The 144,179-nt window shown below is 42.0% G+C and overlaps 3 protein-coding genes and 1 long non-coding RNA gene across 7 annotated transcripts in view; 1 reads left to right on the plus strand and 3 right to left on the minus strand.

The window, feature by feature from the left end:
* Positions 1–14,145: 14,145 nt before the first annotated feature.
* On the minus strand, positions 14,146–92,969 carry PLPP3 (phospholipid phosphatase 3). Its single transcript, XM_044430144.1, has 6 exons — positions 92,226–92,969; positions 54,153–54,310; positions 37,678–37,961; positions 35,931–35,988; positions 25,489–25,665; positions 14,146–16,181 (listed from the first exon to the last, which is right to left on the minus strand). Exons 1-6 carry the CDS (start codon positions 92,362–92,364, stop codon positions 16,056–16,058), a joined length of 942 nt encoding a protein of 313 aa, XP_044286079.1. The 5' UTR covers positions 92,365–92,969; the 3' UTR covers positions 14,146–16,055.
* Positions 44,530–51,799, minus strand: LOC123023418. Its single transcript, XR_006414734.1, has 2 exons — positions 51,093–51,799; positions 44,530–48,575 (listed from the first exon to the last, which is right to left on the minus strand). It is a non-coding gene; the product is annotated as an uncharacterized LOC123023418 (long non-coding RNA).
* Positions 92,970–129,590: 36,621 nt separating the features above from the next.
* On the minus strand, positions 129,591–136,093 carry LOC123023520. The gene is made up of 3 exons (XM_044430346.1): positions 135,636–136,093; positions 133,338–133,404; positions 129,591–130,388 (listed from the first exon to the last, which is right to left on the minus strand). The coding sequence occupies exons 1-3, from the start codon at positions 136,091–136,093 to the stop codon at positions 129,963–129,965; spliced, it is 951 nt and encodes a 316-aa protein (XP_044286281.1). The 3' UTR covers positions 129,591–129,962.
* Positions 135,651–144,179, plus strand: part of PRKAA2 (protein kinase AMP-activated catalytic subunit alpha 2) — a 29,380-nt gene continuing 20,851 nt past the window's right edge. For 3 of the 4 annotated variants that reach the window (XM_044430152.1, XM_044430153.1, XM_044430155.1), the window contains exon 1: positions 135,651–135,884. In XM_044430152.1, the coding sequence (XP_044286087.1) occupies positions 135,785–135,884 (100 nt within the window). In that variant the 5' untranslated portion in view covers positions 135,651–135,784. Of the gene's footprint in view, positions 135,885–141,539; positions 142,403–144,179 lie in introns of those variants that run through there. The other variant, XM_044430154.1, reaches the window with a different exon arrangement.

Below are 144,179 nucleotides of genomic sequence, written 5' to 3' on the forward strand. Positions count from 1 at the left end.
GTGCACCTGGACAGAGGATGTGCAAGAATGAGAGAGAGCAAGAGAAAAACAGCACAGCACATTTGATTCAGTTCTCCTTAAGACTTATTTCCAACTACAATCTTGTCCGCTCTAGTCTTGGAGCAAAGATGTGAATACTTGGATAAACTATTTGAATGAGACAACCTCTCTCTTGCGTTTTAAGAAGTATACTAAAATATGTAGTTCTTTCCCTGTAGTCTCTCTTTTTCTTTTTACTTTTAATTTTAATCTGTTCTTTATTCTCCTTCGGCAGGAGTTTCTTCTTGATAAACATCTGAGCTAAGTGAGCTCTCTGGCTTCTCTGGCCAAGATTCCAAGCTGGACAAAATGCCACGTGTTTTGCTCTACATGCAAAATTCACCGCTCAGTGCAAATCACAGTGCTTTTTGCAAAGCCAACTTTTATAAGGGAAAGAGGCAGTGCATGGAGGACCTGACTTGAACTGGGGAAAACTGCCATCTTGGCTTATTATTATGCCTTCACTTGTACTGAAATTGGAAACTTGGTTTAGCAGTGAGTGACAGGATTTAAATGTATCCAGGACAAATACCAACTCTTGGCCCTTTTAGCTCAAGATGGCTTGTCCCCCAAATAGGCCAGGCAAGGTGACATAATGTTCAGAGCATGCATGCATGCATGCATGCATGCATATATATATAAACATCATTTTAGAATTCTCCAAGAATAGATTCTGTTTACAACATTACCTCATTTGGCAGAAAAACTGTCCTCTGAAATTCAGTTTGTTCATGATCCTATTTGTTTTTTTACCATACAACAATACCAGTCTGTTTCTTCTGAAAGTTCTGCCCTCCCTTCTTAACACAATGAATTATATGAAATTTATTCCGTTTCAGAGCACATGTGGTTTAAAATTGAAATCAGGCTTGTCTTGAACAACTTTTTTCTGGATTCTTCAAAGGCAAGAAGTTGGATTTAACCTCAGAGTTTATTGTACATGATTCAGTGGTTTTAAAGGAAAACCCAAACCCAAAATTCAGCTCACCTACAGCATTTTCCTCTGCAGAGACTATGCTCTAGATCAACTGTAAATAATGTGACTGTGACTTCATGCATTTAATTTCTTTCTGACCTCACTGTTTACAATGATTTTTGACCACCATAGGTACTGCATTTAAATCTGAATCTCTCCATAGCGCTCCACACATCATATGAAGTGGAATATACTCCATACAAGCTTAAGGCAGAATAAAATGGTTAGTCATTAAGGTGCTGTAAGACTCCTTGTTGTTGTTATTGCTTTAGGTTGACCCACCATTTGGATCCTGCACCATCTCCAATTCATCCTTGACTTGTCTTTAGACTATTCTGTCCAACATCAGTTATAGTTTTGGACTCACTTCTACCATCCTTGGAGGCCACAGAGAACGATGCTGCACCCTGGTACGTTCAAACTCAAAGCTGTTGTGACAATAGCTGGTAATAGCGTGTGTGGGCACATGTGCACATCTGAAATGTTTAGCCTTATTACTATTTTCCTACTAGTGCTCTTGACCAAAGATAAACCCTCGCTCAGACAGCTTATAGTCTAAAATGTGATGCAGGAAAGGCAGAATTCCTTTGGCAGTTGGCAGTACAGGTGAGAAGAAAATGGTGGCAAGAATAAACAGGGGAATCATGTGGATTTATTTCAGCTGCATGAGCTCCCAGCAGTCCTACCCCAATTCTTAACCCCCCCAGTTATAAGTGATTAAGCTGGGAAAAAAGATGAGGGGGTGGCATATTCTCTATGGGAAGCTCCATGGGTATAGGTCAAAACAGAGCACTGGACTATCTGGATCCAAATGCTGTCACTCATCCAAAAGGTCCCGGGATGGGGTCCCCTACGAAACCAAACAGAGGTACCCTGCTGTTGGAGACCACAGACCAACAGTAGAATTGGAAGGAGCCAATCAAGCTATTAGTCCAACTCCAGAACTAATTGTTATTTTAATTGTTATATTAAAATTTAATTGTTAATACTATTTTAATTGTTAATACTATTTATCTATTTTATTCTTTGGCCAGGGTGACTTAAATTATACTGTTTTACATTGTGTTTATTTATTTATGATTGTGAGCCGCCCCGAGGCTTCGGCGAATGGGGCGGCATAGTAGTTCTCTAAATAAATAAATAAACTTTTATCCTGGTGGAACTTCTCCACTGAAGTTACTTTGGCAAAGGGAATGAGGCAGGAATGTGGGACAGGCATGAGTAATTATTAGACTGAAGTCTAAAGCCCTTGGCTTAAGGACAGTTCAACAAGAAAAGCTGATCTTCACACCAGAACTGGGGCTGGGGCAAGTAATTTCCCTTCCATTGATTCAGTGAGTGGAGAGAAATAAAATAGCTGCCCACAGCAATTACCACCACTGCCTGACCAAATTGAAACATAGAAAAGGTGTATTTCAACACTCAGTCATAACACTCCAGCACCATCAGGATAGAAACTATACCCAAGAAGAATGCAAATCTCATATTGAGAATGCAGCTTAAGGCTGTATCTTACTGGTCTCATGTTATACGTTTCTAGCTCCCAAGAGGGAAAAATGCTGATGGAAAACTGTGGGGAAAGGCACTTATACACAGAGGGACCACTGTGAACATATTTGTGTTTCCAGAAGACACATAACAACATATGCATATGTGCACTTCTCTTCCTAGAATGCTAACAGCTACAAGGCCCATTTCCCTGGCACAAATGCCAACAACAAACGGATGTCATTCCCTCATCCTTTATGCTTTCATCCTACCCTAGACCACCTGGTTGCCTCGTACATCCTGAGAGGCTATCTGTTCAAGGGAACCTGAGCAAAAATGAGCAGGCACTGGCTTGAGTTCATCAAGCTTCAGGCCAGTCTCCTCAGAGTCCCATCCTGAAGCCAGCTGAAGCTGGAGAGTATTCTCTGGAATAAAACCAAAGCAACATGAAGTTGTGACTGTGCACATTGGTGACCAGGAAGAGAAGGGGTCCCAGAAGGGCTGGTTGGCCCATACAAGGATAGATTGGTCCCTGCTGCACACTTCATGTTGGTTCAGATTAACCTGTGTGTGTGCAGAGGTCCCATCCTTCCAGTGAAAGATGGCCCCTGGAATTAAACCAGGGATCTCCAACATGTAGAATGTAAGTTGTTCTATCGGAGCAGGGCTGTGTCCGCATCCCCTCTCTTCCTGGTGTCTATAACTGAGTGTTGGGCTGGTTCCATTATGTGGCTGACTGACGACTACTGCTCTGGGTGAGTGCTTTCCATGTAGAAGATCTTAGCTTCAAATCCTGGCATTTCCAGTTCGGGCTAGGAAAGAACCCCTCTTGAATTCCTCTAGAACTACTACCAATACTAGTAGCAACACTGGGCTGGATAAACCAGTAATTGGACCCAGTACAGTATAGGTTGCTTCTGATGCCTCTGTGTTAGGGAGCTACCTTGTGGTGCTTGCCATGTATCTCTCCTTTAACCTCCTGAGCGAGGGTTTGGCTTCCCATGGAGGAGCTTGGATTTCTGCTCTGTGCTTCCTCAGCTGATCCCTTATGGAGTGGGCCACCACTGCTGTTAGACTGAGGGCACAGGGGGCATTCTGGTGTGTGCATGTGTGTTTGTGTGCTTGTGCATGCATGCTGTGATGAAACACTGTGTGCTGGGAGGGTGCTCGGATTGTTGTGACAGCATTAGCAGCCTTTTATCTCCATGTGGCATGTGGGTATAGGTGCCACCACTGTCTCTGATTCATGGACTGTGACAAAAACTTGAGTTACACCAGGGCAATATCTCTCCAGGCTGAGTGGACATAGGATCTGATAGGCATTTGACCAGCATATCTGAAGTTCATCCGGGGACCTGGCATAGGGTGACTATAAGATTTCTCTGTAATGCAGCAATACATGTTGTTGTTAATTGTGAAGTCGTGTTCGACCCATCATGACCCCATTGACAACATTCCTCCAGGCCTTCCTGTCCTCCGCCATCCCCCAGAGTCCACCTAAGCTCACACCGACTGCTTCAGTGACTCCATCCAGCCACCTCATCCTCTGCCGTCCCCTTCTTCTTTTCCCATCAGTTGTTCCCAGCATTAGGCTCTTCTCCAGGGAGTCCTTCCTTCTCATTAGGTGGCCAAAGCAGGAATACATATGAAGGAGTAAATCCAATGAACTCATTTAATCTGAGTTAACATGTTTAGGATTCAACTGTATAACAAGCCTACCTTAGAACAACCTTTTCCAATCTGATGCAATCCACATGGTTTAGACTTCACCATGGGCAATGGTAAGGAATGCTGGGAACTGTAGTTTGGGAACTACATACTGAAGGACATGATACTTCATCTTAGATGCAATTATAAAATAAACATGCCCTTTCTCATATGGGGAGACAGAGTCCATGTTACCATTCAGTTATATTCACATAATCATTTTTAGAGATTGGCAAAATTAAGAAAGATTTTTATGGAAAATGCACACACCAGTGGTATTATTAAAAATAACTGTGTTTCATTTATTTTGCAGTATTAGAAGGGGAGCCTTGGAAAAACATGGGGTAAGGACAAACTTTCCCAGAAACACAAAATCCAGTCTCATAACATCCCTAATTAAAATATTCCTGCCTTCTCTGTGTGCATATGTTTTTGCTTACTAATTAGAATGATATACTGTCAAAATAGCATAAATATTTAGGCTGCCTGGGTGCACTAGTGACCTATACGCTGCTTCATAGTAATACAATCTCAAACGTACTAAGGTTTTCCAGGTTATTCATTGAGTCAATTTAATGGATTCTAAACTTCCAGATGAATATCATATTTATCAAGGCTGCTATTATAGTCAGTGTGTGCTCTTGATGATATTTCATAATGTGGGACAGGCATGGATTCAGTCATCAAAACTACTGAACAGCAGTTGGGCTTGGACTTTGAGTACCCATTTTTATAGGATCCTTTTCTTATTTAGAGGCAGGATTTTCCATTTGCAAAAAACGTTTTTGCAAAAGAGGGTTCTATACAGCATTAGTCTAATTTAAGTGCTGTTCATTTCAGTGGTTTACTCTATGTAGGACTCCAGATATGAGATTGACTCTATCAAGGAAGCCGCAGCCTTGAATGTACAAGAGCTGAGCAGGGCTGTCATGGATGGAGCATTTCGAAGGCCTTTCACACATAGCACTGCCATAAGTTGGAGATGACTTGACAGCACATAACAGCAGCAACAACAATAACAAGCTAACATTGAAGTAAATCCACACACTTGAAGATCTGTAACAGAATCCGAAATCTGTACATGCACTAGGGTGCTGGTGTAGACAGAATCAAGCCATGTTAACCATGGCTTAGCATTTGTGAATACATTCCAGAAAACTTTCCCTCAAGTATGTCAATTTCTCTTATTTCACTCTATTAGGACGCAGGCGGCACAGCGGGTTAAACCGCTGAGCCACTGGGCTGTTGATCTGAAGGCTGGCAGTTGGAATCCACGCAACGGGGTGAGTGTCCATTGCTTTGTCCCAGCTGCTGTCTACCTGGCAGTTTGAAAGCATGTGTTGTGAGGAGTCAGCTCATAGTCGTAAATGACCCACATTTATGCAGGCAATAAAACTAAAGTCTTTTATTGCTACTTTTCTACAAGATTTACGATGCTACAAATAAGCTCTACTGCAATGACCTTTACAAGTCAGTTGCTATCTTCTTAGTGATGTCCCTCAGGGAAACCACATGGGATTAGCTTTCTTTGTCCCACTTTTCCCCCCTGAGGTGGGACAAAGCCTATTTCTGTTCCAATCCGCGTAAGCTACGTCTAAGAGTTGCGCGAGACAAATCTATCCCGCCTCCTGCGTCTTCTGTATCTTGTTCAGGAGACTCAGGGTCAGGAGGAAGGCGGATATCCTGCCCATGCTCTTCAGGGGCAGAACTTGTAGTGTCTTTTCCCTCGGGACCCTCGTGGTTGGACAGAGGCTTGGCAGTTTGCCCAAGGGGTAAAGGGTCAGGATGAGGGATGGCTATCTGTTCAGCTACTCCCAAGCCAGGTTGTGGAAGAGTCACTTGGCCACAGGGCTTCAAGTATAAGTCCTCCTGATGTCTGATTCTTTCTTTGGGCATTTGACTCTTCCGCGTGAGGTGCCACCTCTGTTGAGGCGTCAGGCACGACAGCATGTGAATGTGAGTTGATGAATAGGGACCACTTCGGGGGGAAGATAACAGCATTCCGTGCACCTTGGCATTTAGTCATGCTCTCCACATAACCATGAGAACTGCGGACAGATGCTGATTCCCTTGGCGAAGAAAAAGAGATGGGCACCACCCCCTAGAATCAACCACGACTAGCAAACAAGTGTGTGGGGATCCTTTACCTTTACCTTACTCTATTAGAGGTCAAGGACCTGAAAGCTAACCTTGGTTAAGATGAATTATCCTAAAGTCCCATTCAGAAGCCTACAGCCTGAACAGAACAGGATGGAGATTGTTTGGTGAAGCATTGGTGATGATACAAGCAAGGATATCAATGAAAGGGTATTGGATGAAGAATTAAATAATAGGATATTGGAAAAAGAATTCTATGCTGATAAACATCTTATTACTCTTATTTTATTTTTATTTTATTGTATTTGTTGTAAACCATCTCGAGATATCTGTGATGGGACAGTATAGAAAAGTTTTCAACAAACATGTTATCTGCATCCCCCAAAGCACATCAAAAGATCTGTGATACACCTGTTAAAAGTGTACAATTTCCTAAGTCTCCTCTTACCTTGCTCTGCTCTTAAAACTATAACTAATAATGTGTAGAGCACTTATCTTGCCTTCTGAATATTTCGTATGTACTTTGCAAGCAATCAAAATAGTATCCTTCTTTTGTCTTTGTTTACTTCCTTTTGAATTCTGGTATGGAACTGCTGGGGAACTTCTTGGTCTTTCCTCCATTGAAGAGTCAGAAAATATTGAAAGGCTTTTAGCATTTCCTCTCCTCCCAGGAAAGCATATCTGATCTCTCAGATATGATTATCCTGTTTGCAAAGAAAACAATTTGCTATTGCTATGAAATAACAGCATCACCCTCATCTGTCCTTAGTCTCCAACTCTGTCTCCAAGTAGGCCTGCTGACTCCTTGTTAGTTTCCTTCATAGGTATTTAAAGAACATCTTAGAGTGCATCTGTATTTCCTTCACTATTTATGGTCTATCGCCATGGTCGTCATTCTTATTTCTTAGTTACATTTAACTACACAGTTCATTTTCAAGGTTATAGATAAAGAAGGAAATCCAGAAGGAGCCATTCCATGGGAAAAAGATAAATAGATACTTCTTCAAAAACAATAGTGGCATGGAATACTGTGTGCAATTCTGGTCACTGCATCTAAAAGAAAAAAGGAGGGAAACGTGTATTGTAGAGTTGGGAAAAGTCAAACGAAGGGTTTCGAAAATGATCCAGGGGCTGAAGCAGCTCCCTTTGAACAAAAAGGTGCAACATCTAGGACTGTTTAGTTCTGCAAAAACTTGAGTGAGGGAAGTCATAACAGAAATGCACACAATTGTGGATGGTACAGAAGGACACATTTTTCTCCTGTCTCATAATACTAAAAGTTAGGGTCTTCCCATGAAGAGGATTGCCAGAGATTCAGATCAGATAAAAGCAGGTACTGCTTCACTCAGTGCATAGTTTTAAACTATGGAATTTGCAACCACAAGATGTCATGATGGGCACCTTTTTAGATGGCTTGGAAAGGAGGCTAGTTCAATTCATGGAAGATAAGGCAATCAATGGCTACTAGTCATTATGGCTATAGCCTATCTCTGGGACCAGAGGCAGTATCCCTATGGATAACAGTTACTAATGAAACATGATTGGGAGGATTCCACTGGGTTCTCACAGTCAGCATCTTTGGCACAGCATGAATTGGACTTGATGGACCCTGATCCAACATGCCTCTTCTTATGGTTACAACATTGGATGCAATCCTGTGCAAGCTGAGACAGAAGAAAGGCCTACAGTTGCTGGCCAGTCCCAGCCACCATAACACTTTTATTTTCTCCCCCTGCCTCTTAGTCCAACCCTCAAAGGTGTTCAAAAATTCATGGAACTAAACATGCTTGTACCATTTGATGCTCAATTGCCTATCGTAAAGCCATCCCTACTTCTCTCAGCAGTGGCATATTTTAATTATATGCCGTGTAAAGAAACATTTGCTTTTGTCTGTTCTGAACCTACCACCAAATAATGTTTATCTTACTAAAGAATGAACCATTTTCACATTCTTCTCAGGATGCACAATTGCATAAACTTCTGTAATGTCCTTCAAGCCATGAAATTTCTTCTCTCAAAAAGCTAATGATCCAGTGTCTATGTCTTTTAGAGTCCTTTTTATTTATCTGTGCAGCTTTGCAATGCCTTTGGGTGAGGAGGCAATATCAACTGAAGACAATATTCCACTTGTGGTACTCCACAGATTTTCAGAATAACTGTAGACCTATGCAGTCATTTTCTTACACACATGAGGATTAAAACTTGGGTGGGAGGTGGGAGGTACACAGAAACACACCTACAGCAAATCCAGGTGTTTAAGCTTCTTAATGATGGTTGGAAACTCTGATCAGGGTTCTGGATTGTACATGGACTTCTAACCATGTTCAGCTGAACATGAAGAGACACTCTATATGGGTCTTCCTGTTCAACACAGGAAGAATTACCTGTATATCCAGGAACATTATGGATGGGGTTTGCATGTGGTCCTCTGCCCTCTACATTGTTTTAAACCTTACACATGCCACCAAATGCCATTCACTCCTTTTATTTCTGCTCTTTTTGCGTAGCACAATGCTGTACAGGTTGTGTCAGTGTAAGCCTCATTGAATTCAGTCAGATTTACTGCTTACCTGTGACCTTAACACTTCCTGTTTTCTAAATTGAATTTGCCCTTTTAACAGCCAAAAGACACAATGCCAACATTTTGGGTAATTCATCCTGCCCCAAAGCATGGTTTGTTTGCTCATCTGTTTGATTCCATCTATATGCCACCCACTAGTAATTCTTCGGGTGGCTTGCAATACAAGAGAATGAAGTTCTCTGCATGAGTGACATTAATGTTCATGGCTCAGGTTATCCAAACACAGGGGGGAACTCCATGGAGGTTTTGCTTCTGTTGAGAAGCTGGCCTGGCAGCTCATTAGCTACAGATGAAAATGGGAGAAGGCTAACCTAGAACGTGTTCACATATATAGATATTCAGAGAGGGAGTGGGTGACTCCCCCTGCACCTCCAGAGGAACGTTCAGATATGAAATTCCTCTAAGTGCTTCAGTCTAGGAAAAACTGCCTTTCATGGTTCTTTTGTCTGAGTAGATTAGACTTCACTTGGAGCAATCCTTTTGGAACACTTCTCAACCTGCTCTGGATTTTATCATTCTGAATAATTCAGCATCATCTGCAAATTTGGCAGTTTTAGTCCTGCTGATAGCAGGCCAAGTATGTGCATGGCTTTGACCCATATGTATTTTATATATTATTCTTTATTTGCCTTGAAAATTTCTGCTGAAAAAGAAGGGTACGCTATAAATGTAAGCAAGTGATCTCTCTCTGGACTTATGGTCTCTTTTATTGTCTTTCAGTGTTAGAGGACAGCCAAGGCAAGCTTGTACAATATGCACTGGCTGGCATCTTGGATCAGCTTAAAGTGGCACAGAGATGACTGTCCACCGGGTCTGATCACATTCCGTCCCATCTGAAATGCTTGTTTGTTGGTGCATTTGCTACAGAGCCAGGTAACTCAGCCTTTGACTTTGGAGCACAGATTTATGTTCTAATCTGCAGAGATGTCACCAATAGTTTGAATGCAAAGATATGCCTCTGGGCCTGGGCAAGTTCCTATTTTGTGTCAGTGTAGAGCAATGTTAGATAATAAAGACTGCCAATCACCATTTCTAAAAAGATGTCATTCAGATAAAGAAGAAAAGCTCCTATTGCTCTCTGTACTTCAGCATCTTAACTTTTCCCTTTAGATGCTACTTACTTGCTTATGACCGTAATGCTCTTCTATGGAATGAAACGTTCAACAGGGTGCTTCCCTCTCGCACTCAGAGGCTGCCCCATCCACATCACCTCCCCAGAGCCCTCCCATCCCCATTCCACTGCATCCGGTTGCATGGACACACCAGCGTTCGAAAGACCTTAGGCAACCCCTCTCCTGTGGCTTCCTGCCCAGTGAGTCTACCAGCACGGCTGCCGATTGCTCTTCTTCCTCCTGCTGCCAGCTGCTTGCTTGACAGTCCAACAGCCAATGGACAAAGAAGTCGTGGCATCTTCCACCCCTCCTCCCTACCCATCACTGGTGTTGCCTGGGCCAGGGTGCAAGGCACTGGTGAATAGGGAGAGCAACCACAAGGGGTCCCTGCTGGGGCGCGGGCCCCCAACACAAAGAAGCCCAGCCACGCTTCCCCTTGCCTTGCAAGCCTGAATTACATGGGAGCTGGGATGGTATAGGAAACTTTAAAAAATGTTAATTTCTGGCCAAATGCACATTTTGAGCACTGTTTAAACTTATTTTTAGCATAACCCCTATACCGTCTGCCCTTGTGTTTCTAAGTATGTGTCATTTTTCCATGCTCTTTCCACTTTCCAAATTAAAGAAGAACTGGGAAAACTGCTGTTCTTTTATATCCAATGCAGCTTTATGGCATGCCAACCTTCATAATTCATGTTGCAACCAAGTATATTAATCCTTGAAGAAGCCAAAGTAAAGGGAATGATAAAAGATTTTAACCTTAAAAGAATTCTTTACTTTTACAATCATGCTTGTGTCTTGTGTCAAATTTTACCAGATCATTAGACATTTTCACATTATACTTTTAATACTGCTCCTGGCACAGATCTGTGCATATATCAATAATAAATCAAGTTTCCTCCATCACAATTGTTGGGAACTGTCTTTTAAAAATCCCAAAATAATATATTTCCATTTCCATGCATTCAGTTTAGCTTTTGCAGATGATCATGCCAATGCAGAAGACCATCCTGTGTGTGCCAGGAAACAGAAGACCTTGAGTTTGAAATCTGATTTTTATATATTCACTTTTCTTGGATACCTCATAACACTTAAATCTTGCTTCCTGAGTGCCTGGCTGTGGCTAGGAATGGAGGTTTGCAACAGAATCCAGTTGAGTAAAATAATGACAATGCTCAATCATCCATTGTTAATTGGAGCACCTGTCCTTGACGAGGGTTCAGCCTTCACTGCTACCCTTTCAGCACCCCAAGATCCATTCTTCTCCGAGTTTGTTTGCTTGTTTGTTTTGTATCTTACAACCTGAATGCTTGACAGAGATGAGAGAGAAATCTGTTCATTTTTCATTTTAATACAAGTTTTGAACCATTCACAGTTTCAAACCTTTATGTGAATTGAAACTCAGTTATCCTTGACATTTGCAATTTCCCAAATTTTGCAATGGGATTCTTTAAAAAAAAAGATGTCCTTATTAAGAAAAATAATGTTTTAAAATATCAGAATTGTATTCATGGATCACTGCCTTGTCGTGGCGAAGGGGCTTGTGTAGCACAATGATGCTATGAGCTATGCCGTGCAGGGGCACCCAAGACTGACAGGTCATAGCAGAGGGCTCTGACAAAATGTGATCCACTGAAGAAGGAAACGGCAACCCACTCCAGTACCCTTGCCATGAAAACCCCATAGGTAAGCATATGCATGCATATATTTGGAACATGGTGAATTTTCATGTAAACTTAAAAAAAAAAATCCAAGGATGGAGGAAAAAAAAGATGCAAGATATTTTCAAAGTTCAAGATGAACCAAAGTTAAAATGAGAACCTCGGAAAAAACTAAGTTGAAAGATGCATCCATCCCATTCATGCTTGATTGTGCTCAGGTAGCTTATTTCATTATTATTTCTCTTTCAAATGTAATGTGAGCAAAACATGTTAATTTTAATTTGCTAATTAAAATCATGTGTTGCCAGTACCAGACTAAAATAGGCCAGGAATAAAAATAAATTTAGCCAGTATGAGCCACTGAATGTTTATGGCATTGCACTGCAACCTAAGAATATTGGATTCTTTTACCTAATTTAGTCCTGTGATATCAGGGACAGCCCTACATTAGGCAGAGACTAATAAAAAGCAGCAAATCATAGTTATTTAATGTGCTGTTTGTTACTTTTACTGACAAGGAGGAAAGGATTTTCTGCCCCAGGCACCAAAATAGCACTGCTTGTGTTCAGTTCCGTTTATCTTAGCTTGGGAGGGGAGGGGGCAAGGACACTATGTGCTGCTCTTTTATATAAAATCAGCAATGCCATGGAATTGTTTTAAGTCCAAGCTCACTTTCAAAAGCTCCATGCTCCAGAAAAATAAGTGCCACGAGTCCAAATTTCCTTTCTCTTGTTTTTGTTTCACGGAAGAGAGACTTTGCTGTAAATCAACTGTGCCGTAGTGTACCTCAAAGGCTTCTTAGTGGCTATATGTTCCCATCAAATTTCCTTAATATCAACAGCATGAAGATGGATGCCATGCCTTGTGTCACTGTAGCTGTGCTCATCGCTACAAGAACAATTCAGACATCTTTAAGCTGTGTTCACGCTTATTTCTCTCCCATTAAAGTCAGGGCTTAAGCATAGCTCAAAACCAACCATGGGTTATATGAAGGCTATTTCACAGAACCCACACTCTCTGGGTTTGCTGCAGTCCAAAATGGCAGCTTCATGTGCCCCACGGTGTCATTGTAGCTATTGTGTCATGGAGACAGCCTCTGTGTTTAAGCATCTGTCCACATCTACCACAGTTGATGGAAAGCAATGGCTTTCAGCACACCAGACTGTATTGCTCATGCTGTGTGCACCCCCAGTGCCCAGCCCTACTTGCCCAACTAAGTCTTCCAGGGACATTCTCCCTTTCTCAGCACTGATGAGCAGGGAAAACATCTCCAATCAGGCTGGTGGACGAATGAGTTAATCGAAAAGCCTTTAAACGGGGTTCCTTGTGAACTGCTGAGCCTTTTCAGCACCTAGTGCACTGCTGTATCATTTCATAATCTTGAAATGCAGGAACAGTGGGTTGGTGGAATAGGGCAAATGAGCTTGGACAAGCTTCACAGGCAGTATCTGCCACTGATTTTTTAGCAGTACTATAGTTAGAATGTTTTTCTTTAACATAACACACACCAAAATCCTCTGTTTAAAATAAGCAAGTGGATCAGCAACAGAAGTTGCAGGGGGATGTGCTGGCCAGGATTCCAGCTACTCCAATACATACATTCCCTTCCCTTGTATTCTGAATCCCTTCCACACTGTCCACAGGCAGGCAGGGAGTTCTGCCTGCCTGATCCTACTGCCTTCCACCTGGACTAACGGCACAGCAAAGGCACAATCTGAGGGCCACTGAACTTGGTGCAGGTAAGCCTGTAAGCATGACGCTTACGTGCATCTTCTGCAGGACGTGAGGAGCAGCAGTAGCAGTCTCCGAGTGTGCTGCATTTCACCTAGAGAGTCGCTTTCCGTTATTTAAATGAAGCACTGTGGAAAGGGATGGAAGAAGGGATGGGGAGGTACTCTTCGATATGGCACACGGGAGCAACCCGTCTCCTCCCCAACTATCCCAGCACACCCGTTGAGCCTTCTCCAAGGCTGCAGATGAGATGGGAGAACCTCACGGTTGGACGTCCCCAGAGCTGGGTATCCAAACAATCCTGATTTGGATACTTTGACAATGCTATATCAAAGTAATACAACCAGCCATTTGTCACTGAGCTGTATCCTATGCACCAGGGGATATTGAAATGCTCTCAGCCCAAGGTCTAAATTTAATAAGGAAGAAGCTCTCAAAAGTAGCATTCCAGTGGTTGGTGGGGCCAAGAACAAAAGCAGCAGGAGCAAAATACCCGCATATTTTAGCTTAAAGTTTCTACTGCCTGCAACTAAGCCTTAGGGCAGGCATGCAACTTTTTAGAAAATATGGTGCAAAAGATGGAAATCAGCAAATGCTGAATGGTGGAGGAAAGCGGTCAGGCCAGAGGAAGGGGTGAAGTCTTCTGAGTACCTCAAAGGACTGGTCCAGGGGTAACACTTTTCCGAAGTAGGCTGCAAACTTCTGTTATCACTTTCAGCCAAAGGGGATAATATGGGCTCACACAAAATGAAATAATTTTTCCTCCTACATTTATTGATGAAGCACATTTATACAGCAATATTTTTGCAAATACAAACTTTAATTCTGTATTCTACAAAAAGTCTTGCATATTCCTCTTTTTACACAGAAACATTACAAAAATACAGACAATTTAATATGATTTTATACAATTGTCTTTAGTTGTTATTTTCATTCAAATATTGCTACCACAGAACTACAATATTTTAGTCGACTATAAAAAATTAAGTCAATGCTTTTTTTTAAGCAGCAACATGTAAATAACACAGGTAAAAACACAGTTTATAATCATAGTGGATATATTTAAAATCGCTTCAGAAATAATATTTTACATAGTTAATTTTAATGTTTTATACATTATTTATATAATATTTATATATTTATATATATATTTATAAAAGTCATAGCTTGCTAGAATTGAAATGATAGGACGGATTGGCATGACAAGATGTGCAAAGGCCAGTCTGCTTGGTTAGCGTTACCAGTTTAGTTCTTAAAGGTTTCTAAAAAGATCCGCCTTTCAGAATTCCACCTGAAAGTGCAGAAAGCGTTCTGCTCTTGGTTTCTTTTTGCGTGCACTCTGTGTTGCTGAAAGCAGCATTCAGCCTGTTGTCTAATGCAGCCTTCTCCAACCTGTTGCCCCCTAACTCCCACCATACCCAGCCAGCACAATCAAGGGCTAGGGAAGTGGGAATGATGGGACTTCTTTTTGAATATTCCTAGAGGATTCCAGTTTGGGGAAGGATGGACTCTCATGAAGAGCTTACAAGGATCCCTTTCCTTTAGGCCACAGAATCTTACAAGGGATTTGATTGACTATCAGGTGAGGAGGGTCCCGTCCAGCAGTCCACCCTATACCCGGAAGCTTAATGTTCTGAGTCTCGACCCCAGAGCCCATAGCGCTAATATACATCAATAAGTCTGACCACAAACAAAATCATATTTTGTGAGTCCAAAATGGGCTACCATTCAGAAGATACTTTTGGTCTTTGTTTGTGTCAGTGGGAACCAGGGGAAAGATTTTTGTGGGCCACAGAGGGAAATGTGAATATTTCATGCAGTATTGTTAAGATTATATACCAGAGGTATGGGGGTTCCATGCAACTTGAGTATCCCTTATTTGGCAATTCCACTGTTCTCCAAAGCTTGAGAGATAAGAGGAACAAGAAGGATGCCGTGCTGCTAATCACAGATTAATGAAAAAATACAGAATGACTCTTATGATTAAGGATATATTAATTATAAGGGATAATTAAGATTATCTTAATCTTAATTAGGTTGGATTCCATTCAACAAGTGGACTCATTTATGCTTCTCAGGCATCAGATTGTGCAGTGGGAAAAGACACCTTTCTGGCAGTTTACCTGGTATGCTTCTCCTAAACCAAAAGTTAAGTCACAGTATGGAGTGAAGAAAAACCAATAAAAAAGGTTACCCTTAGAAAGTAATCACAATTCACGAATCAGTGCTTATTTCTGGTAGATAGTGCTATAATATAGGTGATGAGAGTTTTTCTCCCCATTTCTCTTAACAGGAATTGGAAATTTTCATAGTTTAAAACAAAAGAAGCAGAAGAAGCAGAGATGGCCAGTTTCCTAGTAATCATTTAGTGTTCATTAAGCTATGAACAATTCAGCGTTCACTACAACATGAACACTCAGCCAATTGCACATTTAGAATTCCTGCATCATGTCTGGATTCATTTCATAATTGTTGCCTTTGACTTAGTTGAACAACATCCATTTTATGCAAATGTTGTGTAAAAAGGCCACAGAGCAAGATCTTATTGGTCAGGCAAGAGTTTCTCCCTACATTCTACTGTCTGATGAGATTGAGAGCAGCAGGTAGTTGCTGTCAGCAGTCGTTTTGCAAAAATAAAAAATAAAATTATATTTGTCAAATGTCTACACCATGTTGTGATGGTTGTTCCGGTCAATGATGTCCACAGGTGAAAGTATCTCCCTCCGGATTGGAGGAGGAGGCTGCGAAATCTTTGTTTTCTGCTTGAAGAGGTCTGAGACATAAAACACCTGTAAATGAAAGAAAATATATACATTCAGTATAAATATTTACTGCTTTACTCCAACACTGTTTTTCTTTACATACTTTAACTCCCACATGAATAAACAAAGCTAATTATACCAATATACCAATTCCAAAGTTGCAGTCTTCACCTGCAATTAAGAACATGGTCAGTGGCCTTCCAAAACCAGCTAATATACCACAGGCAAACTTGTACAGTGAAAATGTAAGTTGGATCCTTAACTGACCTTCAGCCTCTCGTTTAATTATTATTGACAGGGGAAACTTCCTTCTCCTGCTGTGCGTGTACACGCCCCACCCCCCAACAAACACACACAGACACTTTAATGGTGGGTATATATTCCCCATTAGAGTAAAACTCTCTGCCCTCTTTCAATTTAAGTATATTTATTGTGGGTATATATCTGTGGATGAGTGTACTGATTAAGAAACTTTTAGGAAGAAGAGTTTGCTAATGCAAATTTAAAAAATAAATTCTAACTACGATTAACATGTCCCAAAGTGCAGGCAGCTACACTTCCTTTCAGTCATTTAATCCATTCTATTCCTAAACTTTCCTCAAGAGACATTTCTCTGCAATTATTAGTCAGGCAAGCTTGATCTTGCCTCACTTTCACACTCCCTTCCCTTTTGTCACTGCCCTTTCTACACTCCTAGTACACTGGAGCTTAGTCAGGATTACTGTTCTTGGAATTTTTGAAGAACAGCTTTAAGCAGAGATATTTAAGTACCTTTCCCTGAAAGATCCAATGATGTCTGCAGCCCTGCGGATGTGGAAAGGCCTGCACCAGACGATTCAGAGGGGCAGCCACACAATGAGAAAGGCCTGGGAGGAAGCTTTGACATCCTCCCTCAGCTGCAGCAGCCTAAAGTCTTATCAAGCCCACATGACTGATGTATTTTCTCTTTTGCAAAACAGAACTCCAAAGGAGAGAGTCAGAAATCATCCAGGCTTTGCAGACAGCATAAGAAGGCTCCCTTTTTCACTGCTAGAGGGTTTCGTATAGCCATATTTCAGCTATTAACATGCACACAGTGTCTGTGTGTGTACACAGATACATTACAAACACACACAAATGTGCATTAAGGATGCAATCCCAGCCCTGTTCTGTTATCACTGAAGCAGTCACTGGCATGGTAGTGTCTGAGTGTGGAGAGCCTGAAAGGCAGCTCACTTGCTTGCTCGCTTTCCTCCTGAGCCCCTTGGCAGCGCAGCTCTGTCAGAGGGCAGAGCTGTGTGGGCCCCACAGCCTGGCCTGTGCCCACTAAGCAAGACTGTTTTCCACAAGTGCAGTCAGAAATGCTGCCCTGCCCCCACCGTTCACTAGCCCCAGAAAAAAATTCAGGTTCCTGATCGTATCTTCTAGGATACAGCCCTCTTCAGACTATTGCCCTGCGCGCATATAGGGTGCTGGAGGCAGGGCAGGGCTTGGGCATCCGTCTTTTTGTGCACGGATTTGCAACACCCAAGCAGGGTACCTATCTAGACAGACTCTACCCATGGAAAGAGGCAGGTTGCTGCTGTATTGTCTTGGGCTGCCCCTCAGTTGAAGGAGCCTGATTAATGAATGGCTTGCGTTCTGCTAGCAGTTACAAGAGTTCGGGCTTATAGGTTACTAGTGCTTCTTTACTTAAACTAATTGCCTTGTTCAGGGGGAGAAATCACAAAAGACTTGCTTGTTTAAAGAGGCTGCTTGTTTTACTGGATGCAAACGCTTGCATTCAGGCTTCCCGTTCTGTCATATCACCATATCACTTTGTTTGACACTCAAACAGTCTACCCATAATCCACCAAGGAAACAAAAGCAGTGAGATCAGACTCAGAAAAAAAGATGCTTGGTTGTGACCAAAGAAAAATAAATAGTAGCAACCTATTCTCTGACCTTAGATTTTAAATTCCCTTGATTGCCAGATTCAACAGAAATAGTGGGCACCCTTCCCCAAGCTCAACTGCTGGCCTATGGCTCCATTTGTTTTCCATGAACCTATGATATAGATGGTTGGGAATTCTAGAATTGCTTTTGATTCTGGGAAAACCAGGTGTGTTGCTTACTTTTCCCACTACATGGATATTTCCCCTGATGTCACTGGAGATTAAGAAACATCAGGAGAAATACCCCTTTTTCCACAAGAAAAGGAGCTGTGAGCTACTGACAAATCCAGGAAACATTGGTTCTGACTAAGCCTTAATGATGAATACATGGGACTTCGGTTAGTCATGACCATTTTTCACTTTCATTAGACGGTGTACAGTACCTAAGGTTCATGTTTGTATCCTGTCATTCCTTTAAGGAGCTGATGCTGAAGAAATGTAACACTCCTGCACTCTCTCATTTTAATATCTCTTGGTTTCATTCCTCTAATTATGTAGTGGCTAAAATCTGTTGAGCTAAACTGGGGTGCCCATTGGACAGATAAGTAGCTCTCACATGAATGGGGTAACTTCATGAGAGACACCTGGTTACCACAAGGTGAATGTGACATTAGATCTTAAATAATCCAGTGATTTCTTTGGGTTGAAGGCCTTGCCTGGGTTGTGATTAGAATTTGTAAATATTTAAATCTTGAATTAATTTTAATACAACTGCATTTCCTTTACTCATCCAGTCATTCATCTCTACAGCTTGTATAGATTTGAGGGCTGAAAGGCGAGTCTGATGCCATGCCTCTCACTTACCACTTCCTAAGCCTGGATTCAATCACAACTAGATCCACATTCGATACCAAAGTCTCCATGGCAAATCAATTTGTGGCAGGAGCAGGTGGTGGCTGCACGGTGCAAGGGGCAGACGGGGGATTTGGTTCAATCTGGCCTGAGTTTTCTCAATGAGCAAGTTATGGATGGAGTGTCATCTTGGCCTTCTTAGCCTTTGCTCCAGTTAATGGTGTGTGTGGCTTTACATCAGATATTTGGGACTAGTAGTGCTAATTCCCCTTTAAACTGCATTTCACTTTAGCGAAGGCTTGGGGTTATAAAAACATGGAGAGAAATCATGAAACACGATCTTCTAAGGTTAGAAAAGTGTGCTAAACCCTCCTAATGCTTCAGCTGCTTAACACAAAAAAGAGAGGGCCAAGCAAGAGTGGTTTTGCTTGGATTTCTTCCATTTCCTGTGGAAGGTGCTCTCCACCCATAAAGAAAACTCGGCAGCAGACAACTGGGAATGTGCTATGCAGCCATTTCAATTGATCAATGTCTTTTTCATTCATTATATTTAAAAAAGAAACTCTGCTTGGATCCAGAATGTTTTAGCAAAGAGCTGACATGAGATTAAGTTGAATAGGCAAGGGAAATGGGCCCACAGATTCCTATCCTCCCACGATCCATAGCCACATGATTAGAATTGGCTGTTGAAGCTGTTTCTGGAAGATATTTTAATTCCGGTAATTCTTAGTGACTGTAAATTCCACACAAAACAAAAACTGGGAGCACTTGGAATCCAGCTTCTGTGTATGTTTGTTCATGCTGTGGAAGTACCACTCTGTGGATGCTGCAATGAAGCACTGGCTACTGCTTGGGTATAGTCTTGGAGGTGGAACTTCATGTGATTTCTGCCGAGCAATGAAATGCCGTGGGCTGTGACAAGACCACATCATGGTTAAAATAGTGCCATGAAGGAACTGTGATTGTGCCTCAGCAAGGTGGCCTCTGAAACAAAGGAAGACACAGGCTAGACCTATGCTCTTCTCTTTGTTGGCTCAGCTTTGTAACACAGATATAAGTGCAAAGCTCATACGTTCCATCCCTAACTTATACATGATCAAAGTATCTAATACATTTTCTTCACTGAGTGAAAAATGAGCCTGAAAAATTCTTCAGTTTGCAAATTTCCCAATGATCAAAGCAACTGATAATGCACAATACTTAGCTGGTGGGAAGTGTCTTTGGTTTGATTGTAGACTTGTTATGTGTTGTATGCTAACCTGATACAAAAGGAGGTGGAGGAGGAAAAGGGAGGTGCAAACAGCTAAAAAGAGCTTGCTTTCATATAGGACGAATACTGCAACAGGACAAGGGGGCTTCTCCTTTAGAGGTCAGCCTCTTCTACTGGCAACTGTGGCTGCTAAGCAGACACATCAAACCCCAGTGGTTTGTCTGGGTGGGCTAAATGGCCGACTAGAAGCTGGAAATATTAGGATTTTTCTATATTGAAATGACAGCCCACGGCATTTCTATTTATCAACAATGCTCAGGCTAGATGCGGATGTTTTAGCCATTCCCTGTGAAAAGGAAATCATGGGAAGACATAGGAAATCACTGGCCACCCCTTTTCAATTTCCATGTGCATTTTTTCTCCACAGGCTGCAAAAGGGCAGGCCAAATGGAGACCACTGCCCTCTCCATATCCTGGCTGAAGCCCACAGCACAGAAAACAACAGCCAAGAGGGCAGGAGAGCACCAGGCTGAAAAGGAAGGCCGATCCATGTGCGCGGTGCTGTTCAGGCAGCTGCTTCCTCAGCGGCTTTGCCTCGTCACAGGAAAGTCAGCCTATAGCAGCCGAACTCTCACCCGTCTTCTGGCCCAGTAAAACATGACAGCTGTTTGCATGTCAGGAAAAGAGTGCTGGATTTGTCACTTTGCAGGAAGCAGAAAAAATCCCTTGTTTCAGGAACTCCTATTGTCTGCCAGAAGCTTTCTGTTTCTGTGGACTGTGATTGTCAGCATTGTACTGCACACGGCATGGCATGGATCCTGCCCACCCACCCCACCAAGCATTTTGGAGCAACAAATGGAAGAGCTTAGCCATCATTCCACATGGCCAGCTCTGACCAAAGGCCCTGCCAAGATCTAGGTAAAGCCACACGACCCAACGATGCAAACACTTGACCTGGGAAGAAACTGCTCCGTGATTCAAGCATGTCACCTGGGGGCATCCCCCTCCCCTCCTTGCACACTCGGATCACCAGTGGAGATCCACAACAGGCCACTAAAACTCTGAGAAATATCCTTATGTGTGTGTGTGCATGTGCACTTGCTACCAAGTAAGCATGATTAGGAGATGCTCATCAGATTAAAACTAGGAGCTAAATTTCAAGGTCCTGGGTAACACAACACTGGAAAAGGACAAGGGCAAATAAGTGAGGCCAGATATGCCAGCCCTTCCCCTTCAAGTGTCTCTCCAGTGGTTTTTAACTTTTTGCTCCCAGAGGGGTTCAGAAGCTGCATGTTAAGAAAAGCAGGGATGAACTGGTGGAGGATGAAATGCCCACCGGTCATGTAAATGCCCCCAATTCACATTGTTACCTCATGCCCACACAGCATGCCTAGTGGGATTTGCATGACTAGAACCACCCATGCACCTTTAACCCTAACCTGAACCCTCAACTGAACCCCTGTGGAGCCGTATAGACAGTGCTAACCCTTTGCTTCTGCACTGCAAGCTCCGATCCATACTGCCTTCTCTCAAACCTACCATTGGTCGCACAGGGGAAAACCTACAGGCTGAGAAGCTGAAGCCCACACATTTTTCTCTCCTGTAATAACAGCAGCTTCAGGGAGACTTAACTCATACCTCTATAATCTTCCCCACCTTAATAAGCCAAAAAGCCTCAGATGTATCCAACTCCTTGAATATTTTAATTGCCATTTTCTATACCTTTTCCAATTCTACAGCATCCTTATTGAGAGATACAGTGGTCAGAACAAACCACAGTATTTTGCTTATGGTCATGCTATACATTTGTATAATGGCATATTGATATTGGTAGCTTCATTTCAGATTCCTTTCCTAATGATCTACAATATAGAGTTTGCCTTTTTCACGTTAAGAGTGTTCGCTATTTTTTTTTCTTTTGCTTTCATACCATGCAAACTTGCCATGCAATCACAGGCATGTGTCTACTGAAAATATTTTCAAATTGCCAATGCACTTGTTTGATCTGTACAAATTTCCTAAAGTTACCCGGTTTTCACAATTTGCACAAACTTCATGTGGCTTTAATTGGCCCAACTTTAGTCTATGGAGGAAATATAGGAGATGTGCCTAAATCTGAAACATTTGGGCAAATCAGTAGGGAAAAGTTGTGTAACATTCCTTTGCTGCTTGTTTTGTACAGTTTTCCATTTGCAGAGACCAAACAGTGATTACAAACACAAATGGAAATGGGTGTGAGATGAAAAGAGAGCTGATGTCCAAAGGATCCTGGTGATCACCAAGATTGCCTGTTTTCCCATTCCTTTTTCACAGGGACTGCACACTGGGTTGACAACTTCATCAAGTTCTTCATCACAACACCAAGATCCATTTCCTGGCCAACTACTGCCAACTCAGATCTTAATCCAGACACCGGATAGAGTTTTCTGTCTGGATCAGGGCCTGAATTCATAGTGTTTGATCAGGAAACTCCCCTTCCCTTCACAGTTGTGCTGATATGAATGAGGACCATGCATCTGTATTTAATAGAATTACAGAATCCAAGTACATAATCCAGCACACACAATTCAAGGCATGATGAGCCTTGGGAGCCAGGATCAGGGTGGGGCTTGCAACCCTGTCCCACAATGGCCTGCGTACCATGTGTACCATCTGAATGCCTGCAATGGGGACCCTTTGCACATACTGCTTCACACAATTTGACACTCTGCCTGATCAGGCCTCCTATGTAAGGAAGCCGGTGGGCTCACAGCTGATAAAAAGGCATCCCTGCTGCAGGCATTTACTCTGGAGGTTCACACACACACGGAAGAACCTTTGTTGTGATGGGGCTCCTGACAGTTGCCCTATTTCTGCTCAGATGCTGAGTCGACCCAGTTCTAATCATTTATTTATTTATTTTTCGATTTATATCCTGCCTTTTTCCTACAAAGGGCTCAAGGCAGCTTATATCTCCCCCTCCATCTTATCCCCACAACAACCCTGTGAGGTAGGTTGGGCTGAGAGTCTATGACTGGCCCAAAGTCACCCAGTTGGCTCCATGGCCGAGCGGGGACTAGAACCCGGATCGTCTGAGTCCCAGTCCCATGCTCTTAACCACTACACCACACTGGCTTTCATCATGCCTGAATAGGTCATCTATTTCTATGAGTAAAAGTCACCTTAATGTTTAGATAGCTACATTTCCCCATAAATAAACAAGGAAACACATGTCTCTCTGTGTTTATTTCAGGACTGCCCTTTAAATATTGCTGATCAAGAAGTGAGAAAAATGCAAGAAAACAGAACACTTTACTTATGTACTTTACTTTGATTTTGTTCCTTTAAAAAGTGCAAAGTACTTTATACAAGTTTTGGATAGTTGTAATAATGTCCTTTTCTCCTCAAGACAGCTAAAGCAAAGCAAAAGAAAAGAAAAAAAAAATGTACAACTTTCAGCAAGACTACTCCTCCCTCCATGTGAAGCTTATATGCAACGATTCAAGTTAAAAAGCCTAGAGAGTCAGCTCACTTTTGGAAATTAGAACAGGTTATCTTAGTTTGGGTAGGCCATTTTGTCTGAAACCTTTTCACCATATTAAAGAACAGAAAGAAAGATATATATCCCTGAACTTCCAATCAAAATAATAGACCCAAGTTTCATGTTTCCAAATTTTCTGATTCAGTTGAAAGGGAAACACTGATCTGTGCATGTTCTCTCACGTTCCAAGCATTTCTGCTTAGGTTTTTGATCTGTACTTTGGAAATCAGAGACTACATCACTCACAGAAGGTTGACAGTGGTTTGGCTAACATTGGCACCAGTGGAAAAGAACATATTCAGCTGTCTTTGAAAGTGCTTAGTATTTAGGGGGGAGCGGGGAGGGAAATAACTGCTGTAATAATTTATACTTTTACCTATGTGACTTATTCTGCTAATGCAGCCAGTTTGGTACATGTTCACGGACAGTTCCTGAAATCTTACACTTAGACTATCACCTTTCCCAGCCTGAGGCCCTGAGATGCTTTGGTCTAAAACTCTCATCCTCAATCAGCATGGTCAATGATAAGGAATGCTGGGAGTTGTAGTGCAGAACATCTGAAGGGTGCCAGGTTGGGGAAGGGTGAGAGAAGCACAGAAAACAGCTACTTCACATGAGCTTCTGTTCTGTACTAATTACACCTGAAAAGTTAGAATTTACTTTGTATTTATACATCTAGTTTCCAAAGTTACGTGGTGACAATCATATTTGTCTTCTTTGTTTAAGGCTACCCTTCCTTCCCCCTCTTGGACTTAGAAACTCACCCATAATTGCCTCTAGTGACAGGCAAGCACTTGCCCCATTTCAATCGGAAATGGGTTCAGCTACTTCAAATACATTTTCCGAAAACATTGAAACAGAACTTAATATTGTTGAGGGGACTTGAGATCTGCACCTTGTTATGCTTCCATTAACCTATTTGATGGGCAACGGGGCATAAATACTCCCCTTCATTTCCTGGCTTGTTGCTTCCTCTAAATTTCCCTGACAGCAGTGCAACAGGGAGGGCTTCATCTAGAATAGGGATGAGGAAAGTGTGTCCCTCCAGGGGTTGGACTGCTGCTCTCGCCAACCCCCACGATTGGCCATGCTGGCTAGTGTGGATGGGAGTTACAGTCCAACAATATCTGGAGGGCTGCCCACTCTCCAACTCCACCCTACAGCAAGCAAAGATGCAATGGCAGTGTCCTAGTGCCAAGGGTCAGTAATATCTAGCTTTCTAGCAGCCAAAGTGCTTAGAAGGGATGTAACCTACTGAGGAACTAAATGTCTCCGGTATGATTTCTGTAGTAAGGGGAAAAAAAAGTTGAAGAGGAGCGTTGCTGTTTTTTAAAAGGACACTGGTGCAGGGTCACAACAACATCAGTGTAACACTTTCCATACTGGACATTTTCCCACTTGCTAAGTTTATGCTTTTTAATATGTAAATGTTGCTGCTGTTGTCTGATTTATTTTACTGTTTTAATTATCATAAATAAACCACACAATCTTCAGGTGAAGAACTCTGTGAAAGTATCTTCTAAGGGCATAATCTTATGCATGCTTATACAGAAGAAGTCCCCAATCACCTGGAAGTTGTATGACTTTTCCTGTGAGAATATGCATAGGATTGCACCCTAAATTTTATTTATTATTTATTTATTGCATTTATATACCACCCCAATAGCCCAGAGGGCTCTCTGGGTGGTTTACAAATGAATGAATGAATCTTTTTACTACAAGGCCACTGTTTCCTTTCAGGTACATTATTCACCTTCTTTACACATATACTCCTGAAGTTTTACACCATTCAGAGTAAAGGCCATGAAACATCTCATAATTGCTAGCTGCCACAATCCAACAGACATGGTCTGCACTGCAATCCATCAAAATCATGTGCTGGTAATGTATGCCACTTACTATGCAATAAGCCACCAGGGCCCCTTGTGTGAAGCCTGCCAGGACATCTGTTGGATGATGCTTGTGATCAGACACACGAGAAAGTCCTGTGTAAAACGCCATCATAATCAGCGTAAACTGTAGCAGGGGGCGCAGCAGGCGGGCTCCTCTCCAAGTGAACCTGGCTTGCAGGTACAGCTAAAAAGAGAACAAAACAGGCAGAAGACGTGAGATTGCTACCCTCACAGCCATTTGCACCATCATCAGTCTCCATTATGAGGCACCCATCCTCCTGGTTCAGTGCCGTATCAAGAGCAGTGGGAAAGCGAACCTGTGGTCACTGCTCCTCTGAACAGCCAGTTCTTGCTGTACAGATGTCCGTATCAAAATACCACAAGACTGTTTCATCTGGGAGGGTGGACTGATTCCCTCATGGAAAAGAGTTTTCCTCATGGGAAAAGGTGTGAGCAGCGGTGGTGGTGGAGGAGGTTCTAAACTGCAAAACCCAAGTACTTTGTTGTTGTTGTTAGTCACGAAGTCGTGTCTGACCCATCGCAACCTCATGCACAATATTCCTCCAGGCCTTCCTGTCCGCCACCATCCCCTGGAGTCCACCTAAGTTCACACCTACTGCCTCAGTGTCTCCATCTAGCCACCTCATCCTCTGCTGTCCCCTTCTTCTTTTGCCATCTATTGTTCCCAGCATTAGGCTCTTCTCCAGGGAGTCCTTCCTTCTCATTAGGTGCCCAAAGTATTTGAGTATCATCTTCAGTATCTGGCCTTCTAAAGGGCAGTCAGGGTTGATCTCCTCTACAACTGACTGGTTTGATCACCTTCCGGTCCAAGGGACTCACAGGAGTCTCCTCCAGAATACTTATGGTTTTCCTAATATAGAAGGTGTTCCAATCCTGTTATGAATTCGCTTCTCCCTTTTCTGTCCCTTTCCCACATCTACAGAACAGTGTTCATGACCGGCAGAGCACAACCCTGCAGAATACTCCAAATGCAGTCAGAGCACAGATTGGGAATAGCATCCCAGCAACTTCCTGATGTTTTGGACTACAGTTCCCATAACCCCCAGTCATTGCCCAAGCTGGCTCGAACTAATGGGAGTTGTAGTCTATAATACCTGGAGGGCTCCTTAGTATAGATCATGAGGTATGATACTGGCTGCTTTGTTTTCAACCCCTTTTCTAATATGCATTAAATCTAAGAATGGTTTAACTATTTTTAAAATAGAACTTTAAAGTTCCTTAAAGCTGAAGTACAGATTGAAAAATGACACTTCTGCTTCTGCAAGTGAAAAAAACAAACAAATCAAGAAGCAACCAAGGACCTGACCTGAAATAAAGTCACTGAAATGAAGTGAAGTGGGCTTTGTCCCCTGCCTAATCCCCTACCCCACCCCATCCTGATCTGGTTTCCTCTTGAATGCTGTGGGCACAGCCTATTTCTTGGGTTCCTGTGGGAACCGGGGAAGCCAAAAAGGGAAGAGGTTGCAGGAAAGGCATATACGTCTACCCACAAATCAAAGGAGCTGGAGGCTGACCCAACCCAAAAGGAGCGTGCTCACGGCTCAGTCCTCTGCCAACTGCTGCCTTCCTGTGTAAGCACAGAAATGCAGGGCAGAGAGGTTGAATGTTACAAGGTCACTGAAATGTCTGCAGTGTATAATTTATGCAGAAGACATTTATGAGCGGAGGAACACCAAAAGTGCTCTAGCTGTTACGTTACACCTACAAGACTGCACACAAAAAGCCACCCATCCGTTTTTGAGAAGCATCCTATGCCTTCATATTATTCCACATCCTGCCAGTCTTTATGAGCAGAAAATACTAACGTGCTTTACAAATCCCTGAATAAATAACACAGAATCAGTACTTAGTGCTGGGGCTCAAATTTACACTCTCCTTTGGGAATGGGAAGGGCTTGCTTTAATCTCTGTCAGGTCAAGAATAGTTCTGGAAACTCAGTGGCAGGAGGAAAGCTCTCCACATTAAACCTAGAAGCCTACTCACATCTTGCTATTTTTCGTACGCTCCGGGTGGTGTCGCTCTGCTGACTGAAGTCATCTATCAGTGGAACGAGATGTCCTTCTATAATTTATCTTTCCCCCTGCATCCCCTCCATGATGTTCTGAGAGGGCCACCCCTTTGCAACAGATTGGAAGGGTGGTTATGTCCTTGCAACGGGACTGGGGAATTACTGAAAATTGCCCACTCCCTATTCAACCGAGATGTGCCTTCCATCAGCTGAGGGTCACCAACTAGAAGCCACCACTGCATGGTTGCAGGGCACTGCTGCACTGGAGAATGATTCCACAGTGGGAGCCCTGGTTTAACTGAAGCCTTTGTTGATGATTTAGAACGCAGCGTATCTTATACTAGCATCACCCATTAGCATAGGACATTTCACAGAAAGATTGGCTAGAGAACAAGTCTGAAAGGAAAGTGTCACATAGGAAAGTGAAACACATAGCCTGATCTTTCAGTCACTCACACTGGCAAGAGCGCCAAAGAGATTAATGAGGCTTGTAATATTTTGTAGAACACAGATTAACCTGTGCAATCCCATGTTAACTTACCTGGGATCAAATCTCAGTGAAGTAAATGGGGCTTACTTCTGAGGAGACATGCACAGGAATGTAAGAACACCACATTAAGTAAAAAAGGTTCAGTCTCCACAATAGCCAGCCTTGACACATACTATCAATGTCTAGTTTATCAACTAAGAAAAAGCCATGTGCCTGCATTTCTAGTTTTGGTAGTTTTGTCATGGTTTATTAAACCACAGTTTCCAGTGAAATCTCAACCTGGAAACTGTGGTTTGTTGCTTCAAATCAGTATATGAAAAGAGGATTGGCTTATTCTTGAGCTGATAAACCATCTGAACCAGGACAAAATCTTTATAAGGTTCCTTTGTAGAAACTGCTGTTGGCATTATGTTCAATGGCAATTAAATTAGATGCCCTGGGGAAGGAGATCTCTGCTGTATTGTTTTGCTCAGAATTAATACATTGGTGATATAAATGCATCCCTGTGTTTATTGTTGTTGTTATTAAAGATTAAAACTACCACTTGGTATTTTACGGCACTGAGGATTATTGGTAGCTTAATTCTATGGGTGCCTATATTCAACTGTAACTGTACCTGATAGAATGCTTCTGCAAGCTTGTCAATATCTTATCAGAAGAAATGATACATGGATGTGGTTGGTTGCTTGTACAAGATTATGTTTGCTTCAAACCAGGAGGGCTCCTGATCCTTTCAGTGGTATATTTAGGAAAGGATTTTACCAGGGCATCTCTCTCTAGCAGTGTATTCCAAAAATGAAATAGGAAGTTCATGGTTGGAATTTCCCTTTTATCTAGCTCTCACGATGCAGGAGCCCTTGCAGTTATTAAAAAGGCTTTGAATTACTCTTACATTACTCTCTAACAACAAAATAATTCTTGAATTCATTCTACTTGGTAGGAAAGGTTTGTTTCAGCATGTGAGGGGTTAACTAACCCACTCTTGTGTTCTTGTTAATGAAACCCATCCCCCGCTGCATCCAGGATCCATTTTGGACACTAATATTATCATCTCTTTGTCCTCCTTGCATTCAAAGGCTTCCATTATGAAGTGAAACCATGCTAAAGAAAACAAACACTTTATATCTCAATTGAATTGTAGTTGTTTTTACAGCAGACATAGAATGAATCAGAAGCTGATTTTTTCCTGAAATCTCTAGCTGTTACTAGCTCAGTCACAGAGGTTTATGGAGGCGCCAGAGTGGTGTTTATATAGTAACATAAAATGAAGACTTGCTACTCCTTCCCAATAAGCAACAAGGAGAAAAGTCATCACCAATAGGATGAAGGAGATGAGCATGACAAAACAAAGGGGGAGGGACGAAAGCCATGACCCGGTGACCACTGGCAGCAGGGGTTGTTGGGAAACCTCCCAAATATGAGAACTGCGGCAGGCAATGTCACCGCAGAACAGACAGCTCTAAGGGCAGCAGGCATCACTCCCATGGCCAGGGGACTTCCACAGAGGTCAGTGGGGACAGGCTGTGGTTAGAGAGGGATCTTGGGCAAATAAAATGAGATATTTGTGTTTCTTCATCATATTATGGAGCAGCAGGAGAAAATTATGAATAGTCGTGCACACTCTTGCTTCCTGAAGATCTGAACATCACACACACAAGTAAGAAGGGAAAGGATTTGAAGGAGAAGTTGTCAAAAAGTTCATAAAGTCACTAATGAGCAATATTTATGCAGCACGACCTTCCTAGGGTTGGCAGTGAAAATGCAAATCCTATGGTAGCCTCAAAGGTGACTAGGCTAGTCTATCCCATAGCACAAGCTTGTTGTAGGGATGATAACCACAAAATGCTTTGTCAGCTGAGAATAGTTGATAAAACGATTCATTTTGGAGGTAATTGAACATTAATGCTTTCTTTCAAATGACCTGGATCTGGCCTCATTTAAGTAAATGGGCTCAAAACACAGAAGCAAAGGGAAGTTGTATTTCATGCACTGAAATCTACCTCTAGTGTTTGTTTAATGATTAACAGACTGGCCATGATCCCTCTGAAATCTAGTCAGACATTTGCCATTCAACAGCCCTGGAAACATGAATATGCCATTCATCTAGCCAGGAGTAAGTATAGTGCAGTCCTGGGAATTCAAGCAAGCAACATTTAAGGTGACTAATTTAGAAGTTTACTTCCTAACCTACATGGCACAACTGCAGAAATGTTGACAAATTATGCTGAGAAATTGATTTAGCAGTTGGTAGACACATTCAGCAGGTCCCTGTGGGCAGCATTGCACCAGGCTTCCTCTGGATGTGATTGCCCGAAAAGCTACCAGTTCTGCACACTGGCTTAGGAGTGCCAGAATCAGACATTAAGCCAACAGTGAGCATTGGCCTGGTATGTATGCATTTCATTTATTTAATATTTTATTTCATTCCACTTGTATTCTGCCCCATAATCCGAGGGTTCTCTGGATGGCTTACAAGTGCTGAAAACAACATATAATGCGTATACAGGATGTCACAGCATCACATTCTGGCTTGCTTTGGCAACTCCATACTCTGTGGAAGCTTGGATTTCATATTACTCTATACCATAGATAATATCATGTAATCAGTGCCAATCGTAATTATAGGAGAAAGTATGTGAAAATAAACAAATTATTTTTTTTTTTTTTGTGAGAAAATGCAGCTGTGCATTGAACCATACTTCGGAGACCTCCACCTTTCTGACTCAAAAGCCAAGACTATTTGCAATACAGATGCCTGCAAACAGCATTGGACCCTCAGATCTATGTATACACATGCAAGCGTGCACACACACTCCCTTACATGCTGAGGTCACTCCCTCAGCTGTTACTTTGCCCTTACACTTATAAAGGAAGTTTAAATGCCTCACAGGGAGCCACAGTAGTCCCTTGGCCAGGGATTCATGTGCACCGAAAGATTGTGATACACCATGCAGCAGCCCTCCTCAACCTCAGAGTCTTCAAATATGTTGGACTCCAATTCCTGCCATCCCTGGCCAACTCAGTCAATGGCAATGCTGGCTGGGGATGCTGGGAATTGTAGCCCAATACGCTTGGATGATAGCAGGTTAGGGAAGGCTGCCTGAAATTTCAGGCAATGCCTTACTTTGTCAGATGCATGTTTCAAACTGTTCCTTCATTCATAAGGCAGGCTCTGTCATGGCATGAGAATCCCTTTTAAGGTTACTTGGTTACTGTGGTTACTTAAAAGAGCCCACTACAGGGAGCTTGTGATGCCACAATCTCCTTATAGCACAATCTCCTTATATATCTATTTTTCGACCACAGAGAGATACAAGGCGGGGATGAATTGCCTGGAAGCCTGCAGGCTGCTCCTCCTCCTCCTCCTGTGGAGAGTTCTGATATGTCCAGCCCAAACAGAGAAAAACAGGTTGTATATTTACAGAACATAAAGGATAATCTAAGCATTTCTGCCTAACAGAAGCTGTGCCTGGGATGTCGTCTTCTGAGGACTCCTCAGACCTGACCTAGATGTGCAGGCAGAGCACCACATTAAGATCCTTAAAAGAGGCAACTCTATTAATAGGAAGGATAAACTGGGCATTCTATTAAAAACCACTTCTCCTTCCTCATGTTGCAATTCATTCAATTCATTCATCCACTGCACAGGCAGTGGCCTTCCCCTGAATGGCCACAAGGAGCCACAACTCTGTGGCAGAGCACAGGCCTTGCCTGCAGAAGGACACAGCCTTGATTCCTCGTGTTTCCAGGTAGAGCTGGAAACAGTCCTGCTTGAAGGCCTGGAGTGCTGCTGTCAGCCAGCATCACCAATACCAGGCTAAAGAGACCCACGGTCTGGACTGGGAAGAAGCAGCTTCCTGTGCAGTCTACAGTACATGTGTCAAGAAAACTCATATGCAGTATACATGGATTTGGGAATGGAGACAGTAATGACTCAAAATATATACAAGATCTTTTAAAAATTCAGATGTGCGCTGATTTCATTTGTGATGGTTCCACATTGAACAAAACCTGAGTCTGTAACACAGGCCTGTTGAAAACCCACTGTGTCAAACAATCTGAAGAACACAATGCTGAACTTACAGGACCCCTCCCCACAGCCAGAAAAATGCAATCCTGGTAAAATTTCAAGATCTACTTCCTACAGGTCCAGTGTGTAAGAGGGAGAACCCTTCAGGCAAAACTGTCTCAACTGTGAGAGCTTCCTCCACCTAAAGTCAAATGAGAGAGGAGGAAAATGAGCAGCTTGTGGGAGTGATTGACATTAGTCAGCACTTCAAGCTTGGTTTGTGCGAGCCTGTGTTTTTTATTCTGACAGATAAAAGAAGCAGAGCAGGTTTTTTAAGATACCATCAGCTACGCTCATAAAACCTGTAAATTGCTTCTCTGCAGGTTCCGAATCAGCCATTGTCTGAATGCTTAAGTGCCCAGCGCTAATGGGGAGAGGCAGCAAAAAAGTAGGACAACACATTGCCTTGGAATAAAAGTCATAAGGACAGTACCCAGTTTTACAGAAATTATCAGCTTGTTCGAACATGCCACTTTTATTTTAATGAATCCCAAACAAAAAGCGAGTCATCCAAGGCAAAGGTTACCCAGATGATTATTGGAATGCTCCCACTCTGGCCACCTTCATTTCCTAGAAGTAGTTTCCAAGGCTCAAACCAGAACCATTTTTTGGGCTGAACCAAAACAGGGGGCAACACCTCACTATGACCATCTAATATGATGCATGCCCCCTCCCCTGTTGTGTTGACTTCTCTCTAGGAGGAGCTAAAAAGGGCATAAAAAAGATTGCACAGCACCTCAGTGGATTCAGTTGGCAATGCTCTCCTTGCTGATGGGTTTCCTGCCCAGCATCAGTTCAACCCGAAGCCAAAACAGCCTCTTCCCAGGACCATTTGTCCTTGTTTTCAAGCTCCAGACCAAAACAAAAGCAAAACCAACCAACCAACCAAACAACCCTCTACATACTCACAGAAAATGCTCACTTGGTTAAAACTTTTATCAGCATCCTTCCCTGGCATGAAGCTGTTGTATAACCAGTAAGATTTGGCTGTGTTTAATCAGTAAGATTTGGCTATCAATGCCAAACAAAGCTAATTCAGAGTGAGAGCAATTTTCTCACTCAACAATATGTCTCTTTACCCTTGCTAATGTTAATTATGCACATAGCAAATTCACTTTTCCTGGAAGAAAAACATGGTTTAAAAGAAAAAAAAAAGGATGCCAAAAATCAATCTATTAGTACTGTGAATACCAGCAAAGTAAAAGTGCTAAAAAGGAAGGCATTGGAGGATTTCTGGGACTGATTTAGCCCTTAATCAAAATTCCTGTTTCATGCCTAAACTGTATAGCATGCAACTTTTGGCTCAGCCTTGCAAATGCCTGTGAGTTCCCCATGAAAGGGCTTGGAATTTCGTGCAACTTCACTAAATTGGTTGGTCTTGTCAGTATAACATACTCCAACTGTAGAGCCGCTCCTTCCGCCTAAGGAAATTCGGGGACATAGAGGGGATGTGGAAACACGGGGTGAGAAAAAGTGGCACAATTTCATGGTAAATGGAAGTGATGATAGGTAAAACAAACCATTTATTCAGAAGTCCTAGAAACAAGCACCAATGCTATAGCCAAGTGCCAGACACATACTCTCCATCTATGAATTCTCAGAGAAAGGGAAAGGGGGAGGCCAAAAATGAATTTCAGCTCCTTTCATGTAGCCTGTTCCTCCCTCTAGCGCCCTGGCAATGTTATTTTAGCACTGCTGAGAGGAAATGGTGTAAATGTTTACGGAATAACTTTGAAACATTTAAAAGAAAAGTTAGAAATAAATTCATACAGACCACCATACAGACTGAAAGGTATGGTAATTAAATTAAAGAGGCTGCTTCCAGCTTAAAGGGTAAAAGGGGAGAAACGGCAGGGAGTTGTGTCTTAATTTATCTTTTCAGACAGCAAACAGAAGGAATTGTGGTGGAGAAGGCTTATTCATAGATATAAGCTCATGGTTAATGTTTTTATAAGTTCAGGTCTGGTTCCCGCCCCTCCCCCGCCTGTCCCCAATTTAATATCTAAGGTTACAGGACTTGTAGGGCCCACAGATCTTTTGAAAGTCTCTGAAGGAAAGGAGGGGGAGCTTTTTCCCTAATTACATTTACCACAAATCACTCCCTAAATCTCTCTCGCTCCTTTCAAAGAGCTTAGGTAGTTCCACCCCTAATTGACCTGTGCCAGGTTCCTTTCATAAGCTCTATCAAGCCTACTTCCAGCAGCTGCAGTCTGGAAGCACTCTGGCATGGCAAGCAGACGAAAGGAAGGGCAGAGCAATTTTATATCGACAAAGAAAAACAAGACCAGCCCCATCGGTTTGGGTGAAATTGCATGGACAAGCAAGTCCACCTGCCTCGCTTCCTGAAGTGCTCACCCAGAAAGCAGTTTTTTTAACCCAATGAGGCAGATAATTATGATTTTGACTCAGTGTATGGAAATGCCAGATAAGCAGTCTAACATTATCTCAATTTATGTTCCTTCGTGATATGAAATCCTTGCAGGTTTACATTCCTTCCACTCTTACATATTCCAGAGAAACTGAGACCTGCGCAAGCAACACAGATGCAGTCTTTTCAAGGTAGATTAAATCACCTTCCTGTGACAGCATCCAAATGCCTCCTCGGTCTTAAGGTATTTAAAAATTGTGGACCTCTTTCATAGATCAGGCACATGGAGGAATTCGGGGACATGAAAACTCATTCTTGCACTGGCATCTGTTCCAGTGGCAGAGGGTTAACATTGAATACAGTCCTAAATACTTGCCAGCTATCAGGGACTCCCAACTACAAAGAGGGAAGTTCATAATGCTGTTCATGAAATAATATTGCTGCATCTGCCACACATTGTTTCTAAAGAAACCATGTCTGAAATCAACCAATCAGAAACTTCTCACTTGCACTCTTTTTATTATTGGCTAGAGAAATGGGACTATTCATAGATTTAAATATGTTTATGGATTACTATAAAAAAAGTATGGGGGGCTGACCCAGTAGGTCTGATGTTTCTGATGATTGATGGTTTTTAGTTTTTTTGTTAGTTGGTAGAAAAATAATAATAAAACTTATTTAAAAAAGAAAAAGAAACTTTCCCACTTGCTCAGTACAGTGCAGCAGTGGTTGCTACCTTTTCTTTGCATGAAATTATCATATCAGTTTAAAGCCATTGAAAAACCAGCCATATACATATCTGATAATCACAATGTCAGGGTAGAAGGCTTACACTATCTACCATGCAATTTTCTATATTTATAGACCTAAGTAACCTTGTGTTAAGATTTTCCTGCAAAAACTGCTCATGAAAACTCACTATAATGGCTAGTTCACACTAAAAGTATTTCTTTGGGTGATTTTGTACGTGATTGGGTGTAAACTAGTGGAAATATTACAGCCATTGAAATTATTTTGGCTTAACTGCTTTAATGATTACTGATATGGCTGTTCTATCTATTGCCCTGTTTGCATAACCTTCCTGCACTGGGTCATGAACCTATGCAAACAATTGCACAAAATAACTTGGGTAGTATAAACTGGCTTTCAGATGCAAGTCCTTGACCATCCTTAAGACTGGATCCCAGAGCTCTCAGAAGTTTCAGAAACACAGAAATTTCATTTTTTATCTATATTATCTTTAGGGCAATGCTATATATGTTCCTGAAATTTTACTCCCTGAATTCCCCAGGAAACATACTGGAAGTTGTAGGACTTCTTTCCCTCTAAATATGTATATGATTGCACCTTGAAAAATATTTCTTTGTGATTATTTTAACTAGTAGTGTATTTTTATTCCTTGAATAAATATTTTGTGCTTCTCTTTCCTGCACCCTGTGAGAGAAACAGAGAGATATATACATGGCTTGTTGAAAGTAAAAAATTGTACTTACCACCAAGTAAAGCATGGTATATAGAGAAAAGGATGCATGGCCAGAGAAGAATGATTTCCTAGAAAAAGAAAGAAGCACCTTTTTGTTATTTGAATGAATAGCCAAGTGCTTTGGGGGTTTTTCTAGCAAGTTTGCATGATAACACATATAACCAGTTGTAGATTCATATATATTCTTTCTAATAAATTTTTTAAAATCCATTTCCTTTTAAAAGATTAAAATCAGGTCTGAATTAAACTGATTTTTTTTTCAAAAGGAGAGCATCTTTTTATATTAACCCTAAGGCTGGAGGAATTACTGTGGGAAGAAGGGGGGAAATCCAATTCATCCATTCCAGTAACACATACCTACATCTGGATCCACTCCTGGGTGGTACATTTCTTACTGACGGATGTCTCTTGGAGGGAAGCACAGCGTACAGAGCTTACTGCATAGATATCTAATTTTCTGAAATTACATCCCACTTTCCTAAAAAAAAATCCAACTTCAGAGCAGTATACAAAGCTTCCCATTTGCCAGTAGGAATCACTTCCAGTACAATAGGAAGCTAGTGTTTCCTACAGTCACTGGAAACAAGCCAAGTTTCTGGAGTAGAACATGACTGCAGAACTCACAAAAGGAAGTCCGGGTAACCAGTCCTGGTCTGGAATTAAGTTTTATTTGCTTCTTTCTGAGGTTGCTCTAGGCCAGTGGTTCCCAACTTGTTTCACTTGTTTACTCCTTGGCAGCCCATTTCCATAAATTGTACCCTTCATATTAGCAAACTGTTTGTAATTAATATAGCTGCTGTTATTTCAAATCTGTATGTTGTAACTGTAAATAAATGGCCCAATAGTGGGATGCAAAGGCAACAGAGTAATAAGTGAACAGTCAGAGCATATCTATTTACATTCAAAACTCGAAAGAGTTTTATGCCAATATTCAATTTTTTTTTTACCTGAATGCTCCGGTTCATACCTCTTTGGGCACATGTACCCCAGGTTGGGAGTCACTGCTCTGGGCAGTCATATAGGGCAACTCAATCAGCACAGGGGCTGTGGCTCTCATTAATCTAGTTCATCTGAAGTGCAAGACTGTGAGTAGTACTCCTGAAATTCATATATAATTTTACAGTTACTAATTAAGTGTACCAGGATTCCTTAACTTTATAGGGTGGAGTCAAATCCTTTTTAGAATTTTTAGCAAAATCTATTTACTACCAGTCTACCTTTCTTTCTCAAAAAGACTTGTTGTGTAAGGAAGTTGCTTTTATCATGTTTCATGTATCAAATAGATCTAATCTTTGTTATATCTGACAGCTTTTCATAATATTCCTTATTTTTCAGTTCTTTCTTTGGACATTTTTTTTTGGTTTGTCTCCTAGTGTTTGATTAAGGGAAAAAAACACTTATCCAGGTCTGAGAATGACATATTCAGCTTTGCAGGGTAGGGGGGTGGCAGTGGCCACGGGGACGCTATACAAACTTGCAAATACACGCTTGTGTAGAGACTAAGAACAATTATACCATTAGAATTTCAGCAGTCTGTAAAACGGGGAAGAGAGGTGCATTAAGTTTATACACCTTTGTTGCATCCCCCCTTACTTGCTTTTTTCTTCACTGTCAGTGGCATCCCAAATTATTACATTTCCCTTGCTTCTTTTCAAAACATTTAGATAGACTCTCCAAGGCTCAAGTAGGCAAATGAGGGCAGCTGTTTGAATCAAACCTCACCCCAGTGCTTCTGTTGGAAAGAAAACAATTCTCACCTGGCTTCCTGGACTTTATTTTGATCAGGATTAAGGCACTGATACTCTTCGATATAACCGTGGGAGCAGTTAATCGTTGTAACATCCGGCATGCAAACTGCAATGAAATTTGGCCTCAGGCGTCCAATTGACACTTTGGCGATATCTGTGAAGGACTGGCTGATGGCACAACCAAAGGCAAAACAGCCCACTTGCTTGTACAAAGCTGCCACGTACGGGTTCTGGATGAAGGACCGGGATGTCTCCTTCAAGTAATGGATCCGATAGAACTCTCCTATTATAATCTGCAAGAAGCAAAATAGTTTTCCAAAAAATATTTAGAAGGAAATAGGAAGCCTCTGGAGTGCATTTTTCTACAAAGTATATTGACAGGTTAATTGATCACTGGTCAAGAAAGGTAGCACATACCCCTCTCTTCTGCTCTGTGCAGACTGCTGAAACCTTTTCTGCAGCTGTGTGTTAACACGGCCGCTGAAAGAAGCACAGCAGGTACTTGGGGCTTTTATTCAGTGGCAGCTCTCCACACAACAGTACCAATGAAGGAGGGCCTCGTGTGTACAGCTCGTGTGTACAGGAGGAGATCATAACCAAGTGCTTAATTCTGAACCTAAGGTAAAGGAGATTCTGGCATTTTTCTGAATCATTTGGAACTTTGGGTATGTAAGTGTAATGTGCATATCTATCTTTAGAAGGCCTGTCACATCTAAGAAAAGCTTAGTGGAGGAGCATGTGCTGATTTTCCCTGTACCGAAGAGTCCTGTGTTTTTACCTTCCCATTCCCTGCATGCTCACTCAAGGAAGTAACTTCTGCATGAGGTAAGATTGTTGCATTTATTTCCTTATTACACACATAGCCTGCCTTTCCTCCAAGAAGGCTCACACAGCCTTCCTCCTCTGCATTTTATTCTCGCAACAACAATTTGAGCTAGGTTATGCCAAAAGTGGGTGACTTGCCCAAAGTCACCCAGTGAGCTTCGTAGCCAATGGGGACTCTAACCGAGGTCTTCCTGGTCCTACTCTAATACTGCCCACCACACCACACTGGCTGGCAGGCAGAGGCATGGAGAAAACCCTGTCAATTGCTTCCATGTTGTAAACACAGCCACAGAGTTTTGGGAGGCCCAAAAGTCATAATTGTAAATGTGTGCTTTGCAGCTACATCCTTTTATTTGTTTTTATTCTGGAATAGGACCACGGCCCCTGATGCAAACTGGGACAATCATGTGGGGGTACGGGGCTTTTTAAGACAGGCTCCTGCCCCTAACAAGTCGAAGCTTCTTAAAAATAAAATACACAGTTGTAGACACAGATTGAAAGTAAAGCTTGGTTTGGCCTGACCAAATCAGATGGACATCAGCTGAAGCAATGCAAAGGAGCAAGAGGTGCTGGCACTGCTGCATGGAGGGCAGAATACAAAGAACTGCCAGTGTTTGCTTCTTCACTGAAGGGGGAGCCCTCGAGATCTGCCTGGGGAGACAGTTACACTCACATCCTAGTTGCAGACCACCTGCAACACAATTTGCTCTGCCATACACTGGTGAGCAGCTGGAATGGTGGGACAAGCTCATGCTCAGGGTTTGTTTCTGAAGCCATCCTGCTTCACTATAGGAGACTGCAGTTAAGCTGGGGGAGGCAATGCAGGTTCCCAGTTGCACTGGTTGCTTCTTTCCCTTCCCACCCACTGTGCTTATGGGTGCATCACATTCATTTGTGTTCCTTGTCTTCTGGTTTGTTTTTCAAAGCCAGAGTTTTTGGGAAAATCTAGTATTTCACTCACAACTGCAAATATTTAGGGTCTTTATTTGAGAAAAAACCCAAGTGGTAACTCCCTCTCCACTGCATGCATCTTGGGAGGGAAGGGAAGGTGCTTATTAGTATACAGACAGACAATATGCCCCAAACCATTACCCATCCCAAAGCTATTAGGCTGCCCTATAAATATAACCCAGGATTCAATATTAAATCAAAAGACTTTGGGGCAATGTCTTGCTGTTACAAGGTCTGCAAAAAGAGAATTATCATAATGTCTTCTATTCAGTGCCTTAGCCAACAGGCATGACAGACCCAAAGGTATCATTAGGAAAACTGGTCTGGCGGCTTTCATTTGAAGATCCTATCTGTTCCATGCTGCCTAAACACAAAGGCAACAGAATAAAATATACAAGGTGTGGGAGCATTTGGCATAATTATACCACTCATTGGGCAACTGTTCCTGAAATATAGCAAGATAGGAGCTTCAGGTATAGTCAAAAATAGCAACTGATTCCACAGACACAACCATTCCTAAGTTGGCCCATTAGGCCCAAACCTGTCTCCTGTATTGCTAGCTCTAAAAATGCTACGTTTGTAATTGTTTCTGACTCAGTGGAGGAGGACACCTAGGCTGGTTCCCATGGTTTTGTAACAAGAGTTAACATAAATGAATCTTCACAGAATAAAATGATAAATATTGAGACAGTAAAATGATATCACAGGGTCTTATGACATATTGGTGAAACCACCCGAAATGCTGAACAATCTAGTGGTTTCTTTTCTAGCATTGCTCCATCTAATTCAGCCTTTCCCAATATGACACCCTCCAAATGTTTTTTACTATACAGCCATCATCCCCAGCCAGCATGTCCATGGAGTATGCTGGCCAGAGATGGTGAGAGTCTTAATCCAAAACAGCAAGAGGGTATCAGGCTGAGGAAGGTCGATTTTTTTTTTTTTTTGCAGTTCGTTGATGCACTTTGATAGGGGCTCTATGAATAATAAATAAATTCATAAGCTGTTCTCTCTATATGTAACCATGAGATGAAATTTGTACAAGAAATCTGATGTTTCACAGCTTCACTTAGAAGGAACTAGAAGAGTTGTTTTTTGTTCTAACTCTGCCTACCCCAGCATTTTCTCGCCGCCTCCACACCCTGATGTATCAACTCCTGGAATGTTCTAACCATCATTTCTAAGGGACATGCTGGCTGGGGCATGCTGGGAATTGTAGTCCAACAAATTACCAAGCTGTAAGTATTCATATTTCTTCATAGTTGGGCCCACTGAAGGGGAAATGAAGACTTTGGTGAACTGCTGGCCTTTGGAACTCATTTGCCAAATATATTATTTATTTATACAGCAATTTTCATATTCAAGTCCCGAGTTCTTATCTCCTTGCCACATTCATGGAGAATCCTGGAGGAGTGTCTGTTTCACAAATCTGTGATTGTTGCAAGGACAGTCACTTCAGGCAGGACATGGATGGAAGAGACATACATAAGAGGGTGAAAGGAATGCATATAAAGAATGCATACATATGGAATGTATGCATGTGTAGGAACTGAGCCTGCTTCTCTGAAAATACTGGGAGAATTTGGTTAGGTGGTTAGCTCAGATTCTGAATTTAATCAGAAAGAACATTAAAAAAACTGCTGGGCTGACCAAAGGTCCATCTAGCAACCAAGTGGCAAACCAGCTGCCCCCATGATCCCTCCAGCAGGATGAATGCAAGATCTCCTCCCGCCCAAGCTCCTCAGCAACTGGTGTATGCAGGCATGCCACCCCTATAAAAGAGGTAACATATAGCCAGCTGAGTCTCTTCTTCCATGAATCTGTCCAATCTGTTTTTGAAGCTATCCAGACTGGTGGTCACCACTAGTCCCTATGGTAATGAACCCCATAGGTCAGCAATAGGCAGGGTTGGAATTCTTGGCTGAAATACCAAGGCTAGCATGTCCAGCAACTGGTGAGAGCTGGGCCACCTCTGTTTTGAGCAAAGACACTGTGGAACAGGAGCTGGTAGATGCAACATGATTGGTCCCATAGCCTCTGGCATCTGGTCAAAGAAGCAGATCAGCTGGGTCGCGCCTGATAGTCCCAATCTCTGTCCACAAGCTGGGAGAAACTCCATCAGGGTGAAGTTAGCTCTACTTGGCAGGGAAGGGAGGGTGGGAATTCAGTTTGGAACACACTTCTTGGGATGAGTGGTAATCTCTTTAATTAGCTGGTTTTCAAACTTGATTGATGCCTTTTGTATCACAAAGCCAGCCTAGCTGGCCTATTTTAACATGACTGTAGTTGGAAGCACCTTGTCTAGGAAAGAGAAAGGGACTGATGAGATGGTTGCCAACAGCATGAGCTGCACATTTGAGTGCACAAGGAAGAAGCTACATTGGTATACTGTTTTCTAGGTTGTAGAACATGGGAAGACCTATAAAACATGCCACTTCATATTTTGCATTTTAGCTGAAATTCTAAAATATTTTCAGCGAATAACTAAAAATCTAACATTTGATTGCAATAAACAGAAGTGCCCTGGGCCAGAAGCCAGGTTCTGCTACATCTTCTTGTTAAGTGTACAGTCATATAGTAAGTAAACTGCTTTTTATTATAATTTCATAAATGTTGAGAAACAGGGGACTAATCCAGACTTGTACATACTTTTCTGTTGCGGCCCTACTTTTGCAACAGACCTGTTCTCAGTAGCATGACCTAGCCACCCCTGAACCATACTGTTTTAAGTATTTCCTGTGCCACATCTAGAAGGAGCATTCTAGACTTGACGGTAATACTATCAATCATCATTACGAACTTAGTTGCTTGGCTTTCGTAACATCTTACATCTTAAAAGGCAATTTAATGAAAACCAGGCTGTGAAATCAATTCCAAATGTCACACATCTCTGAAAGAAGCAGAACGCTTAAATTGTTTTTTGTCACGTTACCCAAGTTAATTTTTTGAGCTCCAGTTTTACAATGTTAGGATTTAATTAATTAGTTCACTGTTTCTATACCTCAGTAATAAAATGGGTAATTTTTCTATGTTTCTTTCCCCCACTACTACAACCTTTCTGTTCCACCTAACACTAAAGGCAGAAAAATGCCTTCGTAAAAATAGACTGCTAAAACACCCGTAACATTATTCTCGGCAAGGGAGCCTGCCAAATACATGAAAATATATATTCTCCCTGACTTATGTGTCTCCCCTCTCATTGTACCAATATGGTTAAAATGAAACTGAAGCAGTATTAGAACTTTTTGACTACCCAATGAAGCAAAACAAAACCATAATTTTCAAGAATTACACATCAGCCAAGCTTCTATTGGAAGCTACACACATGCGAACCTTTAGATGCTTCTGGGAACTTTTTGTTTTTTTTCCAAAATTGCTACCCAACCCATACATATGCATATATACAGCCAAGATACATTTTATTTACACACACACACACACATACAGTTATCTTCCCTCGGGCGTTCAACGTATTCTCGGTATCAGCATGAAGAAAAAGGAATAATAAATTGAAATAATTTTTATTTTTCAATATAATCCCCCATAACTTCAATACACTTATTACATCTAGAAATTAACTTTTCAATTCCCTGTAAAAAATACCCTTCCTCCTTGTCTAAAAAATGTGTGTTAATTGTCACCTGGAGCTCTTCATCGCTTTCCACGAAGATCTTTTTTTAAATTCGGGAATAGGTAGTAGTCACTGGGGGCCAGGTCCGGGCGATAGGGTGGGTGGTTTATTTCTTCGAAACCACAGTCTTGCACAGCAGCCTTCGAAACACGCACCATGTGAACAGACGCGTTGTCGTGAAGAAGCAACACACCTGCAGTCAGTTTTCCCCACCTTTTTTCTTTAATTGCTTCTCTTAAATTACGCAGAGGGGTTGCGTAAGATGCTGCGTTTATGGTTTCACCTTTTTTCGTGTACCCGATCAATAAAATTCCAGTCAGTCAGTCAGTCAGTCAGTCAGTCAGTCAGTCAGTCAGTCAGTCAGTCATATATTTAGAGTATTTGTATGCCGTCCCATCGCATAGCCTTGGGACGGCTTACATAAAATAAAACATAATAATTGAGTCTCAAAACACTGAGGTCATGATTTTTCCGGCCGATGGAGTGACTTTGAATTTCTGCAGAGGGTCAGCACTTTTTTTATGCCACTGCATGGACTCCTGCTTACTTTCAGGGTCATAGTGATGAACCCAAGTTTCATCTACAGTAACAATCCGGTCGAAAATACTCGATGGATCTTCACCACAGAGCTCTAAAAACTCCCTACAGCACTCGACTCACACTTGTTTCTGAGGCGCCATGAGCATTCACGGCACCCATCTTGCACAGACCTTTGAAAGCTTAAGATGGTCATGAAAAATAGTAAATATGGTACCAATGGATAGGTTTGTCATCTCTGCTAACATGTTGATTTTTATTTGGGCATCTTCCAATACAAGTTTCTCAATTTTTTTCACATTTTCTTTTGTAGCGGCAGTAACTGGCCTGCCCGAGTGAGGGTCATCTTCAATGCTTTCTCTGCCCCTTTTAAAATTCACTTGACCACTTTTGAACAGTAGATAATGAAGGTGCAGAGTCCTGGTAAACAGTCACCATCTCTTTGTGAATGATTTTTTGACTTTTTCCTTGTTTTGTAAGGAACTTAATCACGGCGCAGTGCTTGATTTTCTTCATTGTGTCAGTCATCATGGTCATCTTTCACTGAGGATTACTAGGAAACTAATGATCACACTTATTTGAAGTTTTGCATGTATACCCTCAGAGCCAAGGTTCCATTTGGATGCCAGGAAGCACTTCCTGACAGTCAGGACCCCGAGGGTGTGGAATGAGCTTCCCCGGGAGGTGGTTGAGGCCCCATCGGTGCGGGTGTTCAAGGATAGGCTGGACATCCACATGGTGGGCATGTCGTGAGCGGAGCCGGCTGGTGCCGGAGGTCAGACTAGATGGCCCGGGAGGCCCCTTCTGACTCGCTCTGTTTTCTATGTTTCTATAGTGTCATTAGCTAATGAAATAATTAAATTACCCACATCAATAGCAAATCAACCCGATACCAAGAATACATTGAACAACCAGTGTTGTTTATATAAAATTATTGTTTATACTTTCTTAGTTGTCCTCCCTTGGATAACAGGGCAGCAGACCATACTCAATGTAGAATACAATAAAAACAATGTAGTGCAATACAACATCTTTCAAACATAAATAAGAGGCAACAAGGCCATAGAACTACAAATCAGAAAAGGTGCAATTAAACTAGTTTTAAATGCTTGTACAAACATTTACTTTCATTTTTATTTATTATATTTGTATGCCGACCCATAGCCCATAGGGCTCTCTGAGTGGCTTAAAACAGAACAAACAAAAAAAGAGAAAAAAAGGACATAAGTACAAAACATAACCAATTTGCTCTGATGCCAAAAAGACTGTAGTAGCATCAGCACCAGTTTAACTTCCCTACAAATATTGTTCTGGCATCAGGGTGCCACCACAGAAAAGGACCTTTATTTGGTACATCCAAAAATGCTTTACGAATTGGTACTCAGAAGAGTCACATGTGGAGATCTTAATGCATGGGCAGGATACAAATTTGCTTAGCAGACTCAGAAAGAGGAACTTTTTACAGGTGACCTGTGCCCACAGAGATGTTCAAGAAAACATACAGATGTTTTGGAAAAGGAGATTCTGTTTTAGGATATGTCTTGCTTCTTATCTGAAGTAGTGGTTGCTTCTGCCACCTCCTTATCCTCCTAAAAGACTATAAGTCCCTAAATTATATGCAGCCAAACACTTCTCAGAATGTGTGAGAAGTGCTGGATATTTTGTTAGAACTCCACAGGGAAAAGCAGAAGGTATTCTAGACAGAGGGTATTAATGACCACAGTGAGCACTTCCACAGATACAATTCATGTTTTTTTCCTTCTGAAAATCTAGTTTTCAGGACAGAAGATGCAAGTAGTTAAAGGGTGGAAACTGGATGATGCAAAGGTGGGGAAATGAAATTCTGAGTATCTTTGGCTATTTTATATATAAAACCTAGAACATGTGTGAGTTTGCTAACAAAAAGAAAAGTTGGAGGAAAAGCTGTATGTGCCATATCCACTGAAAAGGTGCCACATTTTTCCAAATGGAAACTAATATCAAGGTCCCATGGGCTTCCCAAAGGCTGTCTAGGTGTAGAAGCCACTCTGCTCCAGTACCAGATGCAAGCACTGGCGGAATGCTGTCCATTTGATGGGTTATCTGGTTTCTGGGCTATCTTTAAATGCAGGGGAGCCAGGAGTAGGTTTGTATGCAGGATTAATAGAAATATTTGAATCTCAGTATCTTCTTAGGGCAGAATACAGTTAATTTTCCACCTGTTTACCCAGAGACAGGGCCTCCCTTTAACAGATGTTGCACTAGTCTTTCAAATGTACTGCTCATTTAATGGAGGATGAATCTCTTACAACCCCCCATGGCTAGTGTGGCCACTTGGGAAGATATATGCATGCATGCAAAAGTGGCCTGTAGAAGAATTACATTTAAAAATATAACTAAGCACCAAGGAAATGTATAACCATCAGTATTTTGAAAGAATTTGTCTGCTTTCTTGCTGTCCTGGGAAATGGATCTATGACATAAAACAACCTTTCCCAATCTAGCTGCTTCCAGATTTCTTGGACTACAAAAGTCATGCTGGCTGGATATGGTTCTCTGTGTGTATGTGTGTGCTGTAGTCCAGTGTGTAAATTGTCAGTGCAAAAAATAGGTATCTGTATTTTGCAGAGATTGAGACTTTTGCCCAATGCAAAGTGAGCTGCTTGGTGGGACAGGGTGATAATAAACTGAATTAAGGAACAAGAATAATAAGAATAAACACAACACTGGTCTGTCCTTAGTATTCATAAATATATTCTGTCTCTGGAAACTGAAGGTGCCTGCTCTGAGAAAGACATTGAATATTCTGATCAGGGCCAACTAAGTCTAGGGATTAATATTTTCTTTCACTGCTGGTGGCCTTAGTAATTGTACAGATGTAACAGGCTGTAAATTGGAGACCTGAGCACACACCAGCATACCAATATGTTGTAGTGACCTGTCCCTGCTTCAGCTGAAGTCATGGCCTAACCTTCAATGAGAAGCTGAACTAGAATAAACTTGTTCTTTTGGCAAAGCTGTCCCCACTTTTTAAATAAAAAATAAAAAGAAAGCAAGCCCAAGGAACTAATTCAGCACAGATGTGCAAAAGCTGAAACTTCATCCTGAATAAACAAGACTTAAAGATACTAAGCTCCTCTTCTAACTTGGGTCTCCAGCAAGTATTGTGGATGTGGTGTGAACTGCTGGAAATGCTTAAAGGGGAGCAAAGCTGGAACGAAACAAAAGTGCAAAACAGCCAGTGTGGCTAATCTGTTGGACTAGGGACCTGATGTGGCCACAAAGTTCACTGGGTGCCTTTGGGACAGAAACTGCCTCTCAGGCTAACCTACCTTAAGGTTTTTGTTGTTGCGAAGATAAGACTGAGAGGAGGAGAATTATGTAAGCTGCCTTGACTTCCTTGAAAGGAAAAAAAGTAAACAAAATAACAAAGAGAGTCTGTGATGTAGCACTTAGAGTGCCAGACTGGGTGATGGGAAAACTGGGTTCTAGTCCCACATGGCCATGAAACTTACTGGGTAACTTTGGGTCAGTAATTCACTCTCACCTAACATACCCAGCAGGGTTGTTGTGAAAGTAAAATGGAGAAGCGATGGAGGAAAACCATAGCTTCCTTGCAGGAAAAAGATGGGGGGATACACTAAATAAATAAATAGGCACTGATTTTGCTTATTCTCAATTCATCCATTCAGTTGTTATTTTAAGATAATATGTTATGCCAGTTCTTGAAGCTGAGAATACATAAAACATTAACACCTAAAACAGAACCCCAAAAGTGATCTAAGGTCCAGATGACTAGTTCAAGCCCATGCTGACTTCACATGTGCTTCTTTTCCAATGTGCAAAGATCCTGGTGCAATATAGCTCTCTGGAGGGCAGAAAGCACTCAGTACATTTCTAACTCTATTTTCAGGCAATGCAGAACAATCCTACGCATGGAGCAGCATGTGCTCTCTGTCTCTGTTGCAGACCGCATCTGCAGTAGTGCAGCAGCAGAAAAACTGTCAGGCGTTTGCCAACGAATTCTGGCAGCAGACTGCCACACAGGCTTTAAAAGGGTAACTTTAGCTTTAGAACATACTATGCTGGTCCTTTTTAAGCCCTCGTAGCAGCTTGCAGCCAAATTTCACAGTAAATGACGGACTGGTTTTCGCCACTGTTGCATCCCTGAATTGCAGCCGAGTGGCAGAAGTACTGCTTGTGGTGGGGGGACGTGGAAGTTACGCCAGAGCCCCCTGAAGTTGCCTGCTTTCACAGGCTGTCTAAAGCAAAAATAGCCATGCTGAACATCCAAAAAACCCAAATCCAGCGCCCATTATTACTTGTGTTACACCAACATAAGGTCACCAAATAGTGGGCCCACATTTGAGTCCTCTAGAACTCTCAAGGACAAGGTGAAGGCAGGGAGTGTATTTCCATATAAGCGTATAAATGGGATTGGCAGCCTTAACTGTCCAAACACAACCAGCTTCTATAAATGAGCAAAGATTACACTAATGGCAAACCTGACTTGTGAAGTTCATTCTCAATAATGAAAGCAAAAATTCTATATACCAAAGGCAAGAGAGGAGGCTTGCATTTCCCCAGGCTATCTAGGTTCCAGAAACAATTGGTAAATATCCTCCCTTATAAGCAAACAAAATGATGGTTCATTACGAAGGGTTGGGGGATGGGGACTGCCATTTCAAAATGTGACCTTCAGCTTGTAGCACTGAACACTTCGTTATGAAACATGATCAAACATGGAAGATACGGAAAAAGAAATAGCATAATTTCTCCTTTGCCTGTAGTTCCCTTCTTGTTTCATCCTTAGTTTTATAGTGACAAGAAATCCCAGCAGTTTAGAAAAGATGGGCTTGCAGGCTTACAGCCTAAATCAGGAGCTCAAGTCGAGGATCAAGGAAAAGAAGTTGTGGTGTCATGCCTCCACATACAGATTCTTCCATTCTTGTCTGACAGAACGGTATAGGCGCAAGTGGTCCACCTATATGATGGATTTGAAAAAATAATCTCCACTTTAATTTCTCAAGGGAAAAAGTATTTGTCAACCAATCTTAATAAACTATCGAATTCAGTTAATGTAAGTCAAACAGAAAGAGATGAAAAATCATGGGCATGGGTCTTAAATGCTATCATTAGTATAGAACAATGGCTCCTTTATGCAATAGAGCACCTTTGATGTCAATTTTTTAGAGGATGAGTGAAAATGTTTAAAATATTAGACTTGGCTGGCATGTCATACTACTGAAATGGTATCAACAATTTCTATCAACCATGCCTCCAGAGCTCATTGCTGGCGGTGCGGTAACTCTAAAGGAACTCATTAACCTCTGTGGTGAGACTGCTTCCCTGCCCATACAGAGGTTTGGGAACTCATATTCAACTGTGCTAGTGATGTGGCTCAGCAATGCGTAATGCCCTCTGCAACTGCTGGACTCCACTGTACCTTGGAGCAAATACAAAAAACCGTTAGCCTATATTTGGACCGAGACACAACTAGAAATAGTGGCAAAGTAGAGGACTATCTATTATCAGACTTCCATCTCTATTGGGCCCTTGGGACACACTCTCTCTCATACACACATGCAACTACTCAAGCTCCAGTGTGTTCAAGCAACATTTTACGTAGTTGAAAATGCAGTTTTATGTGATTTGTTAGCCATTTATTGAATGAGCAAATATGAATACAGGCACCAGCTTCCCATGGTCAACTCTGGAGAAACCATCAGGGCATGAAATGGCTTGGAATAACAGGAAAATATGTTCTCCCCATCAGATATTCAATATCAGATCATTTAAAGATTGGACAACCACATGTTGGGGATTATTTGAGCAGAGCTGGTTGGAGCTGGGGGTCAGACCAGATGACCCGGGAGACCCATTCTGACTCACTTTTTTGTATGTTTCTAATATAGGACCAATAATTAAATGAAATATGTTAAGATGAATGATGGCTGATGTATTGATTATTTAATATTTATTTGTTTAATAGTTGAAAAACCATTTTCCCGCCGTTAAAAAAACACATGGAAAGTGCTATTTAGAAGCAGAAGTAAAACTGGAAGGTCACAACATCATCTATAAAACCCATAAAAAATCATTCCTAGGGAATGAAGAATTTTCTACAAAAATTCTTTGTGTAGAAAAGCTCGTGCAAAGAGAAGGACCATCAGTTACTAATATTGCCAGTTTGCCAGGAAGGGGACGTTTTCATAGCTTCAGCCATGAGTTGTGGATAAAATGAGGCACTAAAGGGTCAGAAATAAAGGCAGGGTAAGATATATTTTGGGAATATTTAGGGGAGGTCTGGAAAGCACAGTCCCTAATGCAATCAGTGTCTCAAGGGCCTTGTGTATTCACGTCCTTCCATGTACTGGAGGAGGCAAAGGTCACAGCCTCCACTGTTTACTTAATGAGAACTTTGTGGTCCCTGCAAGCCCCATAAAACACGACCTAGACCTTTAACTCTAGATGAGAGCCTGAGCTGATGATACCATTTTAAATAAAGGGTTAGCAGTGTGAAAATGATGCCTGACTTATTGTCCCCCAATGGCTCCACATCAGCCACATCGTATGGAAAGGGAAGAAGCTGCACACTATGAATTTGGGAGAATTTCATATTATGCAGCAATAATCCTACACAATTGATTATGAATCTTGTGGGGAAAACGCTATATGGTGTGTGGGGGAAGATGTATTTGTTTGGAGTTAAAATCTCCCCTTTTCTTTGGATGGCCTATTATAAAAGATTTCTACATCAAAAGCCTCCAACAGTGGGTGCTATGAAAAGAGAAAGGTGATGTGTGGCCCAGGCTTGTCTGCCTGTCTAGTCATACGCAAAATGATTTTAAAAACAGGTGGCAGACAGTTTATTTCAGATTAGAGCAGTCAGAGCTTCCATGGATCTCCTGGCTATTGTTCATGGTTATACCAAGGAGCCTGCTACTAGTAGGAAAAAGCAAATTATTTTTACTTTATTGCGGGAATTTGACTGAACAGAAATAGTAATCTAAAGAATTATCCTGCGCCATTGGCCATGCTGACTGGGCAATGAAAGGAGCAGTAGTCCAGTACCTTTGGCGGGTGCTGTGTTATATACAGCTGATATAAGATTGTGTCAGGTATTGGACAAAACATGAGTTAGAGATGAACGTTATGGTACATTCTGTTTATCTCTTTGCAAGCTGTATCTTTTATATTTGAGTTTATTGACATAATAAATGACATGACTATTCCACACATTTTGCCTCAATAGATAAATCAATGAAAATCTGCTTCTGCACTTGCCTGTTAAGAGACATAATTAATAACAGCTTCCACTGTATTTTGCATTTTCCAGACCAGGTTACTTTTGTTGTCAAAAGACATCCAGCAAGCACAAAAGCAGCTATTTAAAGCAGAGCTGTGGGGATTTTCTCACTTTTTCCCAGTTGCCAGTTAGCTGCCATTTGCATTAGAAAGCTGATGAACAATATAGTCAGATTATTAAGTTTCCACTCACATTTGAAGCTTTAATATGGAACACTGGCTTGTCCCAATCAGAAGCAGATTCTGCAACTGGTGGTGTGGTAGGCAGTATTGCCAAAATCAAAAGCTGTGGCTCCGCTGGTGCCCTCCCCCACCACTTTCATTAATGGCTTTTAAATAATAGGAAAGTTTTCCTGGAGGAGAAAATTCCTTCTTGTTTATAAGCGTGTTCATTGCTGTATGAATGCAAAACAACTGATTGTTAGTTGGTAGTCCACTTATTAAAAACATACTCTATTTCTTTCTTCACTTACAAAGAGCATTGTTCTTACATTTCAAAGAAAAGGATGCACTAATAGATACGTATGGAACAAACAAAACTATCCGGAAAGGGGAAAACCACCCACCTGTTACACAGACCCAACATGATTACCAAGTTGAGGAGACATGATAAGCCGCATTCAGGGGTTGACTATGGGAAGAATATGTGTTGATGCTAAACCATAGGTTGCTATGGGTTTTCATGTTGATGGAGCCCAGCTGTACTAACAAGCCAAAACTTAACCATGAACAGTGAAAAGAAACCATAGTTTGTTGGGTTTAGAAACTCGGTTGTTCACCACAGTTCATCTCAGTTGGGTTCAGACAACATGATGACCCATGTTTCATCAACATCCCTCAGTTCAACAATAAGCCACACTCAACCCTTAAGTGACATCACACCCAGTCAATGGCTGACCAACCCAATCACAGAAAGCTCAGTCACATAAACATGGGTTTCACTATAGATTGCTCTCTGCCTTCATTCTTAGGTGGCTAAGGATGAAGGCAGAGAACGCCCCCATCGCAACAAAGCCTCGGGGCAGCTCACAACAAGAACAAAATATAACAAATTATACAATAAAAATATTTAAACCCGGTGCATCTCGGCTTAAGATTTAAAATCCTATAAATAACCAATAAATTAACAATTAAAATAAGTTTTAAATAAAAAGGTCTTAGCCTGGTGCCGAAAAACAAATAATGACGTCACCAGGCGGACATCTCTGGGGAGCGCATTCCAAGCGCAACTTGGATCGTAATGAAAGTAATAATTCTTTTAGAATCATCTGTGTAAATATCCAATTGCCCTAAAATGGTGATACCCTTACAAATGCCATGTGGGTCCACAGTTTGTCTTTTCATGTAGTATAAACTTCTGTTACAATTAGATTTACAATTCATCTGTCATAGTGTGCCATCAACACCATGCCTTATATAACATGCAGTGCCAAGCCATAACTTGGTGCTATGAAAATAAAGCCTCATGCTCAAGTCTACCCTTTTCCCCTCATGAGCTCAGCGATTAACTACTTTCCTCCTGTTTTTGCAAACCGTCATTTCCTGACACAGCCAAACCGTACTTCCCACTTGCTCTGCAAGCTAAGATTACAAACTATGGTTCATTCCTATTCAGCAGGGCAAGAGCAAATCGTAGCTTGCCCGATTAGACATAACAACAAGCAACAGTTTGCAAAGAACAAGAGGCTAACTAAAAAGTAACACAAACTCTTCTAGGTTTGTTCTCATAGCACCAAAGCATAGTTTGATATCACTTCTGAACTGAGGCCTTAGGTTGTTAGAAATATGGCCTGCAATGCAACGACATAGGCAGATTTCATGGATATGTCTGGACAGTAACTATCCATTTAATACAATAAAAATACAGAGTTATCTCCCTCAGAGAAACAGAATCCTATTCAGTGATGAGGAAATTTTAGTAGAAATCCACCAAAAAAGTATATGTCAGCAGAATTATCTATCTTAGTGCAAAGCATGTTGGGAAAATAAACCATTGCTCTTTCCTTTTATTCTTCCAGGTTTCAAATTTCACTTCAAAATAGTATGTCTGCTTACTATATATCAGAACTGAATACAGTCTGCAAAAAATTTCCAGACAGCAGCTGACTACAAGGCAAAGCATACTTCATAACCCAACATGAAGTATGGGATATGTAAATACCACAAAAATTATCAGTGCATGGGCAATGTTCTCCAAATCCTTTAAGACTAGCAAATTCTATTTGGCCCAAGAAGGGCACAATTGCTGAAAAGGCTGAAAAAGAGCTAAAATTGCTCTTTTGTTGTGTAGGGCAGCTTATGGGGTCTGGCTTGCTTGTACAGCTCTTGCTTGTACACCTTGACTTCTACAGCTCTGAGTTTTCTTACTCACACACTTCTGCATCAGATATTTAGTACTTGCATGTGCTAGATTCCTGGCTAATCATCTAGTCTCATCTTCAGTGCTTGGATAGTGCTATCTACACTTCTTTAATCTATCAATATAAAGAATGGCTTCAGAGATAGTTGTATCTTCTACCTGAAGTTATGATATCAAAGGCAGTTAGTCCACAAGCCCTTTTCTTTAAGACAGGCATGCAGAACCTCAGGCCAACAGGCCGTAATTGTCTCTCCTTGGATTTCCATCTGGTATTTCAGGCTTCTCCAGAATGACAAGCTCCTTGCTGTGGCCTCATCCCATTTCCCCAACCACTGATTGTCTGGTGGCTTCCTAGCTTTTGTGTAGTCTTTTCCCCATTCTGTAGGCTGCATTGCCTCGCCAAAGGGTTAGTAGCTGGCAGTAAGAACTGATGCTCTTGTTGTCTTGGCTCTGCCCTTTTGCTTTTCACCTCATGCAAGATTAGAATGTGGCCCTGAGAGCATTTCCAAACTGGAATTTGATCCTTGCCCTGAAAGAAGTGAAGCACACCAGCTTTAAAGGGCTGTTCAACACAGAATCCTCATTGGGATGCATACTTATGGCATGATAAAAAAACAGCAGTTCCCCACTCAAAGGCACTAGGAATTATTTTATAACAAGCTGTTTGAGAGTTTCATTCTAGATGAATGACTATCCAGTTTGGGTTAATTTCACAAAGGACATAAGTTTCAATTCCTAGCACTGATTACCCAATATATCCTAAATCTATTAACGAGCTGTAACTAAAAAACAGCCTGGTTATTCAGTGCCAAATGTCAGTTTAAAGTACTGAGTTCCATTGCTACCTGATTAAGAGATGCATATAAGAAACCGCAACTGAATTATGCTACTTACAGCAAGGATAGCAATAAGAATTCCTGCAGCACAAAGAACAGCATCGTTGATGGTCTCTCCACTTTTCAGAGGATACCGGATGCTTTCATCATTACAGTAAAATCCCCGTTTATAGGGTGCGATTGTGCTTGTTTCAATGATCAGAAATGGAAGGCCAGCTAGTAGTTAAGGGGGGAAAAAGCACAAAAGAAAAGAGTGGTTAGAAACACAGATACACATTGAACAACTTGGATACAACCAAGGATAATTCTTGTTGACTACCAAGCAGAACCCAATAAAGATTTGCAATTCAACTTGTCCAAAACAGTGAAGAAATAGACAGGTTCATTTTTTTCTCCTAGCAAAAATACAGAATGACTTTTCAGTCAATGTCATTAGATAGAAATGCAAATTTAGGTCTTTAGAACAACAGCAAACACCCACAACCAAACTTGGGATATAGATAATATCTATGACACCTATATATATGTAGATGGTTTCAATTTCTCAGCCTACTGAAGTGGTTTCTATATCCTCAAAGAATGCAAAGGTAACGATAACCGTTTGTTTGTTTGTTTGTTTGGGTATTTTTACCCCATCCAATACCCTGCGCATTTCTGGATGGCTTACAGCTCAAATCCAACAAATACATATATACCCAAATAATACAAATAATCTACAAACTGAGCATAAAACATAGTTAAAATATTAAACATTAAAAGTACGGAAGAATAAAAAGGTCTTGACCAGGCACTGAAAAGCATGTAATGTTGGCGCCAGGCGGACCTCTAGAAGGTCCTCCTCCAAGTAAGTTCTCACAAGGAACTGATCTGAGCATGACAAAGGAGTTAAACACAAATTCCTCCCTTCCAGATCACTATCTTCCTGCCCCGTTGAGAAAACCAGGTCCAGAGTGTGACTTCTTTCAGGGGCTGGGCCAGTGACATGTTGAGACAGCCCCATGGCTGTCATGGAAGCCATGAAGTCCTGAGTCATCCCGGTCAGAACAGCCTCGGCGTGGAGATTGAAGTCCCCCAGAACCAATATCTTGGGGGTCCTCAACACCAGGTCTGAGAAGATCTCCATTAGCTCAGGTAGGGAGCCTGATGGGCAGAAGGGTGCATGGTACCCCAGCAGGATCCCTAATCTGTCTCGATCACCCAACACCAGGTACAAACACTCTAGGCCTGGTCTCGAGGTGACCGGATGCCCCATGAGGGAAACTGAGGTTTGATGAACCAGAGTGACCCCCCTCCCCTCTCCACAAGGCATGGCTGGTGTTGGATCAGGTACCCAGGTGGGCACAGCTGAGTAAGGGAGACATCTCCCCCCTTCTCCCACCCAGGTCTTCGTAATGCATGCCAGGTCAACCCACTCATCCATGATTAATTCATGGATGAGTGATATTTTATTATGGACCGACCTGGTGTTCACCAACAGCACCGTCAGGCCAGAGGGGCGGTTGATAAAACTACCAGGAACCCTCTGGCTGGGAGAATAACCAGAAGAGGGGACAGATACGAGACATCCGTCCCTCCTTCTTCTTAGCTGACTTGTTAGACCCCCACTACCATATCTTCCCCTGCCCATTACCACCCCAATGGTGGCACCCTTGCACTCCCCAGGCATACCAATAACAAAATTAAATTTAAAACCTAGCAATAAAATACAGCTCAGTTGTGGTATACAATAAGATTAAAATAAGTTAACAGTAAAAATCCCCAAACCCCCCACAAATAAAAGAACAAAGTCCCTGGCCCAGCCCAGCCCCACATGGCCCCAAACGGCTCAGCACCCTTAGGCCGCTGCCCTTCAGCCGCCGGTCCTTGGCCACGGCCAGCAAGATATAGGCCGTGGCCCCTCCCCACAGCCTAAGCCCTGCTCCCCGGCACACCTGCCACTTATGCCAGGAGGCAGTCGGAGGAGCGAGGGCAGGCCCACGGGGAGCTCGCTGGCAGCAGCGAAGGGGAAGGAGGAGGAGGGGGAGGAAAATGGTGGCACGGCAGCAGCAGAAGCAGCGTTGCCCCAGCCTTCACAGCGTCCCTGGCCTTGCAGCAGTCCCTTCCACAGCGCCGGCGGGATCCGCAGCCATCATGCTTCATTCATTGAGGAATGAAGCCATCATGCTTCAGAAATGTCCTCTTAGTAAAAGGCAGGTGTCCAGAGATCTTGGCTAGACTTGGTAGCTTGCCAAAATTTTTGGAAGGAGTGGAGTCATCTCTCTCATGTCATATGGGCCTCCAAACATAGGTGGAAGCAGCTGACTTTGCTACTTGATAGGCTTGGTGCAGAATAAATACCCACTTCATTTTTGATATAAATGTTTATTCCTTGAATTAATTAAGTAACTTCACATTTCTGGAATTAATTGTGCAACCATATTACAATATATGTATGTCAATAAGGCAGTTCTGAACATTGTGCTCAGTTTGCAACTTCCTCAGGCTTGGGTGTATAATTGACAGATAAATATGAGCCTTTTGCTTTGCATGTATTTATTGCATTATCATCCTACCCTTACTTCAAGAAGCAGCATACATGGCTCTCCCCTTCACTAATATCCTTATTACAACCCTGTGAGGTAGGCTGGACTGAGATGCAGTGAGTGGCTGAGCAATGATTTAAACCTAGGTTCCAATCTATCACTGGTGTCTTGCATCTGGCAAACATAATTTCTCTCTGGATTTCAGCCATTTGCTCAGACACACTGTGCATTCAAATCTTTTTCATAAAAGTGTATTCTTCTCAGTGGAAAGGTCCTCTGCATGTGCACAAAGGCACAGCATAGTTCTAAATTCCCTTTGAATGACAACGATGAGCGTAGTTGGCAACTAGGAACTGGTTTCAGTTTTTTCAGTATGTTGGGTGGAGCTTTTAGGAGGCAGCAGCGCTGCAATTAAAGCAGGCCAAAGACTGAATCTTGCCTCAGTTGTAGCAAACCAGCACCTGTCACAGATGTGCAGAAAATATGGGACTGACTGTTTTCTTTCTTTGACTCCAGTAATACAGTTAGGGTGAATTTCCCATGGAAATGAATGGGAGGCAGAGATTCTTTGGGCCTGTAAAAGCTTCCAGTCTGGTGCACCAGTAAAAGTAGATGGAGGGGTTTGGATCTAAACAGAGATATAGAAAGGTGGGAACAAGCTTGTGTTTAGCATGAACTAAATTTTAGTTCCAGTGTTTTTCTTCTTTAACTTCTCAGTCCAGGTAACTGATTACCTCCAGCCTACTACCAGCATGAGTTCCAGTTCATTATATATCTAACCTTCGCTGGATATACGGGTTCAAATCATTCAACTTTACAACAGCCTGTAATTTATGGGATTCCAAATGTTACTAGAGTGAGCAACCTGAAATCAAGGGGTATAAAATTGCTGAAATAGGGAAAGGTGGGAAGAATCAAGGAATAATCAAGTTTAATAACTGTCATCAAAAGCTAAATGACAGCGAGTGAAGAGATTTTTTGATTGGGAAGAGGAAAAAGCTAGCCATTAATAGTTCACTGTTAATTCTAGCTGCTTTTGATCATAGCCTGATCCTACCTAAAAGGACTGTTTGGAAATTAATTGCATTTTTGTTTTGCTGGAGTGCACCATGCACTATTTGATTGCTTACCTATGATTCTTAAAGGAAGGCTTTGGTATTTCTTTCACTGTTGGGTGTTCAAGTGGATTTTAAAAACCTATTTGTTCTTATGTTTTAATTAAGATTCTGGTTTTAATCGGGATTTTATTGTTAGTCTTTTTTTGGCAGAAAGACAGATATAAAATACATCAGTGAAAAAAGAGCAGTATCCTACGTTACTCTAATTTAAGTAATATTTGTTTTAACAGATCTACTGTAAGTAGGAATAAGATTTACAGACTTAAATCCCAAAGGCTATAAGTAGCTTCAATGACTGCAACTCCTATCAATGGCCATGCAGTCTAGTGCTGGTGGGAACTGCAGACCAATACCTCTGGAAGGTGTCAGGCCAATACAAGTAATGAATCTCCTGCTTATCTCTGCAGGTGAAGTCAAGAAGTTTAATATATGCAGAAATGTCTGCTTTGCAACAGATTCATAAAACAGTGAATACATGTGTCAGCTGAGCTCTGATTTTGCAACTCAAAACATAGCATATTTTGTGCACCCAGACCATCTTCATTCCACTACCTAAACTGTGCTGGAACAAACCCAACATGGACACAGCATCTCCTTCCCAAGCCAACAATATATGATATTAATAGCCTTTAATAAAAAGAAAAAAAAAGCCCTTAGCATCCCAATGAAAAATTGCTGCCGAAAAGCTAACATGGCAGGATGTGATCCAGTTTCACATCCACTTGAAGCAGCAGTTTAATAGTCACACTTTGGGAATTAACCATACCATGGTTACGTGGCTTATTGTTATTGCTCTAGTTCCTCTTTTTAATAGTTTTCACATGACAGGTCTGTAAAACACATGTTCCCTCAAACAATAAAACATATCTGAGAGCTAAATCTGTCTTTAAAGCAGCAAGAAAAAGAAAAGGGGCAGGAGCTGGGGAACAAGACAATAGTGTTCCTGTATATTATGAGAATTCTGGACGAAGAACGATTTGTTTTCCCTTCATTCACTAAACAGCATGGGGGTACTAGGACTGCCACCATTATAATATAAGCATGACTTGACCTAGATTGTATATATTTTCTTTAAAGGCTACAGACATGGTTTTTAAAATCTGAGGGTTTTGTTTTTTCTCCCCTACAAACTTGTGGTTTAGTGGGATATTGCCAATTGAGTCTTGACATTTTTCCAGCACAACAGTAACCTCAGATTCCCTATTTTCATATGAGAAACATAAACATACCCTCTGGAGCCGAACGGATATTGCTCACAAAACCCACAACATGCCTAATTCTGAGGGCTGGGCTGGAGGCCATGCTTCGGATGGCAACCACTATCTCGACCAGGGCACACACTTCTCTTGCAATGAATACTGTGGTATCAACAGGGCCCTTGCTAAGTTTCATTGCCAAGGCGTTTTGCTTGGAGCACAGCTTGTTTAAGGAACTGTGTCACCACCCAAAATATCTGGCACCAACTCCACCTTCTGGGGATGGTTAGCATTGAGGTTCCTGCATGGATAGCTGCCAATGGCCACCCTGAAAATGGCTTTACAGAAGATACAGTGGCTAAGATCTTGCTTTGTGTGTGGGGGGGGGGGTATTTTTTTTTACTTTTTTGTGGGGGGCAGGAATGCCACAGATGAAATCCAAGGATGAAAGACAGAGGAGAAATACCAACATTGAAATAACTCTGGCTGTTTGATGGGTAACAGGAAAGGCTCCAGGCCCTGCCCTCATTTACATCAACATGTTCAGTAGTATTACGAAGCAGAAAATCAGGCTGTGGTCCTCCTATATCCCACAAGATTGTCCTAAAGTGCCCACAAACTACTATGGCCATAAGACAACACATCAGGTTCTAGTCAAGCAGAGATGGTTCAAACGTGTCACCACCACTGCTGGAATCAAGCTGCAACAAGAGGTGATGAAGTGTCATTAATGCTGGTATCAGCAATACCAGAAACAAAATGCCAGCAACCCAGGTGTGTGGCTCCTTTACAGTACTTCACACACTTAGCACCAGTATGAACTCCAAAAATCTCCCCATGATCAGGAACTCTTCTGATGAAGGTTTCCATCACGGGAAGGTAATGTTCAGCCAAATGCATTTATGACCCTTCTTTGGACCTCAGCAGTAAATATATAAAGTTCTTTAGAGCAGCCTGCACGCCTGGGAATCTTGGCAGTAGGGCCTGAATGCCTGCCCAAACCCCACTACTTAAACTTCATGTGAGCAGGCTAAATGCCTGTGTGCTCGAGAGATCTTCCTGCCACAGTTAAATGAACTGGTGTCTACTATACCATGCTTTCTTCTACTAGCAATTAAACAGACAAGAGCTCTGTTCATTATCAGATCTGTCAAGTATCTTACATGTCCAAAACCTTACCTTAAGCTAGTTAAGTGTCCCTCTTTGTTAATGGCTCACTGAAGTATGCATTTTGCTTGTATCTACCAATTCCAGGGAGTTGCAACCCACTGTGTGGACAGTTCTTCTTCTTTTGGAGTGCATGTGTGTAGGATGTGGGGGGGGGGGGGAATGATGATGAACTGAAGGCCTCTATCCTGTCTGTAGGATTTTAGGAAGATAGTTTTTCAGCTCTTTGAGTTGCAAAGAGATGTTGGTTCAAGAAATCCATAGCTCAGTGGCAGAAAAGGGAAGATACATTAAATGGGTCAGAACGGCTGCTTCTTTCAAGGTCATCCTCCACATCCCAGCAAACAAGGAGTATGTTGCCAGTGAGCTCACTCATGGCAAGATGAAACAGGAGTGGAGAATTGCTAGGCTAGTCTTCCCCAACCAGTTGCCCTCCAGGTATGTCGGGCTGCACAGACAAATAGCCAGTGGGCATTTGACTGGTTGTTGCAATTAACATACCAGCAGCCATGCTAGCTAATAATTATGGGAACAGCAGCCCAACACATCTGGAAATCACTGGGTTGGGGAAACCTGAGCAAGGCCCTTTGGAGGCCCTGTACTGTTGCATATAGAAAATCAGAACAGAGAAGCTTTTGGAGGAAAGAAGCCCAAATGATGTTCCAACTCCTTGCTGTTGGTACCCTGCACAAAACTGTTTCAAGAAGGGGCTGACATTGCATTCCACTATGCATTTCAGTAAAAGCTGAGTTGAACCGTAGTAGCTTTGGAACTCCCAAATGCAAAGAAAGATTATTTTATTAACATCTTTCTCAACAATCTTTTTTCCTGTGCACCAGCAACCTCAGAAAAACAGGAGCTGATGAGGGAAAAAAGCAGAAGTGTAGAACTTGCAATGGTCAGAAAATCAAAGGACTCTTGTGTTGGATTCAATGCTTTGAAACATTGAACCTTTGAAAACCTAACACTTGGGCAAATGCAGGGGGAGGGGAAGGGGTCTAAGACAGGATAAGCTTTCATTGGCCACCCATTGATAAACTCATGTGGGATGTGTTACTGTGGTGACCCAGTGAGGCAGCTCTGATCTTCCCAGCTGAAGTTTCACCATTACACTAAATTAAACAGAGTTGCACCCCCACCCTCAGGCTGCTTTTTTGTTGTTGTTTTTGTTTTGCTTTAAGCTGTGAAAGAATTGCCATTACAGGACAGAGAGATTTATATCCAAGCAAAATTATATCCGACCTCAGCTAATTTTCAGTAACTGCTATATAAGCCCACACTGTGTTATATTCCTTTGATGGTCTCTGGGCTTTGTTTGCTCAGACATTTAATTGAAAATAAGACCCCCTTACATGCTTTACATTTGTTTTTCAATATGCAGGCTATGAGTTAAATGCAAGTTCTACTGTAAAACCTTTCACTTTTGCCATATCTCTGTTTTCACCTTAGGGCAGGGGTGGATGGACTTCAGGCTTGTGGGATCTATGAGGTTTTGTTTGGCTTTTTGCTTTGCTTTGGTACTATCTTGAGTTTGGAGCCTGATGCAAAATTCATACTCTTAGAATTAAAGAATTATTGAGCCAAGAAACGTGGTTTGCATTCCAGAGTTCACAGTTCCCCCAACTAAAGCTCACCCTTAGCTACCCCAGGCCTTTCTCATATAAGCAGAGCAATTTATAGTGCAGGTAAGGGTTGCCAAAATTGTTTAAGAATCAGGAATCAAAAATGTTTACTGATCTTCTGTAAATCACCCAGGGATCTGCCAACAGATCTAGATATATCTTCTGCCCACCCATATCTTAGTGTGACTAGCTGTAGACTATGGCAGATGTCAGCAAAATTCACTATTTGGGTTGAGCGTAGCAAGATAGAAAGCCAAGGAGCAGTGCAGGAGGCTAAAATTACACTGACACTCTTGCCCATACAAACAAATCCATGGTAGACTGTTCTACCATATGTCCAAGTCTGGGAACAAACAGACTAGGCATCTAGAAAGCCAGCAGACATTCGTGGGGGGTTTGTGTGTCCATCTGAAAACAAAAACAGTTGTTTCAACAAAAAGAACATTTGGTAGAAGGAGAGCAATGTTATGAACCAGATACTTCCACAGGGATGGCTGGCAAAGAATTTGAGCATCTTTAAGTATCATGTAAAACTATGGCTTTCAAACTGTATTTCAGGAAAACAGGAATACTGGGATTTTCTTTGAAGTTTATCAAGGATTCTTCAATGAACAGGTCACCAGGGAATGCCTTCCCTGAACTCTTGCTCACCACTATCAATCTTTCTCTGCAGTCCACAACCACTTGGGAATGTTGGGCTGTTTTCCAAGGTGCCCTTTCACTTCCCATGAGGCACCAGCAATGCCTGAAACATCTGGCTAGTGCCCCGTATGAACTGACCTTTCACCTTAAAGGACGGTGCAGAAGTTTCTGAAACACTAAAGAAGTCTGTAGAAGACGCACTGGGGTTCTTCGGCAGACAAGTTGACAAAAAATTCTCTGAAGGTAGAACATTTATCTACACTAAAATACACAGCTCACATCAAATTGGGTCTCAAATAATATGGACAATATCCTATTCAACCCTGTAGCTATCATAAATTACACTGTGCTGACATAAATCTACCTCTACTGTGTTTGTTGGCACAATGGGTTCTCTGGGAAAATCCGTCACACCAACAAAATCTATTGGCACTAAGGGATGTGCAACAGCAAGCAGTCCAGGAGATATTATTGGCCCTGGAATGTCCTCTCTCCTGTAGTCATCACTAGAAGGGAAAAAATAATATCGGTTTGTTTAAATAAAAGTGTTGGTTTGCCACTGAAATTTAGCAGCAAATAATTCCATAAAACCAGAATTGATTTTATTTGGGGCATTTAACTCAGCTCCAATTCTGAATGCAATCCTGTTCAATACTTTTGATCATTCAAAGCCTTTATATAGATACTAGAGAAGTTAGATCTATGTCAAAACAAAGCAATTGCATATTCTTCAAGTCAAACAGGTACAGAAACGCTACTGTTTCTAGTCCAATAGAAGATATATATTTGCATACATCAGCAATTGGTAGCTGAAGCAAACAAAACAAAAACAGAAACACTGCCAGACTAACTAAACTAGTGCATGGGGTGGGGGGGTGGATGCCCAGGCTCCTAAAACAAAAAACTTGCCACTGGTACCCTTATTGTGCAAAACCCTTTTGCAATGCTGCCTTATTTGAATTTAAATGTTTTCACAACACTTATTCTAGAAGTGTATCCACTAGAAATCTGAACAGTTCTGTTTTTTATGATGAATATGAAAGCTTAAGCAACATTAGCAGCATTTTTCATTCTGTGTACTCACTGCATACATATGAGTCATGTGTAATGTGCATCATGGCTAGAGCCCTCGGAAATGCCCAAGCTTGTTCCTGTAACTATTTTCTTTAGGTATTTTCCTGGCATTTCACTAGACTGAATGTTTTGGCAATCTAGTGAAGCATTTAAAGCAGGCAGGAGCAAGGCTGGAAAGGCCCCAGGATAGCTGGCCTCTCCAGTCTCCTCCCGTCCACGCCCACAGAAAAGCACCTTTCCCTCCCCTCCAAGGTTGCACTCCTAACCACCAGCATGAGGTAGCAGGGAGAGGAGGATAGCAAACTTACCAAAAGTAGTTATACATCTTTTCCAAACCTGGTGCCCTCAAGGTGTGCTAGCCCTCAACTCACAAAATGCTCAGTCCCTCCAGATTTTTATCCTAAGTTTAATATAAGACACTCAACATTCCAGATGTGTCCACTGAACCCAAAGGCTTCTCTGTCATAGGGACTTTTGCAAGTTTAGTATCATCCTAAGGTACCAAGACAAGCTTATGACATATCCATCAAAAATGGTATCCATTTTATGTACAAGGAAATGAAAGTCTGCAATGTTCAAAACATCAAGCAAAGTAAGGTGAATCTCAAAAACTACAGTGCAAACTATTGGAACAGGTAAAGAATTGTATTTTGCATGGCAAACTTCAAGTAGACAACACAAAACTGGGTGGAAAAAGACAAAAAGAACATCTGAAATGAAATTCGACAGGGACAAATGCCAAATTCTTCACCTTGGGGGGCAAGCCAAAATGTATCAATACAAGAGGGGGAATACGTAGTTCAGCACCACTGAAAAAGAAAAAAAGACCTAATGCTGAAATGAGTCGGCAATGTGATGTGGCTGCAAAAAAGGCAAATGCTATTTTGTGATTTATAAATAGAAGTATCACTTCCAGAACATGAGAGGTACTATTCCCCCTTTACTCTGCACTAGTCAGACCTCATTTGGAGTACTGTGTCCAGTTATGGGCATCTAAGTTTTTAAAATATGCAGAAGAACTAGGTTCAGGGGAGGGCAACAAAGATGATCTAGGGTCTGGAAAGCTTGCCCTATGATGAGAGACTGGACATGTTCAGCCTTGGGAAGAGAAGACTGAGAGGTCTTCTAGCTCTCTACAAGTAGCTCAAAGGCTGTCACAAAGAGGAGAGAAGAGATCTCTTCTCACTCAGCCCTTAGTGTAGGGCAGGGAACAATGAACTTAATCAGATCTGGGAATGCCCCAGGAAAAAAAACTTCCCAATTGTCAGAGCAATATGACAGTGGAGCCTTTTGCCAAGGGAGGCCATGGGCTCTCCCACACTAGGGACTAGGCAGAGCTGGGCAGTCATCTGAGTTCGATGGTGTGACTTGGCATCCTGCATACAAAGTTGGACATGATGGCCTACTTGGCCCCTTCCAATCCTGCTATTCTATGAATCTATGACGTATAATGTATAACATCTTCATCAGCAATATCTCCTGGATTTTGTGCGTACGTGCATGCGTGCCTGCACATATATTCCATTTGCGAGAGAACAAGCAAAGAGAAGAAGCAGAAGACTGTAACAAAAGCAAAGAGAATTCCCAGCACTCCAAATGGAGCAACGAGGTGCATCAGAGCACCTGCAACTTCTTCCTCCAAAAAGCTAATTTCCATCATCTGGCAGCCAGGCAGCCATACTCATGGCACTGTAGTATGACTTGTAGCCCAACACATCTGGAAAACACCAGGCTAAGCGAGGGCTTCAGCAAATAGCAACTCAAACACAGCTCTGATGGGAGTCTACCTGCAATGTGGGTATGAGCTTTTCTCCCCATGCACTTTATTCTTGCCCCTAAGTGGACATTCCGTTCCCCATGAGCAAAGCTCTGCCACTCCTGTACAGCAGTTAGCAGCACCTTTAAGTTGTGGCAACAGAATAACCTGAAAAATACAGAACTATTCTACTGATGAGATGTGTGGAGAGGATTCTGATATCTGACCACAGACCCATTTAGGGCTGGGCTCCATCTCTGCAAAAAGCTGGGCAGCTCCTGCTGGAATCCCATAGCTGCTTCTCTCTGTTCCAGTACAGGACACAAAGACTCACATGAAGTTTGTGCAGGACATTTCAAGAGAACAGTGATCCCTCAGTCATAGTGGTTCATCCCTTCTGTAACATATGAGCAATGTGCAATTGTTAGAATGCTGCCTATGTAGGGCTTCATTATCCATGAGAATGGAGGAAGCTTCCATGCCTTTGTTGGGGTTTACTAACCTACCATGCTTCTTGTAAAGTGTGCTGCAGATGGAATTTGAGAAAAACGAAGGCAGCAAAGAGCAACACAGTAGGGAAACTGTGAAGACCAGACTCCTTCTGACTGATAGAGGTAGGAATACTAGCCACCCATACCATAAATAAAGTGAGTTCGATCCAGATTTATGCTGGATCAACTGTGCTAATGGAAGAGAATTCCCATTCCCTCCTTTCCAAAATTGCTGCTCCAGCCTCCTGAAAATTCTGTATAGACACGGGAGATTCTGCAGGTGTATGGTGTGGGGAAGAAAGGGATCCTCAGAAATCAGGTAGAGGAGCTGTAAGTAAAAACCCTTCCTCCTCCCATGGAAGGCAGTTCCTGGGTCTGACCTAGTGGGACTTACTTCTGAAGAAGCATTCATAGAAATGAACAGCCCTTTCAATTCTAGAAACAAAACCAAGTTAGTTTCTCAATTTTGCACTTATCCTTTCAGCAGAAACACAACTTTCCATGGCTCTAAGTTGAGTGTGCACAGTTCAAGAACTGTTTGTTTAGATGTGCCTTCCCCTCCCTGGTGCCCTCCATATGTTGTTTCCACCATTCCTCACCATTGGCCACACTAGTTCGGGCTGATGGAGTTGAAGTTCAAAATATATGGAAGGCACCTCCAACTGAGCAAGGTTGGTTTAGACGCTGTGACACTGTTCAATTTCTTTTTGACTCATCCACCAAGATCTCTCCATGAACAAGTATTATTTTCTTGCTCCTTTTTAACCATTTCACTGAAGCAATCCAGCTGGACTGCAGGACTGAAACTCTAGCGATCTGGGTTCTAGTCCTTACCTGGCCATGAAGTTTCCTGGTTGGCTTTGTGCCACTCATTGACTGTCAACCTAACCTACCTCACAGGGTTGTTGCAAGGATAGAAGAAGCAAGATCATGTATGCCAACTTAGACTTCTTGGAGAAAAAAAGGTGGCAAATAGGTGGCAAAAAAGACTTTTGCTATGATCACAGCTATGCCCATCACATCAAAAGATGGAATCTGACACACAGTCCTTCTTCCTTCTTCTGAGCTAACCCTTTTAGCTCAGAATAAAGATGGTCAAAGATTCAATCAGCCAGCAGAATAGGACCCTTTTCTGCCTAAACTTGCATAGGCTTTGGCCCAAACAGTTAGTTTACTAAATGTAAAAATGCCAACTGTAATAATTTTACTCTGGCTTCCAGCCATACCATTTACCCCTTAAAACTCTTTGGAATCCCAGAGGCACTTCCCATGGTGCCTAAATGTTACTCTCCACAATTATCTCAGAATATGGAAGCAGGTTTCCCATGTGTTCAAATCTATACAGTTAGCAGAGTCAGCCCATCTGTTGAGTTTCCTGGACTGATTCATACATCAGCCTCTCCCAGGCTGGTGCCCTCTGCCTGTCTTCCATTATTGTCAGTCAACAAGTCCCTCTGAATTTGGTGGTCACCAGGCTGGGGAAGGCTGCTCCATGAAATAATGCAGTGATTCCACTAGTCACCTAGTGTGTCTTAGGACATGGAGAGGATTATAGCCTTGTATCTTGACCAAATTTAGATTTCACAACTTCTCAGGTAAGTGACTTTTGCTTACATGTGTTTTCCAGATATGCAAGTGAAACCTGGACTCTATTCATCCATCCTCAATGGAACATGCAGCAGCAGACCTATAGTTCATTTCTTCTCTTGGGACACAATTTATATACTGTTCCTTTATCACTGGACATGGATAAGGCCCAAATTCCTTTTCAGAATGCTTGAAACAATGCAGTGGCCTGCTGTCGGGCTATGTGAGAATACACTGGAAGAAAAGAAGTTTAAGGAACCCTAAGGAAATAGAAGGCCCTCTCTCTCTCTCATTTTCTTTCTTTTTCGTTTGGACAAAGGCATCCCTGTTCTCTGCACTTTTCCCCCTTCCTTAAGGGCTCAGTGCCAAATAACGTTATTCCCCTTCACCATGGTATTGCCATGAGAGCAGATTGGTATGTTTGCCTGAAAATCAAAGGTTTTTCATGGAAATGGCTTTTACTCAACAACAACTCCCTTTGTCAAATTAGACATGAAAAAGGAGAAGTGCTCAGATGAAATCTAATCACCAGAATTGTGAGCAAAGTGTGAAGCAAATGCCACAGCTGAGGAGAAAGACAGAGACAGAAGAGAAGCTACATTTTCCTGTGCTCAATAAAGCCCCCAGAATTCATTAACAGTTTCACTTCCCCTTCACAAACAGTAACATTTGAAAGCTTCTTATCACCTTTCCCCACTGAGGTTGCATTTCTGGCAGACACCAGGTTCAGCAAGAGTGACCTACCTTAAAATTCTCTAGCTCTTATCAGTTTCTCAGGGACAGAGCCAGAATAGAAAATAGCTTTTCCACAGCATCCCCAAGAAATGAATCAAAATACACTTCCCCACATCTCCAAGTGATGGGCTTTAAGAAGTTCTCACTGCAGTGTCCCTAGCTCCCATGAAAGATGAACATTTTTTTTTTGAGAAATATCAAGTCACTTTTGGCTATCTCCCTTCCTCTCCAGCCATACTTAAAAGCAGCTTTGCTTCAGAAAAAGCACAGTTCTCAGACTGCAATTTGGGCAGGCTGATTGTTGAGAAAATAGGCCTCTTTTTTAACTTCTGCCAAAGGAACTTTCTCTTTTCCCACTTTTCAATATGCCTCCTATAGAACCATTTTGAAAGGCCTGTCAAACTTCCCAAGCTGAGCGGGGGTCAGGGTCAACTTCTGGAAATTATCCATTGCTGGTGCTGTCTTTTTCTGGGTGGCTTCTACTTTAGCAGAGTCCTGCTGCTGAATTTTAATCTGTAGAGTCACAATCACTTATAGATGAGCAGGCAGGTAAATGGAAAAGCAAACACAACCATCTCCATATAGTAAATAAATAAAGGTTGTGAGTTATATGTGAGAAACTTCTGGATACAGCCCATTGCTGGAAAAGTCCTCCTGGAGTGATAGTTAATCAAGACAATGTTTACATCTGAAACAAGTTTTGTTTGTTTTAGAAAATAATCGTAGCCCTACTAGATTGGATTAAAAGTAAAGGTAAAGGTTTCCCCTTGACGTTAAGTCCAATCATGTCTGACTCTAGGGGGCGGTGAGCCAGCGTTTGTCCACAGACAGTCTCCGTGGTCATGTGGCCGGCATGACTAAACACCGAGGTGCTCGGAACACTGTTACCTTCCCACCGAAGTGGTACCTTTTTATCTACTTGCATTTGCATGCTTTCGAACTGCAAGGCTGGCAGGAGCTGGGACAGAGCAACGGGAACTCCCCCGGCAACCTTTTAATCAACCAGCCCAGCAGCACAGCAGTTTAAACCACTGCGCCACCTGCATCCCTACATTGGTTTACAATCCTGATAATTCAGCATCCTGTTTTTGACAGCTGAATTAAGCTTCCCAGATGCCTCTGGGAAGAACACAAGAAATTCCTGCAGGTAATGGCCTTCTTCTGTAGTTGGGCCTAGTAGCTGGGGCTAAAGTGCAGCACTTCTGAAACTGAATGGAGTGTATAAGCATCATGACTGGAAGTCATGGATGGAACTGCCCTCCATGAATTCAATCACCACCACTACTTATTCATGTTATTCGGTGGCCAACACCACAACTTTTATCAAAAAATTCCACACCCTTTCCTGTCCATGGCAATTCAATCCACAGAGGTATAAGGAGTATTCAGAATAGCTACCTTGGATTTTTTTTTATGGTGGGTGGGAACTTCTCACATGTACTTGGAAAATATAAACAAGGCTCTCTTTTAAAGGACGTTTTTGTTACTATACAAGCAGTTTTCAAATTAGATTTCTTTTAAAAGTTGGGTGAGCTTATTAGCCCCAGTGATGGCAAGAGAAACACTGGAATATGCAAGAAAGGTTTGCACAATGCTCAGACCAGAAGGGGTCTTTGAGAGAATTTCAGTGGGCAATGACAGAAGCTTTGCATACTGTTCAACTCTGTTTTGCTTCCCACATTATGATTTTAATGGGTAAAAACCAGCATGACCATATTCTGAACTAACTAAAACAACAACATATGAAATGCACACACATACCCCTTATGGATATCAGCAGCCTGCAACGACAGCAACTGCTTCCATTGTACAGGCGTGCTTGAAACAATAAAGGATTACCTTTCAAAAACAGCAACTTTACTCATGCACAATTTGTATTTCTAATATGGACCCAGCGAAAACTGTGGCCCTCCAAGTACAGCTCCCATCCTCCCTGACCATTGGTCATGTTGCCTTAGTGGGGGTTAGATTCCAATATCCCGAGGGCTGCAAGTTCCACACCCCAGTGTTAAAACTATTAAGTTCCCTTCTTTCTTCCACAGAACATCCATTAAAGAAAAAAAAAAAAATGATGGCATTGGTGCACAATGTCTTCTTATTGGTAGGGCTAGGAGCCTCTGCCCATAAACATTCTTCATCTAGTTTTGGATGTTCCTGGTCCTCCCTTCTATTGGATTCTAAGGGGAAATTTTGAAAGTTAGAAGTTCACAGCCTTATCTTCTCTAGGTCTAACATTTCTCTCATTGGGCCAAGAAAAGTATGTGGGTTGGTTACATAAAGGATCTTTCTCCCAGAAGAACTATTTGGGCAGGAACTGAACAAGTCAGAGATAAAACAAATCTCTCAATCTATTTCAATGCCTCCTTAAAAGAAATAACATAGTGAAGCCCTATGATTCCAGGACCAATCATATTGACTTGAAGAATACAGGAAATTGTATTATTCTCTCCTTTGCTTTCTCTCCAGATATCCAAACTATTTTTCCAAATAAACTTTGTGGCAATTGTTTTTGTTTCTTCCTCCATTTCCAATTGCTTAATTGACACCTCTCTTAACAAGAAGGACGATGGACCCTCCATCAACACTCATTTATTTTTCTGTTATGGCTTCAATAAATGTTGATATTGGAATTCGAATTAGAATGTGTATTGAGAGATTAATTCAAATTCATCTTAATTCATGAACCAAGAACTGTTCTGCAGAACTACACGATAGCAAAAGTGGGTTGCCACTGTGAATAAAGCATGTTGTAAGAACACATGATGCAGCCGCTTTGCTGCAGATCGTGTGTTAGCATTACCTATATGGGAGATGACCTGGAAACCCAGTTACATACTTGGAGTAGCTATGCACAATCCTGGGTCTTTGAAGAATATGCCACATGATACATGTGGTTGAGATTGCTTCTTTGTCACTACCATACTTTATATATACTTTATGTATGCGCAAAACCTTGTACATTAAGAATAGCCATGCTACTTCAGACTGGAGGCCTGTGTAGTCCAGCATTTCCACAGTGGTTAGCAGGACACTTACTGGAAGCCAACAAGCAGGATGTGAGGATCACGGGAGTCTGTCATGTATGTTCCCCAGGAACGGGTACTGAGATAACATATAGTGCCCGATAACAGAGGGTAACATATAGCCATTGTGACTAGTATGGCGTTAACAGCTTTCTCTTCGATGGATTTGTCTAATCTCCTTTTAAAGCCATTCAATATGGTGGCCATTTTTGCATCCTGAAAACAAATTTCAGGCTTCAGCTGTGTGTTGTATGAAATGGCCTCCAGTGGCTTGGGCAGACCACTAGAATATTGCATACATGAAACAGAATTGATTAAGGATTGCACAGCACAGAATGCAGAGTATTTACTATGTAGAATTTGTTGCTGGTCAAGCTATCATAGAAAGATATGAGCAATACTAGATCTACCTGTTATAGAAAGCAGAAGTTTAGACCAAGTGATTCCGCCTGCTGTCCTGCCTAATCTTACACAAGACAAGAGCTGAATGCTTGTGGAATTTGAACTGAATTCCCAGAGTGTAGAAATTGAGTCCAGTTCTGCACCAATTGTTCACTGGCTCCTTTGAAAAGTTCTGCACAGATAATGCTTTTTGCAGTTATTGTAGTTGTCTGAAAAATGTGTTTTCAAGAAGTTTCCAGGGAGGGGTCAAATGTTCTTCCTTATCCAAACTGGCACTCTCTCATCAGCTGTATAGTCTTCCTGCAACTGCCCCAAATCAAATGCATTCTTCTGATAGCCAGAATCCATCAGCACTAGCCCATCAAGAGGCACCATTCTTGAAACAGGGAAGTGCAGCAGGAAAGTGGGTTATCTGGCTTGAGAAGAGTGTGCTGACAGGTCATGCTGCTATTGTCCTTCCAAGGTATTCTCATAGCTGAAGGACTTCTATTGCTATCAATAGACAGACTATTCTCCAGCAAACAAAAATACCATGGAAGATAGGGAGCAAGAGAATGGAGACATGATAATGTATATCAGAGTACTGATTAATGGTACTATGGACAGGTCCTTGGACTCACCGTGGATTTAAAGTTCTCAGGTGCCATTTGGCAGATAAATGAAAGTTTGGCCTGGGTTGGAACATTTAGCAGTCCTAACATTAAAAAGCAAGAGTAAAAATCTTTCAAATGTTCCTGAACAAGGAGGGGCAGTTCAGATGGTACGGAGAATTGCATGTGTAGTATTTTAGCCTACCTAGGACCACTATATTTTTTTAAGAAAAAGTGAAGCTAATTGTTGAAGCAGCACCACAAATATTCAAGCGACTTGTCCTTATTTTATTTGTCCTCTCAACACTATTATATCAAATAGTATTTTTTTTCTTACTGTTAAACCGTTCCAAGACTATGGTAAGGGACGGTCTTAAAAAGTTTTAAATAAATAAATAGAGGATAAACTATACTTATGGGGGAAAACAACTCTTTGGCTTTTTTCAAAAATGCTTATTGGTCATAGGTCTACATTCATTCAAGTCTCAAACCCCATTAGTCCATTAGCCTGCAATTGTACAAGCCTTAAACTCCAGTCCTAACTACATTTTTTTCAGAAGAAAATCCTAGCAGTAGTTTAAAGGCAGAAGGAATGGCCATGTGGGGCAGGGATAAACTAGGACCACTGGGCTTGATGTTCTGCATCCCTAGCTAGAAATTGTGAACCACTGGGAAGTCTGTTCTGTTTACACCTGACTGAATTCTTCAGTGTTTCAATTCCAGTAAGTTGCACTGGCAGTATATCTAGTAGCTTCAAAAAATAATAATTCCATTTTTTGTATATTTGTATCTCAGGTCCCACTATCTGCACAAATGGTAATTTGAGCAATCTGAATATCTGAGGGAAATTAATCTTGCAATGTGGGGGTCATAATTACATTTGTAATATTTTTTTTGCCAGTCTTATTTAAGTGTGCATGATCACCAGTTTGCCTGTTTGCCCCACAGAGAAAACCTGTCAATGCATGCCCACCTACCTCCCACTGGAGAATAAACTGATGGGGAAAACTGATGAATTCTTTGGCACTGAATTGACTCACTACACATCGAGTTGACACTGGCAGAGGGGGATGGAAGATGGAATGGAATGGAATGAAACCTGCCAGGGCTGAACTGGAAGAATCTGTTGAGATTTCACACAGAAAACCAGATTCTCGTGCATCCTTCACAATGGAACTTACTTTAGGTAAAGCATACATGGGCTGTTCCCACACTAGGACTCCTCAGCATTGCTCAGGCATCACCCTTCCAGATTAAGCTGCAGTGGAATTCAACTGTGGTTCGAGTTGTGCTTTCTTATCATTCCCATCCAGCACAGCTCATCCGTACAGTGAAAGGGCAGAAATGAGGAAATCTGGGTATGTGGCATTTGAGGGCGCATTTGAGGAAAAGCAAGTACAGAGAGGGTTAATCCCCCTCCCTTACTTCCATGTGGCAATCAAACTTTGCAAAACTATAAAGTATGTCATAGTTTTGCAAAGCTCCCTGAGCTGCAGTGCAAGTGAGGCAATTCCCCTTCCTTTTTGTAACTTGCATAAAGCTTTGAAAGCTTCAATGATACAGCTGCCTTATCACAAGTCAAACCATTGGTCCATCTAGCTCAGGACAGTCCATACCCATCTTCCCAAACCTGTCTCTCTCAAGATGGACAACAACTCCATCACCCTGACCATTGACCTTGATTGCTGTGGCTGATAGACACTGTAGTTCAAAACATCTGAAGGGATCCTGGTTTGGAAAGGATGCCCACCGCTGACTTATAGTGGATCTACTGAGTTTTAGATGGGGTCTTCCCTAGCTCTTCCTGGAAGTGCCAGGGACTGAGCCTTGCCTAGCTCATGGGCAGCCTGGTGGGAGGCTGTTTGTCTGCTCCACCTTGTCAACCTGTTCCCCTTGCCTGCTTGAAAAGGTGTGGCTGCTACATATTCATAAAGACATAGCTAGCATCTTCCATCCCCTTTCCCCTTTAGTAGGTGTACAGAGTAAATTACATTTTTGTGATATGACAATTAAGGGCTAATGACCACTAGTCACACCCTAAAGTCCCATTCTGCATATGGTCCCCCTGGCATTTACTTTTGCACTAACAAAAAGGGAAACAGTTGCTATTTATATGTATAAAGCAATGTCTAGTTTCACCCTACCTGATTACTTGGCAGGTGAATAGGAGGTTTAGCAATCCGGGGTAAACAGGAATGATCTGGTGTTAATCTCCTAACCTTCTCTAATCTCAGACCCTCCATATGTTTTGGACTGCAACTTCCAGCATACCTAAATATTGGCAATATTCCCTAGGGCTAAGGAGAGTGGAAGTCCAAAACATCTGAGGGCACCTGCAGGTTGAGGAAGGCAAACCTAGACAGGTGTCCTGTATCCCCTTCATGCACCTACCTGGGTCTGTATGAATACAACCATGACAAGCTCGGTTATGCTGATCCCAACTGAGGACTAAGCCAGCAGAGCGGGGTTCTGGCAGGATGGGCCTTGCAACAGAAGAAGCACTAGCATCATTTTTACTAGTGCCAAAAGGAAACTGTAGTGACAGAGGATCAAGGCAAACCTGAATGGATACCACCCAACAGATGTGTTGAATCAGTTCATCAAGTATTTGATGCTCCTCCAAGTATTTCCCAATCCTATTGCACTTACATTTTCAGCAGATTCAAAACCCACACTGTCTGCTGATAGCACGTACCAGTTCACACTGCTTTCGAATCTTCCCGGTTTGAGAACTATGGAGAATCGGGAACAGTCTCATGAAGCAAGGAAAACACATCTGCTGGAATCCAAATCTGATCCCACGGTTCAAAACTGGCTTGAAACTGCCAGTATTGTGGCTGCTGAAGACTAGTTTGTAAACTGCTGAAGAGACCGTAATGCTGCAGTAGTCAAACAAGGCAGAATGTTGTGGTTCAGGTTTACTGGATGTGATGCTAATGAGCAGCTTTTTCAAAAATGCAGATAACAAGTGGCAGACAGATGGAGGAGCCAATATTTCTCAGGATCACTGGTAGAAAGCAGAAAAATAATTTTTTCTTCCACTTGTTGCCATCCTAAGAAAAATCTCTTTTCCTATTTGCAAGGGGCGGAGGAGACCCCTTTGACACTGTGTTTACATTAATTGGAAAAATTCATTTAAAACCACATCTAGTTAGAGCACTCCTAGAGGTTCACTCATATAAATGCCAGAGAATTAGCTGAAGCCCAAAGCGACTGGCATATAGTTCATGCTAGAGAAGCCAGAAAAAAGAAATGGCTGGTTTTTGAAATGCATTCCCAAAAACAGACAGAGCCAAGTCTTCAGAAAGCTTCTTTGTAACCTTAAACGTGTACGGACATTTTACTCTCCCATTAATGGGCCTTCTCCAACACTCTGTTTGACTTTTCCATGGGTTTGTGTTTGTGAGTCATGCCAAGTAACCAAAAAAATAAAAAAGTGAAAAACGAAAGGACCGAGAGGCGAACTGTTCTTTTTGAGAAGCTTGCTCACATGCTAATCTAATCCTGAATGGCATTTCAACAAAGACCTAGAAATACATAGAAACCAAAGAACTGAGTCACGCAAAGGACTTTACCCCAAATAGCTATCAATTCTTTAGGAAAGGGAGGAAAATGTACAAAGGATGTGCACCGGCCTGGGAAAAGATGTGTTGCACCACAACTCCCAGCATCCCCCAGAAAACATAGTTGGGAAGAGTGATGTTCACACTGTCAGAATAAGGGCAGCAAAATAAGCACACACACATACAATGATATAAATTTATTGTAGAGAATTTTGTTCTCTATACACTGATTATAAACACATGGGAGAAACAGAGATATATGCCTTAAACATAGATCTCAGTGCTGCTGTTAGCTTGACTGATAAGACGAGTAAAGTTAAATGTTCTGGGAAAAGACCATTTGGAAGGTAAGCTCCAGGTACTCCTCATCCACCTTCCCTTCTATTAAAATTAGATTCCATCCTCTTTCTATGCACTTGAAGGCATTTCATGTTTAAACACAGAGAAGTGTTGCCATCATATCTAATTAGGACCGTCAGTCCTTGGATCATGGATTTCATGACAAAAAATTAATCTGGTGTCTTGGGGCCCTTTCTCCAACTGTGTGAAGATGCATGAATATCATAATGAGACAACACTGAACTCATATACGTCACAAGTTTTATTTAATTTGGTATTGGTTCTTCCAGCATCTGAAAAGTGTTGCTTCTTTGATGCAAAAAGAAAGCTTAAAATTGAGGCCTGAAGATATGAACAAGGCACTTGGACAAGTCCAGCCCACCACCTGTTTGCTCAACCCTTGCCCATCCAGGCTGGTCACTCAAGCCAAGGATGGAATGTGTACCTGGATTCAGGAAATTATGAACTCCTCTTTGAACAAAGACTGGTCCCACCCCCATTAAAAGAGGCAGTGATCAGACCTCTTCTGAAGAAGGCAAACCTGGACCCAGAAGATGTTAACTACTTTAGGTCAGTGCCCAATATCCCCTTTTTGGGCCAGGTGCTTGAATGGGTAGTGGCTGGACAGCTCCAGCTGCTCTTGGAAGAAACTGAGTACCTGGACTAATTTCAGTCCAGAACTTTAGACCTAGTTTTGGAACAAAACTTGCCTTGGTAACCTTGTGGAATGACCCCTGCTAGGAGAAAGGCAGGGGGTGTGCATCCCTGTTGGTTCTCCTGGACATCTCAGTAGTGTTCAGTACCATCAACCATGGTATCCTTCTGGATAGACTGGCTGGATTGGGAGGTGGGGGAACTGCTTTGCAGTGGTTCTGCTCCTACCAGGCTGATTCCAGATGGCAGTGCTGGGTGAGTGTAGCTCTGTGCCATGGCAACTGCCATGGAGTACCGCAGGGCTCCATTCGATCCCCCATGCTATTTAACATTCACATGAAACTGCTGGGAGAGGCCATCTGGAGGTTTGGGTTGAAATGTTTATCAGTATGCTGATGACACTCAGCTCTACCTCTCTTTTACATCTAATCTAGGTGAGGTGGTGACAATTCTAAACCAGCATCTAGCTGGGGTGATGGACTGGATGAGGGCCAACAAATTGAAGCTTAATCCAGACAAGGCAGAGGTGTTGTTGGTAGGTGGGTCTAACATCCAGATGAGGTTCTACTCTCCTTACAGGACAGGGTCTGGAGCTTGTGGGTGCTTCTTGACCAGAAGTACCAGGTGGGTTCTGTGGCCAGAGCTGCCTTTTATCAGCTCCAATTAATTTGTCAACTTTGACCTTATCTGGACAGGCAGAACCTAGCAACAGCAATCCTTACGCTGGTAACCTTTCAGTTGGACTACTGTACTGTGCTTTACGTGGGACTGCCCTTAAAAATGGTCCAGAAGCTTCAATTAGTGCAAAATAGAGTGTCCAAATTGCTAACTAGGACTGATAGCAGTAAACATATAACACCAGTGCTCTATCAGTTGCATTGGCTTTCAGTTGAAGCTTGGTTCCATTTTAAGGTGCTTAATGTATAAAGGTCCTAAACAATTTAGGACCTGAATATCTGTAGGCACATCTCCATTCATATAAGCCTACCTGGACCTTAAGATCTTCATTGGAGGTCCTGCTTCTGGAGCCACCTTTAAAGGACTGAAGGTGTAGGACCTTTTCAGTCATGATGTCCCATCTTTGGAATCAGCTCCCCAGAGATGTGCACCAGGTGCCTTATCTTATACAGGCAAAGTCTTTTTCATTTTCTGGATATGTTAACTGTTGACAGTTTTAAGTTAGTATTTTAATTCATGAACTTAAAAATTGTAATTGGTATTTCAAAAATAAAAAACATGTCCAAGCTGGCCACTGTATGAGGCTAGCACGGTTGGTGTCCTGCTGATGAAATTAATGGTTTTAATATTGAATTTGTTTATAATGTTTTATGGATTTGTATGTCTTTTGTCTCGTTGTATTTTAAATTGTTGTAAACCCTTGTAAACTGTCCAGAAACACATGTGGCTATTGCGATGGTCTATAAAGTCTTGAGTGAATAAATAAAATCAATCCTAATAAGCTGTTCATAGAACTGTAAAAGCCTTTAAGGGATCCTAGTGTGAAACAGGGCCTTCTACCTGCTTCAGAGTTTGTTTCAGCATCTTAGTAAGGTATTTTTATCAACATACAGCTCCTACCCCTGGTAGAATAGTCTAGCTTAAAGAAATACAAGCAATGTTCCAGCTATACAGTTGGTACAATCAAGCACACAACTGATGCAAAATATGCCTAAAATAGACAGAGGTGCTCATTGGTTAGGATATGGGCAAATAAATTTATCAAGAAATGTCTCTTAACATGGAAGATGTACAGTATGTCACCAGCGAATCTTACCTAGGGATGTTCCAGCATGAACCAACATAGGACAATTACGGATTTTCAAAGATAGTGATTAAGACTCAGCAGAGCCTGCTGTTCCACTCTCCCATTCTGCTCAATCTACAAATCTCTCTCCTGTTGCTTTAGTAAAGAGGAGCAGAAGACAACTCTCACCCTGACTGGGCAGGGTGCAGGCATAGGATTAGAGTTAGGGTATCAAGCACTGAAAAGATTTAGAAGCTCATCAAGATTCCAGAGCTGTTTATGCTTCAATTACCTTTGGGTAATTTGGGGATCAATTGTGTGTCTGCCTTGTTAACTTATTGGGTAATACGCAGAAGGAAGACGACTGTCCCTTCATGACTTGCCATTCTCCTTCTCCCTTCCTTCAGGAGACAGTTGCCCAAGACGCTACTTGTGACAGCTTGTTTTCTCTCTTGCTCAATATGCTTGCATGTGACCAGATCCAATGCTAATCATATTATAATGAGAGAAGAGGCAGGAAAGTTTATTCATTCTCCTTTGTTTTTGAATCAAGGTTAGAGAGCAAGAAGGAAGAGTGTGTATGCCTTGTGTCCAGCAGAATGTCAGCCCTGTTGCTTCTGTGGGTCAAACCAGTCATGATGGGGTCAGTGTTAATTTGCCCACCCAATTCACACATATAGAGGGCAGTGACTTCAGCCGTCAAAGGAGCATGTAGGAGACATGCTGAACCCTCCCAGCTTCTATGCCTTCCTTGTAATCATTCACTCCAGTGCGCTGTCCTCCGTTCCCAGACCCCTATAATAGAGATGAGCCAGAGGAAACAAGGCATCAGATGGGGAAGGTTTAGCCCAGCTCCCCCTCCAAGGTGTCCCTTTCAATGTTATAAGAAAACTCATCCTGCTTTATGTGGGAATGGACCACACTTGTGTACAAGAAGGAGACACACTGTCTCTCAACAGGCTATTGTCCCCAGTTTTGGTTGCAAGAGTTTGCACATATCCACACAGCAGGGGCCAGTGAGAAGATATCTGCTGCCGACTGTCAGATCAAGTCTTCTGGATTTAGATCGGGGTGGAGAAAATGTAGTCTTCCAGATGTTGTTGAACTTAAACTCTCATCATCTTTATGATCATGGTGAAAGATGATTGTAGCACATTCAAGGAAGGGCCACACATTTCTCATTCCTGGTTTAGATCCACAGATTTTAGTGAAGCAGTTTCAGATTGTAATAGCTGAGTATTAACTCCCCACAAAATTTAATGAGTTATATAGATTATATATATCTAAGTAAGAATTGGAAGAACTGGACTTGAAGGGAAGAAAGGATTTATCAGTGAGAAATATAGTTAATGGCATTAAGAAATACCGGTTTACCAAAAATCCTTCTAGACTTGTATGATCCTTTCCTCAGCACTTTGCTCAAAACCATGGAGCTGGAATCTCTTTTGCTAAGAAGAACTTAGCACAGCGTTCCTGGCAGTTGCCATGGATACCGAGGCTTATACAATGCCTGCACTGGAAGCAATAGTGGGAAAGATGGCTAACTGTGCAAATTATATGCAGCAGGAACTGACCTCTGCTAGCAGTTGTAGTCAGTGGAGGGGAGAGGAGAGCAGAGGAGGGAAAAAGGAAGAATGTCCCCCATCCTGGCAGGAGGACTCAAACAGCTTTCAAAGATTTCAAAGAACTTGGGCACACACATACTTCACGTTCTCTCTATTTTCTGCTCTCTTGAATTAAATGCTTAAGCAAATTCATTACAAGGGAATGTACTGCAATTATTTCTGAATAAACCTATTACAAAAACCCTGAAATGAGATTAACATGCCCTTTATTCCAGCATAGTCCCAGGCAGACCTGGAGGCAGCTCAATAACTTTGAGATTGATAGATATTTTTAAAAAATTCAAAATCATTACAATTTAGACAAGTTTATGAAGAATGTATTTGGAAATCTGTGGGAGTGTTCCAACTGGCATCATCTGCAAAGACTATCTATAGTGTATCAGCAATGATCTGTCAAAAATACTAGCAGTTTACAGGACAAAGAGTTGCTAAAAAGCACTGCCTAGAAAGCATTGTGGTTGACCAGCATTTGGTTCTTCACCAGCCTTCCTTCAGGTTTTTAAAGGCAAACACACACACATGTTTAAGGAGAAAATTATTTTAGATTATTTTATATGGATATTTTAACTTATTGTTTTATCTATGTTGTAAGCCGCCCCGAGGCTTCGGCGAATGGGGCGGCATAAAAATGTATGTATGTATGTATGTATGTATGTATGTATGTATGTATAAATAAATAAATAAATAAATTGTCCTACAACTCCAAGCATTGTGTCCCAGCAGCCAGGCTAGGACACAATGGAAATTGTAGGATATTTCCATCAAACCATGTATAAGATTGCACCCTTACAGATTAGCACAGACTATGTCCAACAAAATATTTAAAATATGGTAGCTTTCAAAGTCCAGCGCCCTGCAGAGTTCTTTGTTCTTTCCTGTGGTATTATTTTCCGACTTTTTGGTTTTATTGCCTACTTTTCAAAATTATCTCTATGCAGACTCATAACTATTATTATTCTCTGCTGGAGTGTTTCATGCTATTTCCTAGAACTTACTAGAAGGTAAAATTAGTCTGGGGTCTAAAATGAACATAGGGCACCTGTTAATGGGCTGCTACCTCAAACTCTAAAGGCAAAGGCAGGATTCTTAAATTCCACCAATACTCAGTCCATCATCTGATTACTTCAAACACATTCCATCTATCTAATTTCAAGCCAATCAGCCAGTGTGGTGCAGTGGTTCACAGCATGGGTCTGGGACTCAGGATCTGGTTTCCAGTCCCCACTCGGCCATGGAGCCAACTGGGGGACATTGGGCCAGTCCCAGACTCTCAGCCCAACCTACCTCAGAGGGCTGTTGTAGGGATAAGATTGAAAGCAGGAGAAAGAGAATGGTGTAAGCGGTTTTGAGTTCTTGTAAGCAAAATGGTGGGCTATACATCTAATAAATAAATATATGGTCAGATATTGCTAAATCAGGCAACATCAGCATGTTGTCTATAAGTATCGCTAAGGGAAAGAGAAATAAACCAGAACTCTCACAAGACCACTCCTATCATTGAGCAAGTCCTCTGGCTAACCTAACACAGTGAATGATAATTTCACCTACAATGTATGATGACTGTTTTGCAAATTGAATTATCATCAGCTTGTCCAGAAAACCAAGAATAAATAAAGCTAAGAATGCCCCTGAGATGAATGGTCCATAAAGCTCACTATTCTTCTGCTGACATATATCTAAGGCAGGTGTGGAATCAGGGTATAATAATAAAACACATGTCCCAGTTGTTCATCTCTAGCATATGGTAATCAAAGCCCCTGCAAGTGAAAGGTTTCTAGAAATTATGTATTCAGTTATTGTAGTCAGCAATCAAATAACCTTTAAAAGTACAGTGGATAATCTACGCAGCCATATTTTACTCAAGACTGAAAATGGAACTGACAAATCTGATCTCTTCTCATTTGCCTTCTTTTTAATTGCAAGTTGTCATTAGTTATTTTCCTAACCACAGGGGCAGGTCTGCCAACCAGCTCCATACATACAAAGCTGCCCAGAGCTTCCAACTCGTCACCTGTCTTTCTCTCCAAAGTAACAAGAAATTTGTGCAATTTCAAAAACTGCTTCTACCAATTAGAGACTGTATACTTGTAGCTAGTTGAAATCACCCACCAATCAAGCGAAAGTTATACTTTCCCAATATCTTTTGACAGCTGTCAAAACAAAAGCCTCATATATGGAAGCCTGATTTAGGGGCTTAGTTTCCCACTAGCAAAAGAATCTACACACTGTGGGAATCTATAAACTCTGGTATGCTTAAAGCTGAAAGATAGGACAGGACTTAAAACAACAACATAGAAAGATATCAAAGCATGTTTGAAACACAGTACACTGGGGCATGTCTGCCAGTGAACCCATTTCACCAGGGCAGATTCAGCTTTGGGAGCCTTTCCCAAAACACTCGGGCAGGCACATAAGGGGAATTCCCAAGGAGACATGGCATCAGCTTCAAATCTGGAACCCTGTGCAAATAGGGTTGCCATCTCTTAAAGCATCCCTTTTTCTCAGTAACATGGGGCAAAAGGATACTAAGACATCTTTCTGAGTGTTGCCATGGTCCATTCTCCTCCCATAAAAATGGAGGTTTGGTTTACCGGAGAAATTGTTTTCAGTCTCATATAATGTCTTCTGGCATCAGAGATACTAAAGCAGGGGTCTCAAACTCAACTTACCTGGGGGCTGCAGGAGGTAGAGTCTGGGTGAGGCTGGGCTGCATCAAGTATTCCACCACCGCGGTGGTGGTGGGCCGCTCATCCCACGGACGGCCCAGGCGCCACTGGCACTTTGAAGGCCGCAGGGCCCCTCCCCCGTGCCCCGCCCCTCCCGGCAATTGGCCCGTGGGCCGCGAGTTTGAGACCCCTGGACTGAAGCAACTAAAGAACTTCATTTGCTCCTGAAGTTAGAACTGTGCTGGTTTGGCATAGAATTCAAGACTCAGACCTGGAAATTACACTGGGACAAGACTTGAGTAATGTGTTCTATTCGGGGCAGTCTTTAAAAATGACTGGAAATGTCAACTGGAACAGAATACAGCAGCTAGGATGCTTGGAGGCAGACTTGCAGAGCAAACACATGGAGACTTTACCAATCGCATTAGCTGTCTATTCATTTCTGGGTTCAGTTTAAAGTTGCTAGTATTGACTAGCTAAGGTAAGACTAACTTTCTCCAAGTAGGGTGAGGCAATGAAACTGGCAAGGTACTTCCAGCACTCCTGTCACCTGCGCTCCCATAAACAGCTCTGAGTCTAGAAGAAACTTACTGAACTGTCAACTTAGTTTTTTAGGGGAAGTACAACCTGTTCAAAGCCAGTTTCAAGAATCCATTAGGATCAAATGACTTCCCAGCTCCCATTACTTTCATCTGGATTAAGTTTCAGCTTGCTTGCCATCATCCATCCTGCAAACACCTCGTTATCTGTTCAGGATTTTTACAGCCTCCCTGATGCTAACAGGTGGAATTTAAGCATAGCTTAATCCCATCTGCATAATAATGATATTTAAGCCCAGGTTTCTGGATGACTTCCCCCCAGGAGTTGTCCATGGCCTTTAGAAAGCATGGGAGAAATGAAGGAACTTTGGGGAACCCCAGAGACCAATAGCCATGAGCAGAGGAAGTGTCTTCTGATGCTGTAAGTCCATCTTCCTAGAAAGTACAGGAACCACACCACGACTTCCAGCCACAGTCTGATGAGGTGGCTAGAAGGATATAGAAACATAGAAACAGAGCGAGTCAGAAGGGGCCTCCCGGGCCATCTAGTCTGAGCCCCAGCTCCAGCTGGCTCCGCTCATGACATGGCAGCCTTCTCTGACTTTGTGCCCTCTGCATATTTTAGACTACAACTCCCATCACCCTAACTATGCCAGCTGAGGTTCCAGATTGGAAAATCTGGTCTATGGTATCAAAAGCTTCGGGGTGGTTGAAGAAAGCCAGCACCTTGCTCTAACTTAATGACAGAAACAGGATTTTTTTTCAGCCCAAGGGTCAAGTTGCAAAGTAGGCAAGGTCTCACTGAATGTGGTGCCACTCTTGTCATTCAGTGGACAATATGTGCGAAACTTCTGCCAATGCACATTTTTTACTACCTGCCCTTTCCCATTCTCTGGGCTTTGGCAGGGCTGGGCTTGGTGCTGTTGACAAGTGGAAGAAATGTGAATAACACGAAGGGTAAATAAGAGGAATACAAGCATTGATAGGAGCTAATTACTGACAGGTAAGACCTTTAGCTAGACATTCAGCAATCAGCATGCATGCTCTCCCTCACCTCTCCTATACTTTGAAGACTTGCCGAGAGTTTGAAAAACACGTTTGCTTCTTGGCTTATACTATCATGCAAATTCACTCATCTGGATGCTTAATGCAACGGATGTCACAGCAGTGCACATGGCAAATTAATAGCTAGTGGAGAACCTACTCCTTTCAAACCAATATCTATCTACTGTGTTCCCAGAGAGGGAAGCACATCTCAGCAACATGATGCATCCTCTGCACAGAGAAATGCTCAGATTCATGCTATTCATGCACACACACACACACACCCAGACATGTCTTGTTAAAGGCTGCACAACTGACAAAAACCTCAGCTGGGGACTAGAGAGAGCTGCTGCTGGTCAGCGCACTCCAGCCCTTTCAACAAGGCACCTGACAGATGTTTTGGGCTAAAATGCCCATCTGGCCTAGCCAGCATGTTCAATGGTCAGGAATGCTGGGAGTCCTAGTCCAAAGCATCTGCAGGGCAACAGCTGTTGTTCCTGCACTTGAAGAGTCCTCATCTGAAAAGAGCTGCACTCACCTGACTGCAGAGATGCCCTGGCTGCTGAGGCTGACCTGTGCCAGGAGCCCAAGAGAGGGCCATGCTGGCACTGGATGAAGAGGTAGGGCCCACAACTGTGACATGAATAATGATGGAATAGAACAGTGACGGAATTAATCAGAATTCTTACACTGTGAAAGATAGGTTCACTTGTTCTTCATTAGCAGAATTATTAGTATTATTTTAACCGAATAACAGATTCTTAGTGCGATAGTGAGCAAGCTGGGTGACTGAGCTATTTTCATGGCATTTAATTCCCAGATAGAATACTCCAAATTGCAACCTTAAATGTTTCCTTTTGTGGGCATCAAACGAATTCAGGACTCAGAAGTGATATGCCTGTTTAATTTCTTTTAAAAGAACGGTTGTTATTTCGGAACATTCCCCATGAAATAAAAGGGAAACATTTTGTATTAATTGCTACCACACTACTTTGTTGATAGAATCCACTCAGCACCATATAACCAAAATTTATACAAGTTGGTAAGATAGCAATACTGTTATAACTCATCACCTCCTGCTTTTAAGAGTTAAAAGGAAGATGAAGGGTGTCTAGTGTCATTATTAAGGTGTGATGACATTCATGGTACAAATAACAAGAAAAAAGAAAAATCAAGAATGTAGTTTAATCTAAGCAATCTGGAGATGGATCATACCATATAACTTCTAAACAGGATCCAAATCTTAGTATTCTCACAAGGATGTAAACAATCCAAAACTGAATGGAATAAACATACCACATGGAAAGATCTGTTTAAAGGATAATCCTGGTAGAAAACAAAGGGCTGAAAAAACAAGGTCATACTACCTGTAAGCAATGGAAAATAAACCATTCCTTGCTTAGGAGTGCTGGCTTCAGTCTCAGTCATTCTTATCCCAAATTCCATCTTTGTTACTGAAGCTGCAATCCTATACCCATTTCAAATAGAGTAACCCTCACTGAACTCAAAGGGACTTACTTCTGAATAGACATACAAGGATTGTGCTGTTGACTGTCTGCAACTCTTCCACTATTAATATAAACAGCTTTATTAATGATTAGGAGATTATGTAAAGAAACACCATTTTTCACACTGGATGGAAGGGGTGTTTGTATTACTGACACCTTTTTGCTAAGTACTAATTATACCTATTTCTTTCTGACATGTAATCTACAAGAAATACAAGCAGCCATTTTTCCTGCAGTTAGCTGGCTCCAGGTCGTCTATGAAAAACAATAGTCCAACACAGGTTTTGTTTTTATAACCATTCTTTTTCATTTTCTGCATCTGTGAAGAATAAAATGGAACATTCAGGTGGTTTCATGACACACAGAACAGGAATTATTGCTAAAATGGCAAGGGTAAGAAAAAGGGATTATTTATCAGCAGAATTAAATCCCACTGTCGTCCCTGTGACTTACGCCAGGGGAACTGTGCATGGGATTCCTTTCTAGGCATATGCAGGATTGTGCGATCTAAGTTCTCCTGAAAAAACCATGTGGACTCTATCATCCTGAAAGCAAACTTTGTTCAAATTAAGAGAAGAACACGGGGTATCGTTGCTGCTGATTCAGGAGTAGTTGCCTAACATCATGATGCAGCCGCTTTAAATCACTCAAAGCATGACTCAGCTGGACCTGGAATGACCTGCTCTCACTGTCCCCTAGATCTAAGCTTAACTCCTTGAAAGGTGATGCTTTGGCATCTCTAACATGCTCCTTAGCCCTTTTTGCTTGAAAAACAAAACAAACAAAAAGTAAGGAGAAAAAGTGCCAAGATAGGATCAATCAGAACCACATGCTCGGCAAAAAATGAACTAGGTGTCTTCAGATATGCAACCTGCAGAAAGGAATTCCTTTTCCACAATTCAGTTTCTCTTTTCTTCAATGTGCAGGTAAGTCTGCAAACCTATACATCAGCTATGTGAGTTGGTATCTTCCAGATGTTTTGGATTACAACTCCCATAATCTGAACATTGGCCTAAGGTTTAGGGGAGTTATAGTCCAAAACATCTGGATATCAGCAAACTTCCTCCCCTGCACTTACCTGGAAGAAATCCCACTAATGTCAGTAAGACTGCTCACTGGATTAATATATAGGATTATGCTGTTAAACATTGAATAATTGTGCCACACATCCCATTTGTTCATGTGATGAATTTCAAATTATGTAACTGTCTATTTCTATTGCATCACTTGTGCAGTTCTGCGTGCAGATTTTGACAGAAAAAAGGACTAAAACTCCTAGTGAAATGCAGGGAGTTGTAGGAGCTTTTCTGGTGTAAAGAATATGGCATCTTAATTGACTCTCATCCTTTTCCTTGGATTGTTTTCATTTTTCCTCAGTTTTCCAAACCATGCTAGAACTGCCTTTTCCACAGGAGTATGGCCTGTAATAATGCATTCTAACAGAAGAAAAACCATTAATTTTATTAGTAGTCTATATATTCTATATAGGTACAAAATTATCCTTATTTTTTAATAGCCTATATGAGCAAAGGAACTTAAGTTGTAGGAAGGCTTACAGTTTATAAATAATTTAAATAAATGACTAGCATACACTTACATAGAAATTAATTAGTGGTAACACTGCTACAATTGTACCACTGCTGTCGAGCTAAATCTGCATATTTTATGCTGGGCAAAGACAGGAACAGCTACATTTATTCTGTCTTTCCTGATACTGTTACTACAGTGAGTGAAGGAATACTGGCAGAGATCCAGTATGTTAAGGATGAGATGCAGGTGCCCACTTTAGGTATTGGCAGCATGTTCCTAGGAAATGTAATTCATTTGTGCATCTTACTCTCACATGTATTGTTGTCACTCAAATTGCACTAACTTTTTATACATTATTCATATCTGCTCAGGAGGAAGATCCCATTCAGTGGGGTTATATCCAAGTAAATGTACATAAAATTGCCCTCTTGGGCTGCAATTCTGTACACACTTACCTGGAATTAGGACTCACTGAACTTGGTGTGAACTAATTCTGAGAATGCATGTATAGGGGTGCCCCTTACAGATTCAGTCCTATGAATAGTCTGTTGAAAGTAAGTTTAACTGTACTCAACGTGCTTTTTCAGAGTTTCAACACACTGCACGCCAACGTGTCATTGACACGTTGTCAATGTCACAACACATTTGTTTTCCCCACTTTTGACAATGTTATGCCATTGATCAATTCCCCTTCAGCCCAACAAACATGGTTACCAGTCAAAAATGTTAACAGATGTAGTCTAAGACCTGTGGAAGGCCCCAGGTTGGAGAACGCTGCCAATGACTATATTCTAATAGTCTCTTTGACTCCCAAGTATCTGCAAAGTGATCACCAGCAACAACCCATGGTCCATTCCTACAAATGTTCACAAAGTATTAAGTCACATTGTGCTCAATGGGCTTTTTTCTGTTAAGGATTGTTGCTTCAGATAGAAGTTGTCCCAAATGCTGATGAGGTAAGATATCTACCCAGGAATATAATCTTCTATTTTTATGGGTGAGATAAGATAAAGCAATTGTATGTATATCAAATAGTTTACTCTTCCATACTGCTGAGAAAGAAACTTTTAAAAATAGACTCATACAAAACCTATTCTCTTTGCCTGATATATTAGTGCTGGATAACAGAGAGACCAGATAAACAATCAACTCTACAAAAATTAAACCAAACTGACACTGTGAGGAGAGCTGTGCAGAAACCAGAGACAATCAGTTTAAAGACTGTGGTGTCAGAATTATTGAAAGTGCACACTGTTGTGATACTCATGTGAAAGAAAGCTGATTGGTCCTCCCCGCGTATCACGACAAAATGCTTTTAACATTGCCTCTAATTTAAAACTTTTTCTTGCAACTACTAGCTTCTGCATAAAAGCTGAGTTTGGAGAGACTGCTTGAAGTTTTCTGGTTTTATGAAATCTGCAGATGCACTCTGCTAGGTCTGCATACACCATTATTTTTCTACTCCAGTTGTGCAGCTAGATTACATTACAGGGACAGAAAAGCTAAGTTTGGTGTATTACTGTAGCAACTCCTGATTGACCGGGCCAGGACTACTGTGCCATTGTGTCAAGCAACTGCCTTTTCTAAAGCAAAGGGAAACTGCCATATCTTGTTTTAAACGTGGCTGCGCACCTATACATGCTTACTTTGGAGTAAGTCTCATTGAACTCAGTGGGGCTTGGTTCAAAGCAGACAAACTATAAAACTCACAGCTGAATCCTCTGCATCTGATCTCATTACAACATGCCTGCATGAAGATGCACTATCCTAGTCTGTAGCTCATGCAGAGGAGATGCAAAATACAAGTTCTGTTCTATCCCCCAGGATTGTTACTGAACTACGTGATGCATCCATGCTATCTACCCCAGCTGACTATTTCCTGGGCACATACTTGTGATTTCCCTCTGTCCTGAATGGCTTTTGTTTAAGGAAAAAAATGCACCAAAATGGTATAGCTGAAGACTGTTAGTGCTAAGTTACTTTACAAATCAAATGAATTTTCAAACAGGATTAGAACTCAGGCCCTTGACTCTGTAAGGATGCCTTATCCACTAGAGGGTAGTGCCCCCTATATTCAGTTCACAGTTATATCCTCCTCCTCCTTCTTGCAATATCCCTTACATCAGATCACTTTCATTAAGGTGGAGGAGGGGGAAAATGCAAACATCTAACTAAGCACTACTTGGAACACAAGTTTCGTTCACATATGCTTGAGCAATCTCTTTAGAGTGCTGATCTGTCCCTGCTGAATAAACTTATTTTTAAAAGTGCTCCATAAAGTCATCACTTTTACTTGACAACTACCCAGTTGAATACAATCTCCTCTGCTCCCCTCTTCAACACACAAACATACATATTGAATCTACTGATGATAATGACATAATACCAACTAATTCAAACAGGACCATATATCTGTGTAAAACTATAAAGATATACATTCAAAAATTCTTAAAGTTTAAACTGATGGGCACTGATTTGCTTACCAAACATATTGGTTTTCTGCTTAAGAGAAATAATCATCAGACAAGGATATCTTTCAGAGATGTTAATTCTCGCCTAAGTGTTGATCATCATATGAGAGATAACTCAGTAATGAAAGAGGGTTCCCATAGAATAAAGCCTTACAACTGGTTCCAACTTTGCAGCATTTCTTCTTCCACTGGTGTGCTTTCTCTGTTCTGTCACACACACACTATATCAAATTGTGCAAATTAGAGCTCTCATCAAAGCCAGATTCTCAACTACCATAAATTACAATGAAGATGTATTCCAATTTGTACAAGCCGAGGCTCCTGTCCACAGGCTCCTAAGGCTCAGACTAAGTTGCTTCCCAGAGGACATTTCTTTTAAGATATAGACAGACATGGGACAAATAGGTCTTCACAAGCACTTGTGTCATAAGCTTCACTTATCAGAGAGCCAAGATTGGCTCCTGCTCCCTGTATAATGTGGTAAAGCTGGGTTTGGCCCTTATCCTTATTTTATAAAGCAGAGATGCTGATTTTCCGATCTGTGAAATTACACTGAAAATCACAGCCCCTCTCCCTCAATCCTATCTGACATTAGAGCCAAGACACTCCTGAGGGCTTCAGTAGAGTGGGATGGGATGGGATGGGATGGGATGGAGTGGGGGGACAATTGTTCCAGCATATCTAGGATTACTCCACAGTAAAGTGCCTGAGGACACAGAAGCATTATTGTTCTCCCTTGGGTTGATAATTTAAACCAGCAATTCCACACAGTATCTTTGCTAGCAAGAGATTAAGGGTGCCATGCAAAATTCCTGCTGTTTGTTTTGTAAAGTTCTTTGGGGCACTGACAGAGAAGCCCCCTTCTACCCTTGATGGTTTCCAGTAGACCTAAAGCAGACAGATGATTATCAGGAACAGATAACCTTTCCAGACATCTGTTAATTTCTTCTTTGTGTTATGTTGGTTCATCCTCCTTTACAACCTCAGTCCAAATGTATGTTCTCCATCTTCTTGGAACACTCTATTTATCTGATCAAGTGGGCTGCTGTCCATGCCAGTGCATCCTACCATCAGTTAATTTAGGACTATCACCTTTTGAATGTCTTTCTGTAAGAGTTCTTGTGCTATTAAGAGCAAGTGGTAGTCAGAAATTCCAAAGAGGAAACCCTTCCATGCATGGACGTCCAACGATACAGGCTCACCTATGGAGTTTCTGCCTGCAACACTGCACTTTAAGGCAGAGGAACTCTGTTAAGGGTAAATAATAAGAATAATTCATTCCTTATAGACAACTACAGAACCCTTGTCTTAAGGGAGATCACTAATGTTAAAAGTTCTTAATCCAATGCAGAGTTCTCTGGAACTCAACAAGGCAACATTCCATGCCTATCAGTGGCCACTGCACACACTGTCTACCCTTTATCACTGGCAGATCACAGCTTCTTTCTCTCTGAATATGTGTGTATTCCAAAAAGCATGTACAGCCAAATTCTCCTTCCTTCCTCTCTTTTGTGCAGATAAATTTTGTACCTTACAACGACCATTCGAAAACGTTAAACCTTTTGAGCACAGGCTGCGTTGAGCAAAACTTCAGCTTCTCTACTGCTAACTGGAATCTTCTCATGAGGTAGCTGTAATTCTACTCCCCTCCCTTCTTCTCCAGCTTTTTAAAAGGCACCGAAAACCCTCCCACCCTTGCTCCCCATCCCACTACGGAAACCTCCCGAGGGCCACTTTGGAAACCTATTCTTTAAGCAGGGCAGCAGCCAAGTGAAAAACAAACAAAAAAGCACGCCTTGTTTCCCAGGCTGCTCCTAAAAGGCAGGCTGGGATGGAAGATGCTTTGTTTCCACATGGGGGTCAAACGTCGCGTTATAACATCCATTGCATTTGGACTGACACCAGGGACTGCTCCGGATTTCCATACGTTGCAGTGTTCTTACTGGGTACTTTCCCAGAGTAACTCCAAACCCAAACCCTACTTCTTGGCTGCCCTCCTGTGCGTGCATTTCGTACACATGCGTACAGCATATAGTCTGACTTGAGAACTCCTTTGCAAAGCAGTAGAGGGCATGGGAGTCCTGTCCCCCCGCCCACCCGCGCCAGCCCCGAGTTATTCTTCGGCATAATCTAATAACCTGATAGGAAAGTAGAGTAAGGCGAAACTCTAGAACTCGAACGATAGAACAAAATGAGCCACTCAACAGCTATCCAAGAAATCCTGCAATACTTTTGCAAATAATTCCTGCAAAACATATCGGTTCGAGAGTGTCGGTTGTGGCTCAGTCGCAAAGTTTTAGGAGAAAAGCAGGAAAAGAGAGCACGTAGAATATCGAGGGCGAAACACGGAAAGAAGAGAAGACGGGTTAGTTTTCGCAGAGACGGTGAAGAAGGAGGGGAGGTTGAGGCGCGCCGAAGCTCTGTGGGTTTTTTGTTTTGTTTTGGTCGTTTTTTAAAGATATCCAGAAAAAGTGAATTAATTCGGGGGAGGGGGAGGAGGAATTTCTCGGTTTCAAATCTCACCCATGAAGAGGCAGAAGAGGTCGAGGCAAATCAGTAAAGCTTTCTTGCTGGGACTTTTGCTCGGGTTGTTGTTCAAGGCAGGGCTGCCCCCGTTCTTGCTTTCCGGAGCGATCGCCTTGTCGTACTTGTAATTCTGCATTTTGGGTGGTGGTGGGGGGACTTGCCCTTCCAAGCAATCTCCTTTTCTAGCTCGCCGATGTTAGATGTAGGATGCGAGGGCAAGTAAAGAACAAGGAAAATCCAGGCGAGGGATGGAACGGCGCTGGCTTCTTGGGATCTTTGCTGCAGGAAGGAGGAGGAGAGTTTGGGGGGGGGGGTGTTTAGCAGGCTTTTGTTGTTTGGGCAGACTTGCTGCGCGGGTCCTTTGGAGTTTGTAGAAGGTGGTGGTTGTTTCTTGTAATTTTTTTCGGATAGGAGAAGTTGTGTGAGTTCCCCCTGCCCGCCCCTTGCTTGTTACCAAGTTCTTGTGGAGATTTTACAAGTTTCTCTCTTTAATATAACATTCGAAGGAGTAAAAAAAAGTTGGAAAAGTTTTGCCCAGCGTGATCGGCAATCCGACCAATCCCGGCTTACAGCCAGCTCCGTAGAAAGCAAGCAAGCAAGCAAGCCAGGTCCTTGCTAATGAATGAGAAAGACGATCGTGCAAAGCAACTTGCCCGCAGCCGCGTGGAAACCCCAAAGCTTCGGCCTGGAAGCTTGTGCCGCCGCCGCCACCGATGCTCTGAGATGGAACTGTTTGGTTTCTGCACTTTTATTTCCTCCCCTTTTCTACCCCTTTTACCCTTATCCAAGTACCACCCCTTTCCTGAAACTGACAGAGACATATGATAATTAACCTCACATTGCCCCCCCCCCCGCAATAGGATAAAAAAAGAAGCTCCAGAAATCCCAGAATGAGGGAGCCCCTCGCGGTCGACACAGGAACACCACTCCACCGCACTTCTTTAAGGTGGCGCTCCTGTAGGTCGGTGGCATCCCTCCCCTTGCCTCTCCCCCCACCCTCCCCATTCCTGTCTTGTCCGGTAGCAAAGTTCCGTTTGTTTAATAAAAAGTGTTTCTGAATCGGTCTATCAGGACCATAAACATCCACTTGTAACATAGAAGAACAACCAGGAGAGAATAAAAGCAGAAACAAGGCATTCTTTAAAACATGCCAGAAGAATATTCAAACGGATCTAAAGAGGTGGCTGTAAACAAATGCAGAGTCTGTGGCTTGAAAGTCACCTTTCTCCTTCCTTCTCTCCCTCCCCCACTTCCCTGTCTTTTAAATTGTATTTATCACCTTGCCTGATATTTTGTGGCCTTTGGTTTGGTCTAACAAAGATATTGAATAGGTTTGGACAATATGATTACTGTGGATTTTTGAGTTGTCTGAGACCAGTCTAGATAAAGGTGAATTTCATACAGTTTGCAGCCCAACAACAAACCATGGGATCTCTTCATGGATTGTTCATGGTTAACAAGCTATGGCCTGTTTAGTGCAGCCTTGAGGAAGCTTCCTCTGATCACAGATCTTGATAAGGATGTCACTGCAATATTTCTCCATGATACAGTCCGCAAGAATTCTTCCTGGGCTTGCTGGGGCCAGTCTTAGTTTTTGGGTAGCAGAGCTTGATCTTGGGAAAAAACCAAACTCTTAACTCTGGGCATGTGCAGAAGTGCTTCCTTTGACCACCACACCCACGCCCCTGGGGTTTCAGGTAAGAAGGTACCATGTCTTCTCGACTCCTGATTCTTGCAAAAGTGTAAGCATAGTATACCAGACCACATATGCTAATTTGCCAATTACAATGCATTCTAAAATGGTGAGGACTAGCTAAAAAAAAGCGTCGTGTGATTTACAGAACTATGATTTTGAACACTTCCCCTGCCCCCAGTTTTTAATATAAGCAAGCACTCTTTGACTTTCTGTTTGCAGCTGTAGCTCTCTATGTGTAATGAATTGCAGATCCTCCAGCTTTCTCTTTCTTACTCAGGATCTTTGCATGCAGTTTGGAGGGGGGGAGCAGAGGGTCTTTAGTGGAGTTTTGCAGTGGTGGTGAAGTCCTGAAGAAGCCAGGGGATTCATAACAATTTCTCTGCCATATGCCTGCCTGTCTGCCATATCCCATATCTGCTAAGTGGAGCAGTGATATTTATTTGCTTATAATGCATGTATTTATTTAAAACTTTTCTACCCCTTCCTATCGCAGGAAGTCTCAGGACGGTCCTACAGTAGAAAGCACAACATCGCATCCTCTATAAACCCCAATTAAAATAGCAATTAAACGTTAAATTCTTGGGGAAATAAAAAAGTTTTGGCCTGGTGCAGAAAAGAATAAAGTGTCGGCGCCAGCCACACCTCTATGGGGAGTGTGTTCTATAACCCAGGCACCACCACAGAGAAGGCCTTCTCTGGGTAGCTGCTCTTCTAATCTCCTTCAAAGAAGAGATTGTAGCCCTTCTGCTTTTTCCCACCATTTCTCTCCTTACCAGGAAGAAAAAATCTTAATAGTGCACAAAGCCTTTTGACTTGGGAACCAGGAGCCCTCTATTTTACATACTTTTCTCCCACCCCAACCCCATCACCACAAAACGTGTAGAAGTCTATTCCAGTGTAGTCCAGCTGGTCAAGGAGCAAAGCTTTGGGTTTTAGCAAAAACCAGTCCTGTCCCCAAGACTGACATGAATCAGACTGCAATCTTATCCACAGGAGAATTCAGTAGGATTTGCTTCTGCTCTGGCATGCCTAGAACAGGACTGTAAATAAAGTTCCAGTGGGTGGGGAACAGATGTGTTTAAACCCCAGCATCTAGTGACATCTTGACCTGCAGGAAGGGGTTGCAAAATGGTCTACAAATATTTCTTAAAAAAGAAAAATCAAACACACACCAGGCATGTTGAGGATGGTATTTTCTGGGCCATTATCATTAATAAAGCAAAGCAAGCTTGTTGGTTACTAGACTGCAGCTCAGTGAACTGTACAAAGGCAAATATCCAGGATGGGCTGAAACTCACATACTGCTCTGACTTGCCCAGGCTTTTAGAAAAGACTGTATGGCACCATGGGCAGATGTAGTTCAGTGGGTGAAGGGATCTGAATGAATGGTGGTGACCTATATATTCAAGCTTCATTTTAGTTTATGCTGCTTTTACTGGAAGACCGTCCTGAGACTCTAATAGTTGGACAGTATAGAAAAGCTTTAAATAAATAAATAAATAAATAAATAAAATATTATTTTAGCTAAGAAATTCACAGAAATTACTTACACCAGCCTTTCCTAACCCTTTTCACTGTTACCTTGGACTACAATCCCCAGCATCCCCCAGCCAGTTTGGGTGCTGGGATGTGTTAGAGTCCAACACCTCTAGAGGGCACTAGGTTGAGGAAGGTTGATTTGAACAGATCCCTAATACCTATCATACTGGTCTAGGTAAAGATGCTAGGAGGAAAAATGAGAATTCAAAACCACTTACAGATTGTACTGTCCTCAAAAGCAAAGCTAATTCACACATCATGGATGTCACAATACCAAATTTTGTGAGGTTAACAGGCGTTGCTGTAACTTTGTTAGGTGCTTTCGCAAATCCCTTTGTATTTCTCCTGGGTTTTCATGTCTGAGTGTCCTGGAACTGCTTTTATCATTCTTGTAAAACTGCAGAGACAACCCAGATTTTAAAAAAATTGTTTTACTGTAATGCCCACATGGTTCTCCATATCATCACTAAACTGCAAAGGTGCTTATTTCTGGAGCAACCTACAGTGTGGCAATGACTTTCCAGTGGCAGGCCATTGGTGTATAGTTGTGCACATTTGCAAACTCTGCATGCTGTTTCATTTGCACCAGGCTATGCTCTTCACATTCATTACAGGTGTCGGAAGTAGCTATGGATCCTTGTTTAGAAATTACGCATTGGAGTCTTTTTTTGGTTTTTGCTGTTACATGCTGTCACATTTCCAAATTACCAAAACTCAGAATGTCAAAATTTGACATGCTGTAACAAAGCAAGCCCCAGTTTTCAGGAAAATGAAAGTAATGAAAATGAAGTAAGTTTCAGTTCTTGGGGAAATTATGATGGCTGGATAGATCCAGATGTTACGGGTTTTTACGGGGAGGCACATATGTCTTGTCCTGTAATGGTGTTGTAAGTATTAAACGGGTGAAGGTCCAATTTGAAATGTATGTTGGTATCATTCCCATGCATGCACAGGTCTTGCATCCAAGCAGAGGTCCCTGTTCCTTTCCTTCTATGCTTGCCAAAGAAATGCTAAACATTTACATGTCCTCCTACTTCATGGAAGTAAATGTGACAGCTCTTTTAGGCAGAGAAGTGCCATGTGCACACTGGGGACCTGGATAGCCTGAAAATAATTTGATCACTAGTTTGCAATGTTTGCAAGTATATTTGGAGGCTGGGGTACTAGCTCTGGCATACAGACATAGACTCAGTTCACTTCTCATCAACTGGGGACATTTGGACACATTCCATCTATATTTTGCAGATTGTTAGGTGCCTTGCATTCTGTTGTTCACCCATGGACAAAATCAGATTTCACGAAAAGGTGTTTATAAGTTTTTGCATATGAAATGTTGCAAATTCAGAGTTGTGCAAATTCACACTCTTGAAAATGCACAAATCCCTTAAAAATGTATATTTTCATGTTTTAGCCTAAGGGGGAAAAATGCGTATTTTGATTTTATATATTTTTCTCAACTAAATTTATATACACTTACATACACTTAAAAATTAGTCTGCAAGTCCACATGACTTGGGAAAAGTCTGTCCACTGAAGAATGTGCAGACTGAGCTCATCCAGATTCTGTGGGAGATTTCTCTGACATCCCTAATGACAACTCAGGGTTTAAACCCTGAGTGTCCTCTAAGGTTACAAGGGTAACCTTATCCTTGCACAATACCCTGGCGCCTGAGTTGTTTAGCTCAGCTTGAATGGCTGGCTGTCCAGGACCTGACATGCTCATTCCTGCTTCATTTCATAGAATCATAGAATGGTAGAGTTGGAAGGGGCCATGAAGGCCATCGAGTCCAACCCCCCTGCTGTTGCGGGACACCAAGTTACACCATCCCACTCAGATGGGTGTCCAGTGTCTTTCTGAATGTCTCCAGCGTGGGAGCACCCACCACCTCTTTAGGCAGCTGGTTCCACTGTCATATGGCTCTGACAGTAAGGAAACCTTTCCTAATATCTAGCCCAAACCTGGGTATAGCAACCCACAGTTAAAATATGTGGTTGTGATACGTGAACTAGGCTATAGTTTCTGTACATTGTATTTAGGGAACAGGTTGATGCAGAAGGCCCTTGGCTGGATAATCCATTTTGCAGTGTCCCATAACAAAGCTTAACTGCTTTGCTCTTATGGAACAAAATGATTGACACACCAGAATTTGGGTAAGAACACTCCACAGATTGTGAGACTTCAGGCACACTATTTATTTAGGATTATTCTTATTACTTAAGCTTCATTTCCTGTTCATTAAAGGCTGGAAATAATGTGCCTTCTTCTACAAAATGTTTGGCATGAGGGTAATTCTATCATTTTTCCAAGCAGGATATAGGACTGTTCATTTCATTATTCAGAGGGATTTGACTTTCATAACACACGAGGCAGTGCATCTCCTCTAATGCCTTGAACAGACTTGGTCTTATTTTGCACTCAAAACAAATTCATTTGGGGGGAAAAATAACTCTTGAATGCTACAACCAGAATAAATTATATGTTTCCATAAAATGCAGGCAATGTTAGCTTCTTAGCACAGGCTTGGTCAGTTTGCATTGTTTGTTCTGAGCTTGATTCCGGAATGCCTGAAGATTTGCAAATTTTTCCACTATAACACTTGTGGTGGCAGACAGTGGTATGCACCAAAGAACTCGAATAATGGACAAGCAAGACAAGTAAGCTGCATGATCCCCACTACTTCAATTCTTTTGCAAATAGTCAACCTGATCTGGAGCCCTGAGGACACACTGAAGTGTAAAGGCTTCTGCATTCAAAGGCAGGGAGCTTCCAAGAAAGCATGAACTCCTTGTGGGCAGAAGAGTTCCATGTGCATCCTGGAAGTGTTTCACAACAATAAGGAGATTAAAACAAAAAAAATCAAACAACTTTCTTAGGAAATGGATTATGAACCAGATGCTGCACAGAACTCCATATGCATGAAACTGGTGAGGTAGTTTTGTACTTACACTGGGGGGAAAGAACCTCACAGATTGTCTATCTGTCTATGGGGTTCAGAATCACAATTCCAGGGATCCCAAACTAGCATTCCAGATTCCCTTAGATAGTCTTACACATTTCCATTTTTTCCTTAACAACAATCTTTTGGAAGTCACCTAGTTCTTGTGCATTCCCTGCCCTATGTAAGAAGGGTCAAATGCTTCTCTTGGGCATAGTCTCTAGCAGTAAGAGCTTCCAGGAAGGCTTCTATGACTCCAAGATGTTGGTTGTGTTGGCACAAGAAGAAATGTAATAAATACATAAATTTTTAAAAAACTGGTTTTTGGGGGTGGGGGGGGGTTTGCTATGATCTAGCCAACAGACAATCAAATGATTTATACCTGATGGTGGTTTCCATCCTCTCCACTCAGTCCTCTCACTGTGGGCGTGTCAGCCTCGGTGTCCTAAATTCGATCGCTAGCTGCATTGTTCCCTGCCTGTGTTGCCGGCCTCTTCTTCATTGGCCTGCACATAGTGGCTGGATAACTGAAGCAGCTCCTGCAGCTGCCACTCTTTCCAGCGGACTCTGTGGTAATTGCATACCAGAACCATGGAAACCATGATCCTGGGTTCAGGCAACATAGTATGTTGGAGAAACCATAGAACAAAGTATTATTTAGTATCGTGGTTTCTAAAAACCAAACTAGTCATGGTGAAATAGCATGACTGGGTTCAGAGAACACAACAGAGTAACTATGGTAAGACCTTCACCATGGCGCAGTGTGTTGTCTGAACTGAGCCTGTTCTGTTGTCTGAACCATCAGCACAGGGGCCATCGCATAGCTAAGCCCACTCTCCACTGGATGAGCAGGAGCGTTCAAGCTGCCCTGCTTCTCTTCCCTTTGGCAATGTCCCTTGTGCCTTTAGCACACCCAGCACTGGAAGCCCCCCCCCCCCCCAAGATCTGCCCTGAAATAGAATTTGGCACGTGAGTTGAAATAGGTTAATCACCCCTGATTTTGCGTGTGCGCGCACACACATACACGCACTGTGTTGCAAGTGTGCTCCCCAGCTGCTGTCTCTTCCCGTCCCACCAAGGGACCTGGGAAGGAGAGCTTTTGGCGAGAAGCGGTGTTCCTCCCAGCTCAGTCATGCTCCAGCTTCTGCTTTGCATGAAGGCACGAAGACGGCGACAGCCTTGCAAGCAGTCTTCATCTTCAGTTTTCTTTCAAAGCTATGTTTATAATTATTACCAGAAAAGAGATGGATCTTTTGTGCTTGAAGAACAAGTCAGTGAAGGAAATGTTGAAATGTGAATGAGCAAACCTGATCCCAGAACACCATGCCTTGTTGCACTGAGTCATGTGCAACCCGCCCTATCTCAGCCAGACCACGGGCCCGCCTCGCTTAGGAGTCCCCCCCGCTGGCTGGCAGTGGCCTGCCAGGGTCCTAGACAGCCATCCAGAGCAGAGGGCACATGCCACCATGGAGCTGCAGCAGCATCCCAGATGCACCAAGGAGTCTGAGAGGCAGCTATGCCGCCAGAAAAGACAATCCTACAGCTACTTTTATGTATCCTTGTGTCAACACACAAGGAAAATCTCCTTACGTTCCCATGATATGAAGGGAAGTTGCACAAGAAGAGACCTATATCGCTATTTACTTTCCCCCTTCTTATCCTGTTATCTGTTTTGGCATCAAGTCACATGAAGGCGCTTTTGTTTAAATATCATTAATGTGAAAATGAGTTGGGCAAGAGTTGTTTGCAAACATCAGCAGGCCACCCTCTCCCCTTGCAGAAAAGCCCCTCTCTAAAAACAAGAAGCTCTTTTTGCACAGTACACACTCCTCCTTTGGCAGCAAGGTGCACCTCTCTGGTCTTTTTCCACGCATTTCCCTACCCTGGGGTGGTGTGATTGACATATGACTGCTATACTCCTTTGTCATCTGCTCATTCTCCTCTTACGTCTGGTGATTCAAAACCCATGATCTGATCTGTCATCTTTACATCTCAGTTTTGCCCTCACTCCACTTCATCAACTGTTGCTTGCAACAGCCAGGGAAATGTGCAGGGTGATGACAGAATATCACGTTTTATATCTGCTGTGCAGACAGCAAGGTTGTCTCCAGTTTGTTTTTCTTGTTTTTGTTTGTTACTAGAAGAACAAGTTCCCTCGGCTAGAGCCCAGTGCAAAACACATGTGTGCATATGAACCTTCTCAGCCTAAGGAATTGTTTTGGGCACCATAAGTTCTGCTGAACTCACAGTCATTTAATGCAAAAGTCTATCCCGGTTAATGCTAAATGCTTTTTCATTGTTGTTGTTAGTTGCAAAGTCGTGTCCGACCCATTGCGACCCCATGGACAACATTCCTCCAGGCCTTCCTGTCCTCCACCATCCCCCAGAGTCCACTTAAGCTCACACCAACTGCTTCAGTGACTCCATCCAGCCACCTCATCCTCTGCTGCCCCTTCTTCTTTTGCAGTCCATCCTCCCCAGCATTAGGCTCTTCTCCAGGGAGTCCTTCCTTCTCATTAGGTGGCCAAAGTATTTGAGTTGCATCTTCAGGATCTGGCCTTCTAAAGAGCAGTCTGGGTTGATCTCCTCTAGCACTGCGGTCCAAGGGACTTGCAGGAGTCTCCTCCAGCACCTCAATTCAAAGGCCTCAATCCTTCAGCGCTCAGCCTTCCTTATGGTCCAGCTTTCACAGCCATACATTGCAACTGGGAAAACCATAGCCTTGACTATACACACTTTTGTTGGCAGGATGATGTCTCTGCTTTTTAGTATGCTGTCTAGATTTGCCATAGTTTTCCTGCCCAGGAGCAAGCGTCTTTTAATTTCTTGGCTGCAGTCCCCATCTGCGGTGATCTTGGAGCCCAGGAAAATAAAATCTGTCACTACCTCCATTTCTTCTCCATCTATTTGCCAGGAAGTGAGAGGACCGGATGCCATGATCTTAGTTTTCTTAATGTTGAGTTTCAAGCCAACTTTTGCACTCTCCTCCTTCACCCTCATCAAGAGGCTCTTTAGTTCCTCTTCACTTTCTGCCATTAGAGTGGTATCATCTGCATATCTGAGGTTGTTGATATTCTCCTGGCAGTCTTAATTCCAACTGGTGATTCATCTAGCCCCGCCTTTCTCATGATGTGCTCTGCATATAAGTTAAATAGGCAGGGTGACAGTATACAGCCTTCCCGAACTCCTTTCTCAATTTTGAACCAATCAGTGATTCCGTGTCCAGTTCTCACTGTTGCTTCTTGACCTGCATATAGGTTTCTCAAGAGACAAATAAGATGGTCTGGTATTCCCATCTCTTTAAGAACTTGCCACAGTTTGTTGTGATCCACACAATCAAAGGCTTTAGCATAGTCAATGAAGCAGAAGTAGATGTTTTTCTGGAACTCGCTAGCTTTCTCCATGATCCAGCATATGTTGGCAATTTGATCTCTAGTTCCTCTCCCTCTTTGAAATCCTGCCTGTACTTCTGGTAGTTCGTGGTCTACATACTGCTGGAGCCTAGCTTGTGGGATTTTGAGCATAACTTTGCTAGCATGTGAAATGAATGCAATGGTGCGGTAGTTTGAACACTCTTTGGCATTGCCCTTCTTTGGGATCGGAATGTAAACTGACCTTTTCCAATCCTGTGGCCACTGTTGAGTTTTCCAAATTTGCTGGCATATTGAGTGAAGCACTTTTACTACATCGTCTTTTAAGATTTTGAATAGCTCAGCTGGAATACTGTCACCTCCACTAGCTTTGTTGCTGCTCAGACTTCCTATGGCCCATTTGACTTCACATTCCAGGATGTTTGGCTCGAGGTCAGTGACCACCTCATCCTGGTTATCAGGGATGTTAAGCTCTTTCTTCTATAGTTCTTCTGTGTAATCTTGCCACCTCTTCTTAATCTCTTCTGCCTCTGTTAGGTCCCTGCCATTTTGGTCCTTTATCATGCCCATCTTTGCATGAAATGTTCCCTTCATATCTCCAATTTTCTTGAAGAGATCTCTGGTCCTCCCTATTCTATTGTTTTCTTCTATTTCTTTGCACTGTTCATTTAAGAAGGCATTCTTGTCTCTTCTAGCTATTCTCTGGAATTCTGCATTCAATTCTGCTTTTTCATTGCAACAGCCTAATCTGGAGATGTGGGGAAGGAACTAATTTCACCCTTGCTATGGTGAAATAGTTGGTAGTCAGAAGCCTTGCTGATCTATTGTAAAACACCCAGAGATTCCTCTGTGTGTTGGGAGTAAGAAAAATGGCTGTTTTGGGCACTCCTTCTCAAGGACTGCTGGCTGCAAGGATCAGAATCAGGAGGAGAAGGGAGTGAAGAACAGGAGAGAGCCTGTGAATGTGGGACTTGAGGAGGCACTGAGATGAGGTGAGCAGAGACCCTGTTGCAAGGCCAGACTCCCAAGGTGGGAGGCAGTTTCTGGGAATAAACAAGATGTACAGCTGGCCCAGAGTAGAGGAACCAGACTCAGAGCAGAGAAGTTTCTCAGACACAGTCCAGGTGACCCAGCTCTTTACATGACATGGCATCAGCAAAGGAGGGTGGCCCAGTTAGAGGACAGGCATGCAGTGAGGAGGTATACTTGCTTTCAGAAGGCCCCTCCTGAAGGAATGGGGCCCAGGCATGGTCATAAGGAGGTAGACTGGGTTCAACAGATTGCTCTGTGCGTGCTCAGACATACATTCTGGGTGCTTTGCGCTTTTAGGCCAATACAGACCCTTCAGAAGGAAAAGGGTCTGTGGCTTTTGAAGGGTCAAACGAGGAACCTCAGCTCTTGATGGCACTGTGGATCCAAATCTGCCTTCTGCTAGGGATGTGTAATGCTGGGAGTCCCTTCCACTTGAGCCCAATGGAATTTCCTTTCCATCAAGGAGCAGTGGGCTATAGCAGGAGATTTTTTCCCTGATTCCAGAAATACTTAAGAGTGTTTCCCCCCTAGGATGGGTGCGGGGGAGGGCATCCTTCCATTTGCATGAATTGTAATTGGACAATTTGAGGGTGGTGCCTTGAAAAGTGTGTAAATGATGTCATAATTATCAGTTTTTTATTGGTCATCACAAGTCGCTGTTATAAAAATGTAATATGAATTCTGTTAACTTCAGTTAAATACCTCTTGTGCAAGTGCATTTCTGTACCATATCGGGGGGGGGGGGGGGACACTTTTGGCAGTGCAGTCCTTGGCATGATTTCTCAAAAGTAAGTCATACTGTTTTCAGTGGGGATTACTCCCAAATTAATATACATATGGATTGCAGCCTGAAGATCTGAGGGTCTATACTTTGAGGGCAGTTTCTGCTTCATATCTAGTATTATTATGTGTCATCTAGGGGATTGTAATGTTGACAGATCTGAAAAAGAATACTAATTGAAGTCTACAATATTCAGGAAAGACACAAAGAGCATTCCAACTGAAAGCATTGTAAAGAGATTGTGATAAAATGTGTGACATGGGCTTAAGTTTAAGGATGAAAAATAACTTTTCTATCATTTCAGCCAATGCCTCTGATAATATAAATAGAAATTTGTGACAGGGGCCCACCTCAACCAACCAAGCTCCTTCTTGATCCTAACATTAGTAACAGTGAAATTGTTTACGTGCCTACTCAGAAACAAGCCCCATTGGGGTTTACTTCAGAATAGATGTATACAGGGATCATTTTGCTTGCAGGCTTTTAGTGTTTTGGGTTTTGTTTTCTTTTTGTTAATATAAAGCCAGTGAGGTGGAGCGCTTAAAGTCTTTGACTAGGGAGAACTGGGTTCAAGTCTCCACTTGTCCATGAGGTTCATGGGATGGCTTTGTGCTAGACAAGTTGAAGAAATGTGCAACAGATTCAAAGGTGTTTGCATTATATTAATCTGACTAGAGGATTCCACAGTGGACTGGCTTTTTGCAAGTTTTGCCAATTTGGTAAACTTGCAGACCAGTTTTTAAAAACATTTGGAGAGATTTGTGCAAATTTGCATTCATGTTCATGTACACTGAGGCAAGTGAAAGGAAATTGTTGAGTGACCCTGAAATAATTGATTCCATCAGTGAGTGGATGATGGAACAAAAGACGCCAAACGATTCACAACACATGAACAAAAGAAATGAAATAAAATCCATGCATCTCTGTTTCGGGCCAGTCAGTGACTCACAGCCGAACTGACCTCAGAGGGTTCTTTGGAGCACAATCTGAAATGGTAGAAGATCATATTTTCTGTCTTGGGCTCCTTGGAGAAAAAGCCAAAAATTAATATACATATAGCAAATATATTATAATGAATAATTGATTGCACTCTCCGTTCTTATATGTAGTGTTCTGTTTCTTTAAAAAAATGAATGCACACTGTGAATGGAGAGAAGAAGCACATGGGAGCAAAGGGACTCTTATGCAAGAAAGAAGCCCTTGCCAAAACTGTTTTGAAATAGTTTCTCTAAATGCTCTTTAGTATCACCACAATATGACTTCCTGCTGTCAAGTATACCAAACATCTTGCCACAATACAGCGTGTTCATATTTGGCATTCTTGCTCTTTAATTTACATCGATCTTCCTCAATTCTTGATGATTCCATTCATTTGATTTTCCATTCTCTTTGAAGGTAGCTTCACCCTTGTTAGCTGAGATCCACCATTAGGTCTGAAAGAAAAGCAGCATGAGTCCCAAGAGTTGACACCTATATGGGACTTAGGACACCCCTCCTGAAAATGTGATCATGAGTTCACAAAGCTACAAGGTCAATAATCCACAAGTGACTCTGAATGAAAGAATGGGGCCGCTCTGTAAGTTTGCGCTTCCTTCTTTTCATTCCCGCAACAGCTACTTCAAAATGGAATCTGGTTCCTGGGCTGAAAAATGTTTCCTTCCATACCTGTGTATGTATGCATGTATACGTACACACGCACAGCGTCACAGAACAATGAGCAAGAACTTGCCTGCCTGTTAGCTCCATAACACCAAGAGTGCGACACCAAAACAACGAACACTTGCAGATTAAGTTGACCCCGGGCATGTGCACCTCTGGTTTTGGTTTAGCATTATTTTGATGTGTTCACGTGGCTGAAGCTCGCCGCAACATATTCAAGCCCTGGGAGAAAACATCTCCCTTCACAGCTTGAGCAGATAGCTTTGAAGTCCATGCAGTTTGAAGCCGACAGAGACCCATAGGCTGAGGGAGGAGTTGCGGGGGAATGGAGTGGACGGGCGGCTCCCCCCGGGCACCACAAGCATACAGTCTGGGAGGCACCGTGCCGAGGATGACAGCAGGCCCGGCTGCACTCGGATGGGGTAGGCAAAGGGCTAAACTCTGACAGCTGCTTGGAGGCTTCACTATGTCAAACTGAGGACTGCTACACTCCATGCAAGCCAAATCTATTCACTAGGGGAGTGACCGTGGCTGAGTGGCAGAGCCTCGGCAGAAATTCCCAGCTAGGGCAGAGGAACCCTGAAAAGCTTCTGGTAGTCAATGTCAACAGTACTAAGCTGTGGACCAAAGGCCAGTCTCAGAAAAAGGCAGCTTCCTGTATTCCTACATTGGCAGAGAGAACATTTTAATACAAATGTTCATGAAATAGAAACACAGAAACAGAGCGAGTTGGAAGGGGTCTCCAGGGCCATCTAGACTGACCCATGGCTCCAGCTGGCTCCGCTCATGACATGGCAGCCTTCTCTGACTTTGTGCCCTCTGCATATTTTAGACTACAACTCCCATCACCCTAACTATGCCAGCTGAGGTTCCAGATTGGAAAATCTGATCTATGGTATCAAAAGCTTCGAGGTGGTTGAAGAAAGCCAGCGTCTTGCTCTAGCTTAATAACACATCTGCTCATGACATGCCTACCACATGCATGTCCAACCTATCCTTGAACACCACATCTGAAAACGAAAAGCATAATATTAAAACAGATGTTCTCTCTTTTCTCAGATACTTGAAGACTTCCATATCTAGATGCATCATGCCTGATGCAACAGACAGGTACCTTGTCTTTTGCTTTAAAGCTTGTTGCTTCTATCACATGCAAAGTTATGTAAATGTAATTGACAGATTAATTGACTAAAAGATCTTGAACCAAGTTGTATTCTAGTAAGGGTGTGAGTCCAGCTACTTTCATGGCCAAGTGACTGGGCCACACAGCCCATGGAGCTGACATTTTGCAGTACTAAACCCACCCATTAGTGCGTGAGCCCATGGAATTCAGTGGAACTTCCTTCCAAGTCCACAGCAGCTGTAGGATGTGTGGCAATCTCATGCTTGCATCCCTGGCACTAAGTCCATGGACGTCAGTGGGACTTGCTCTGGAGAGGTAAGGGACTGCACTGCAATTATCCTCTAGAGAGGCTAGTCCTAGTAATGGCTTCCTGCCCTGCTCCCTGGCCAGAATTGATGGCTACCGAACAGCGCCCTGCTAGCCATGGCCTTCCTCCCAAAGGCAAAATATCATTTTATATCATGTTGCTGCTTTTAAAAAAGTTTGATAGCATACAACAGAACTATTATCAGATCAATACTCACATTAACTGTGCAACAGCAATGTGGGGGGGAAATAGTGTCTATAAACATAGGTAATCAGGAAACATGTTATTTAGCACAGTACCACCCGATAATCCACCTGATGTACTAAATTATTTTTTTCCTGCTCTGAGGGAGTTCATTTCCCTACTTCCATGATAAAAAACTGATTAAGGACTCAATTGTACACATGTGTAAACAGAAAAAGTCCTATATTCCCCAGCATTTTCCAGAAGGTTGCTCTCTAAACTTGCATAAAATAATGGCTTCCACCTTTTGCAAACTCAAATAGAAGGAAATATTGCCATCTAGTGCTTTTAGCATGCATTGCAAAGCAAGTGTTGCCGTTCTGAATACAGTGAGGTTTTCAAACCTTACTGAGCAGATGTTGTAAAATGCAGATGGAATTATGCTCTGCCCATAAAGCACAAGTTTCTATGCTTTATTGAGAACCAAGGAACTGATTCCAATAAGAGGTTCCTCACTCTTTCACCCCATGTGTAAGGATGTTTCGCTGAAGGCCAAGGCCAAGATCATCCACACTAATGTGTGCCCAATCACTACGTACAGGTGTAAAAGATGAACAGTGAAGAAAGCGGACCATGTGTGCTAAACAGAACACGTAGTTTGGCCCTAAATTCTGTACCCAGCTCGAACTACACGGGACAGTCTCCAATGCTGCATTGGCTTTGGTGGAAATTAACCCTAGTGCAGCAATGGGAACCAGCCCAGATTAGTGCTTCCAGATTGGGACAATTCAGCAGAGCTCCCTGACATAGTGGAAGTGCCAGTTTGGGCTTGTTTCTGTGGTTCTGCTAGCAAAGGCTAGCTCTCCGTCACTCTAGTGTTTGTTCCTGCTAGCACAACATATATAGCACTGGCAGACTGCCTGTATTGGTTACTGCCTTTGGGTTTGGCAAATGTGTCTAAGCAGAGCATATGATTTGGACACTTGGGAGATGCTGAATTTGATTCCCATGGTCATAATTTTGAATTGCCTCATAAGCCTGGCCAGTTGTCTATACATGCAAATTTAATCTGGGAATCTTGTCAAAATGCGTAATTGTTTGGTTGCAGGTTGAATCTATTGACTTTGTAATTTCCATGGACTACCATCTAACAAATTTTCAGTTGTTGATAATTCCAATGGAAACTGATTATGACATAAGTTGGTATTTCCTGTGCCTGTGTCATCCCATTTATACTCTACCTTTTTCCTTTTGCAAGGAGCCTAGGGTGGCTTACCTGGTCCTCTTCTTCTCCATTTTGTCCACACAAGGACCATGTGAGGTAGGTTAGGCTGAGAAACAGTGAGTTACCAGAGGGGTCTAGAATCTAAGTCTCCTAAGTCCCAGTCCAGCATTCTAACCACTATGCTGCAGATGTTCTGCATGACTAAATGCTCAAAGTTCACCACTGAGCTCTGATTGTGGTTGTAGTAACCCTTTAATTTCTGAAAGGATATGTAAATACCCATTCGCAATGCACATAGAATAATTTCATTGCAAGCCTTTATGCAGTCCTTTCCCAAACTATTCAATTTAAAGTTCAGGTCGACTATGTAAAAACCGATCGCAGGTGTAGAAACCACAATCAGTGCCAGTGAGCATCCACTTCTTGTTCAGTCTTGCTGGGAATTCTGTCTGCTTCTGCTGCCCGTTCCAGTTCTGCAGCTGTGGCTGCTGTCTGCAGCAGCACCGTCTCTCCCAACAACACTAAACAAACACAGCACGCGTATAAAGAAGAATGGAGAAGGGATCTGTGGTAACAGCTGATGTCGGCATGCACGGCTTTGGGGTATGGCAGGAAAAGCTGTGTTCTGCATGGCACATTCCCGAGATGCACTTCGGTGACTTGGCTGCGCAAGACTTCATAACCTGAGATCTCCAATGGATGGGCAACTTTCATCTGACTTTGTAACAGTGGATTTGTTACATGGAGAACTAATTACACTTTCTGATGGGCTAGGTTAGCCCATCTCAACTTAAATGGGAAGTTGTATCCAACCCAAGCTTCTGTTTGGATAGAGCAATGAGATACTCATTTTGAAATTCGCATCTCGTGGATTCCAGGATGGTTCAATTATTTAATATGGCTGCCTGAAACAGTATCAGAATAAGTATGGCAGGTTATTAAGAAAAGCAAAAGGGAGTGTAATTAGTGACATTCCAGCAGAAAATAAACAACAGTATTTCAAAATAACTGTGTGTGAATATGTGATTATATATCTATATATAAATACAGACACACATGCACACACCATCTTTTTCATGTGGTTATAGCTAACCTTATAGAGCCATGTATATATACTGCCCTATGTGTTATGTACACAAAGCAGGCATTTTGGTAGTAAGCTGGTAATGAAAGAAACAGTATGTCCGCAAGGGTCTATATAAAGGCTGGTAAATCCTGACTTTGTGCTACTTGCTGGCCAGGATCCAACACTAAGTTTGGAAAGCAAGTGAAGCGGCCTGCTGCTCCTGCATTTTCAGGTCACTGTAAGGATAGACCACTCTGTTGCGACCTCACCGGAAAAAACGTTCCAAAACGCGCCACTCACTTGCAGGCTCTCTTCAGCTGCACTGCCCTGTTTATAACAATGAAAACAAACACCTTCTTTTGGCACCTCATGGCCTGCACCTACAGACTGACCTGTCCATTGATGAACATGCTTTTCTGCATGTCAAAAGGAGTGTGCAGGCAGAGATACTCCTTCCTTGGAATGGATGGGGAAATGCTTTCAGACAGGGACTCTGTTTTGGATATTGGCCTGCCCCTTCTCTGTCCTGCATGCGATCACTGCATAAGATCAAATGGCCTGAGAGGGGAAGGGGTTATGTGTATTTTTTTTATAACACTAGGGATGCAATTCTAGTCATGCTTGGTCAGAAATAAGTCTTATACCACCCAGCATTCCCCAAGCACCCCTGTGGAATTCTGGGGCTTGCAGGACTTTTTTCTGTCTGAACAAGCATAGGAATGTATCCTATCCTGGTTATCAGTTTATATGTGTTTTCACAACAGGCAATCTGATATATGTCTATTCAGAAGTAAGCCCTACTGAGTTCAGCACCATGGCTTTATATCAGAGTAAGGCATGAGAAAGGAATAGCCAATACACACAGACGGGGGACCGACTTGCCTGTTTTTCTCCAGAAAATGGTGTTCAGAAGCAAACTATGGAATCATTGAAAGATTCACTATGTTTTACTTAAGTGCATTCAGTGTATGTATCCAGTATGCACACTTCTGAGGGGTTGTAAGGCAATGCACTATGGCACAAACCAGCAATCTGTGCTATCAGTCACTGACTCAGGGTACAATATGGGGACAGGTCACAACTGACTTTCAAAGGATCACATTCTTTTATGAACAGTCAAATGAGAATTGCTTAAGAATGTTTAAGTCTAGGGGTCACTAAGTGGAGGGTTAGACCAGAGGGCAATCATCTTTCAAGAATCCTGCTACATCAAAAGCAGTGAGAAGATGCAAACTCCAGATTTCTAGCCCAAAGACAAATGAGAAAGGCAGTCTAGAGTTTGCAGTTGTGGATGAAAGGACAGCAGTGCCATTGCTAGACCTTAAAGAGGCCCTCTCTATCAAACTGATAAAGGTACAATTCCAGAACATATTGATAGTGGACGGAGGACTGATGGGAAATTCAAATCAAGCAGGAATCAAGAAGGAATTCAGAGGGAATTCAGGGATGCATCTGAGGGTGCTGAATGGCTGTTGGAGTTTATAAGCTCAGGATTGACATAAGTGTGAAGTCTGTTAAATTTCTCAAGAGGAAACTACTAGTAGCTTTTAGTATAGCCCCTGAAAAAAAGAGTTGCAAAGTGTACAATGGAAAGGAATTATTTACTCAGTAGATACAAGTACAGAATGGATAAGCAGATCACCTCTCTTGAGGTGATCCAGAGAAACATCAGGGAAACTCGGGATATGCTAACAAAGTACCAAGAAGTCATTTTCCATTGCCTACTATTTCCAGTGCCCACTATTGAAACCGACAGCTCTTGGTATGCTTGAAAAAGCACCTTAAAGCATCAAGCACATCTTGTTGCTGGACTCTCCTGGGCATAGTGGCAGTTACCAGCTGAGCTTTAGATACATTTTTGTTAATATTTTTATGACAATTTATATCATATAGGAACCTGTTAGGTGCATTCCTTAGCTTCTCTTCACAACAGTTCCATCAGGCAGCTCACCATTTTACAGATGGGTGATATCCTTAATAATCCTCATTTTAACATAACATGGGTCATTAAAAGGATAAAAAACTCCACACAGTATAATTTATCATGAAATATAGAAAGACAGAGCCATAAGCAATGCAATGAAAGTAGTAACTGATAGTCACACAAAGAACAAAGAGTCTATCTTCATGACCACCACCATCTTTTTCTGTATTAAAGGCCTTTCTTAGTGTTTCTGCTGTGATAGCAATCTGAGCTGCTGTATAGGTAATATATTTACCATGAATGCACCAGAGAGTTTACTTTCCTCAAAAGGCATTTGCTCCTGTTATTCCCAAAAGTAGAACTGACAACAAATGCATCAAAGGAGCTGTATGAACAGCACAAAGTAACAAGCAATGACAGATATCTCCCCAAAACATAAAATCTAGGCTTATTAGATCTGCAGGATAACAGCCTGATAGATATTGGAAAAGGCATTGTGTGGCTTTGTTGATCAATGCAAAACCAGACATGTCTCCTCAGAAGTAAACCCAATTAAAGTCAATGGGCCTTACTCCCAGGTAAGTGCATATAGAATTTGAGTTTTATAGTGCAAATTTACCTGAGAATACATCCCGTTGAACATAATTTATTTCTGAGTAGCCATTCTCAGCAGCCATATCTGAACCCTGATATATGCATTTTAGCAAGTTGTCCAAACACTTTAAACCTGCCAAAGAACCTTTAAAGAACTGACTTAGGGCTGCCTTGTGTTGGCTCAAGTGCCTCAAAGCCTACAAATGATCCGCAAAGGTTTTGTGAAGCTTAAGCCTCTGAAAATGAAATTCTGGCTTTGCCCCAGCAGGTAAGAGAGGGTGACCAGGGCTGACAGAAGGTTATTGCAAAGTTCACTGTGCTTGAGAATGTATTTTCAAACTTAAGCAGGAAAACAGGGAATACTCTTTGTACCTGAACAAATGAAACCATGGCGCACAAGAAGTCTTAAGATATGAATGGCTTACAGAGAAAAATAAATGCAAAAGAACATCACGTACGGAAGTAGAATGTGAACGTGCAATGAGTACAAAGAAAATATGTTTGTACCCACGAACCACACAGGTTACATACCAGGGTTCATTATGCAGAGCAAATCACAGTTTAGCCAGTCCTGAGGCCTGTTACTGTTGGGGAAACTGCAATAGGGAGCAATCCTATCCCCCCCCCCCCCGCCCAAATGTCTGAAGTTATCCACATGGAATGCAGTGAATGCTTTAACTCAGGCATTTCTAGATGATAGCTCAATATGCTTTCACCTATTCAAGGGCATTCCTTCACTGGAAGAACATGTGACAAAACATTACCATTTGCCCTGCTGCTATATTCAGGTTTCTTGGCTACAAACAGCAGAAACAGGGAATCTGGAGATCTTGAGTATAGCAGTCACTTTAAAAAATGTAAAAGCCATTTCTCATAAAAAAGTAGTGCTACACAGAAGTAAGCTTCCATATGTTTCACGGGGCTTGCACAGAATTATGCTTCCTGGGAAAAAAACTAGTAGCATAGCTTTTAAAAATTCATGTATTTTGCTCTCCCCCATCCAAAATATCGCAATGAAGCTTTTAAAAAAGTGAATAAAAATGGTCAATGAAAAAGAAATTGTCAAAATTTGCTCACAGTAATTTACTTACAAAGGCGTGGGGTGGGGGAAGCAATAGGAACAAAAGCTGCACAGTTTAACCACAGAAAAGCAGGAGATGATGGACTCCAATAATCAGTTATCCCACACTTCTGAAAGAGCCAGCTCCTCCTCTCAGGCTCATCGGCTGCATTGGATGGGCAGCTCTGGATAAGGGCTAGACTCACCGTTGTTCCTGCGAGACACATCCTGCGTGAAGCTCTTTGGCCATCACTCTCCCTGGCTGGTGTTGTTAATGCACTCCTCAGAGTTTCCTATGACATCACATCTGGGTTGAGCTCCAGGCATCTTGGAGGACAGCGAGGAATGAAGCTGAGCATGCCTAGTGGACCTTTGTCAGCAGTTCCACTTGCTTCCATAGGCTTTCAGGGGTGGAAAAACCTTAGCAGTGTTTGAACTGCTGCCCAGTACTTCATCAAACCAACGAAAGACACTCGCCCTTGACAAGCCTGGATAAAGTCTGCCAGTGTTTTCACCAAAAATTGGAAGAAATGTGAAATGCCATGCCAAATCTTGGAGTAGCAACAGTAAATGTGTCGATTTTCAGCACCTCTTGGCTTGCTGTACTTGTGGAAATTTTTACCAGAGTAGTTGGAAATGTTGTACACTTGTAGACCTCAGGTAGATTATGGCTGCCAAGTCTCAAGCTATTTGCTTAACAGGTGCAATTTTGAAAAGCTAAAACATGTTGATCTGGGCTGTAATCTCCCATGCATGCTAGCCAAAGAAATCTTTACTCCCTGGACTGGACTGGGGACACTGGAAAAACAAAATGCTTCAGAGCCCAGCCTCAACGGAACTGAGAACCAACTTCACGGACACCATTGTCCCATCCTTTCCTTTCTCTTCCCTAACACAGCAGAGGGAAGTGTTCATTTCAAGCCTTATATGTAGCTATGTGGCTTCACTAGAAGCCATAGTATATTTATTTCCCATGACACCAACATTTCTAGTTCATTTACCATGCTTCTTGATAGGTCTGGATACTTGTACAAGCTCGTGGTAAATGTCATTCCCATGGTTCCTGTTACATCTCCTTAGTATGTCTGGGAGTCTGTTATCCATCCAAAGACAATCAATTGTCCAGACCTTTAAAAAAAGTGGCCCTTTCTGAATAGGCAAGTTACTGACAACTGACAATTCCAGCCACGCTTTCTTCCCCTACACCAGGGGTGGCCAGACTTGCTCAATGGAAGAGTAACATACAGTAAAAGTCAGATGTTTGAGAGCCACAAGCGGGTGCCCGCAGCAGCAAGTGCTGAGCCGCAAAATAAACTCAAAGAGTCACATGAGGCTCCTGAGCCTCAGTTTGGCCACCCCTGCCATACTGTGACACCCCAACCCTTGATTCCCTTGGTTCCTACCCATCAAGAAGCCATTTATTTCATGGTAAGATTTATCAACCCTGACTGCTCTTTAGAAGGCCAGATACTGAAGATGAAACTCAAATACTCTGGCCACCTGAAGAGAAGGAAGGGCTCCCTGGAGAAGAGCCTAATGCTGGGAACAACAGATGGCAAAAGAAGAAGGGGACGGCAGAGGATGAGGTGGCTAGATGGAGTCACTGAAGCAGTCGGAGTGAGCTTAAGTGGACTCCAGGGGATGGTGGAGGACAGGAAGGCCTGGAGGAATGTTGTCCATGGGGTCGCGATGGGTTGGACACGACTTCGCAACTAGCAACAACAACAAGCAGTAAAGATTTGTCAGTCAGCAAGGGAAGCTACAGCACCACTCTCTGGGCTGACAGTCTTCTGGGATATTATATTAAGAGTATTTTGAGAAAGAGTCTGGAAATTAAACCAGTTCAAAATATTTCATCCAACTGTCTCTCTTTATACTATGGGGTGTGCGCCATCTAGTGTTTATCCTTCAGGCTTGGGAAACTTCTATGCGTCAGAAGCCTGTCGCTAATATATCTGCATGTACATTTACTAAAAAGAATAAGAAATCATGTTGGCGGAAGCACCATAATGCCCAGAATCAGGTGTGCTGATGCAGTGCCAAAGGTGCTTGCTTGCAACTTGTCCTCCAGGCACCCACTCTTGTCCTTGGTCTTTCAGACCAGACCATACGGGCAGGATGGGGTACCTAGAAGAGGCAGCTGTGGCCACATGACCCTCTTCCTGTATTACCTGGTGAGCTTTGCTGCATTCTTCAAGGAAGCCACCTGTGTGCTGGCCTGCACCTGCTTGTTGTTCCTCTGTACTTCCCCTCAGGGCCAAGGAGAGTTACGCCCCCGGCATCTTGCAGGGGCTACGCCTTACATCCAAATGAAGGTGCATCTGTTCAGCACAGATTCTCACCATCATTTGGATATGCTTCCATACAGTATGAACATGCATATGTGCATGTGCACTGTGTGCACTATCTGGATAGCCTTTTATGAGAACAGATGTTCCAAGCTACTAAGTGTGTGGAAAGTGAGCATGTGTCCATCGGCTCACAGAACTATCTGTATGTTCCTTGTATACATGATCTGTACCCTTGATTGAGGGCGTGCTTAGAAATGGGGAATGCTGGGAGTTGTGGGACCTTTTTCCTATGTATGCACAAGATTGTGCCCTAGGTAACACCTGTGTGCAAATCAGCTGCAAACACCTGTAGGCTATAGCAAATTTCAGAGGTCCAAGCATCTTAAATGGGAAGCAGAGACTGGATGAGTTCAGCCTTCAGAAAAATGCATTTACAGGTTCTGTTCAGATTTTCTCCATCAATCCAGGCAGGTCACAAAGGAAGGTGGCCTGCCCACCCATTTCCTTGGGATGTCTGGGAACCTTCAAACAGAGCCAGATTCTAACATTACTCTGAAAAAGCATGCATCTGGTATGAACACACATTCAGCATAGCATGTTCATAGCCCTAGTGTAATGCCAAGGCACTGCTTGTCCTCTTGCCACAAAACAGGAACAGCAGGGATGGGGACTGGAAGCTGCCTTTCCTCTTCCCACCAGATAAAAAGGCTGGTAAAGAATCAGGGCTCTCATGCTGTATTATTGCTTACAGAAATGGAGTGCGAGGCCTTGATCCATCTGCTTCCTCCATGCACCTGGGCACTGCATGCCTCTACCGTTCCCGGGAGGTCAAATGCATGTTACCTGAAACAAGTAGCTACGGGTAGTGGCTATGTTTATGTATCAGTGTGTGGGATTGAGTCGGATCCTAGCTAAGGATGGGAGGTTTTAACTTCCTCCTCCCTACAGCTTAGCTTTTTCACTGGATCACTTTTGGGGCAATGTAAAATGCAGGCATGGAAGAGCCAGTCCAGATTGTGAGCATGGTGGAAAGGTAAAAGCCCTACTCTTCCCTATGCTATGATCCCATTCCAGGTAGTATCATATAGTTTTATCCTGAGATATAAATTCCCTAATTAAAGAGAAGGGCATGCACATAGAATCCAGCAGATTCCCTCTGCAACATAGAATCCTTCTGCAGCCTTTGGAACCCTGTAAGAATTCTTGCTTCAAAAGGAAACTGAACATGCATTGCATAGGCTTGCCGGCAGTTGCTGCCATGGATTTTAATGTGAGAAAAATCTTAGCAGCTGTTGACCTGCATCTCAGGACATCACCAAGCCAATGAAGAATTGGCTTTCTCGACAAGCCTGAACACAGCAGTTGTTTTCTGTGAAACTGATCAGAAATATATAATATGCCCATATAAAATGGAAAATGTGTCATTTTTCAACAGTTTCTAACTTCTGTACTGTGACTACGTATTTATTGTACTGGTTTGAAATTTGGTGTGTTTATGGAGCTTATTAATTAGCTCATGGCTGCCAAGTGTCAGGTTATTAGCTCAACATGTGTCATTTTTATAAATAGCAAAATAGTAAAGCATATAATCATGGAAAGATAAAATCACTTATCTAGGTATGTTCTAATTTGTCTCTGTTACGTCAAAACCCATAAATCCCGTGTGCAGCATTAAGTTTGTGAATCCAAAGTGACACAGCTGTCCTTGAATCTGCAGTAAGACAGGTTGCTGTCTTTTAGTCCTCCTTAGTCACTCTTGCTTATAAAAAATAACCCATCTGCTTTTTCCGTTCATGTCAGCTAACATGAAGTGTAATACATAATAAGCGCTCCCCTTTCCTATTAGATACAATAACTACACTGTCCAATATACTCTGTTATGATTTATGTGCTGCTGTAGAGATAGACAGTGTGGCTTAAAAATCAATACAGCCTCCATCCTTTTTTTTTCCCCAAAGCACTGAACCTAAAACCCCCTGTTTTTTCCCTTTACCAACTATTTCATGTACTATTATGATGAGACTAAGCATTCATACTGAAATACGACTGAACTTGGGCTTACTTCTTGAAAACCGCATACAGGATAGCAGTCTTTGGGTGAAAGCTAATGCAGGCAGTCCCTGGGTTATGAGCGAGTTCCATTCCTGAGAATATGGACATTTGTACAGGTTAGGGACACAGGACCCCCACATAAGTGGAAAAAACACAGACATCTCTAGACCCCCCCACTCCAACTCATCAGTGCCTCCTGTGTGCAGCAAAGAAATGCTGGAGAGATTTTCTTCTCTGGATGGGCTGAGCTGCAGGGCATGCTTTAGAGGCCTCCCTCTCTGCCCTTTCATTCTCTCTCTTTCTATGGTGATGCTATGGAGATCTTCCCTTCCTTTCTGCTTCCTACCTCTCTATGGTGATGACAATTTCCCACAGTAATTTTAGAAAAGTAATAGGCTATAGGGCAGTTCGTTCATAAGTATGGGTTGTTCATAACTGTATAGCCACTGACTTATCTCCCATGTTATCCTTATAAGAACTGGTACTCCTGGTATTCTTCTGCCTGTTAAGCCATGCTGCCTGCCTGGTTAGCTACCCTGCATATGTGTACATGCAGCCCCTGGGTTACGAACAAGTTCCGTCCCTGGCAAAATGGAAATTCATCTTAAAGTTGAATTTGTGCGTAAGTTGAATCATATCTATTCAGTCACGCACATTTGCAGGGTTTAGAGGAGCAGGACACCTATGAAACTGAAAAAAAATGCAAATATCCCCCCCACACATACACACACCAAACTCACCTGTGCCTCCTCTTTGCAGTAAGGAAATGCCAGAGATATTTCCCTCTGTAGATGAGCAAGGCAAGAAGGCATACTTTGAAGGCTTCCATCTCTCTCCTTTCACTTCCTCCCTATGGTGATGGCAATTTTCCACAGTAATTTTTTAAAAAATTAATAGGCTTTATGGCAGCTCATTCATAAGCACAGCTTGCTCAGAACTCAAATATGGCAAGATACCCATAATAGCTAACTATACTAAAGTACATACCTGAAATGAAGCTGCACAGTGTAAGCGTTAAAAAAATGCACTTGTGATTGGCAGCAAAGGTTCAGACCAGGGATCCAGTGCAAAAGCCTACAGTCCCTATGAATTGCCTTCCCTTTACTTGTTTAAATCATTATTTGAAAGATTAATTCACTGCTTCGGGGGGGGGGGGGGGGGATTTTCCCAAGACAGTTTTGAACAAAACAGAAAAGCTCAGCAAAACGCTTTGAATTCCAACATGCACCATGCTTTTCTCCTATTGTCAGTAAGACTATATTTTATCTTTGTCAATTGCCTCAAATTGCATCCTGCCTCATCTTGAACAGATAACACACACTTACCCACATTTTACCCTTTCTTTGCTAACCCCTGATTTTCACACAATGCAAATTCTGCTTGAAACAGATCTTTGAATTGTGCATTAGTCTGCACCGCTATATTTGGCTTGCCTTTTTTCCAATTGTTGAATTCTGGGTGCATGTCATAGGAACAGGGATTTAGTCTGGCAACATCCATTTCATTAGTGATGACTTGGGACTTCTCTGCACAAGGCATTCATTATACACTCCTGAATCCTCAGTCAGTACCACTTTGTGAACATAACAACAGTCATGTAGGATCAGACCAAAGTCTGGCACTGGCATCTAGTCTGGCCCTGCATTCACACGGTGGCAAACCGGCTGCCCACAGGATCCCTCAGCCAGGTTGAAAACAAGCTCCTCAGCAATGGGGCGTATGCAGGCATGCCACCTCTGATAACAGAGGGATCTTAAAGTCAGCAAAAGCTAGCCTTTCCCTCCTTGAATTTGCCCAATTCTCCTTTAAAGCCATCCAAACTCGTGGCCATCACTACTTCCTGTGGCAGTGAATTTCATAATTTAATTAAGCACTGTGTAAAAAAGTATTTCCTTTTATCTATCCTGACCTTCCCACCAATCATTGGATGATTCTGTGTAGAAGCATTATGGGAGAAGGATAAAAAAATGTCTCCCTCTTTACTATCTGCACATCATGTATAATTTTAAACATTTCTGTCATGTGTCCACTTACCCTTTTTTCTAAGCTAAGTAATCTCAGTTATAACTACTGGGGAGTTGCTCCAAGCTCTTTACCATTTTATTTGTCCTATTGACACTTTTTCCAGCTCACTGATTACCTTTTTCAGTTGCAGTGACCAGAACTGTACACAGTCTTCTAATTGTGGTCACACTAAAGATTTGTAAAAGGAGAATATGGTCTTGGCACTTTTATTTTTAATTCCTTTCCTGTGGTTGTGTAACATAAGGTATAGAAAGGCAGAGAAGACACTGCCATCTTGAGGGTAAGCACATATAAAGGGGACAATTTAATTACACAAATAATTCAGAAGCTGAAACCTTGCTCATGTGGCAAATTTAAAAGCTCATAGAGATAGACCCTCCTGCCTATGGTTGTTTGCAGGCTCTTAAGATGACGTGATTCTTCACTTACACTTCTGCCTTTTCAGAATTTTTTCTCGTTCGGGGGTGTGGTTTAGAAGGGGGAATGCTGTGCTGTTTCTCCTTGTGTCTTTAAGTCATTCCACATTCCACTATAGTGCAGCTCCACCTAGAAGTTATATCAGGGAAAAGCAACTAAGGGAGAGCTCCTTGTGTGGAGTTCAGACCTAAATGCTGAGATGAAACTAGAATTAGATATACTGATTAGCGGCCTTGTGTAGAAAAGGCCATTGGCTACTATGAACACATGTAAGAGTGGGACATAAGTATTTTGTTTTACAAACTAACTTTGCAATCTCCCCATGTCAAGCTTTTCAGAAAAAATCAAACAGTGCTATGCTGCACTACACTTCTTTCACCTGAACAGTACTGCACCAAGCTGCTGGAGCCTATGGTGCAATTCTTTGTACAACTATGAAAACTAATCTCTATTGACTTCACTAGGCCTTACTCCCAAATAGGCACGTCTAAGCTTTGCTTTCTTCTACCATGCAGGAAAAATTCCCCTCTTCTCCCTCTGTTCTCTTCACTGCCTTATCCACCAGGCTTGTACTACTATCCTAGTTCTGTAATTTTCCATGGACAAAACTTTCCATTTCCTGGCAACAGAGATGGTTCTGAATAAAGACCTTACTACTCTCTGGGTATAAAAATGTTGCAGCTTCAAGTCAGAGAGACAAAGCAATGCTGCATTTATTTCTCATATAAATGAGACCGAGGCTGAACTAACTGTAAACCTTCCCTTTTTGTTTTTGAATGATGGATTAGAGCGTTGATATGAATGTCATGAGTGTTAGGGTATGTTCAGCGACATGTGCTGGTTGGGCTAACCACTGGCAAAACTTGGTGACAAAGCATGCAATAATTGAACCACACACTTTTAATTTCTCAGTGAGGCTTGCAATGGAGGTAAAACATGTGCTGGTAAAATGGTGACCAGACAGTTAAAGCTCCATATGCTTCATGTGAATGTTTACATGTAGTAAAAGCATCTGCATTAACTCCCCTCTGGCCATATGGTGCTTCTGAAACCAGTTCTGTTGGAAAGCCACTGCGATGTAGTGGATGCAGCATGAGCCTGGCACCAGAGACCTGGGTTCAAAAGCTGGCCCAGACTGGATGACCTTGGGCTTGTCCTTTTCTCTTGGCATAGGCTATCTACTCAGCCAGTTGTGAAGGCAAAGTCTGTGCCATCTGGATCTTCTTGAGTGAAGGGCTGGATGTAAATGTAATGTTATTAGAAGTCCCAATCCAGCTAGTCAGCCTGCTGATGAAGTATCGTGACATGCATGTTTCTTCCTTCATCAAGTGCCAGGCCAACAAATCATAGGCATGCTTAGCATTTGTTGGACTAGTCTACTGAGTGTTCCAAAACCGAGGAGCGGGGAGGAGGCTACAAGCAAGGTCCATGCATAGCACTCACTGCTCCTCTTGAGGCAAACAGCTGCATCAATGACCTGACCTGTACTGGAAGGGCTGAGATAGACAATGCGTTTTAAATATGTACCTGGCAGTGATGTCTTCCTGCCCTCACCTTCACCCTAGAGCAGGTACAGATTTGGAATGGGAACCTACCATGGGACTTAGGAGAGGGACTTTTAAGTTCTGGGTCTGGAAGCTAGAATAAAATTAAAAGAAAAGGTGTAGTTGCTAAATGTAGATTTAAGGTAATGTCTGTTTTGGCATTAAGTATTTGTATTTTGAATGCATTTTGTTTCTTTATCTGTCTGTTAACAGGTTAAGGCCAATACATTCAAAGCATGGTGACAAGGATAATAAATGGTTGTTTGTTTGTTTGTTTGTTTGTTTCAGTTGTATGCCACCCCATAACATGATTGCTCTCGGGGTAGCTCACAAGAAACAGGGACAACAGCATAACCATAAAACCATAATAAGATTAAAACTATAACATGTGATGCAGAATAAAATTCAGTTAATATAAAATACAGGACAGGAAACAAATGAACCAACAATAAAAAGCAAGCAGCAAAATAACATGATAAAATGAAGAATTATTCTAAAAATAAATACTAAATTAAAAAAAGCTTTACCTGGCAGCGAAAGCAGAGTAATGAGGGTGCAAGTTCCACCTCCTTAAAAAGAGAATTCCATAGCCAAGGTGTGATCATGGAAAAGGCTCCCTTTCTCACTGTTTCTCCCTTCATGGGGGAAGGGCTGCAAAGGAGGGTCTCCACTGAAGATCTTAGTGGTCCGGTAGGGATATATGGAGAGAGGTGTTCCTTCAGATATCCTGGACCCAAAGCTGTTTAGGGCTTTGTATGTTAGTGTGAGCACTTTGAATTGAGCCCAGGCAATAACAGGCAGCCCATGACGTTGGCGGAGGACCAGCGTGACAAGTCATTGTTAATAGCTGTGGTGCTCTATTTAAGGATTAGCTGGATTCACTACATGTGCCCCAAAACACACTGGCTTGTGTACCCTCACCATGAATATCTCTAGGGAATCTCTAACTCTCCAGAAAGCCATGAATATCTCTAGCGAATCTGTACCTCTCCAGAAAGCCATGAATATCTCTAGGGAATCTCTACCTCTCCAGAAAGCCATGAATATCTCCAGGGAACTAGGCAGCCACTGATGATAAATTTAGTTCTCTAGAGATATGCATGGCTTTTTGTTAGAGATAGAGATATAGGATGTATGGCAGTCTGTGCATTTGTAAGTATGTAACCCAGGGACCACCTGCATCACAACCCCCCCTTCCCCTGCCCCGCCTCCTTGTCCCTTCCTTCCACTTCCTCCCTTGTGCAAAAAAGTGACTCAGTTGTAAAAACAATAGAAATCTTAAGTCGAGTCGAGTCACTCGCTCCTTGCTCCTAAGTCCAAGTCAAACTGCAGCCGTGACTTGAGTAGGACTTGGAACACATCGCTCAACTAAAGTCCCCAACACTGAAGATTGGTCTATGATTTATAGATCCAGCAAAAGCTTTGACTATGGGGGAAGCTGGACCTGAAGGAAATGGGTGTGCCTCAGCACTTGATTGTCCTGCTGTGTATAATGGCCAAGAAGCCACTTCTGGGACAGAATATACTGAAGCAGAATGGTTTCCTACAGGCAAAGGTGTCAGTCAAGGATATATTTTATTTGCTCAGTCTGTACACTGAAGATACCATAAGGAAAGATGTATTAGGATGACAGGAAGACGTGAACATTGGTGGAATCTTTATCAATAATCTAAGATACGCAGATGGTACCATATTACTGGCGGAAACCAGCAATGAATTGAAACAACTTCTATGAAAGTGAAAGTGCAGAAAAAGGACTACAGCTGAACATTAAGAAAACAAAAATCACAACTACTGAAGAATTGTACAACTTAATGCCAACAATCCCCTTCATGGATCACAGCCTTGCCATGGTGAAGGGGCTTGTGTAGCACAATGAAGCTATGAATGATGCCATGTAGGGACACCCAAGGCGGTCAGGTCATAGCAGAAAGCTCTGACAAAAGGTGATCCACTAGAGAAGGAAATGGCAACCCACTCCAGTATCCTTGCCATGAAAACCCCATGGACAGAAGCATAGAGATAAAAGATATGACACTGGAAGATGAGCCCCTCAGGTCAGAAGGGATCCAATGTGCTACTGGGGAAGAGCACAGGGCTAGTACTAGTAGTACCAGAAGGAATGAAGTGACTGGGTCAAAGCTGAAAGGACACTCAGTTGTGGATGTATCTGGTGGTGAAAGGAAAGTCTGATGCGTAAAGAGCAATATTCCATAGGAATCTGGGTGGTAAGATCTATGAATCAAGGTAAGCTGGATGTGGTCAAACATGAGATGACAAGACTTAACATAAACATCTTGGGAATCAGTGAACTAAAATGGACAGGAATGGGTGAATTTATTCAGTTGACCATCAAGTATACTACTACAGACAAGAGTCCCTCAGAAGAAATGGAGTAGCCTTCATAGTCAATAAAAGAGTAGGAAAAGCAGTTCTGGAATACAATCTCCAAAATGACAGAATGATCTCAGTTCGAATCCAAGGCAAACCATTCAACATCACAGTAGGCCAAGTCTATGCCCCAACCACTGAAGTTGACCGATTCTATGAAGGCCTATAACACCCTGTTGAAATAACACCAAAAAATGATGTCCTTATCATCATGGGGGATTGGAATACTAAAGTAGGAAGCCAAAAGATAACCAGAATAACAGGCAAGTTTGGCCTTGGAGTACAAAATGAAGCAGGGCAAAGGCTGGCAGAATTTTGTCAAGAGAACATGCTGGTCATAGCGAACACTCTTTTCCAACAACCCAAGAGATGACTCTACACATGGACATCACCAGATGGTCAACACAGAAATCAGATTGACTGTGTGCTCTACAGCCAAAGATGGAGAAGCTCTATACAGTCCGTAAAAACAAGACCAGGACCTGTGGCTCAGATCATGAACTTCTAGTTGCAAAATTTAGGCTTAAATTGAACAAAGTAGGAAAAAACACTAGGCTACTCAGGTATGACCTAAATCATATTCCTGATGAATGTACAGTAGAGGTGACAAATAGATTTACTTAGATCTGATAGACAGAGTGCCTGAAGAACTATGGACGGAGGTTCGCAACATTGTACAAGAGGCAGCAACTAAAACCACCCCAAAGAAAAAGAAATGCAAGAAAACAAAATGGCTGTCTGAGGAAGCTTTACAAATAGCTGAGGAAAGAAGCGAAAGGCAAGGGAGAAAGAGAAAGATACACCCAACTGAATGCAGAATTCCAGAGAATAGCTAGAAGAGGTAAGAATGCCTTCTTAAATGAACAGTGTAAAGAAATAGAAGAAAACAATAGAATAGGGAGGACCAGAGATCTCTTCAAGAAAATTGGAGATATGAAGGGAACATTTCATGCAAAGATGGGCATGATAAAGGACCAAAATGGCAGGGACCTAACAGAGGCAGAGGAGATTAAGAAGAGGTGGCAAAATTACACAGAAGAACTATACAAGAAAGAGCTTAACATCCCTGATAACCACGATGAGTTGGTCACTGACCTTGATTATTCACATAACTGTATTCCCGAATTTTATGTATTTGTTTATTTATTGCATTTTGATACTTCCCTAATAGCACACAAAGGTCTATTGGTGTTTTACAAACATTAAAATCCCATACACAAACAATAAAATACCCAAATAATACATGAAATGCTAAAAACAACCAAGGAGCAATAATTCCATATAAACATTTAACCCTGCTATATAGCAGCAACAATAACAATATTACAATTTAAATTTTTCATCCTTTAGTTTTTAAATCTGGTGAATAAAAATATTTTCACCTGGAATCTCTCTGGAGAGCATTTTCCATAGATGAGGTGCCACTACAGAAAAGGCCCTTCTCCTCCTTACTTCTTTAGAGGGATCTGTAGCCAATTTTAATGGATGGGTAGGAACATATATATGTTCATACTATATGGATGTGAAAGCTGAACAGTGAAAGAAGCTGGCAGGAAGAAAATTGATGAGTTTGAAAAATGGTTCTGGAAGAGAGTTTCTGAATACCTTTGATTAGCAGAAAGATGAACAGGCAGGTCTTGGTCAAATCAAGCCAGAACTTTCCCTGGTAGCTAAAATGATGAAACTTGGGCTGTCCCAATTCAGGCACAAAGTGAAAAGGAAGAACTAACAAGAGAAGACAATCATGCTAGAGACAATGAAAAGCAGAATAAGAGGAAGACCAACTATGGGATAGATCGATTCCATAGGGGAAGCCACAGCCTTGAGTTTACAAGAGCTGAGCATGGTCATCAAGGAAATTTTGGAGGGCACCCATTCATAGTGTTGCTGTAAGTCAGAGATGACAGCACTTAAGAACAACAGAACAAGGTGAAGTGAACTAACGGCAGAAAACATTTACCAATAAATTTATATTGTTATGCCCTTATCTGTTATTTCTGACCTACTGCATACATCAGTAGGGACAATGAAAAATGTGATGACTGATGAAGTAGCAGTTAGGTTATATGTATCACCTTCCATTTTTGAAAAGTTTGCTTTGGCATCTATGGCCTTGTTCACACATGCAGGGTGTACATTGGAACAGGCAGACTTCAAGCTTGCAGGATGCTATGTCCTGTTTACAAGATCTACCAGTTGGGGTCTAGTGAGGAAGTTACGTCTAAATTGCAGGCTTCTGAGTCCAGGGATTTGCTTCAAGAACTAAAACTGAGTAGTGACCAGAGTCCTTCTACACAAAACCCCACATACAGTCACCCAAAGATTTCTTTAGTTCCACAGTATAATTTTGAGCAAAAACACAGAATGGGATTCATTTGATTGCTAATATTAAATAAATGAGTCAGAAATCCTTCCTGATCTTCCGGAAATCACTGTATCAGTAGGTCCAAATCTCCCTTTTTCCCTGCCCCTCCAAGAAGCCTCAAGGTATACTACTTGGTAACTTTTAAGCAAAGCTTGACTGGAATTGAGCATTGAAAAATAGTAAGCAAATAGTGGACATGCTTTCCAGTTCTATCTCCCTGTTTGGAATGGAAGTATTTCTATTTATTCTGGAAGACAGTACAGGGAGTTGTGGCATAGTCCATGGAGAGAAGCAACAGCCCTGGGGGGCGGTGGGTGTTTTAAGTTTATTGTGGGGATGAGGAACCCCAGAGGTCCAGTTGTCCAAACAGTGGGAATTTTTGCCATCCCCTACATTAAGAAAACTAAGATCATGACATCTGGTCCTCTCACTTCCTGGCAAATAGATGGGGAAGAAATGGAGGTAGTGACAGATTTTATTTTCCTGGGCTCCAAGATCACCACAGATGGGAACTGCAGCCAAGAAATTAAAAGACGTTTGCTCCTGGGGAGGAAAGCTGTAGCAAATCTAGACAACATACTAAAAAGCAGAGACATCACCCTGCCAACAAAAGTGCGTATAGTCAAGGCTATGTTTTTCCCAGTTGCAATGTATGGCTGTAAAAGCTGGACCATAAGGAAGGCTGAATGCCAAAGGATTGAGGCCTTTGAATTGTGGTGCTGGAGGAGACTCCTGCGAGTCCCTTGGACTGCAAGGCGATCAAATCAGTCAGTCCTAGAGGAGATCAACTCTGACTGCTCTTTAGAAGGTCGGATACTGAAGATGATATTCAAATACGTTAGCAACCTAATGAGAAGGAAGGACTCCCTGGAGAAGAGTCTAATGCTGGGAACAATAGATGGCAAAAGATGAAGGGGATGGCAGAGGATGAGGTGGCTAGATGGAGTCACTGAAGCAGTTGGTGTGAGCTTAAGTGGACTCCGGGGGTTGGTGGAGGACAGGAAGGCCTGGAGGAATGTTGTCCATGGGGTCGTGATGGGTCGGACACGACTTCATGACTAACAACAACAACATGCTTCCACTTTAGTGTGGGGATGAGTAAGCAAGCATTTAATGCCAGATTTGGAGCAGGAGTAGAGAGCCTTCATTTACTCACTTAAGACCTCCTGAGTGATCGCCTCCCACCCTGCTTTCAGCAAACCGCACGTTCCCCCTATCTGCTGCCAAGACCATGCCTGGCTTACACAGTTGAACCTTCTCAGCAGCCCTGGGAGGAGTGCCAGTGAGAGGCAATGTGGAAGGACTAGCCTTGCCTCCAGCACGTAATGACTGCTTGAATTTGCCCTCAGATTACATCAAAATCACTCCAAATTCAGGGGTTACATTAGGGAAAGCAAATTGCATATACTGCAGAAGGGCATAATCTCTAGGAACTTCCCATCTAAAACACTGCACCTGAAGGAGTGTCTCTTTCGACATCTCCCTAACCAAATCCTAAAGTTATTGCTGAAAGCCCTTCTGTAGGTGACCAGGGCAAATGAGGTAAGGTGGGTACCAAGGATGGCATCCTACTTGGGGAATGCTCTTTCCAGAGAGATGTGGCCAATGTCTACATTGGGGCTTTTCTTGGCATCAGCTGAAGACATTTTATTCAGCTAGACATTTAATGCTTAGCATTTCTATAGCTTTACAGTTTTATTGTACTGGTGCTATTTTATGCATATTTTGTTTTATTCTTTGCTGCTGATTAATTTTATTCTGTTGTGTTCATCATTACTGTGTTATATTTTATGTTCTTAAGTTACTAGTATACGGCCAAAAGAATTGGACAATCTAAGGTGTAATAAATAAATATATAAATCTCCTTTGTACCCAAAGTAAGGGCTCTGAAAGTCATGAGTTACTACTTCATTACCACTACATTTTCAACTTTAATTGGTTCTCAAATCTGGTTGTAGAAACCCAGGGGAGTCTACTTCTATTTTGGAAATCAGGCTAAGGTCTTAAAGAAGTTACATGATCACCTCTGGGGCCTTGGAGCTGTATTTATTTGAGTTAGTGGGCTTTTGCTCTTGTGTCCATATTCCTACTCCGTTTCTCTTCCTTCCGTCCTTCCTTCCTTCCTTCCTTCCTTCCTTCCTTCCTTCCTTCCTTCCTTCCAATGTTACAAGATTTTTTTTTTATTTTTATTTGAATGATTCAGGAAAAGCTAGCATTTTCCATTTCATGAAGCTTCCCAACGGTGTTTCTCTTGTTTTCTGAGGGTTCCAGATAATTTTATGGTTTTTATTTTTCAAAAGAAGACATCCTTATCCGAACATACTGATCTTAACATACAGATATTAGCATGTTAGATATTTGAAAAACATCACGGTACTCTGTGTAGGAGCTCTGGATACCTGAAGGAGCACCTTCTTCCCTATGTGCTCATCCGCCCCTTGAAATCTGAGGCAGAGGTCCTTCTCTGGGAAACCTCTTAGACAGTGCTTTTTTTGTAAGAAAAAAGGTGCCGGAACTCATGGAATTATTTATCTTCCGCACGTAGTCAATCACTGTACACACACTCACACATGTCAGTAGTGTAACGAAACATAATGGTTGCCGCATTCAGTAAGCACTCAGCGGGCGACCACATGACCATTCACAAGCCGAGCAGCGCCACAAGCCGAGCAGCACCATCACAACCAGCGCGGAAGAAGTCCGCATGCATCTGATTTGACACACAAGCAGCCTGCATGCACCGTTTGAATGATTTTGCCACTGACCTGCTACACTCGACAGGGCGATTCAAATCCACATGGACCAAACATCAAATTTTCAAAAGTTATTTTAAAAACTTGGAAAATCTGTTGAAAAAAGGTGCCAGAACTCCGTTCCAGTGCGTTCTATGACAAAAAAAGCACTGCTCTTAGAAGTAAATTCGGAGGGTAGCTACTCGAAGGGCCTTCTCAGGGGTAGCACCCCAATTGTGGAGCACGTTCCCCAGGGACATTTGCCTGGTGCTGTCACTTTTTTTCGGCGTCAGGCAAAGACCTTTTTATTTTCCCAGTATTATAACTATTAATTGGTTTTATCCTTGTTTTTATCATTGTTTATAGGATGCAATGTGTTGTGTGTTGTTGTTATGGTTTCTTTCTTTCTTTCTTTCTTTCTTTCTTTCTTTCTTTCTTTCTTTCTTTTGTGTTCTTTGTAAGCTGTCCAGAGACTTTTAGTAATGGGACAGCATATAAAAACTTTAAATTAATTAATTAATTAGTTAAACTTGTGTCCTTCATTTCAGTGGGTTGATTCTTTTAATAGAAATTTTATTAGGATTTTAAAAATAAATCTACAAACAACAATCATCGCACACACCGGATTTACTGGATCAGCCCCCTACTACATATCTTTTAACATCCTATGATCATACTAGAATCCATTTATAGTAACTTGAAAGCATCATTGGATCAAAACCAGGTCCCGTTTCTCCAGCCAATAAAATAATAATAATGATAATAATCCAAATTTGATAGAAGTCACTATCTTCCTCTTCTTCATCCATGAAATCAGTCTCATTATTTCCTACCAAGTCCTGTTTCTCTTAAGCAATGTCAAAGGGAAGCATCTCCAAATTAAATGAAATTGAAATATTCTCTTTCTCCTTCAATGGTAAGTTTGATCTAAACATTTCTGGACAGTTCAAAATCTTTTCCATTTTCTAATAGTAAATAACTTCCTCACTACAACAATTACACATAAACATCAAAAATATCCATTTAACATCTCTACAATTACCTTAACTACTCTACTTGGTGATGAGTAATACTTATAATATCTTTTAGAACATTTTTCTTTAAGCTAAATTACTAATGTTTCATCTCACTTAAACATCATTGAATCAAATATGGTTAGCACCTTATAAAAGCCCAGGTGTTTACAGTCTAACATATATCATCAACAACAAAAGCTTATTAGAAATACAGTCAAAAATATCCATTTAACAATAATACCTTTTAAACAGGATTTCATTAAGCTAAATTGCTAGTATTTCACCAGCAATAATAGCTTAGCCTTTCTACATCTCATGTAAGCATATCAAGCTATATAAATCACACTTTTTTTGGAATAGAAAGAAAGAAATTTCCCTTATCTTCCCTTTGCACCCCTGCCAAGTTTACTTTTTCTTTACCCCTCTACCAGACCTTTCTGTTTTTTTCCCATTAAACCACCGTAATGTCTGTAATGGAGTCTTCAGTTGCAGCCACATAAACATAATATCTTTTAAGTGGTCAGCTAAATTGTCCTTCTCTAAGATGACACGCAGATCCCATGGAAGTTTGCTTTGTAATGTCTGTGTCTTCAGTTGTGGCCAAGCTGTCTTATCCTTTTCCATCATAGCACGCAGAACAGTTGCACTTATTTTCTTTCCAGTTTCAGATTTTCCTTCTGCTTGTTGGATATTTTGCATATTCTGTTCTGGTGTGAGTTGCTTATCTAAAGCCTGATCAATAGAAGTGCTTAATTTATCAAAGCCACTTTTTTGTTCAGTTGAAAAACAATCAAGTCGCTCTAGAACAATCTTCTGTCGTATTATTATCGCCTGTTGGGATAGTTGCACAGCTGTTAAAGAAGCCTGTATTTTGAAAAATGCCTTCCAAATTTCTTCCATAATAGCAATAGATTAGTAAGGCTTGGCAGGTATCCAAAGATCCCCAGAACAAAGAGAAAAATGGTTGCCAATTCTTGGCAGCAGTCCAACACTCTATTACTCAGTTCCACAGCACAATTATTCGCCCTTGGAGAGATAAAAGACGATAAATCTTTTCCTTACTTACAAAAAGTTCTGTCTTTCCATTATGCAATTCGCCGCTTTTCAACTCCATGGGGGGGGGAGTTTCATTCCCCCCCATCCGAAGGGCTTTTTAATTAGCAAAAATACAGCTTATTCCACGGGTATCATTGCAAAGAAAGGAAACAAAAATGCGTTCCAATAGATCTGGTGTGTTCACAGAAGCTAAAACAAAACTAAAAAAAGTAGTATGTTGAGAATTTGTAGAGGGCAGCTCTCCCTCCGGTAATACCCAGCTGAGAAAACTTGATTTCCTCCCAGTAAATGTGGAATTGCCAGTTCCACATCATCTGGGGGATTTGCCAAGCAATCTATCTCAGCTCCTACAGAGCTTAGATTGAGCCCCACGGCCCACGACTGGGCAATTACCAGCGTGATAACGGAGATTCGTTAATCACGTCTGTATCTTTCCGATGCCATACTTCTTCTCCAGTTGATTCTAAATAAGGTTAACACTGGATACAAACTTGTGCTTTTGTGTGTGTGCATGTGTGCACGGGCGTGCTCTGCACTGTAATGACTTTGTTGTTGAGTGATTTTCATGTGTTTGTTTCAAATAGTATGGCAGGGTTCCCTCTATTAATTTTGCCTGTTTTGCTATGTCTTGTTTGTACTAACTGTGAAATAGATATAATTTAGTTTAAAGCACTATTATGTGCAACTGCAGACTTTCTTTAATGACCGAGAGAATTTGTTGATCTTAAGAATGCCAAAAAGTAATGATGTAAGCATTTCCAGGGCATTTTGGGCCAGATATATGTCGTTCTTCAGGGAACGCTATTTAATCCGCAAATACAATAATATGGACTCTAAGCATGTGTTTGTATTTTAAAAATATGTACATATGACATAATAGCAAAAATATAAACAATTGCAGCCAGTGCGGTGTTGTGGTGAAGAGCGCAGGACTGGGACTCGGGTGATTTGGGTTCTTGTCAGCAATCAGCCATGGAGCTCACTGGGTGACTTTGGGTCAATCACAGACACTCAGCCTACCTCACAGGGTTGTTGTTAGGATAAGGTTGAGCAGTGAAGGGGATTTATGTAAACCTTGAGTTACTTGAAAGAAAAAATGGTGGGACATAAATATAATAAATAAATAAACATTTTGAAAATACAGGGACACATTTCAAGTCTGCAGTATAAAGTTTGCACATATAGATTATATGTAATCTACCTATCTGTCTGTCTGTCTATCCTGCCCCCAAGAAAGATAGGATTGTTGGTCTAAAATGTGTTGATATTGTTTATTTTATGGAATAAAACATCTTATGATCACCCCATTTATTTTTGGTATCCTTTGTGGGTTTTCCATTTTGTTGGATTCTGTGAATTTAAGATGGGTACAAGAAGGTTTTCCATTATCCATGGCTGGCATGAGTGGTTTTTTGTGCATGCTTATTGTTGCTGCAGAGAAAAGAATAACATAACATACTGGCCACCAAGGTCTAGTCTGAATCCCTTACAAAAAAAGCAGAATATCTGTATAGGAAGAAACTGGACACAGTAGCACACAGCATAAAAAAAGCTGGGAACTACTCACTTTTAGTGACATGCAAAAATTATAGTGCCAACATTTCACTGATCTATAAATGCTACTATATTTAATCATTTTTATTTCAAAACTATTTTCTAGACACATTTATTGACTTTTTTCTATTATCCTCACCTGTGAATATTAATCAAATATTTAAACAGATAGACAATACTCTTCATAATTACATCAGCTATTGCAAGACCATTGCATCAAAGTTTGTGCTGATATCAGAAATAATATCATTATTAATCTTCAGTTGCATTTAACTATATTTGGAAGAAATCACTCAAAGCAATACTCCTGTTGGAAAATACCAAGTCCCTGGCTAAAATTAGCACAGCTATGAGAGCTTCAAGTGGGCCTTTCATTTTAATTAATATTTCATAGCAGTTCCTAGCTGATGAAGAAAGCAAGGCTTCTATTCATAAAGATCCTGACATTCTGCCACAAAAAGTTGGTTTATTGAGCACAGAGGAAAAAATTTGGAATGTAACTTTCCAGCAGGAATGCATATTATTTTTATTTAATTCATAAATGCCTTTTTACCCCATTGACTACAGGTTAACTTTTTCTGCTTACTACTGATGCTGTGGGGATAGGAAGGAGTCACTTGTCAAAAGAAACAGAAAAGAGACTGCCATTTTTAAGTGCTTATTAAAATATATTCAGAAAACACTGTCACAATTATGTCAGGGCAAAGTAGGATAAGCCCAGACAATTTACTTTTAACAAAACCTGAGTGAGGTAAACCAGCTTGTAATAGGCTATTGCACACAAGGCCACTCAATATGGCATCACAAAATCAATAAAAAATATTTTTAAATAAGGAAGATACGGACCAGATAAGATTACTTTCTAATAATGTGCAATATCTATGGGGCACCTAAGAAACTAGGAATTGTAAAAGGGCCTTTACTTACTCTCAGGTCAGGACAAGACCATAAATCCTGATTGGTTTTATTACCAGCTTCTGCCAAAGAATCCTGGGAATTGTAGTGCAGTGAGAGTGCTGATTTATTTTCTGCTAATACTGCCTTCTGCAGAACTGTAATTCCAGGGCTTCCTGGAGAAGGCCATCTATTAAGCCAGTTGAAGTCTGTGGTGAAAATGTGTGTTCATATCCAATAACTCTGAAATGCAGGAAATATGAGAAAATGAAATACCTTTAAAAGGTGTGCTGGTAGGAAATAAGCAGGAACCCTGCTCCCACTACTGGATATGCTAGGGCAGCTGAAAGACAAATGAAATCTGAACATGTGGAGTGTCCCATCAGGAGAGGCACAGTTCTGTAACAAGCAGTAATGTCAGTTTGTATGAAACTCTTGATAGTTCAGTAATGACGACCTTTTCTTCTTTCAGCAGCTAACCATGAATAAGCACCATTTCATCATAAAACAAGTGTGCTATGCCAACTGGGCTTCTTGTGGAAAAGAAGCTGGGATGGAGGATAATTTGAAACAGATAATTTTGTCTGTCAGATACCTGAAACATGGCCAATTAATCAGACTTCCTAGCTTTTCTAGTGTGGGAGTTCTTTCATAGTTTAAGGATACAATCCAATGCATGTTTAGACAGCAAGCTGCAGGACGTCTTACTGTCTACACATGCATAAGTTAGAGGATTTTTTTTGTCCAAACATGCATAGGATTGTGCACTAAGACAGGCAGTGGCAGTGGGACTGGAGAAGAAACAAAATTCCTACAGTGAAAAAAGGGCCCAAGCAAGTTTTTCCTAAAAATCTCTCTCCACCCCAACTGCCTCAAGCTATCTCCACCAGCTCCCCAGACCAAGTGATTTAGCCGTATTCTATTTCTTCCAGAGAAGTCAAACATCCCTCTATTTCAATAAAAACTCCCTGTGCCCAATGGAATTTGAGAGGAGACAGGGTATGAAAATTATCCATGTTCATGCTCAGTTATTGCTTTACTAACACCTGCAAATGTGCACTTTGTTGCCCACAATTCCCATCATCCCTTACCATTGGCTGCGCTGGTTAGTGATGATGAAAATAGTAGGCAAAACATCCTGATGGCCACCAGTTGTCCACCGGCTTTTTTTTTGTCATAGAACGCACCGGAACAGCATTTCGGCACCTTTTGGATTTTTCGAAGTGAACGGAGGAGCAGATCAGCAGCAAACATCATTAACATAGTGCCTGCAGGCTGCTATTGTGTCTGAGATCTGCTATCTGATAGTGAGAGATAGCTGCTTGGGACGCTGCTCGGCTTGGGATTGGTGTGTGTGCTTACTGCTGGCAGGGACGTGAGTTCCGGCACCTTTTTTTTTTAACAAAAAAAGCACTGCTTGCAGTAATTTGCTCTTACAAGTTCCCAGGGCCACTGCCTTTCTCCTGAGTTTGTGCAAATTGCAGGATATCAACAGGTGTATTCAGCTAAGACCATACATTTCATCTTACGAAGATTGAAATTCTGAGGCATTTCTCAGTCTTGGAATATGTAACTTTTAAAGTTAGTGAGCAATAGTCCTTGGCTGTGAATGTTCAAAATGAGAAAGCATTTAAGAACAGTAATACGTAGATGTCAGGCAAGTATCTTTGAGGGCACATGTATATCCAGAAAAAGGTCCTTAACTCTCAACCATACTGAGTTTCCTTCTGTCTAAACTTCCTTCAGGCGCAATCCTATGGCATTTAGCCAGAAAAAGAGGTACAATTTCCAGCATGCCCCAGGTAGCAAAGGTTATGTCATGCTATGCTAGTTGCATCCAACCCATCGCGACTCCCATGGACAACACTCCTCCAGACCTTCCTGTGCTCCACCATTCTCAGGAGTCCACCTAAGCTCATGACTGCTTCAGTGACTCCATCCAGCCACCTCATCCTCTGCTGCCCCTTCTTCTTTTGCAGTCCATCCTCCCCAGCATTAGGCTCTTCTCCAGGGAGTCCTTCCTTCTCATTAGGTGGCCAAAGTATTTGAGTTGCATCTTCAGGATCTGGCCTTCTAAAGAGCAGTCAGGGTTGATCTCCTTAGGACTGACCGGTTTGATCGCCTTGCAGTCCAAGGGACTTGCAGGAGTCTTCTCCAGCACCACATTACTATTTCCAGATTTATAGGCACCTCCCAGAGTTTATTTCCTCAAATAAACAAATACACATGCAGGCAGAGGAGCACAAACGGCAACTACCATGCCCACCTCCCCATTTTCCCCCTCCAAAATGTGGCACTCCAGAAGAAGCAAGCAGGTCCACGACAGCGTTTCGGTGCTTGCTCGAAGGGCTAAACTGGCGACCCGGTATGTCAGTTTCCAGTGCTAAGTTTCAGCTTTGAAACGAATTAAGAAAAAAGAAGCAGGTTGCCTCTGAGCATATGCCAAGTGCACAGGGCTGCTCTCATGAGTGAAGGAGGAATGCGTCCTGGCAGCCCTCCGCCCAGCTGAAGCGAGCACAGGCCATCCGCTTGGCGCCTCCAGCAGCTTCGCCTCCGCTCCAGCCACCCTCTTACCTGCCCTTCTCCCCGCCCGCCATGCGCGATTGCCGCTGCCGCCCGTCTCCTTCTCGCCTCCCCTCCCGGCCCTGCTGCATTGTGGTCCGGCCCGGCCGGCGGCGGCGGCGGCGGCAGCAGCGACAGCGGTAGCGTAAAGCCGGGCGAAGATGGCTGAGAAGCCGCCGCAGAAGCACGACGGGCGGGTGAAGATCGGCCACTACGTGCTGGGCGACACTCTGGGCGTGGGCACCTTCGGCAAAGTCAAGAGCTGAGTATGGGGCGGGGGGCGCCGGGCGTGGGCTGGAGCTGCCGGGGCAGGCAAGGCGGGAGGGTGGTGGATGGAGGGTCCCTACCGCCGGTGGATGATCGCCCGGCCACCCGCCCGCCGGCTCGCCGCGGAGAGCGAGCGGGCGAGCTTTTCCAAAGCATGAACTAGATCGCAGGCGGGCAGCCGCCCAGCACCCGCGGGTGCGCATTCTCCATCCTCGCACACGCACCCCGCAATGGGGCAGTGCTTCGAAAAGAGCCCCCTTCGGTGCAAACGCCCTTATTACAGCGCTCAGGAAAAGACCGAGCTTCTCCACACGGTCTCAGCCTCCCCTCCATGCTGTTCAGCCACACTGATGTGCTGCTGTCACACACAAAAACGAGGCGCTCGCTGCAACACGCCCGCACGCACGCACGCCAGGCCTTTTGGCTTCCCTCGCTCCGCACGAACCTTCGGAAAGAGTAAAGCAAAAAAAGATGCTGTGGAGCTATGCTACACTATGGGGGGCAAATTTGTGTTTGAGTGAGAGGGAAAAAAGGAAGTGGGATTCTTGACTGCGGATTTGTAAGAAGGTTCTATTCAAACTGGGTTTGAAGAGAAGGCTTGAACTAAGAAGCAATTGGTGTCATGCCAAGCAGATATCTTGCAAATCCTATTTTCGTGCTTTTGGTACATGGGCCCCACATGCTTTACATGCTCAGGTGATGATTATTCATTTATTATTTTGTGAGAGCACAGGCCCCTGCCCTGATAAGTATATATCAAACTTGACATTGAGGGGAACAGCCCAAGGTAATGAGAGACAAGCATAACAAAACACAACTGTGTTACATGGTTAGGACATGAGGCCTTTCCTTATGACCTTTCCTTTGGGGGCCAGATCTCTCTCTCACACACACACACACGCACAGTGTATGCAAGTGCAACTCTTCCTGACATCTTGATCTCATGCAAATATGTACTACTGTGCATCAGGTAACTTCTATACCTAGAGCTGTGGCATAGTATCGCCTCCTAAGAGTTTCATTCCAAGTTGCAAAAAGGGACCAAGATATTGGCGGGTTGCCACTGTCAATGCTTTCCTGAAGAAAATGTCATCCATACATCAGCTTGATTCTCTACAAAGCCATAGAGAATTCTCCTTTTAATGCAGTGACTGTGCATTCTCCACACAGCACAATCCAGCACATACTTACTCAGAGGCAGAAATGAGCCCCATTCTGTCCAGTTGGACTTACTCTCAGGCAAGCATGCATCGGATAGCTAAAATACTTATTATTGCATTTTTTATCCTTCCTGTTCTTTCAAGGAGCTTTGAGTGACATACATCTTGTCTTCCCCACAACCCTGCAAGATTGATTATGTTGACTGGCCCAGTGTCATCCACTGAAAATCTTTGTTGTACATTGTTTGGTACCTGCGTTTCTCCAGATTAAGTCCCGCGTTGTGGAATGCAGCACACTGGTTCTCAAATCATGTTTCCCACCTCTGCTCACATCCTATCAATATTATATCTTTTTTCATTACCACTTTATAAATTAAGTCCAGGCTTGTAATTGGTCATTTTCTGGTCACTTAAAGAATGCTGATCAGGCAGGAAAGCTTTTGATTCTTTGCTCATATCTCAGCCTTTACAACATGATCCTATCAACATAAATTGAAAGTTAGTCCCACTAATGTCATTGAGGCATATTCTCGAGTAACACTGCAGTCCTGTATATGTTTATTCAGATGTAAGTCCCATTCAATTCAGTGGGGCTTACTCTCAGTTAAATAGGTATAGGATTGCAGCCTAGAGATTTATAGGATAGTACTCCCTTCATTTATCAGGGTACTGGATGTCAAAGAAATCCACAATGATAATTGACTTATGTATACCCAGCCTGTGCATTCTGTGCAATCTGTGTAGCAGGTCTGCTTTTTCCAAGTTGTATGGCAACTGAAGATTTGTGGCTTGTGTATTTTTTATTCTTTATGGGCTTTTACACAAACACATATTAATACAGATGTACGTGTGCAAAGTGGAATGGAATCCTTAAACATGTGTAGACCGCAATAATACATCCTTGAAAAAATAAAATCCCATTCCATCAATGTGTGGATGCCTGAAAATTCAGAAAACACAAAAGGAACAGATTTAACAAAATATATGCATCCTTAGCTGCAAATTATTAACATGTGGGCTTGTAGAGTAATAAAACATTGTCTGGGTTAGTAACTTACTTGGGAATTATTTGAAAAGCTGAACATGGTATTTTAGTGTGTGTAAGATGTTAGAAAGTAGCACACTACTAACATTTAAGTTCTCTTCTAACGAGTTGATACCTTGAGAAGCTCCCTCCCAATCCTAACTAAAGCTAGTTCCTTGAGGTTTCAGTGTGCAGGTCTGATGCCATTCAATAAACAACAACATTGTAAAACACTGTCACATGCTGAATAGTTTCAGAAATATGCTACCTCTCCTTAGCTTTCTGGAGCTAAAGAGCTTGAATTAACTATTTGTTGCTGTTGCTAGTCGCAAAGTTGTGTCCGACCCATCGCGACCCCGTGGACAACTTTCCTTCAGGCCTTCCTGCCCTCCACCATCCCCCAGAGTCCACTTAAGCTCACACCGACTGCTTCAGTGACTCCATCTGTACAACCTAACAAATAATATCCTCTCACTTGTGTTGGTCTCTCTGGACATTCAACCAGACTTAACAAGTCCCAAGGGGGTGAAACACTAATATCTCTGTATCTGTTGCTTGCTTTAAGCAATTGATGGATTACAAGGCAGACTGTTTATTATTAATTATTAATCTATCAACAACACTAAAAGGAAAAAGAAATAAAGAGACCAATCTTTTATAGATGATGCATCGAAGACAGTAGCAGTTTGATATTTGTTTGCTTTCCAGCAAAAAAAGTTTGCTTTCTAGGTTGGAATTTGCTCTCTTCTCTTCTCCTCCTTCTTTAATGAACTACAGGAGCAAGAGAAGAGAGTTGTCCTCAAGATCATAGAATAAAACATAATCATTCTAGGGTATTGAAGGGTCTAGTAATGTTATCAAAACCCACAAAGAGCCCACAACTCTTTCCATTTCTTCCATGTCCATGTGGAAAGTTTTGGTTTCATTGGTAGAGAAGACATGGAAAAGGTAACATGATCAGAGGATGTTGATAGACTAGAGAAAGGAGAATTGTATATAACTGAAGAGGGTAATTCCTCTGAAGTTTATACCCACTCTCTTCATAACCTGCTGCTTTGTGATCACATGCATATCTTCTTCCTTGCTTAGTTATTCCTGAAATATCTAGGCTCCAGGATGATGAGCCATAGCCCTGAACCATTGTGGGAAAATGCAAGCTGCAGTTAAACCTGCACACCCTCCAAAGGTGCTGTGGAATGCAGTGTTGCTCTTCAGGGTGTTCAGCTTGTGTTCAGAAATAGTTGGAATAACATCAAATATGTCACAGTGTACCTTTAGCTCCAGTAACCAAACTCACGCACTTGCTTAATATTTCTGCGGGTGTGAGAGAGCTGTATTTGCCAAGATTTCCTCTCCTGTACAATTGTTTAAAGGACAAAGTCATGTGCTGCTTTGCATGTAATCACCCAAAGCATAAAAAGTTATGTGATTTACAGAAGTAGATTAATGGACATGCAAAAAAAGAAGACTTGTGGCATCTTAGAGACTTAATATTGCCTGTTTCACCAACCTTCTTAGGCTAAGGACCATGAAAGCTTTTTGCATAATCATCTTGTTAAGTGTCAGTCAATCTTTGGCCAAGTTTGCATGTAATACAGACTCATGGTTTATTTAACCTGTGGTTTATAGGATCATAGATTCATTGAATAGTAGGTTGGAAGGGGCCAAGAAGGCCATTGGGTCCAAACCCCTACTGGTGCAGGATGCCATGTCAAACCAACCACTCTGATGACTGTACAGTTTTGCCTTGAATATCTCTAGGATGGGAGAGCCCACAACTTCTCTTGGCAACCAGTTCCACGGTCATATTGCTCTGACAGTTAGGAAGTTTCTCCTGGTGTCTACCTTGAATCTGATCTGCTACAGTGTTCATTGTTCTGTTCATAAGTTCATTGTTACTAGTCAGGGTGTTCAGCTTGTGTTCAGAAGTAGTTAGAATAACATCGAGTGTGTCACAGCGTACCTTCAGCTCCAGCAACCAAACTCACTCACTTGTTTAATATTGCTGAGATGGGTGAGGGTGAGTGAGAGGAGGTCTTTTCCTTCCTCTTTGTGACAGCCTATGTGGTACTTGTAGAGTGCTATCATATCCCCTTGTAGTCTTTTCTTCTAAAGGCTAAACACACCCAGCTCTCTCAGCCTTTCATCATAGTGTTTAGTTTCCAGATCCTGGATAATCTTTGTTGCTCTCCTATGAACTTTTTCTAATTTTTCTGCATGTTTTTAAAACTTGGGTATCCAGAACTGAACATAGTATTCCAGGTGAGGGCTGACTATTGCAGGGTACAAGGGAACTAGTACCTCTTATGCTCTGAAAGTGATGCTTCTGTTTATGCATCACCAAATAGTATTTGACCTTTCTGCGGCTGCATTGCATTGCTGGCTCATATTTAGCTTACTGTCTACAACAACTCCAAGGTCTTTTTGTTGTTTAATCCATGATTTGTTACTCTGCCCAAGACTTTTCTGGCAGATAATCGAACCATGTTTTTCTTTCCTAATTCCTAAGTAGATTAGTTAGTTGTTTTTCTGTTTCCTATATATTTGCAGCCCTGTAATATGGACATGTAGGTCAGCTGGTAATTTTTACCATTCTTGCCCACCACCTTTGTAATCTGGAAAAATAACCCATGAACAACTCATGGTTTTAGTTTTGAGCATAATGAAAATTTAAAGTTCACAGCAGAACAACAAACCATGGGTTCTCTTACTGGTTGTTTGTCAGTAACAAACCAAGGTTCACTGAGATGGTCTCATCCACAATTCACAACAACCCAGATTTCTGTAACCCATATCATGAGTTAAACCTATCCTTTGTTGCTTTTGTTGCAACTGATTTAACTCAGGTATTACTCTAAAAATCCAAGGACACAATTTCCATCTAACTCAGGCTGTTCATGTACTGCTGCAATAGTTGTAGCAGTTCATCAAGGGGTGGAAGTTTTCTAGGACCAATTTCCATTACTCTTTGTCTGCCTGTCATTTCACGGCAATGAAGATTAGCTTTACCTAAGGTGCTTTACATTCTCTAGAAAAAGTTCATTCTCCACCTGTAAAGTGATACGTTCCTAGAAGCATAGGTCTTTCCTTATCCTTAGTTAACCTATAGGTAGACATATAAAACATAAACCAAAGAACCCTTCTAAAATTAAGTTTCCTTTTCAGAACACATAGAGCCACATAGAAAATAGCAAGCCAAAGTGTTTTTATTTCAAAGCATGGCAAGGCACTTTATTTTTAGAACTTTCTTATTGAGGAAAGAATTTCAGGCTGCTCTTATCTCTGCTAATAATAGTGCCTTGCTCAACTTATACAGCTACTGCATTACCACCCTGTTCCTTTCTTTAGTTAGGTCACATCCATAATTCCAGATTGCCTCCTGCTTCCTAGATTTACCTGGTTTTAAGATCCAGTAACTTTTCCTTGTAAGATCACAATGGTATTCCCAACTTTTTGAGTATTATTGTGAGGATTCTGTGAATTCCGACACCAATGCCATCTTGGTGTTTTGTGCAAATGAAATGGTTTAGAGAAGCAGTGACTTGAAGCAGCTTTCTACCTTGGGGTGTTTTATAAAACCACCCTTTTCAGGTCACATAATACAACAGGTGGATACAATTCCTCTGGGAATTACTGTCTTCATTAAGCATTATCTAAATCAATTGCTCATGTAGACCTTCCCTTCCTCCAACCCATTTATTTCTAAAATATTGGTTTAAGATGAACTATATTTGGATGTAACAGGAGGTTCCAGGATGGGGTGTGTGCAGTGTTGCTAGTCAAGGAAACACAAGTAGCTAATGCATTCTAGGATGAAGACCAGACCAACAGATTGGTCCTACAGAAAGGCAAAACAAAACAACACTGGATAACCTCTGATGCCAGAGCAGTTTACAATGTATAGTGCAATGCTACTCAAACCTTTACAGAAATAAGGCCCACTAAATTCACTGGGACTTACTCTCAGGCAACTCGGTACAGGATTGTAGCCTAATATATGGTACCAGTCAACTCTTAACATGAGTATCGATACTGAATTATTTCCAAATAATTGTTTCTTCTATATAATCTTGGATTATTTTCCGTACCTCTCATTTTTTCACCTAAGTTTTCTCTGACATCTGAATCCAGTGTTATGCAAATAGAGTTACATTGTGATGGGATTTACTTTTTCTCTCCTCCCATGTTCCCCACACCTCCTGCATGTCCCTAAAATCTGCTCTGGTGGGTTCTCCAATCCTTTGAGACTGGAAGTTGTATTTGGAGAAGGATGAATTTATTCCTGTTTACAGAAGGACACTGGTGGAAACAATCTTCTGATTTTAGGTGTACATGTTTGAATAAGAATGAATCTCATTTCATAAAGCTAAATATCTGTGAGATAATAATCTAAGACTGCACTTTTCTCCATGCACTCATACTTGGAGATAGAATGTTTCTGTCTGAGTAAACTTGAAGTTTGTGCTACCAGGACTTACCTCATTATCCGTTGTAGATGTTACTCAGTTGATAGGTTTGGTCCAAAGGCATACGTTGTAGTGATTGTAGTGGCAACTTCTAAATATGAATTTTAATATGGAATAGATGTCCTTAACACCTAGGCTGCATCCTGTGTGCCTATACTGGGACTTCCAGGTGTTTATTCATTGTGGCTTATTTATGAGAAAACATGTATAGCACATTTTATCACTCACAAAAGCAAGATCAGAACCCCCATTCTGCAATGTGGGGTAACTGGCATCCTGCAGCTCACATTCTTTACTGTAATTTACACATAAGTAGTCCTACAAGCTAGTCCTTCCATGAGATTGTCACCAAGGGCCTATTCTAAAACATGCCCAGATTTCAGGCTTCAGCCACTTTATGTTTATCTATATATCTGTATCTATAAAACAAAACATTCCCTGGGCACAAAAGTAATCCAGAATCTCCATAAGAATAGCTGTATGGACAACTCATATACTCCAAACGATAGGCCCCAAACAAGGTAACAAAAGATAATCTTGGTCTTCCTTTGACACTAAGATTGTTAAGTAAAACCTTCAGCAAATAGAATTAAAGTCCATTGAGGGAAAGCTTTGCTATGATTTTTTAAAGTTAGTGGTCCAAACTGTGCTTTGCAAACAAAGATCAATGGGCCAAACATAGTTATGTGGATTTTTTCATTTGTCATAGCTTTAGGAAAAATTAAACCTTAAAGGGGACCATTTTTATGCTGATTGAACTTTCTGGGGGAAAATTTCGGCCAGAACCAAGTCTTCATATGTAGCATTTTCTTTGCTTAAGGTATTTTGCCTGGGGTCAAAAATGATCTCAAAATGCAACTAAAGCTAGTTTTTTTGTTATTTCAGAAGGCTAATATGGGCAGAGCCACCATAGATAATAACTTCATCAGCTATATAATGTAATTGGCCTTGTTGGCTAAGAATGATGGAAGTTCCAGTCTAACACAGCTAGAAGGAACCAGATGTGGAAGGTTGCTTGAATTTAACATAAAATAGTGTAGGCACTTTCCCCCCTCTAAACATGGATAGGTTTGTGCTCTAACTTACTTCAGGTAAATATTCTCAAAAGCCATTCAACTTATGTTCCTCACATGTCTTCTGTTATGAAGAAATCCTCATGTCATCTGTCTGCTGACAGGAGGTCCACTTCAGCTATTACTATGACCAGGCCTATGTAGATCAGCACAGCAGTAATATGGAATTTGTCATATCTGTTCCCATGCATGGAGCCACTTCACAAGTTTCTCTATGTAGTTGCATTCCTGAGTGCATGAGCATAAGCCTAGCCAGTGACCTCCTTGGCTATGCCAGAAAATGGTGGCAGCATCCAAGTCCTACTAAGAACTTTCTCCATGAAGGCAGCTTGCATTGGAAAAGTCCTTCCATGACCCATTTTTGTTATTACATAGCGGCTTCATGAGAACCAAAAAGAGATCCCTAAAGGCAAGCTAATAGAAGTAGACATTTAGTGTTGCATAGAAATAACTTGGTGAAGTGTTAGTGAACTGCAAATTGTTGGGCAAAACATTTACCCTTTCTTTATCTAAATGGTCCATCTGTCCTTTTCAAGTAATGCATTCTGTAAGACTCATGGCAGGAT

This window comes from Varanus komodoensis, unplaced genomic scaffold (assembly GCF_004798865.1).
Source record: "Varanus komodoensis strain SLA01 unplaced genomic scaffold, ASM479886v1 scaffold20_1, whole genome shotgun sequence".
NCBI lineage: Eukaryota > Metazoa > Chordata > Lepidosauria > Squamata > Varanidae > Varanus > Varanus komodoensis.

Excerpts from the sequence above, each read along its gene's own strand:
- PLPP3 (XM_044430144.1), bottom strand. The coding sequence starts at position 92,364 with ATGCAGAATTACAAGTACGACAAGGCGATCGCTCCGGAAAGCAAGAAC. Across the intron at positions 35,989-37,677 it reads AATAAAGTCCAGGAAGCCAG|GAAATCATTCTTCTCTGGCC; the intron begins GTGAGAATTGTT and ends TTCTTTTTCTAG. Across the intron at positions 25,666-35,930 it reads ATACCATGCTTTACTTGGTG|CTGTACCTGCAAGCCAGGTT; the intron begins GTAAGTACAATT and ends TTCTCTTTTTAG.
- LOC123023520 (XM_044430346.1), bottom strand. The coding sequence starts at position 136,093 with ATGCGCACCCGCGGGTGCTGGGCGGCTGCCCGCCTGCGATCTAGTTCA. Across the intron at positions 133,405-135,635 it reads GCGGGCGGGGAGAAGGGCAG|CTGCCCTAGCATATCCAGTA; the intron begins GTAAGAGGGTGG and ends TTTGTCTTTCAG. Across the intron at positions 130,389-133,337 it reads TACCAGCACACCTTTTAAAG|GCGATAATAATACGACAGAA; the intron begins GTATTTCATTTT and ends CTATCCCAACAG.